The sequence below is a fragment of the Chiloscyllium plagiosum genome, unplaced genomic scaffold (assembly GCF_037043375.1).
Source record: "Chiloscyllium plagiosum isolate Xiang-an unplaced genomic scaffold, Cpla_swu_hap1 HiC_scaffold_24, whole genome shotgun sequence".
NCBI lineage: Eukaryota > Metazoa > Chordata > Chondrichthyes > Orectolobiformes > Hemiscylliidae > Chiloscyllium > Chiloscyllium plagiosum.
The window spans coordinates 12,281,351-12,425,529 of NW_028270162.1; the positions used below are offsets into that span (position 1 = coordinate 12,281,351).

The 144,179-nt window shown below is 41.5% G+C and overlaps 1 protein-coding gene and 2 long non-coding RNA genes across 4 annotated transcripts; 1 reads left to right on the forward strand and 2 right to left on the reverse strand.

Moving 5' to 3' along the window:
- Nucleotides 1–243: 243 nt before the first annotated feature.
- Nucleotides 244–49,885, reverse strand: LOC122562542 (uncharacterized). The gene is made up of 4 exons (XR_015761237.1): nucleotides 49,704–49,885; nucleotides 36,361–36,467; nucleotides 3,200–3,289; nucleotides 244–2,113 (listed from the first exon to the last, which is right to left on the reverse strand). It is a non-coding gene; the product is annotated as an uncharacterized LOC122562542 (long non-coding RNA).
- A 306-nt stretch (nucleotides 49,886–50,191) lies between these two features.
- On the forward strand, nucleotides 50,192–63,070 carry sdf2l1 (stromal cell-derived factor 2-like 1). Of its 2 annotated transcripts, XM_087999908.1 has the most exons (4): nucleotides 50,192–50,391; nucleotides 55,502–55,698; nucleotides 56,233–56,398; nucleotides 62,586–63,070. In XM_087999908.1, the coding sequence occupies exons 1-4, from the start codon at nucleotides 50,223–50,225 to the stop codon at nucleotides 62,837–62,839; spliced, it is 786 nt and encodes a 261-aa protein (XP_087856034.1). In that variant the 5' UTR covers nucleotides 50,192–50,222; the 3' UTR covers nucleotides 62,840–63,070. The 2 variants fall into 2 exon arrangements, with proteins under 2 accessions (XP_087856034.1, XP_043571391.2); XM_043715456.2 differs by lacking the exon at nucleotides 62,586–63,070 and having other exon boundaries at nucleotides 50,195–50,391; nucleotides 56,233–57,876.
- A 25,655-nt stretch (nucleotides 63,071–88,725) lies between these two features.
- Nucleotides 88,726–91,021, reverse strand: LOC148145357 (uncharacterized). The gene is made up of 2 exons (XR_015761296.1): nucleotides 90,779–91,021; nucleotides 88,726–88,823 (listed from the first exon to the last, which is right to left on the reverse strand). It is a non-coding gene; the product is annotated as an uncharacterized LOC148145357 (long non-coding RNA).
- Between the last annotated feature and the right edge of the window lie 53,158 nt (nucleotides 91,022–144,179).

A 144,179-nucleotide genomic window follows, 5' to 3' on the forward strand; every position in this document is an offset into this window, starting at 1 on the left:
AACCCGCTGCATCTTTTGACTAAATCATATGGGTTAAGGCAAGATTCTCGCAAGAGAGAGGCGAGTAGCCTATTATGGGGTATTGTTGCTTGTTAATAATCTTATTAACTGCACATCTCACTTCAGACACGTATAATAGTATCTCTGAACAGGCCAATTAGAAAATATCTTTCCTAACATTCAGCCAAGCGAATTAGGTGCTAAAAATTCTCTACATGGAAGTCAGCGCAGGTACCTGGCAACTCCAGTTTGCTGCTGTCTGCGAAGAGATTCCATGTTGCTCACCAAACAATTGCATCTCAGGGCACAATGCATGGGCACTCACCACCTGCATCCCGTGTCCATGGACATTGGTATCAAAGAACTGCCAACTCTACAGGACTCTCATGGCACCTCTCCAAAATGGAAGTTGACATCTGATTGCAGGATTCATGGCAAATAGCTTTGAAAGTGACTGCAAAGACACTGTACTCAAGAACAGGCATTCAGCTCATGGATTGGACCGTGCTGCAACTCAGAGCTGCTTGCTCGCTCATTTAGCACATACCTGCACATTCATAGAATTCCTTCCTTGCCATGCCTTTTAGCACAGTTGCATGACCAAGCAGCTTGCCTTGCCATCAGCAGCTCTTAATGAAAGGGCATTCATCTTGCTGTATGGCAGTGTGCTGCATCAATCTCACACCTGCACTATATACCAGTGTCTCACCTGGCAAGCTTACTGCATGTGCAGCAAGCAAGTAGATATGTTGCAAATTCTTAGGGGAATGGCCCATGTAGACACCTGTCAGTCAGGGGTTCCAAGACAAAAAGTCCAGCGGAGACTCCAAGCCTTGCTTAGGGGATTGGCCACTGTCAGGCATCAGTTGGGGTGTGGATAATGATCAGTCCTGTGGCTCCATTGTTGCCAGCCCACAGACAAAGGACACAGACCCTAATCCCTGGCAATCCTAATGCATTGGCTCCTTCTGTGTTGTAGACTTACTGTCTCTTAATTGCTGACCACTTCTTTCAGCACCAGCACCTTTTGCACTCAGAGGCCTTGAAAAGAATAGGAATATTTTACCACGAGGGACAATAATGTCAGTACAATCCAATATATCTTTTATTCATCTTGCTTCCGCATGCTGTAGTAGGCTGTCAACATGTGGTGACATTCTGTATAGACATGAAGTTAACTGAGCTCGAGAAAGACCCCCAAAAATGTACTGTGAAACCAATAACCTTTATACATACATGATACTTCATATATAGTATTCTGTCACTTCAAGAGTGTTTTTGTTTCCCATCATTCCCTCCTATACGTCTCAGTATTGTCCCAGGTTAGACAGCTGGGGAAGGAACCTGCTTGGTAGTGAAGCCCATTTCATTGAAGGTTTAATCAGGCAATCCCAGACCTTTTTAATTATGGATGGTGCTGATCTGCTGAGAATCTTCTTGCCAGAGGAAAGTGGAACTTCCTTGTCAATGATTGGAGAAGGGCGGGAGCATAGAGATGGAAAGTCCAGCCACCTTTGAGAGGAGACTTATATTAGGGCCTGTGTATGGTTTCTCCTCTGGCTGGATCTGTCCTAGCATGGCCTGTCTCTGTGGGAAGAAGGACCAATGGCTGAGGTGATGGAGCGCAGATGAGGGTACTGAACCCTGCTCTCCATGGGAGCAGCCAGGCTATTGCACACTTGAGGCAGCTGGGACCACATTGTGTAACATCTGGGCAAAAAGGACCATCGCCTCTCTCGTACCTGTCTGCTGCCCTTGTTTTTTCCCAGCACATTTGGATAAAGTCCCTGATTGATGACATTACAGTATCGTCTCCTGACAGGGGCTGCGCAGATGCTTCGTGTCCACCAACCCTCCAAGTGCCAGCGGCTTGGGACACTTCTTCCTCAGCCGACTTGGAGCTGATGCAATGTGGTGCTCACCAACTTCAGATTCCAAATTTTCTACACATAATATCCCCACCAGGTTTCAGGACCTGAACAGGCAGGGTGCAGGAGGCTGCACTGTTGGTGCTTCCTCTGAGGCCTCTGAATTGTCTTGATCAGAGACCTTGGAGGTGGTTTCTGACAGAGCAAGTTGTTTCTCCGCAGGGGATGTATACATCTGTTGGTACCTGTGAGACACAAGGGAGAGGAGGTATCATAGCTTTGTGGTTAGAAGTGGTGTTCAATAAAATAACCCTGACAGTGGAGTTAATATTTGATTTGATTTATTACAATCATCTGCACTGAGGTACAGTAAAAAGTGTTATCTTACAAGCTTTACAGGCAGATTGTACAGTACTGTACAGGTGTAACAGAACAGAGTGCAGGACAGAGTGTTACAGTTGCTGAGAAGGTGCAGAGAGAGATCAACAATAACATTTAAGAAGTTCATTCAAATCAGTGGGGAAGAAGCTGTTCTTAATTTGTTTGTACGTGTATTCAAACTTTTATATCTTCTGCTTGACAGAAGAAGGTGGAAGAGTGTATAACCAGGGTAGGAGGACCTTTTGATTTCATCTATACTTCCCACTGCATTGATTATGCTGGTTGCTTTCCCATTGTGAGAGCTACAGTGGAAGGAAGATACCCCAAATCATTAAGTTCCCCGGTGAAAAGGGATGAACTACTTTCTGTCCACTACTCAACCATACCCTACCTCAGATGTTCGCAACAAAGTTAAATGAAAATGGAAACTATAACTTTCTCCAGACCTAAATGAACTCGTTTTGAAAGGAGCCAATTTAACCCGCTTTCTTGACTTAACAAATAATTTTATTAATTACTAAATTCAAGGAAGATTAGTAATGTTATACACATTGATGTGCAAATTAGAAATTAGAAGTAAGACCAAAAAAACACTAAAATGATCAGTCTCTGAATTGTTCATGTAGAATGGGTTGTTGAGCATTGCAATTATTGCAGTGAAGGTTACCAGTAGCACTGACATTGATATTTGAACAGTTAATTTCAATAATCTGAGTTTTGAGGGTGGGTTGAGATTATATTTGATTCCTTTTGATCATGACTGAGTTTCAGTATACATGAGGAGAGGGAGAGTATTTTTGTTGTCCTATTTCCTATATACTGACTTGCCAGCTACTTCACATGTGGCACACAAGTGTTCCCTTTACCAGCAACACAGCAGTGACTGAGGGATAGTTCTTCAACTGTGACCTTCAAAATAAGCTAATGCATGAACCAGTAGGCATAATTACCTTAGACTATTAGCACACAGGAGAACCTCATCCTAATTGCGCACTCCATTTGACTTGAAATTGTCTTTTTCACACCAGTCCTTGTGTACTCTATAAAACAAAAACAATATAAACATGCAGTTTGTGCCTGCTGTTGAGCAGGGGGTTATCAGTCCATTACTTTCTTTGTAGTCATAAGAGATCACAGTTCAGTCTCCTGATGTGTATCTATTGCCCACGAATGGTTTGTGACATTCCAAGTGTCAGAAAGCCACTTAATTTACATTTGCTGCCATTTTTAGCATATCAACCCACCTACAGAAACACATTTTGGAATTACAAATTAAAAATGTCCATAGCACTTCATGCTTTTGACCAGTCGTAATGATAGTTGCACTCTTTCTATTTAGTCAAACAATTATGGGTTGAAATCCCAATTAAGCACAAAAATCTAGGTCAATGGGGTGCTACATTGTTGGACATCTTATCTTTTAGGACAAAATGCTATAAAAATATGGACTTCTGAAGACATTTTTTAGGGTTGACGCATTGTAAGAATTTATTGACCCCAAAGTTTTGTTAAAACATCTATCTTAAAGAATTCTACAACCTTCAATCTGCAGATGCCAGTGTGACATATATAGACTAATGAGGAGAAAGGAGAAAGAGAGCTTCTTCAAGGAAGGCATGAGAAAGAGAGCTTCTTCAAGGAAGGCATGAGAAAGAGAGCCTCCTCTATATTGGGGAGACAGGCCAGCTACTTGCGGAGCGTTTCAGAGAACACCTCTGGGACACCCGGACCAACCAACCCAACCACCCTGTAGCTCAACATTTCAATTCCCCCTCCCACTCCACCAAGGATATGCAGGTCTTTGGACTCCTCCATCGTCAGACCACAGCGAAACGACGGTTGGAGGAAAAACGCCTCATCTTCCGGCTAGGAACCCTCCAACCACAAGGGATGAACTCGGATTTCACCAGTTTCCTCATTTCCCCTCCCCCCAGCCTGTCTCAGTCAAATCCATCAAATTCAGCACCGCCTTCCTAACCTGCAATCTTCTTCCTGACCTCTCCGCCCCCACCCCAGTCTGACCTATCACCCTCACCTTGACCTCTTTCCACCTATCACATTTCCGACGCCCCTCCCCCAAGTCCCTCCTCCCTATCTTTTATCTTAGCCTGCTGGACAAACTTTCCTCATTCCTGAAGAAGGGCTAATGCCCGAAACGTCGATTCTCCTGTTCCCTAGATGCTGCCTGACCTGCTGCGTTTTTCCAGCAACACATTTCCATATATAGACTAATGCATGACAGAATTACTGTTGTTACTGAGGCAGGCCCTGTCTGCTGTCTCACATGGGGGGGGGGAAAGATGTCAAAGCATTTTCTGCAAAAAGAGCAAAGGAATACCCCATGTACTCCAGTCAATATTTCTTCCTTTACCAAGGTTGATTTTTTTTAAAAACAAAAGCTTTATCATTTGTGGATTGTTGCTGAGATGCAACAGTGTTGGACTTGGATGTAAAGCACTTTGGAGTATCTTAACAGTGTGACTGTGACTGCATTATTTATATGTTTTGTCTAATCAGGATGACCCACTTGTTTAGGCTTTGGTTTGCAGGAATTTTCTTTTGAAGTTGAGCAGCAAGAATCTCAGTCTCCAGTGATAATCTACTTTGAATCTCATTCTGCTTGGTTAGGGTCTTACATTACTGGTATACATTTCAGGTAGGGATCTTTTGTGGTGCAGTGGTGGTATCCTTACTTCTGAACCAGGAGACCCAAGTTCAAGTCCCACCTGCTTCAGAGGTGTGTAACATGCCTGAACAGGTTCGTTAGATAATATCTATACATTTCAGGTCAATAATTTTTCAATCAGAACTTAGATGCTCTCATTTACCACTAACCTTAAATTATTGAATCATTGTAGTTGTATAGATTTGTAGGCAAAGTATTTATTTTGAAACAAATTCAAGATACAGACACTCAATGTCAAAAGTAAAAAGAGTTCATTTTTTAATATAAAGACTTTGCTTGTTTTGGTGAATACAAACATTGCAGTCACTAGGGACAAATGACATTTCCACTATGTCAGATTCACAACTATATGGCTGAGAATTACTTATGTCCTGGTTCTATCATACTGCCTAAGCCAATACGCTGCAGAGTTCACATGAACAATACTGTCACCAGGAAGGCGACATAGAATCAGTTACATGAAAGAATCACCATCATGAAAGAATCACCATTTATTGGAGTTTCCTTTTAGATGTCGCTCCTAAAGGGCAACTAAAATAATTAGGGTTAGATCTCCATAAACTGGGAAAGAATCCTGTGGGCTATCATTTGGCCAAGGAACACAAGAGCTTATATGAAAACTGTTGGTTACATGTAAGTTAAACATAATGTGTATTTGGAAATGTGGTGAGAATGCTCCCCTTACTAAAGTAGTTCACTTTTGTAAACTATTCACTTATTTAAGTGTGTCTTTATTTCAGTGTGTTACATGTTTTGTTTTACCCAAACTTTATTTTTTGTCTGATTCACAATGTATGCTCTTACTTGTTTTATGCAGCTAAAGTAAAAATTAATTCAACTTGAGGAAATTTGAATTTCTCAATGAACTACATTGAACATAAAGAATATAACTGAAAAATGTGTTGCTGGAAAAGCGCAGCAGGTCACGCAGCATCCAAGGAACAGGAGAATTGACGTTTCGGGCATAAGCCCTTCTTCAGGAATGAGGAGGGTGTGCCAAGCAGGCTAAGATAAAAAGTAGGGAGGAGGAACTTGGGGGAGGGGCGTTGGGAATGCGATAGGTGGAAGGAGGTTAAGGTGAGGGTGATAGGCCAGAGAGGGGGTGGGGGCGGAGAGGTCAGGAAGAAGATTGCAGGTCAAGAAGGCGGTGTTGAGTCCGAGGGTTGGGACTGAGATAAGGTAGGGGAGGGGAAATGAGGAAGCTGGAGAAATCTGCATTCATTCTTCCGCCAAGGGCTGCTCAACTGTTAGAACTCAACTATGACAATGGAAAAATGTATTAAAAAAAAAGGAGACAGATGGATTTAAACGCATGAATGGAGTCCTCAGCATGCATCTCCTCTGAAACACTTGATGAAGAGATTTAGAGGTTGAAGTGGGTCACAATTTGTAAAATATCTCTGTTGATTTGAGTTCTAATTGTGATGTAATTTAACACTAGTGATTTTACAGACTAAGTCATAATGCTATGACATCAGCTGATGCAATTTTTGGATTTTGATTGGGTGATTAGTTGGCTGTATTTTGCATTGAAGAATCACCAATGTGAAACGAATGACTTGTATCTGGTTTACACCTATCACCTGATCCTCTTTCTGTCTTGTAGTTGGTTGACTATGACATCATAAGAACTAAAAAAGGTAAGAGAACGAACTTGCATTCATATAGAACCTTCCAAGTTCCAAAGCATTCCACAACCAATGAATTACTTCAAAAGTATAGTCACTGAAATCAGCAAATACAACAGCCAAGTTATTCACAGCAAGGTCTCACAAACATACATGAACTTATCCAAATGTCTTTTAAATGTTGTAACTACACCTGCATCTACGACTTGTAATAGACGACTAACTGAATTACACTCCGATCTAAAGTCTTCCAAGGTGTCAGCAGCAGTTTGGGTATAAAACAATTGAAGTCAACTGCACATTACCTACAAATACAGGGAGCTTTGGAGAGACACTCAAAGCCATGATTAAGGCATCCTGTCACGAATACGCACAGGATTGGGACAAATGATTGGAATTCTTACTACTTCTATTAGAGGTTCCTCAAATGAATCTACTGAGTTCAATTCATTTGAATTACTCTATAGCTATGGTATTAGATGTCCACTAAAACTAATTTAAGGAAACGTAAGACAAAATGACCAATTTCGATGTTAGGTAAGATGTCCATGTTTCTAGAAAGACTCACAGGAGCATGTAAAGCAGCACTAGAGCAGTTACATTTTTTAATAGCGGAAAATTAAAGAATAAGCAGACAAACATTCTACAATTAGTACATTTCAAATAGGAGATAAAGTATTTGCATTACTGTCTTTGAAAGTTGAAGGTCTGAAAGTAAGATTCAGTCTAAGATGTGAAGTGAGGTGGGGGGGAACATGGCCCAAACTGGCAGGTCTCCATTCTGTCTCAGGACCTGTAGTTCTCACTGTGAATCTGCTGTTCGGTAAGATTTTTAAAAAATTTCGCCGATTAACTGTCACTTATTCTGAAATTCGAAAAATTCCGAACTCCGAAAACCAGCTGGTCCTGAGCGGTTCAGATAAAAGATTGTGTACCTATACTAGAAAATCATTTGACTAAACCTAGCCAAAGCAGGTCAAGTTCACCAGTAATTTTATGCCTCATTGGGGTTGCACACTTGAGATCAAGGTCCACTGTTCCTGAAGTTGTCATAAAAGTTAAAGATTTTAAAAAGTATGGAGAATTTCTCAATTTTCCTGTCGTTTAGTTCCAGGTTGGCAGAAAGTACGGGTCAGGTTTCTGTACTCAACGAGATGTGCTATTTTATTCAAATAATTTTTCAAATGTAATTAAAATATATTTATGAACCCCGTTTTCAACTTCCCCTATTTAATTTCCCCTATACAAATACAGGTGGATAAAGATAAAAAGCACATGGTGTTATGGGCAGAGGAAAAGATTGAGAAAGCAGTTCAATGGAACCAGTTCACAGGGGTCACTGAAATGTTCATTTTAGCTTGTTCAGGACATTTTTTTTAATCTTCCTTCTCCAGGTACTTTTACTTGTTTGCAGGAGGCATAGGTGGCTGGTTTATTCATTTGTAAAGAGGTCACAGCTACACCACCTTCGGGTTTGAAATAGTTTTTACTGAAGAGAAAAAAGAAATTGATGTGTGACTAAGTTTGGTCAGTGTTTCCAATCTTTAAGGTGAATGTTAGGCACTTAATTTGCATAGAAGACTAGAATTTTTTTGCTCTCTTTTTCTGAGAAATATCTTGTTAGAATAAAAACAGACTTGCTTTGAATATTTAAGAGTAACCATTAGTTTTGAGTTATGGAATGGCAGATCAGAAGGATCAAGTGGAGTGTACATTCTGCAGTAGTCTCAAGAGTCTATTGTATTGGCTAATTCGTGTTCCATTTTTGAAACTGGTGAGGCAACAGTTCCTCAGGGCAGTGCAGCTACAGCCAAGTTCATGGCGCTACAGACAACTCAGCTGCAGGTGGGAGGAGGAAAAGCAATAGATCAATTGTGATAAATTAATTCTTAGGCAGGGAATCAAACAGGCATTTCTGTGGCAGTAAACATGACTCCAGGATACTGTATTGCCTCCACAGTGTCAGAATCAAGAATGCCAATGCAGCTGCAGGACATCCAGCGGTAGGAGGGTGGTCAGCTGGAAATAATGTTTTGAGATGCGTCAATAGAGATGCAGTGGCAGTCATATGCAGAGAATGCCAGAAAGAAAAATTCCAAATAGAATTAACTAAAACAAAAATGTAACAATGTAAACTTCACAACTTTAATAAATTTAGGGCGGCACGGTGGCACAGTGGTTAGCACAGCGCCAGAGACCTGGGTTCAATTCCCACCTCAGGCAACTTGGAGTTTGCACATTCTCCCTGTGTCTGCATGGGTTTCCTCTGCGTGCTCCGGTTTCCTCCCAAAGTCCAAAAATGTGCAGGTTAGGTGAATTGGCCATGCTAAATTGCCCATAGTGTTAGGTGAAGGGGTAAATGTAGGGGAATGGGTCAGGGTGGGTTGCTCTTCGGAGGTTCAGTGTGAACTTGTTGGGCCGAAGGGCCTGTTTCCACATGGTAAGTAATCTAATCTAAACTTTGTGGATTGGAAGATTCAGTAATATATCTTGTTTGGAATAAACTATTTCTTGAGATGGAAAGAACAATGAGAAATTATTAGAAAAGGAGTTACAGTAACATCGGATTAACCATCGCTGGGAAGGAGATACGGAAACACCAAAAACAAGATGCCTCATGGAAGAGAGGAGATAAGATTTATTTGATAATCTGCTGCTTCAAGACAAATAGGCAATTAAGACCTGCCTATGAAATAACATTCTTAAGTAAAAGGGTTAATTGCAGGACAAGCAGAGTTTTAAACAGACAACTAACCCCGAATGTAACAAGGAACAAAGAAGCTCCTTCTGGTGAGAAGGCAAGCAACCGACTTGAAGTCTCCAAAAGTATAATCAATGGTGGGGATGAAAGACTCTATTGAATCATCAATAATGACACACCACAAACTTGAAAGAAAGAAAATGGTATTAGAATCCAACACCATAACAACTCAAAAGAACTTCAAATAACCAACACTGCACAAGGATCGAGCCACAGACATTTCCAGAGACTGAAACCCTAGCTGAAAATGTGTTGCTGGAGAAGCGCAGCAGGCCAGGCAGCATCCAGGGAACAGGAGAATCGACGTTTCGGGCATTTTGGTTGCTACATATAAGAAAGCTTAAATTATTGTTTCAGTACTTGATTGTCTCTGTCTCTGAGATTTCCTAATGAGTAGCCAAAATAAAGGTAACGTGTAGTGATTTTCCCACAATAAAAGTTTAGGTGCTATTGGTCTTAAAGAAAAGTATAGAATGGCGCGAAGTTGGGCAACAAGGCAGAAAATGTAACAGCATAAGCTTTTTGTCATTTGTTGCTGATTCTTAATAAGCAGGGAAATTTAACAGGACAAGCGAAAGCTAACTAGAGGCATAAGAACAGATGACAGTTTTTATATCTATTTCTAAAAGAAGCATTAGTGAAGTGAGCAGTGGTCCTGTTGAAAGCAAATCTGAGGAATTAATAATGATGAGGTCAGAGTGACAGCTCTTGATATCAAGGCCACATTTGACAGAGTGTGGTACGAAAAAGCCCTATCTTAACAGGAATCAATGGTAATCGGGGACAAGCTCTTCACTGGTTGAGGTTCTACCTGACACATAGGAAGATGGTTGCAGCTTTTGGAGGTGCATCAGCTCAGCTCAGCTCCAGGACATCTCTGCAGGAGCTCCTCAGGCTAGTGTTCTAGTCTCAACCATCTTCAGCTGCTTCATAGATGACTTACTCTCTATCATAAGGTCAGAACTGGGGATGATTATCAATAATTGCACAATGTTCCAAACCACTTGCAACTTCTCAGATATTGAAGCAGTCCATGTTCAAATGCAACATGATGTGGACAATATCTATGCTTGGGCTGACAAGTGGCAAGTAACCCTCATGGCCGGGCACCATCTTCAATAAAAGACAATCTAATCACTGTTTCTTGACATTCAATGGTGTTACCATCACTGAGTTCCCTGACTATGAACATCTTTGGAGTTACCATTGACCAGAAACTCAGCTGGAGGAGAAAGTGAGGTCTGCAGATGCTGGAGATCAAAGTTGAAACTTTATTGCTGGAACAGCACAGCAGGTCAGGCAGCATCCAGGGAACAGGAGATACGACGTTTCGGGCACAGGCCCTTCTTCAGGAATGAGCAGAGAGTGTTCAGCAGGAGAAGATAAAAGGTAGGGAGGAGGGACTTGGAGGAGGGGCATTGGAAATGTGATAGGTGGAAAGAGGTCAAGGTGAGGGTGATAGGTCGGAGTAGGATGGAGGCGGAGAGGTCAAGAAGAAGACTGCAGGTCAGGAAGGCGGTGCCGGGCTGGAGGGATCCGGCTGAGACAAGGTGGGGGGAGGGGGGATGAAGAAACTGGTGAAGTCCAAGTTCATCCCCTGCGGTTGGAGGGTTCCCAGTCGGAAGATAAGACGCTCCTCCTCCGACCGTCGGGTTGTTGTGGTTTGGCGGTGGATGAGTCCAATGACCTGCATATCCTCGGTGGAGTGGGAGGGGGAGTTGAAATGCTGTGCTACAGGTTGGTTGGGTTGGTTCGTCCGGGTGGCCCAGAGGTGCTCTCTGAATCGCTCCGCAAGTAGGCGGCCTGTCTCCCCAATATAGAGGAGGCCACACCGGCTGCAGCGGATGCAGTAGATGATGTGGGTGGAGGTGCAGGTGAATCTGTGGCGGATATGGAAGTTTCCTTTGGGGCCTTGGAGAGAAGTGAGGGGGGAGGTGTGGGCGCAAGTGTTGCACCTCCTGCGGTTGCAAGAGAAGGTGCCGGGAGTGAAGGTTGGGTCGGTGGGGGGTGTGGATCTGACAAGGGAGTCGCGGAGAAACTCAGCTGGACTTGTCACATAAACACAATGGCTAAAAGGACAGTGCAGAGGCTAGGAATACTGCAGTGAGCAGCTCACCTCCTGACTCCCCAAACTCTCCCCATCATCTGCAAAGCACAAGTCAAGAATGTGATGGAATACTCCCCACTTACCTGGATGAGTGTGCAGCAGCATCAGCACTCAAGAAGCCTAACACCATCCAGGACAAAGCAGTCTGCTTCATTGACATTACGTCTACAAGCATAAACTTCTTCCATCACTGATGATCAGTAGCAGCAGCAGTGTGTAGTATCTGAGATGCACATTGCAGAAATTCAGCAAAGATCCTTAGACAGCACCTTCCAAACCCACAACCATTGTCATCTATAAGGACAAGGGCAGCAGATACATGGGAACACCAGCACCTGTAAGTTCACCTCTAAACCACTCACCATCCTGACTTAGAAATATATTGGGTCAAATTCTTGGAATTCCCAACCTAATAGCATTATGGGTCTACCCAAAGCACAATCACTGCAACAAGAAGGCAGTTCACCATCATCCTCTCAAGGCCACATAGGTACAGGTAATAAATGCTGACCAGCCAGCAATGGACAAGTACCATGGGAGAATAAATAAAACTTAAGGAGATGGCAGATGAACTAAATAGATGTTTTCCATTGACCTTCCACTGTAGAGGATACAAGTAACCCAGAAATAGATGCCTAGAAATAAAAATGAAGATTTTAAAAAAATTACAATTGCCTGGGGAAGTGGTATTAAGCAACCTTTTGGAGCTATGAGCTGCTAAGTCCCAGGTATTGATGGAATTCATCTGGGTAGTCTTAAAATTGCAGCTAGTTGATAAAATAGTTGATGTCAGTTATTTTCCAAAATTCCCCAGTTTTGTAAAAGGAATTATTATGTTGGGAAATTGTGAATGTAATTCCTTTGTTCAAAAAGGACAAGAGATAAACAATAAGAAACTATGGGCCAGTTATGTTAGCACATCATTGGGATGATGCTGGAAGCTATTAAAGATGTAATAGCAGGGCACCTAAAAGGAAGGTAGAGTTAACTTATTGGAATTCATTGCTGTTGAAATACTTTCTGTGGGCAAATGGCAACTGGTGGACATGCTGCATTTATGTTTTCAGAAGGCATGTGATGACATTCCACTTCAAATGTTATTGTGAAACATATTTGTATTGACAGAAAACTGGCTAGCTAACAGGAAATAGCAGGCATGAGGTCTTTTTCAGGTTGGCAAGGAGTGACAAGTGGTGTACCACATGGGTTAGTGCTGGGTCTCACTTTTTTGAGAGAGAGACAAGGAAAATGTCTCAGGTCAACCAGTCTTTGGAACACTCTTGTTTTTGTTGAGAGATAAATGTTTTCCAGTACACCAGAAGAACTCTCTTGCTCTTTTCTCAGTAAGTATTATTACATATTAAGTTCACTTGAACAGCCAGTTGGGATCTTAGCTTAACATCTCTTTGCAAAAAAATGACACCTTGAGCAATGCAACAATGCTTCCATTTTTAAATTGATGCTGCCAGACCTGCTGAACTTTTCCAGCAACTTCTACTTTTGGTTTTATTTCAGTGTCTGTAACTTGGCAAGATGATGCATGATCCATTTGAGAAAGACGTCCAATTAAGAATGCACCATCCAATTAGGGTGGGTTCAGGAAGCAAGACAGCAAAACCATGTAGTTTATTGAAAATCTTTATTTTGGCTGCATTGGGTGTGCTCCTGAAATGAATGACACAAAAGAAAGCAGAGTGAAATAGACATATGATAAGGCTGAATGGACCAGAAATTATTTCTTCATCCCAGAGATTCCTGTGTCAGGTTCTCCATGACCTTTCCATTCAATGCCAAACTTCTGCCCTGACTGATGCAAAGCTTGCCATCTTCGGAACATAACAGCAGTAGTAGGCCATTCAAAATCTCCAGCTAAATCATGGCTGATCATATATCTTTATGCCATTTTCCTGTGCTATCCCTATTTCCCTTGATATTATTAGTATTTTGAAATCTGTTGGTCGTTAATTAAAATACTAAATGACTGAATTTTCACAACCCTCTGAGGTACAGAATTCCAAGTATTCATAACCCTCTGAAAAAACATATTTCTCTTCATCTCAGTCCTAAATTGTTTGCTCCTTATTCCAAGATTGTGTTCCTACTCTTAGAGTCCCCAAGAGAAACATCCTTTCTGCATCTATGCTGTAAGAATTTTGTTTCATTGAGCTAACCTCCTTTTTCTAAATTCTAAAGAATTTGGTCCAATCTCCTCAATCTCTCCTCACAGAACAATTCTGCCTTTTCAGGAATTAGTATGGTAAATCTCCACTAGATACTATCTATGGAAAGTAAGGGGACTTTACCTTGTGAGTTTATGAGGTCCAAAACTACATACAATGTTCCAAGTGCAGTCTCACCAAGATTCTATACAATTGAAGTAAGACATCTTAATTAAATTAATAATGCTTACTTAAGGACTTCCTCCCACTGTCTCCACTGCTCAACCAGTGGCAGACGGGTCAGTAGAAGGTAGAAAGTTTGAAAAGCAAAACCTATCTGCTCCCAGTGGGTTGGGTCACTCATTCAAAGCTATTCATGCATGAGGGACCTGGCATCTTAAAAACAAATAGGCTGGCTTAGAGCCATCCCTTCCTCTCTTAGCCAGAGATGCCTTTCCTGTGACCCAACTCACCCTCACACATTATTAGCTTATTAGTTGCCAGCACTTGGATATGGACAGAATTACCACCGGAGCAGATTGATCCTGGAAAGTCCTATTGCTGGCTACATAAGTTCCTGATTGAAACTTTTATACACTGGTCTTCTCTGAAAGAAGTGATTTGGAGCTTTCACCAGCTCTCCAACCAGTGGGTGAGACATTTATTAACTGGGACAACTCAGTGGTTCCTGTGCAATTTTGGAATTATTCCAATGTTCTGACAAAATTGGCTCACAACTGAATCATTAAGAAACTCAATTGGCTTCTTGCCATTACCTGGTAGGCTGCTGACAGCTTGCATAAGTTGTCTTCAGGAAAAGCGAGAGGTGCTAAGAACACATCGGCATGACTGCTCAATTTCACCATGCCCTGAAGTTTCTGAACCCACCTCCACGACTCTAGGAAAATTCCCCTCAGAGTATCAGGTTCTGTTATGTGCTCTGGGGTGGGGCTTAAACTCACAGGTTTTGAACTAGGAAGGTATTTGTTGGACCAATTCCAGACTGTTGGGAGTTACCCATCTTTACACTTAAATATCAAATCTACATCTGTCTGTTCCTTGTGAAAGTTTGACCACACAGTTATAACCAAATAATGTGCTTTCACTGGAATTTAAACTTGAGGTGGCCAGTGCCTTGAGAACGAGAGAATGATTACAGAACAGGAGAGAAGCAAAATTGGCCAAATCGAGGCAGTTGGAAGAGCTGAATGCAAAAGTGGGAAGCCTTTGAAACCTCTGGGAGCCTAAGGCATCAGAACAAGACAAATTCATCCTACTCCCTTACTATTTCTAACAATGGAGCATCAATATTTAAGTTTGCTGTTATGACTTGCATATTTGCTTGTGATGCATGCAACATGCAAAAATAACACCGTGCCACACTAGTATTTTCTCTCATGAGTGTGCGCTGTTGAAATAATTTGTAATCATAACAACTGCATTACATTCGTCAATGGGGGGCAGACAGCCTCAATATTAACTATAATTCTATCATTGAAGCACTAGCATTTTGCTACATTGTAATACAACTACTAATAAAGTGATAATCCTAAATGAAACACTGATTGGGATTGTCCCACTGCCAATATTTCCCAACTGGCTCCTTCCACCCTCCTGAATCTCTATCTCTAACCTAGCCTGAAACAGTAGGAGGAAGGAAACATTTGGCGATGACGTAGAATAGGATGCCTCTGTACTTACTACCACACCAGTCTTCCTTTGCTACTGCCAATCATATTCTAGTACTAGAGACTGCAAGTAATGATAGAGCAGAGATTTAGTATAGAATTCCTACTGATGTTACATCATGAATTGAAAATGATGAGTTGTGGGCACCAATCCCCATTCATGATGTCACAAGGAGTTCCACAGAAAGTGGCTGTCTCAAAGTACCTCTTGCCAGCAATTTATCATGGGGTGAAGACAACAGTGAAGTAAGTCGACATAAATATTTATTCTTGGCTCTTAAAATGATTTTGTAGGGTCATTCAGCAGAAACAATTTTTGAATCTTTGGAATGCAACCTAGGGTAACATCAGTAGAGCATTAAAAACCAGTAATGCTTGCTGCAGAGTAGTAAGCACTCCTGATATGTTGCACTGTAATCTCTGGAATTCCACACACTTCTTGCCCACTGTCCAAACCTAAATACTTTGCTTCCTTTAAGACCTTCTCAAAATCGATTTCTCTATTCAACCTTTTGGTCATAGTTCTGAATTTTTTCTCTTTGTGTACCTGCATCCTTACCCGTACTCTTGCATCTTAAGTACCTTGGAACATTCTGAATGTTAAAGGTGCTATCAATATCATTGTGTTTTTGCTGTCATTGCCATCACTATCTGTTAAGGTCCACAAAAAAGTGCAGTTTGTGCTTTCTCTGCCTTACTCCAGCTTCAACACTTAGTTTGCCTGAATTTCCAGTCAGAATTATAATTCTTCTTTAGACATCACAACAAAGTAAATAAAGTGATCAAGGTAGACCTTTTTTCACAGCAGTTGTGGTTAGTTGTAAAGACATTTTGTAAAGGAGGAATCAAATTGCTATTTATCTGCTTGTGCAAATCAGCTAAGATTTATTTCTGGTATGCACTCAATATGGTATATAATGTTTTAGTTATATGGAGAGGGCTTATTTCCTCTCTGGAATGAATGTGTAAATGCTGCCCACCACATTGGACCCAAAATGACCATTTAATATTACTCAGCAGAGCTGTCCACTCTTGTTAAACTTCAACAGGCAACTTGCCTATTTTAAAAAGATGAATATTGAGAGGGATGAAGTTGCAGCTAAGAACAAGACAGGGAAGTGATTTGCCAGGGAAAGTAACTTTTTTTCTAGCCTCATCATAATCCTTTATGTTTGACCTACTTATAGTGAGTGCTATTTGAATCACAATGGAATTTTTAGCGGAGCAGGTCTAATTCCAATTTGGTTTAGGGGTCCTAAGACAAGCGTTAATCCCCAAAGTCTCTCTTAGGTGGCCACCAAGAATGCCTGTTTAATCATCCAATGAAATTTTGAGTGTATTCTTCAAGATGTCTTTAGGGGCAGTAGATTGGTATCCAAGATTGCTTCCAATGAATTGTCTTATGACTTAGGTGCAACAATGTCCATATTCCACTCACATCTGAGCAATTTTGATATTTTTGATATGCTATGCCACTTTATAAAAAAGGAACAGGAACTGAAATTCTGGATGTAAGTTTGCTCACTGAGCTGGAAGGTTCATTTTCAGACATTTCATCACCATACTAGGTAACATCATCAGTGAGCCTCCAGTGAAGCACTGGTGTTATGATCTACTTTCTATTTGTGTGTTTAGGTTTCCTTGGGTTGGTGATGTAATTTCCTGTGGTGTTGCCATTCCCTGTTCTTTTTCTCAGAGGGTGGTAAATGGGGTCCTAGTTGTTGATAGAGTTCTGGTTGGAATGCCATGCTTCTAGGAATTCTAATGCGTGTCCTTCCTCATCTCTATGTAAGGATACAAGTGATACTGAGTCACGTCTTTTTGTGGCTATGTTTATGTGCATGTATCCTGGTGGCTAGTTTTCTGCCTGTTTGTCCAATTTAGTGTTTGTTACAGTTCTTGCAAGGTATTTTGTAAATGACATTCATTTTGCTTGTTGTCTGTATAGGGTATTTTAAGTTCATTAGCTGCTGTTTTAGTGTGTTGGTGGGTTTGTGGGCTACCATGATGCCAAGGAGTCTGAGTAGTCTGGCAGTCATTTCAGAGATGTCTTTGATGTAGGGGAGATTTGCGAGGGTTTCTGGATATATTTTGTCTGCTTGTTTGGATTTGTTGCTGAGAAATTGGCAGACTGTGTTCATTGGGTACCCATTCTTTTTGAATATGCTGTATAGGTGATTTTCCTCTGCTCTTTGTGGTTCCTCTGTATTGTGTGATGGCTCATTGAAATAATGTTTTAATGCAGCTTCATTTGTGGGTGTTGGGATGATTGTTTCTGTTGTTCAACATTTAGTTCGTATGTGTTGTTTTCCAGTAGATGCTGGTTTGAAGTTCCCCATTGGCTATTCGCTCTACTGTGACTTTTAGAAATGGCAATTTGTTTTTGTTTTCCTCCTCTTTTGTGAATTTTATGCCAGTAAGGATACTATTGATGGTCTTGAAGGTTTCCTCTAATTTGTTTCATTTAGTGATGTCATCCATTTAGTGGACCCAAAGTTTGGGTTGGATAGTTGGTAGAGGTGTTTATTCAAGTCTCTGCATTACTGCCTCTGCTAAGAACCCTGATATCGGAGATCCCGTGGGTATTCCGTTGGTTTGTCTGTAGGTTTTGGTATTGAAAGTGAAATGGATGTTAAGGCATAGGTCCACTAGCTTGACGATGTTGTTTTTGCTGATGAAGTTGGTAGTATTTGGTGTATGTGTCTTTAGTTCTTCTAATAATGTAGCCAGTAGTTACATAGAACATAGAACATAGAAGAATACAGCGCAGTACAGGCCCTTCGGCCCTCGATGTTGCGCCGATCCAAGCTCACCTAACCTACACTAGCCCACTATCCTCCATATGCCTATCCAATGCCCGCTTAAATGCCCATAATGAGGGAGAGTCCACCACTGCTACTGGCAGGGCATTCCATGAACTCACGACTCACTGAGTAAAGAACCTACCCCTAACATCTGTCCTATACCTACCCCCCCTTAATTTAAAGCTATGCCCCCTTGTAATAGCTGACTCCATACGTGGCAAAAGATTCTCACTGTCGACTCTATCTAAACCCCTAATCATCTTGTATACCTCTTTCAAGTCACCCCTAAACCTTCTTTTCTCCAATGAAAACAACCCCAAGTGCCTCAGCCTTTCCTCATACGACCTTTCTACCATACCAGGCAACATCCTGGTAAACCGCCTCTGCACCCGTTCCAGTGCCTTCACATCCTTCCTATAGTATGGCGACCAAAACTGCACACAATACTCCAGATGCGGCCGCACCAGAGTCTTATACAACTCCAACATGACCTCAGTACTCCGGAACTCAATTCCTCTACCAATAAAAGCCAGTACGCCATATGCCTTCTTCACCGCACTATTTACCTGGGTGGCAACTTTCAAAGATCTGTGTACATAGACACCAAGATCCCTCTGCTCATCCACACTACCAAGTATCCGACCATTAGCCAAGTTTTGGCCAAGTTGATGTTGATGGATGTGAACGGGGCTGTTACATCAAAAGAGACTATTATTCCATCCTCTTCTATCTTGGTGATTTTGGTGGTGTGAAGGAATTCTTGGGTGGAGTGAATGGAGTGGCATGATTCTTCTACTATGTGTTTTAGTCTATGGTGTTGTTCCTTGGCTAATCTGTACATTGGTGTTCCAGGTAGCATGACTATGGGTCTTAGGGGGGCTCCTGGTTTGTGAATCTTGGGTAATCCATAGAAGTGTGGTGTGTTGGATCTGTCTGATTTCAATGTTTGGAAGTCTGTCTTGTTTAATTCTCCAGATTTCTGAAGTTTTTTTTTAATAGGGTTGTGATTTGGTTCTCGTTGTGGGTTTGGGGTCTATCACCACCTGTGAATCTGTAAGCAGTGTGTTTGCTTTCTCAATGCAGTCTGTTCAGATTTAAAATTACTGTCAAATGTCCATTGTCTGCAGTCAGAATAACAATGTTCTTTATCTTTTTTTGAGTCCTTCTAGTGCTTTTCTTTCTTGTATATTGTGTGTTTCCTTCCTTTATCCTGCTTAATGTTGGTGCTACTGTCTGTCTCATGGTTTGCTGGCTTTCTTCTGTGAGCTTTTTGTCTTTCAGTGTTGTTTCTAATGCTGCTAAGAAATCTTTCTTGTCCACATCCCTGAAGTTGTAATTTTTCCTCTTACTAAGGCGGCTTTTTCAGTGTCTGTTAAGGGTCAGTCAGATAAGTTTTTTTTAATCTATGCTTCTAGGTTGTCTGTGTTGTTATTTTGTGTGACTTTGTCAAGTTTTTTCTGCAGGTCTGCTTTTTTCATTTTCTGTGTTTGTTGTTGTCTAATGTCTCTGGCTCGTTCTACTGTGTCTGTCCATTCATGGTCTATCATGTTAGTGAGTAAAGTCTTTTGGCGCAAAATTTCCCGGCTGTATTTACGGAGTCTGTTATGGGCATCATTAACTATTCCTCTAAGCATTCTGTGGCCATTTTACTCTGCTATTCCAGAAATTGCTGGAAAAGTTCAATAGGTTTGGCAGCATCTATGGAGAGAAATCAGAGTGAACATTTCGGGTCGAGTGACCTTTCCTTAGAACTTGTAGGAAAGATATATTGATTTTGAAGGGAATGCATTATGCTTTTACCAGAATGATAACTGACTTTGACTCTATTGTTGGATTTTTCCCTCCTTTCATGTGGCCCAAGGTGGTAATAATTGGGCAAATTGACCATGGAGATATACTCACTCCTTTGCACTGATTAAGTTCTGGGTGAGAAAGTTCATTGGAAACTGTCCAATCCATCACCAATTAAAGCCTTTAAGTGGCCAATTAGTAGCTACTACAAGACCTCCATTCACTACCTCCTGGATATCTGCCTTTCTGGCAGGTGAGAGAGGTAGTTGATTTCCTGGCTGGGTAACTATTGGGGAGCACTGCCTCCAGTATCGGGGGAAAACTGTGTCAAGAAGAACTCACCTTCTCACTGTTGGATTCCCTGAGAAGTAGGCCTTAACCGATGACCTTTGGCATTCAAACATTCAGAAGCCACTGCTTCTGACTACCCAGAAAGCCAGTGTCGATGCCTAAGATTGAGCAAGAAACTCACCAAAGTACAGCTCTTAAGCTGATTGGTATACAATAGATCAAAATTTTCTCTGATGGGTGTGGGAAATTGGTTTACACTTAACATGCCTACCCACTTTCAGTCCTAGAAAGGAAAATTCAGGTCTAAGAATGTATTATAAGGTGAGATTACACAAACAAATGTTTTTTTCTGGAATTATAAGGCTAAGGAGTGATTTGGTCGACGTTTTCAAGGTACTTAGGGAAGCAGACATGGAAGATAGAGAGAAAATGTTCTGCTTTTGGGGGATGATCATAAAGTTAGAGACAGACCTTTCAGGTATGTGATAAGTAAACATTTCTATACAAAAATGATGACAGAAATTTGATCTCTTACATGCTGATTGATTCTTGGATGTATATTGTTCTTTTAAAGTTGTGATGGTATATTTTTGTCAGCCAAAGTTATTAAGGGATAATGGAATTGGATCATATGAACAAGGCAGAAGAGCAAGTGACCCGGCCTTTCAAGCGTAGTCTGCCACTCGATAAGATCGTGGCTTATCTGATTTTACTCTCAATTTTGCATTTCTGCATGTGCATGCTAATCTGTCATTTCTTTAAAAGAACCAATGAATCTTTGCCTTAATTTTTTTTTCAAATATTCTACATCCACTGCTTTTTGAGGAAGGGAATTCCAAAACGCAAAGATTCAGAAAGATAATCGTCTCTGCTTAAGTGGGAAGCTCTACTTTTAAACTGACTCCTTTCTAGATTCTCTTACAAGAGGAATTATTTCAACATCCACCTGGTCAAGTCCACTCAGGATCTTATATGTTTCAATTAAGTCACCTCTGACTCTTCTAAACTTCAGATAATACCGGCCTAACCTGTTGAGCCCTTTCCTTATAAGGTAGTCTGTTCATTTCAGGTATTGGTCCAGTAAGTCTTTTCTGAATTGCTTCCAACAAATTAACATCCTTCCCTAAGTACGGAGACCAGTACTTTAGATGCTGTCTCACCAACGCCCTGTATAACTGAAGCATAACCTCTCTACTCTTGATTTGGAGATGCAGGTGTTAGACTGGGGAGTACAATGTTAAAAAATTACACAATGCCAGGTTATAGTCCAACAGGTTTAATTGGAAGCACTCGCTTTCAGAGCGCTGCTCCTTCATCAGGTGGTTGTGGAGTACCTGATGAAGGAGCAGTGCTCCTAAAGCCAATGCTTTCAATTAAACCTGTTGGACTATAAGCTGGTATTGTGATTTTTAACTCTCTACTCTTGCAATCATAGATCAACTATTATCTATTGAATGTCAGAACAGTTCTAAGCAGTAGAATAGCTTCCACCTGTTCCTATATAGAATAGTACTATAATCCATCCAATCTGAACCTGGGCAGAAAATAAAGGGGCTGTCAATCTGCTATTGTTCTTTTATGTTACTCTTCATGATGAATTATATCTCAGCAGGTCTGCTTAAAAAAAAATGTGTACTGGCTCTCTACATAATATATAGAAATAGTTACTACCACAGGAGAAAGTGAGGACTGCAGATGCTGGAGATCAGAGCTGAAAATGTGTTGCTGGAAAAGCGCAGCAGGTCAGGCAGCATCCAAGGAGCAGGAGAATCGACGTTTCGGGCATGAGCCCTTCTTCAGGAATCCTTCATAGTTACTACCACAGTAAAGGTTAACTTATCTGTTTGTTAGCTTTGTTGTCTCCCATGTGGTATTTCTGCTAAGATTTTAACTGAAATCAAAGTTTGGAAGTTCTAAAACATGTTCCCAAACTTGTCCACCTAGGTTGTTGCCTAGCCACAGGAATAGAGAGTCAGGAATAAAATGATAGCTGTTAGCTTGGCTGTCTCTTGCTGGCTGTACCAATTATCAAATCAACATGATGAATATGCTTTTATCAATTTTAAATTGGCTGAATTCCAAATTGAAATCTAAACATAATTTCTATGCAAATTGTTCATCCATAACAATTAAATGCACATGTTTTGTTTTAAAGAATAGACAAGTTGAATGAGGCAGTCCTGTGTAGTGTTCTGTAGGCTCCTTCCTGCGTGATGCCGTTGTTGGTTTCACAGTCTCCACTGCACCAACACTTTCAAGGTAAAGCATATGTACAACTAATCTCTACCTATATTTTATTCTATTATGTTTTTTCCTTTTTGCATTTTTGTAGCTACTCCGTTCAGTTGGTGTCACCTATTAATACTTCTCGATTTCTTTCATCTTTGCTCCTAGGGCATCAAGGAGTTCCTTGGGAACTCCCTACCTAACAGCACTGTGGGAATACTTCCACCGCACGGACAACAATAGTTCAAGAAGGCAGCTCACCAGCACATTCTCAAGGGCAAAAAAATTGGACAGTCCCCATAAATAGGCATGGGCAGTATGATAAACAATTAATCTATGTTCACAGACAATCTTTGTGCTGTCTGCTATTGTAATGATTTCTGGGTTTGCCCAATACTAACTTTGGTTTTCACTGACTACAAGGGGCCAGAACTATAACTTCCTCATACCTAAAGTTATCTTGCATTGCTTAAAGACACATTGAGCCTTTCAAAGGGGAGGTACATTGATGCTGTTAGTTGTGCAGGAAGGAGAGTATGAACTGGCAGAAGCTGCATATGGCAGGCTCCCAGATATTTAGATGTCACGTTGTAAGCCTTGCTTAAAGAGTCTAGGAGATGGAAAGGAAGGGAAATATCTAAAAGCTGCAGCAGGTGTGAGGCGAAGGAGGAGAACCTCCAGAAACACAATTAGGAGGTATTCGGAACAGATAGCTACGAAGTTCATGTCAGTAGTCAAGTCCTGAGCTTTTTGCTAGTCAAGCAAAAGCAACTGAGGCAGCACTGCGTTTAAACTCTCATGATAGGCAAAGACATAAAAAAGAGAGGAATGAAGGAAATGTACAAATGATTAGTTTATGTGTATATATAATATAGCAAGATTTCACTGAGAAATGTGATTTACATGTTTATTTTCGCATTGTGGCTATGCGGATCTGTGATGGTTAGTGATCTAGGAAGTTAACAATAGAACAGTTGATGAGTGAAGAAATGAGAATGTGGTTAATGGTATTCTGTTTAAAATTAGTTAGTCACAACAAAGAGGCTTTCCAAGGTGCCTTCTTTATTTCTCCTCCTCCTCCTCTAATGGTCCTGCTGCTCAACTGCTCAAACTATAGCTGATGGCAAGGACTACCTCCTCATGATAGCTAGGGTATGAAGGATGCAGCAGACCACCATGTGCCTTGAGACCTGCTCTAACCAGCACTGCAGGGTTTCTCCAAAATGGTCCAGGCAGAATACAAAATGTTTCAGTATTCCAACAGCTTTCTCCATTACACTTTGTGCAACAGTACGTGAGTAACTATATGCATTAATTTGATCATGGATGAGAATATTTTTCAGGAGGCTATATATCCAAATTACCCTTCAACAAAGAAACTTCCAAAGCAACTGGTCTCCTGCTATTCTTTTGAATTGTTGATCTTCAGTTTTTGCATTGTATTTATACCCATATTGCAAGTCCAAGCCTTCTTGAGCACCACCTGCTAGAATCACAAACGGCAAGAAAAATGTAGACAGTTGTGACCAGAAGCTGTTTTCCCTGTAATTATGCCATTGTGCTTCCTCCCTTCCATTAATGAATGATCAATTTATTTTTTAGTGGTGGGAGATAAATGATAAAAGAATAAATAAAATTAACATGGTTATCTCAATACAGGTTTCTTATGTCAAAATTGTGATGACAAACATGAATTCTTTAAAAGTAGAAAATCGTATATTTCAAATGGATTAACTGCTGGGCTTGGTATTCACAATTTTACAATTTCCAATGGAAATAGCTGTTGTTTCCAATATTGCTCCCATCACAACTAGTGCATTTACCCTTTTTACATGGATGTTGAGTATTGTGGAGGGGAGACTGTTACTGAAACAACAAAAGCTTTTAAAAGGGCAAGAATGATTGAAGACTGCACAAGTAAAACTGAGGAGGGGTGGGTAAAGTGGGTTAGGAAGTAAATAGTATTGGTTGCATTAAACTGACTACCCCAGTATCTGTAAGGGTTCACTTTAGTACAAAGTTTCTTATTTCAAGACTTGAAATGATGTTTATTAGAATATTGCTTAATTTTGTAAAAACACTTTTGGTTTGTCTAATCTTTCTTTTTTGTATTTTATTACTTTTTTGACATCTGGCGTTACTGTTGATTGACATGTTCTAAGTTACTTCCATTTACCAAAATGTTGTACACCAGAACAACCATGGTGTGGGTGTTCTTGCAGTTCAATATAAGCCCATAGCAATAAATTAGATAAATTAATATTTTATTGGATTATCACATGTGCAAGGAGATAGTTGAAGTTTGTTTTTAAATAGTTAAAATTCAGAAAATGATCAAGAATATACTCAAATATTATAAACAGTGCTAGTTTTACAGCATCAATCAACTAAATAATATATTAATTTTAAAGCACATAATCTCTACATTTATTCAATTATAGTGTCTTGCATGTAGCAAAAAATTGCCTGTCAATTGCTCTTAGCATTTTTCAAAACTTCTGTTTCCTCCTACCTTCCTTGGATACAAATCTGAGTTACAGATTATTTCTCCTCACGACATTCCTATATAGCAGTGAGGCCTGAACTGTGGATCAGTGACATGTAAGAACACCAGAGAAACTCCATTGATACCTTTACCACAAAATTTCAATTCAAATGCTAATGACCATCATGAAGTTAACTCCACAAGAATTCAGGCAAAACTCCTGCAACACCAACTATGATGGGCTGGGCACTTTGATAGCTAAGCAGTGTCTTCTCTGTCAAGTCCTACTTTCTCAACTCTCAAAAGGTCAGGTTTCCAGGGGAGGAGAAAGAAAACACTTCAAAGATACTCTTAAGTTCTCCTTGAAGTGTGGCAGCATTGGCACTAACTGGGAGGAATTTGCTACTAATAATTCAAAATGGCGACAACTGTCCATCAAGTTGGACCATGTTGATTGCAAACGTCTTAATATTGACACAGAGTGGAGACAGGGCTTATTTATAGGCCAGCTGGACATCACTTCAGATGCTCTTAAGAATCATTTCAAAAGCAGTTTCATATAAAGAGAAGCTAGATAGCTGGCACAGCCATTCTGTGCCACTAAGACAAGCTGCCACGTTCTTGCTCTATTTTACCAGTTGAGTCTTTGAGCTATTGAATTCCTCAATTGTGGAGAGCAAGATTAGACATGTGATGTTATAAGGCAAGTTGCCATATCAATAAGATGCAAATGCATGGAGATAAGCTTCTCATTGTCCAAAAGTGAGATTCTGAAGTTGACATTTAAGATATGAGGACTTGTGGGCGGCACGGTGGCACAGTGGTTAGCACTGCTGCCTCACAGCGCCAGAGACCCGGGTTCAATTCCCGCCTCAGGCGACTGACTGTGTGGAGTTTGCACGTTCTCCCCGTGTCTGCGTGGGTTTCCTCCGGGTGCTCCGGTTTCCTCCCACAGTCCAAAGATGTGCAGGGTCAGGTGAATTGGCCATACTAAATTGCCCGTAGCGTTAGGTAAGGGGTAAATGTAGGGGTATGGGTGGGTTTCGCTTCGGCGGGTCGGTGTGGACTTGTTGGGCCGAAGGGCCTGTTTCCACACTGTAATCTAATCTAATCTAATCTAATCAAACAGTTGGGAGAGCTTTTCTCGATGTTGAGAATCTGATTTTTGGACACTTGCATGGTTAGGTTCTCTTTCTTATAATAATCAGAGAGGGAAAATTCTTCCCTCTGAATCAGGATGAGGGCCAACCATACCTATTACAGATATTAGCCTGAATATTCCTTGCTGAGTGCCCTCCTCCTGACCCCTCCAAAACTGTAATGCTTAAGTCAGGAGTGTGATAGAATGCTCACCACTGTCTCAGATAGGTACAGCTTCCATAACACTCAAGATGCTTGACACAATTTAGGGCAGAGCACTTCACCTGATTAGCACGTCTGTCACTGGAATGAATATCCATCCACTTCATCACTGGTGCATAGTGGCTGCATATATGTAATGTACAGGATGCACTGAAGCAACTTGGAAAGTAGGTAGGACAAGATTACTTTCAAGAGTACCACCACCATTAATGAGAAGAATAGAAAGAAATGTCTTGGAATCATCACCTTTAAGTTAATTTCTATATTTCACAACATCTTGATATAGATGTATATTGTTGCTCCATTGTTGTCACTGGGATAATACCCTGGAATTCCCTACCTCAAACAATTGTGGGAGCAACATCATCACAAATTTCAAAGCAGTTCAAGGAGAAAGTTCACCACCACCATCTTCACAGGACAAACACCAAAGTTGAGCCTTGTCATTGTCATCCACATTCCAAAAACAAATTGAATAAAGAGCTGATGATCCTAGAACTGAATCTTCATAGTACACCAACTAAAACATTGATATTGTTCTTATTCACATTCCAGGTAAACTACAAGGCAAGCGTTGGCAACAACAGGTTCGTAAAGGAAAGGATGTCAGGACATGGCACCTACTTTGCTGATGACGAAGATTCATCAGAAGATAAAGTAAGCACAATTAGAATGAAGGAAGATTTTCACAGGTTCTACTGGACAGTGGAGCGAGCAGTCCAATGGTCTGACAGAGCTATGGTTATTTTACCATTTTAATAGAATGGTAGTCTCTTCCAAAACTTTATTTCCCTATTCCTGTTTCCAATTCAGCTGACATTAATCTGCATCGGTACCTGACTGCCATTCTGGAGACAGCGGGGCACAGTAATGCTTTGTTCGTTCCCAGCTTTACCAGGTACTGTCCAACGAAGCAGGATGAAAATGACAAGGTTCAAAATTATTTTTAAGGCCAGGAGAAACAATAGTGCTGCTAGGGTTCCACAACTACAACCAATAACCAGTGAACCCTTTGGGACTCGAAAACTGCTAGGAGCATGTAATAACACCCAGCCCTCAGAATGGACATGTCCTCCTTCTGCCACTTATTGGGCTGCCACCTGACATGCTCCACTGATTTGTCACCCAACAGTTAAAATCTACCCTGGGATGTTACTGAATTACATACCTTTTAATACATAATGGAGTCATTCAAATTGGAACTTGGCAAATTGGTTGAATTCTGAACTAGAAGCTTATATGATTTGTTAAGGTTTTGCTAAGGGTCAAATCTACTGATGTCTTACTTAAGGCCCACTCTGTGGACAGATACTATATGTTTCAGCAGAGACTGTAAAATTTGCTTCCACACTTGGGACTTCCTATACTCGGTGAGCTCATGATTTAAATGTGCTACTGTCATCAGATTCCAAGCGGAGGCCTAACAGTCCTCCAGAGGAAAAATGAATGGCAAATCAAAAGTTTTTGGACACCAAGGGAATCACAGGATATGGGAAAGTACAGTTGAGATAGAAGAGTGATCTTCAGTGGTGGAGCGGGCTTGATGAGTAGCACATCCAATTCCTGCTCCTATTTCTTATGTTCATTTGCTCTAGTTTGCTGTTGTACTTTCACATTTTGTTTGGAGGCTGGAAGAATCCCATCTACCTGTAGCATGGCTTTTCTGGAGAAAAAGCAAAGGGCAGAAATCAACACTAATTCTAGGATAAAAGCAGCCATTTAGGCAGATTATCTTTCTGATGGAAAGCTGGCTCCATTTCTCTCTCCACGGATGTTTTCTAAACTGCTCAGTGCTTCACAGCATTTCTATATTTTTCCTAGATTTCCAGAATCTGAAATGTAGTTTTGGAAACATACCTCAGTTTGATGAATACCTTAATACTGACCAACCATGAATGGAGGTGCAGAGGTCTCTGGATTGGTTGCTTTGTTGACAACCATGAATGAAATAGACAGGGCCATAGACTGGATATCATTATTATCTTGCACATTTCTTTGCTGCTAATTACATGCTTTCTCCCCCCTTTTTTGTAATAGCAATTGCCTTCTTTTAGTTAGGAATAATTTCATATAAAATAATATTTATAGTTATTACTGCCGAATTTGAGACTGCAATTTATCCTGCTGGGAATAAATTTTTGTCTTTCAGATTCCACCTTTAGAATCTGTAAAGTTCTCTGGAAATCAAGATGACTCTAAATCCAATGTCACTTCAGCATTTTCATCCTCATTTCATGCAAATGAAGAAGAATTTTTTACTAGTACTACACCTAGTGACCGAACTAACACACATTCCAAAGGATCAGCCAGCAAATCCAAAAAGGAAAGTACTTCCAAAACTGGGACAGAATCATCTGGAGTGTCATGTGAAGATCTTGTTATAGTTTTGGAAGAAAGCAAATTCTTAAAAGTTCTGGAAGATGTTGTGAAAGAATTGGTTGAAAAACTAGTGACTGAAAAAGTATCAAATAGAAATTCTGCCGCCTCTCAAAATCAGCTATCAGTCAGTCGTTCCAAGGGAAGTAATGCGATAGATATTAAAAAAACTTTTGAGAAAAGAGTTAAAGATTTTACTGAATCACAGAAGAACTTGGATCCAGGTCAGCAAAAGCATGGGCGTGTTGAACAGAAGTGGGATGATGAAAATTTAACATCGCATTCAAGCCAACCAAGAAGTTCAAAGACGCCTTCAGAACCAACGCAAGACAAAACACCACAACCAAAGCCTAAAGTGAACAAGGAAGATGCTTCTGGTGCCAAAGTAAGCTCAACAAGCAGGAGCAACCGTCTTGACGGAAAAGCAAGTTCTGCACCTTCTAGGAAAGCTGGAACTGAATCTAATGTTAAACAAGAACCCAAACCAGTGGTCAAACAAGTATGCTATTTCAAAAGCAAATCATCTGGATCAAGGAAGGTAGGTTCATTTTTAGCTTGTTTTTGCTTAAAACAAATTGTCCTTCTAGCATTCAAATTCACGACAGGTTATTGGAAAAGTGTTGATTGACAAATGAATTAAGGTTATGTTGTGAGTTATTTATAGCTGGTGCTGACAGGTTGGAACAGAAGTAGATAATTCTGGCTCATGGAAGCTAAAATATGTTAGCCTCCCTTTTTCAATACTTAATGATTTCTGCTGGATGGTTCAGGTGGAACTGGATATTGATTTAGGTTTAAGTACAGTTTAAAAATTTAACAATCTTATTTTAGAACTTCAAAACTGAACTTCTCAGTTGATAGAGTAAAGGGATTCTGGTTAGTTGACATAACCAAGAATAAACTTTTGTAGTCTATAATTAAGTAGGAATAAGAGTTAAACAGAAGCAGGGATCCATATTCTATTTAGTTATGTCTGGGGAGTTCAGGCCTGAGATTTGTTTATCCTGAACTACAGGGAAAATCCTAGACACTCTTGGCAGTCAAATGTACAGGAGGAGGTGCCTCAGGTTTTGGAGATTGAGCAGCAGCTATTTAAAAGGCTGAGAAGTAATGGTTGACTGACAGATAGAAGACCAGGCAGAAAGTGATGAAACTCCCAAAAGCATCTGACTCACAAAGCATGGTTTGACCTTGGAAAATGGTGAGAGTGACAGCTTCTCTGTGGAGGCAAGCCAGAGACAAGGCACAATATGTTGTACAGCTGCTCAACAGGGAGTAGGAAGTTTTAAAGGTCAATAGGGGTAAGGGATTCGTGAGTGAAGGGTGTAGACAGATACATCTAAAGCTGTAGATATGACTCCAGGATAGTTTCCTCCCAGATTCCAGGTTCAAGGATGTCATGAAATGGTTGCAGTGCATTCTGAAGGTGAAGAGTGTACACCCAGAAGTTGTGATCCATGTTAGGATCAAAGACATTGCAAAAAAGAGAAATTATGTCTTGCCAGCTGACTTTAAGGTGAGATAGTAAATTGAACTCTCTTCAAAAGATAGCAATCTATAATTATTCCCAGTGCCATGAAGTATTGACTTTAAGAATAGAAGGATATAACTTATAGAATAAGTAGCTGGAGAAATTGTAGAGAAGGGTGAGCTTTAGATTTCTGAGGCATTGGAACTGTTTCTAGGGAAAGTGGACATGTACAAATTAGGTTACATCTGAACAAGAATGGTACCAACATATTTGTGGGGAGTTTAACTAATGCTGTTAGGGTGGATTAAAATTAAATTGGAAGGTATTGGGATCTTAACAAATTGTTCAAAGAAGAGAGAAGCAGAGATAGAATTTAAAATCAAAATAGTTGTAATTATCTTTGGAAGGTAGAAGAAGCATAGGTTACATAAGAAAAAAGTTAAGTGGAATATATTTTAATGCAAGAAAGCTTAAGAATAAGACTGAGGCGTTGAGGATAAGATAAGCATGTAGGAGTATGATATCACCGTGATTTCTGAGACTTCCTGAAATATGGGCAAGTTTGGTAATTCAGCATTTGTGGTTGTTGACACCTGCCAGAAATAAATATACAGCTCCTGAGCCTGTTCCATCTTTGAATTGTATCAGGGCTGATCAATTTTCTAACTCCATTTAAATGTATTGGCTTCATATCTCTACGTACTCATTGCTTAAAAAAACTCTACGCATCTTAGATTTAAAAGTATTTATCAAACTAGCATCTATTGGTAAGGTTATGCTTAGCTGTGATGTTACCATATTTGTTGACTGGCATCACAAAAAGGGATATGTGAAATCTTGAATTAGCAATTCTATTCATGCCACGGATTACATACTGTTTATTCTGTCATTGACTCTACCCAACTAAATTCATTTTCTTAGGGATGATGCTGTTGAATTACCTCTTAAGGTTTAAAAAGTAGTGTGTAACAGGTTGCATGTTATAAATATGCATTGCTTTGAAACAGCTGCCAGGCCAGTAATCACACTATAAAAGTCATTTAAAGTTAGTTTCACTATAATTCAATTGATCACTGATTAATTTTTAAATGGAAAAGTGTATCTCCCTCTATTTATTGTAATTCTCAAGCATTTGACAACAGTACTAAAAAAATCAGATTTCAATTCTGTTTAAGTAATCACATACAACCATGTAAAATTTATTGGGTTATTGATCTTGACATCCGTGACTCAGCAGAATAAATTAGAACAGAAGAATGTCAGCATGTGATTTTAGTCAAGTAGAATGGCTGGTTGCCATTCTAAGGACAAACTGGCCTTTCACATTGATGTATTTCACTGATTCAGTTCAGTCATGAAATAGCTTTAAGGTTTAAGGCTTTACCCATCCCTCCCTCACTTTCTGAAGCATTGACTGCTCATTCCTCAGACAAAACATGTCACACTAATGGTCATCATTCACATGTAACTCACATGATCATATACTATGTTGCAACACTGCTTGGCACTTTCCATCAAGGGTCCATGAGTAAAGATCAGCAATCAGAAATTAGGCTGTTCATTTCCTCCCTCTTCATAACTCAAAGACACTGAGGCCAAATATACTTTCCTCTCCACTGGCCAAATGTAATGATCAAGGTCAGTAAATGTATTTCTAACTACCATATCCTACTGCACAAGTCATCTCAGAAATTGCTTGATTCATCACACTCCTACTACTCACCTTCTAACAACTGCTCCCAATCTCAACTAATGCCTGGCAGTGATGTGCTGCACCTTCCCAGGTTTAACACTGCAGGGGTTCTTGTGGTGTTGTGGTAGTATATCTACCTCTGGACCAGTAGACATGGGTTCACGTCCCACCTACTGTAGAGATATGTCATGAAACATGTGACTGGATTGACTAAAATTATCCACCTTTTTAGCATAGCTGCAAATTTCACATCCACCAAGGTTTGTGGAATTGCGGCTTGCTGACGGCACACACACGCAGTTATTCAACTATGATAGCCGTGGCACCCATACAGATTTTACGACCCTCACATGTTTTAATTTCTCTTGCAGGACAAGATGACACACAAATGGGAGTAGCAGGAGCTAACCAGAGAGTAATCAAGCACACCTACTTGGAGGTGTGATGTTGGCTACTTTTAGGATGCCCATTGCTGAGGCCATGGGCAGCAGCAGTGCTGGACTATTAAAGTTGACAGTAATTTCGTATAAAAATTCTCCTTGTCAATCCCACCTTCCCTCACACTTCATACATTCCTTTGACAATGCAGAGTGCACTCCTGTTGATGTAACCACATGCCTCTTACTTCCTCTATCTCCCTGCATCACAGCTGTACTCTTGTGCCTTCCTTCTTTCAAGATACCCAAATGTACAACCAAGCCAATCAGTGGAGAAATAAGAACACAAATATGAACTGTCACTTGATTTGATACCATGGCAATCAATTCTGATCCTGAACTTGCACATAATTTAGAGAAAAGTAAACAGGCAGGAGTGGCAGGAGGGCAAGACAGCATATGGTTTCTGCTGCAGATAACTCAGATAAGGATTTCAGTGGGGTAATTTATGGAAGAAGACTGGGGTATGCACAATTAAATGCTGGAAAAATGCCTGAATTCGGTACCAAGGAAAGTAGTGAATTGTTACACCAACTTCAAATAGGACTTTGTAGAACTTCAACATCTTTTCCAGTGTGCACATGGTGACCAGCTCCACTTGCGGACTTGTGGACATGATGGTCAACATAAGTTAGAAAAGGGAAGGGATGCATCGGTATGGCTTGAGAGGATTAAGGGTTGGGTAGTGGGAGAAGGAGGTATTAATGATTTAGGGTATGGGTGACACTCCAATGTGTTAGGACGGTGGTGTTTGACTGTCTTGGAGGAGTTTGCTGCTACCATAGTTTCAATGAGGACTCTGGAAAATGGGGTAAATGTTTTCCATTTTCTAGACTGTTGAGCAAGTCACAATGCAGAGTACAATACATGTACATGGGTACGTGGGTACATAGTGCACCCGCAGAAAGATGGCAGCTTATGGTTCAAGCAGACTATCAAGTATTTTCAACAAGCAGGAACAAGATTCAATACAAATGAAGCATATTCACTTTTATAATAATCTAGTAGTTTTATTCAGCTGAATTTAACCACACTATGTTTAAGTGACAACTTCACTAAATTTCATAGAGGGTTTCTCTTCACAAGGCCCAATGAGATTTCCTGCTGTATTTTATCAAACACACTTCATTAATTACGTAAACCAAAACTATGGCACCCCTTTCATCTGATGCTCGCACTATTCTCCCACTCACTGTATTAAGAAGAACCTGTCACTTAATGAATATCCTGGGATAGACTGGCATCCCTTATGTCATTTTGACAAGCCATTGGCCACCCAGACAAACACTGGCATTTCAAAGCTGCTCTGCTCAGTACCTGACTAATTTGGAAGCATGTCAGATAAAGGGAAATTGATACTGTGATTCTCTGACAGGGATTTGGAGGTTCTTATGGATGGGATTTTGTAGTGTAAGGCCTTCCTGTTCCCAGAGTTCTGGCAAAGGAGGCTACAACACTAAATACTTCCAGTCTAGACTGATGTTGCCACACAAGTCAATGCTGTTTCCATGATTCAGTGGGACACACAGCAGTTCAGGAAATGGATCAATGACAGTTTCCATTCTGCCAAGATAAGTGTCATATTCTTCTCTCTGCTGCTGACACTCAACTCTTATCTCGGCTACTGCATATATCTCCCACCAAGGCTCAGGCTCTACCACTCTCACCATTGCATGCAACATTTCTATCACTCGCTGTTAGCCACACAACTGTTCTGGAATAACATGCTTTATACTTTCTGAGCTGCCTACTCACTTGGGGCATCACCATCATACTCCCATATGCATCGGACCCCTTCCTTTCCTCTCAAACCCTCCCTTTCTCTCTCATTCTTGAATAAACAGTCTATAATAGGGCAGAAAGGACCCAGATAAGTGTTGGGATGCATAACATTAGGTCCTTTATCCTCTAAGAGGGAAGAATCCTGGCCCTCGCAGAAGCACTGGAAGCACTCCTGCAGGGATGCTGAGACATTTACATCTCGCCAACTGAGTAAGTATCATTGTTCATTCCAGTGCAACCTCACAGTAATCCCACAAAATGTTATTGATTGCACACCACCTTTTACCCTACGCCATGTTACCTTCTCTCTTTTGTGTCTGGCAGGTTTGAATGAAAATGTCCAGTGTTTTAACAGGCAAGACTGTCAGCCTGCAAGAAAGGCCCTCCTAGGAGGAGGGTTTCAACACCACCAGCAAACATCAACAACACTGCCTCCTGGACCTCCCACCAGCTGTTATTGGTAGCTTAAAACATTAGAAACATTAGCTAGATTAGAGTCTTGGGTACAAAGTAGTGAACATTTCACAGCCACATGTCTGCAGTTGGCCAAGGAAGAAATGGCCTAGACCACTAACACTTGGAGGACTATTGAACCAGGAATCTACGCAGCCCCTGACAGAAGAGGACCTTTGGTATTGGCAATTAGGGACTTTGTGCTTGTGCACAAGGTGCCACTGGAGCACCAGGCACATAAGTAGGAGGCAATGGCCCTTATAGTGCAGAAGATGCAGAAATGCAGATCCACAACAGATTCAGGGTTCTCGTTTTATACTATAGCAATATAACCATCATAATGGTTATGACAGTGAGAAGAAAGGTATGAGAGCTTTGGTTCCCATACCTTTATCTTGTTATCACAGTCAAATTAGTTTTTCCCACAGACTTCTTGGCAAAAGGGGTTGTATAGGTTGCTTAATTTTTTTACCTTCTTCCTCCTTATGCTCCTGGCTATATAGAAGATGGCAAGACCTATTCTTCATGATGGCAAAGGACCATCATAAATCTCGACATCTGTGCTGCTGAACATTACAGTGATCCAGCAGTGTATTCAAGGGAATAGAGCTGCCATTTAGATTCACTAATGTGATGTGAGCATCTGGTGGCTTTTATGAACAGGAGAGCCAGGTTCAGCAATATCAGGGTCTGCTGCATATGTGCACAGACATGCATTCCATCAACCTAGCCACTGGACCTTAACAACAATGGTTCACACCACATGTCTCTTTCTCATACAGAGACAATCTGATGCCTGTAGGCACTGGGCCAGAAGAAGAACTACAGATAGATCACCCCAAAGTCTCATGTCTGGGCACTCCCCAGGTGGCAGGGCCTTCCACTTGCATGGGACCAAGAACTGTGGCAGTCAAGCTGATGAATGTGCTTTTGGCACCAGCAAGGATACTCTCAATTGCTTCCAGGATTGTCCAATCAAACTTCCAAGGCTGAAGAATGACAGTCTAGGCTCCCTCCAAATTCACTGTTGAAGCTGGGGCTGCACTTAAGACTTTATAGAAGGGAAAGACCAAAAGGACATTGTTGGCAATGGCTGACATATCACTGTAAATAAAGTATCACATTTGTTTAAACATGTTCATAATGCCACTAACTCTGTGTGCTTGTATCTCTGTGTAGCTCATACTGTAACTTGCACTGGAAGGCCAGACATCAGTCGGCATGCATTATATTCCATGGAGCAATGCCAGATTTAAGAAGCCACTGGCAACATGTTTAGACATTGTGAACATTGCACTTTTCCTGCTGCAAAGATGTTGATATGGCATCACTGGCCTCAACAGCCAAAAGTGTTGATCTTGCATGAATACTCAGCAGTGTTTGAGGATGTACAGCAAACAGAAGGCTAATGCCTAAGTGTCACCAGTGAAGTTGAGACTGCGATGTATGTCCTCTATAGTCAACTTAGCTATGTGTCATGTTGCTCTTTGAATGGTCTCACTTCCATGGGTTTTGCAGCCTTCTGCATCACTTTGTTCATTCTGGGTGTATTTGCAGCTATTTTCTTTCCCATTGTGTAATTGTAATTTCAGGATGACAGAAGGCAACAGAGAGCACTGCTCAGACAGTAATTTCCAGGCCAGATCTCTGTGTGTCAATTATACCCTGGCAGTCCTCACTATGAATCTCATAGACTTTCCAGCTATGAAGGTCCCATGACTACTATCAGGCTTTGGGCATAAACCCGAATGATTTGCTGTTTAGTGTAGACTTGCAGTGCCTGCAAACCAATGTTCCCTAGTGTGGTATTATAGGTTAAGAGATCATAACCTCAGAGTCAGAGTTAGTCCATTCAGGGGAGATGTTAGGAAACACTTCTTCATACAAAGGGTAAGTAAAAGATAAAGTCACCATAGTCCCAGGTGCCACAGTGCTGCTCTCTCGTCAGAGAGATATGACTGGCGATGGAGTATCACCACACCTCATGCGAATCTGGAACACTCTTCCTTCAAAAACATCTAAGAAAGGGGTCAAATGAAAAATCAAAATAATATTCACAAATTTTATTAGGTAAGAGTAATAAATGTTTACAGAAACGAGGCAGGTACAACAAGTTAACAGAGATTCAGTTGAATAGCAGAACTATTTTGACAGGCTAAATGGTCTACTCTTGCTCCATGCTTCCATGACTGTGCAGTCAAATCCAGCAGTTGAATTTTAAACTCCCATAGAACCTGACATTGGGAATGTACAGCCATTCCTACCGTCTACTGAGGTAATCAGTAATGTATTTGAGCATGTGCTCCCAAAGGTGAGGATAACAAAAAAGATGATACAACCCTGGGAGTAATGGGAACAGTTCCAAATTCTCGGCTCAAAGCTGCCAAAGTGAATGAGTTAGTAATCTTGCTCCAGGGCCCAGGAATTTCAGGGTGACATAAACTACTACATAGAATTGTTGACACTAAGTGAAGAAGCAATCCAGTTTAGACAATGCCATTATTATTACTGCTTTCACTGATGAAGCTTTTTTCTGTGCACAGAGCTCAAGGAAAGATAAAGGATTACACCATGGAGATGAGGCTTGTAAAATCATCTGCAGAACTTATATGAAACCTCACCCAGATGATGTGAAAAAACAGAATATGAAAATTGCAAATGCATTATTTTCTGCCACATTTTCTCTCATTATGAAGAAAATCAAAAAAGAAGACTCACTTGCTGAAAAGATAGGAATTGCCCTTTGTGGCCCAAGACAGTGTTTTGAAGAGTGCAGTTCAGAGGATAAAATGGAAATTGTTGAATATGAAAGCCCTGATGCTGATTCAAATGCTCAGAACAGAGGGCAATTCAAGAGCACAGCTAAATCCCGTGCAGTTTTGCCCAGATTGTATTCCAGTCAGAGTTCAAAAAGGAGCCATCAATCTTCAGACTGTCTTAAGCATTGTGTAGATGCCAGTACAAATGTCAGATCAAGACTCACTGTTCTTCCAAAGTTATGATACAAAGTATCTAATATCTAACATCTAATACTGAATTCCTCTCTCTCTCCCCCCCCCCTCATTAAATATAGAAAAATTATGGTATGTAATGTGATTCTTTTGGAATAGGAAGACACGGAGAGAGAAAGGAAGAAAAGAAAACTGTTCATGTATTTTATTTTGGTGAATAATAATAGTATGCTCCTTTCTTTTATTTTGATAACTTATTTAACTTTTTGGCCTTAATTGTGCTATCACTGTCACACTGCAAGCATCTTGAAAATACCTATAAAAGAAAACAGCATTCTGGAAGGAGAAATGGGCAGCCAGATGTGCTAATTTTGCACATGTACCAGTGTCGATAACAACTACAGTATTGTGAAAGACTGTTGAAATCCGAGGTAGTCTTTGAAAAGACACCTATGGGATGTTGAATATTAATTATATGAAAACTGCCTGAACTAACACCTATGTGAAATGGGGTCCTTTGGCTAAGCAGTTTGATTAAAGTTGTGGAAGTAGATCAGTATAGCATGTCGAGAACAAGTAACTCACGTTAATTTAGCTGGCACTTAAAAGTGCCATTTCTCATTCTTTGCCTTCTCTTCTATTAGGTCAATTTCAATTCCTTTTGCACCTCAGATTCAGGACACAGTGGAAGTATCCAAGTCAAATTTATCTCTGCCAATAGATTTAGTAAACCTACTATTAGAACAATCAAATGGAAACTTTATTTAAACAGCAAATGCTGCCCTTTTTCCCTTCTCCACCACTCCTTCTGCAGCCAATCTTCTTATCCCTTGGTAAAGATGTCTCACATAGTTTCTGTGATTTATTTTCCCTTTTCTATAGTGGTATTGTAATTCCTAGTTTCCTGTCTTTCTAATTTGCTTCTCAGTCACCAGTTCTGACCTTAATGAAAAGAAAATTCACGTTTTACTATTGAGACAGACAAAGTACATTACATGTGATGCATAATCCACTTGCATTTTAAGTGGTTCCACATGCAAGGGTACTGAATAAATTAAAATTATCAGAATCTAGAAAGAATGTGATGTGGATACTCATTTCAAAAGAATGAAAAAGAGTTACAGTATAAGACATGCGAAAATGCCAATTAGAGTGTGAAAGGGGTCAGTGCTGCCATTTTTGTTGACTCTCATCCACATGAAATGGACAAAGTTCAGAATGCCAATGTAAACTAATTAGATTTGCAGATGATGTAAAAATACAGAACATTTAAGATTCTGCAAAAGTACTGGATCCATTGTGTCTTTTGTATCATGTTAAATTATTTAGTTCTCATACTACAAGCTGTAATAGCAAACAAAACTCTAATCATGCAATCTAATAGATTTTCTGTAATATTCCTGGGATAAACAAAAAAGTAAAAGCTGTTTCTTCATTATTTGTAGCTATCAGTCTCATGCTATGCCTTCATAGAAACTTTGTGGCTTTCAGCATATCTTTATTTTAATTTACTGAAGAAAAAGGTGAACAATCAAATAAATATCAATTATACAACTGATTCTATCCCCCTCCCTGGCTTTAGTCTAGAATTTTAGAAAATATTTTATTGTCATGTGTATTCAAGTACAGGAAAGTGAAAAGTGTACAAAGGCACCATTCTTTGGCACCATTTTTGTTACAAAATCAAAACTTTATTTATGCTGCTGCTTTTTTATAAGAAAGCCAAAAGTTAAGAAAAACATTCAGATCGTAAAGTCTAAGTCTTATCTCTATAAAGGTGTTTGGAAACACTGATGCTGACACCTGACCTGAAGTCTTGGTCAGCCTGTAAGTCTCACATCGATTGCTGGGAGGAGCCATGTCATTGCTAGTCTAGGACTGAACCAGACTATTTGCAAATCTTGGTATCATATTTGATCCAGAGATGACTACATACTCACTATTTCCACCTCTGTAACTTCATCTTTTGGCCTTAACTCACCTTGTTTACTTCGAAACACTCATTGCCGCTTTGTCACATCTACTGATAATGATCTCCCAGATGGTCTCCTACACTCTATTATCCATAAATCTGAGTTCCTTTTATGTCTACTCCATGCCTGCTAACTTCTACTGAACCCAAAACAAGCAATTTGAGATTTTAAAATTATCATCCTTGTTCTTAAATCCATACAAGAGCTTGTCATTTCCTGGTGCTGTAATCTCCTTCATCCCCACAACACTCCAGGTTATTTGACCTTATCTATTCAGATCTCTTCAGTCTCCCTGTATTGATCACTCCACAACTGATAATACCTTTAGCTGCCTAAGCACCTTTTTAACCAAGATTTTGATCATTTGGCCTAATATCTCTTTTTTGGCTTTTTATCGTATTTTGCTTTATAATGCTCTTGCGAAAACTTCAAAGGCAGCATATTAGTAGATATTTTTGTTTTTATGTGTAAAAGATGTAAGGCTTATTTAAGAGTCTGAATTCACATTGACAGTACTAAAATCTACAACATAGCTACAAGGAAAGACCCCAATCTTTATTTTGCTTTCGTGCTGAGGAAAACAGAAATCAGCACCTCAGCATGCAGAGAAATATGGCATGCTACATATTGATGGATTAATTTACAAGTCGTCCAGGACATACAATTGTCAAAAAAAAACTTTCACCAGCATGAGCTGGCAATGAGCCTCAGATCTTACATGTGCAACTTAAATTGAGTTTTTGCATATTTATGTAATCAAAATCTATGGTAATGTTTCAAGGTAAACTCCTATATTTTCAGCTATGATTTTAAAATTCCAACTTTGTACACAAATCCACAAAGAAGCTAATTCGCATCAGTATTGTGTTTCCAAGACCAATATAATGTTCAATAAAGCTATTGTTTCTATATGGCAACAAGACTTGGGTCACCTCAAGTCGCTGGAGAATTTCCACCAGCTGTATCTCTGCAGTATATTCAAATTCAAGTGGGAAGACGGAGGAACAAATTACCACAAGCTCATTGCAATAAATTACCTTAACATTGCAACCATGATCATGTAAAATGCGCTCCTCTGGTCAAGTCACTGCATCCTGGCAAAAGTCTGAGGCTAAACCAAACTGTTCCTTTCTCCAGTTAAGGTACAGTCAAGGTGTGAAGAGGAAGTAATATTTGACTTGAAATGTTAGCTGCTTCTCTCTTCATAGATATTACAAAGTTTGCTAGGCATGTTCAGAAGTTATTTTCAAATTTCCAGCAACTGTGGTATTTTATTTTTATGTTCATAACCAGTCATATTTGACACCGGGATGATCTTCCTAATTGTACCATCAACAAAACCACCGATTTTCACCTCTATGAAACTGTAATCCTTGCACATGCACAACTGTGTAGCCAACCTCTATATCCACAAGTTGGCTGGATGTCAAACAACTGTGAGTCAGAATACAGGAAGGAGATAGAATGCTTGGTGTTGTGGTGCAATGATAACAACCTCTCTCTCAATGTCAGCAAAACAAAAGAATTGATCATTGACTTCAGAAAGAAAGGAGGAGGACACATCCCTATCTATATTAACGGAGCTATGATGGATAGACTATATGTTGAGTGTCAAATTCTTAGGAGTGATGAAAATCAACAACCTGGACTTTCCACACAGATGCGATGGTCAAGGAGGCACAGCAATGTCTCTTCTTCCTCGGGTGGCTTAGGAAATTTGGCATGTCCATAAAGACCTTCAGTAACCTTTACAGATGCACCACAGAAAGCATTCTATTTGGGTATGTAATGACTCGGTATGGGAAATACTCTGCCCACGACCAGAGGAAAGTACAGAAAGTTGTGTGCACAGTCAAGACCATCATGGAAGCCACACTCCTGTCTATGGACTCCATTTACACTTCATGTTGCCGCGTAAAAGCTGCCAACATCATCAAACACCCCTCCCACCCTGATAATGCTCTCTTCCAACATCTTCCATCAGGCAGAAGATACAGAAGCTTACACACACACACACACACACACACACCAACATGTTCAATAACAACTTCCTTCTTGCTGTTATTAGACTGCTAAATCGACCTCTCTAACTTCAAATAATGTTGATCTTATTAGTGTTGATCTTGCTTTGTGCACCTTCTGTGCAGTCGTAACATTGTATGCTTTGTTCTTTCTAAGCACCCTATGATCTGTATGTCCTTGTTTGCTATAATCTGCCTGTACTGCTTGCAAAACAAAACTTTACACTGTACTTAGGTACATATGACAACAAAAAAACCAAACTTGTCACAAGTTCCCATATGGTAGTGCCTCTTCCACTAAGCTATAATTGTTGGATACTGACCATGTAAAGTCTGCAGCAGTGAAGCAATAAGATAGAACAGTACAGAACATACTACCAGAGGAAGTGGTGGAGGCGGGTACAGTTACAACATTTAAAAGGCATCTGGATGGGTACATGAATAGGAAGAATTTAGAGAGATTTGGCCAAATGCTGGCAAATGGGACTAGACTGGATTGGGATGTCTGGTTGGTACGGGTTCGTTGGACTGTGGGGTCTGTTTTTGTGCTTTATGACTTTAAAACGTAAGAATTCACTTTCCTCAGGACCACTCTTGCCTTCTCTGCCAAGGATCTGTGCCTCCACGAATGAGTCACAAATGATGAAACCTGGCAGATGCCACTCTCAATTCAAGGCACTAGCAACATTAAGTATATGAAACAGGCACACTTAATTAAGATTAACAAATGTAAAAAGTGGAACAAAGAAGAACATTGTGAAAATAAGGCAGATCAATGTCATAGGATAAGTGCAAAACTCCTAAAATTGCGTAGGTATAAAAGTCTTTAACGTCATGCCACTTGCAAATAGGATGCCTCACTTTAAACTATTAAAGTTAAAAAAAGTCAAGAACAAAAACAAAGTTGCGAGAAAAGCTCAGCAAATCTGACAGCATCTGTGAAAAAAATCACAGTATAAAAATAGAAAGTACTTTAAAAAAAAAATTAGTTAATTTTCTATTGCTTCTCTGACCTTGAAAACCAAACTATTCAACTTCAGAACACCTTTCATAATCTCAAAAAGCCTTAAAGCACTTTACAGCAAATTTAACATTTTTAAACTGCAGTCACCACTGTAATGTTTGAAATGCAGTAGCCAATTTGCACACAGGAAGATTCTACAAACAACTTGTGATAACAACTAGATAATGTGCTTCTTTAAATAATGTTAATTTAGGATAAATATTAGTCAGGACACCAGGATGTAAAATGTAGCAGATAGAAATTTGCAACCGAACACAAATTGGCACAACATTAGCCTCTACTTGACCTTGGGATATGCCAATTACAACCACTTCTCATTGTCTTAACAACTACCAGCTTCAAAGACATTCCTGACTGTGAAAAATGCCACAAAAGATCAGAATCATAGAATGGTTGCAGCGCTGAAGGAAGCCATCCAGCTCATTGAGTCTGTGCTGTTTCTCTGGAATTCAAGGTAGACAAGTAGGAGGCTGGAAGGACACAGCAAGCCAGGCAGCATCAGAAAGTGTAGACGTTAACGTTTTGGGTGTAACTCTTCTTCAGCTCTGTGGGTGGATGTAAAGGGAGCTGCAGATAAAGTGGGGGTGGGGGGCAGGGTTCTGCGGTGGGGATAGGTGAACACAGGTAGAAGGTACGATCTGATTGGTCAATGGGAGGAATGAATCTGGTTGGTGGTTAGAAGGAATGGTCGATGAGAGGAATAGAAGAGGGGGGGGTTCCTGGTGGTGGAAATTGAATAAAGATTTGTGCACTTTGTGTCTTTCACTGTGTCTCCCACCTGCACACACACACCATGGGTGCTGGGGATAAAATAAGCACTACCGCACTTAGGTGGTAGTGTGATAAAAAAAAAGAAAAATAAATAAATAAAATAAACAGGAGATAAAAAAAAGAAAAAAAAGGAGGACCCAGCACTGTCCTTTGATGTGAAGGGCAGTGTTTGTCACGGGCCACCCGGGTGTTAAAAAAATAAATAAATAAATAAAAAATTTAAAAAAAATAGAGGGGGGGGGGGAGGAGCTGGGAAGGGAATCGAGTGATGGGAAGGGAGATTGTTTGAAACTGGAGAACTCAGTTGAGTCATCCGGGCTGTAGGCTGCTGAGGCGGAAGGTCAGGTCAATTTGCAGTTTGATTCATTGTGGCAAAGGAGGAGGCCAAGGATGGTCATGTTAGAAAGGGAGGGGGAAGGGGAATTAAAATAGGTGGTGACTAGAAGGTCAGGTTGACCCTTGCGGGCCCGGCTGAGATATTTGGCAAAACGTTCCCTTAGTTTGCGTTTGGGCTGTCCGATGTAGAGTAGATACAGTAAACTAGATTGGAGGAGAGGCAGGTGAACCTCCTGGCTCACCTGGAAGGACTGTTTGGGGCCCTGGATGAGGGCATGGTGTGCTGGCAGGTTTTATATCTTTTCTGGTTGCAGAGGAAGGTACCTGGAGGTTTGGAGGGGGTTGGTGAGTAGAGTGGCGCAAATCAAGGATTGGTGAAGGGAACAGTCTTTGTGGAAGGTGGAGAAAGGTGGGGATGGGAAGATGTATTTGCTGGTGGGGCCTCCCTGCAAAAGCAATTTAGCCACATCCATTCACCTTGGTAAAACCAGGCAGTTATAGATAATGAATATAAAAGGAGCCTGTTACAATTGATTCCCACATCCAAATCATTTAGAAATGTGGCGCTAGCACCTTTCCTAGTGGTACCGCAGTAGTAACAGCCTACCATCCTGAGAATTGTCTGTTTATTCCTCCTGTCTACTTTCTGTGTGTAATCCAATTCTCTGATGTGAGTTTTACTTCTAGCTGGATATTCTACTTGATGTAGCAACACTTACTTTATCTCTCATAACACAAGAAACTAGATGTGGACATCACGATACTGAAGAATCCAACAGATGTTTATTGCAATTAGCTATTATGTGCAAATATTACATTCACAGGCACACTAGGGTATTAGATTACAACTGAAGAGCATATTTGTTGAAATGATCCCAGGCTAAAAAAGTCTCAGATCTTTATCACCTCAGGTCACGAGATGATAAGGTTACAATAATATTATCATGACTCTTAAAGACATGATCACCTGATATAATTCTTAGTTATGCAGACTGTGAGACATATCGTCTCCCTTATTCCAAAAATTAAATAAACATAAAACCAAACAGTTATAAAATTGTACATAGATACATTTTCAATTTGATAACTATGTAAACAAGGAAACGGAATTTACGGGTCTCATATTTCAAACTTCACTCTAATACTCTCAAAGAGTGGAATGCATCACATGCATTTTCAAGTGGCAGACTGTCCTGATTCATCTCTGGCCAGTACACAGATTCACATGCTAGCTGTCATGTGCATTAAATAACCAAGTTAAAATTGTTTTGTGATTTTTAATTTTTTCCACCTCAGTCCAACACCGGTACCTTCACATCATTAAATAACCACCATCATTAGTATAACGTGAACATATCTTGACATAATATTTTTGATATGAAGACTTGTTTGCCACTGAAAATCACTTGCCATGATATATCATGTTCATCTCTATATGACCAAAGTGACCAAGTCTTCTCAGATATTCCTTTAATGCGCATCTTCTTGACCAAATCACTAAGCGGGATGTACTGCCTACAAAGATGGGAGCATATGGTGAGTGGAGGTTACACAATCCAAGGCAATGTTGCAGGTCCTCTTTATCCTGTACAATCTTATGCAGATTGGGGCATACTCCACAGGCAGATTAAATGGGCTAAAAGAAATTCTCTGGCAGATTAGATTAGATTAGATTAGATTACTTACAGTGTGGAAACAGGCCCTTCGGCCCAACAAGTCCACACCGACCCGCCGAAGCGCAACCCACCCAAACCCATTCCCCTACATTTACCCCTGCACCTAACACTACGGGCAATTTAGCATGGCCAATTCACCTGACCTGCACATTTTTCGACTGTGGGAGGAAACCGGAGCACCCGGAGGAAACCCACGCAGACACGGGGAGAATGTGCAAACTCCACACAGTCAGTTGCCTGAGGCGGGAATTGAACCCGGGTCTCTGGCGCTGTGAGGCAGCAGTGCTAACCACTGTGCCACCGTGCCGCCCAAGATGTTGAATTCTTGCTTTGTACTATTAACGATTAATCCTTGACATTGTGCCACTGTCTTCAGGAGATGAAGGTTGTGGTATATTTGACATAAATCTCACCCATAACCATAAAACTGTGGATATTTGCAAACACAGGTTGTTATATTTTCAATAATCCTAAGTATATACTGTTGGAATAGATCTTGGCTTACAGAAAGTCCAATAACTGTTGGAAATAATACCATCCAAATAGTGATCCAAATGTCATCAGTGCTAGGGATTTTTTTTTTGGACAGGCTTGTTTCCATGCTTCACAGCTAGCTTGCAATATAAATCTGCCACAGGAAAATTTAGTATTTAATTCTACTAGCATTGGCATTTTGTGTGAATATCATTTAGGTAGAAGATTGAGGAGCCTTGAATCTAACCATACTCTTATACTTCCATGTTTCTTTGCCATGTGGTAGAACTATATCAATCTGTCCAGTAGTTAACCTTCTGAAGTATGACACTTCATTTGTTTTGTTCAATGTGGCTTGATGTTTGTCCTGAACATAGATGTGGTACTTCCTTGGAAGTTCAAGAAATAGGTTTGCATGATCCTAATGATTTAATACTAAATCGTCACTGAAATTTCCTATACTTTTGCAACACGTTAAAGAAAAAACATAGCAGCATCAACTAATCTTTGGACACAGGTAAGCGTTCTTAATGTAGCAAACCACATTTTTAATGCTCATGTTCTTAATGATGATGTCCTGATTCAGCTCTTGCTTAACTTTATTTCCTAGTAGGAGAGCTGTGTTTTCAGAACAACTTACCTGCTTTAAAAAAAACCTCAAATCAGCAGGCTTTTAGCTTATTTTTACTTTTGTAGAAAAAGAAAAGGAGTAAGACAGCTCACTGCACAGCCTTTAGTTTTACTTGTATTTGTAGTTTCAGCCTTTTTAATATTAAATGAAGGACTTTTAGAATTTTCTTGGATCTTGAAAAAACTTAGAATTTAATTCCAAAAGTTGGTGTCTTCTGGTTGGTTAATGCCCCAACTGAAAATCTGCAGAGTTGTATTTATTCACAGAAACTGATGCCACTGATATCCAAATTTCCTGATGTCCACAGCTGTTATCCAGTTGTCTTTAATTAATTTTCTGAATGTCTACGATCAAGGTATTGGAATCCTCTTCATACACAGCCACCATTGCTAGCCATGATGGGCATTTTGCCTCCAGCACAGCATTGACTGGATGTACAATGCTTATATCAGGGCACCACCACCACCAATCGCATTACCAATGAAAACATCATGAAGCTAGTGGACCTGTGCCTCACCACCCACTTCGTCTTCAACAACAATCTACAAACAAACCAACACACACCCATGGGATCTCCGCTATTAGGATTCATAGCAGAAGGGATAGTGCAAAGACTAGAACAAACAGCCCTACCAATCATCAAAACAAACATCTGGGTCTGCTACATACATGACGCTTTTGTCATCACAAAATGAAACAAGATAGAAGAGACATTTAACATCATCAACAACACCCTCACAGGCATAAAGTTCACCAAGGCGGAAGAAACCAACAACAAACTCGCATTCCTGGACGTCACAGTTGAAAGAAAGGACCACGGAGAACTACAAACCTGCGTATACAGAAAACTGACAAACACTGACCAAATACTTAACTACACCAGCAACCATCCCAACACACACAAACAAAGCTGTATCAGAACACTATTCCAACGAGCCACCACACACTGCAGCACAGACGAACTTCGAAAAACAGAGGAGAACCACCTATACAACGTATTCAAGAAGAACGGATACTCAAAAAATACAGTCCGCAGATTCCTCAAGAACAAACCACGACAAGCAGACCAAACACAGCCAGAAACCCTAACCACCTTACCATACATCAAAGAAGTTTCAGAAATGACAGCCAGACTACTAAGACCCCTCAGAATCCTAGTAACACACAAACCCACCAACACTCTCAAACAAAAACTAACAAACCTAAAAGACCCAGTACAACCCATGGACAAAACCAATGTCATCTACAAATTTCCATGCAAGGACTGCCACAAACACTACGTAGGACAAACAGGAAGAAAGTTAGCCTCCAGGATACACGAACAGCAGCTAGCCATAAAAAGACACGACCCTCTCTCCCTCATAGCCCTACACATGGATGAAAAAAACCACCAATTCGACTGCTGACAACACATCTATCCTGGGACAGGCTAAGCAAAGACATGCCAGAGAATTCCTAGAGGCCTAGCACTCCAACCACAACGCCATAAACAAACACATAGATCTAGATACCATCTCTCAACCCCTCAGAAAACAAACAGGAAATGACATCACCACAAACCCCAGGAACCCCATTCAGGACAAATATATAAATAGAAAGCAGGAGACAACAGCTTCGCTTCTCTTGGAGGTCGCCACTAATGATGTTACCTAGCCAGGTAATGAAACGTTTGGATATCAAACCTACAGCTCAGCGAGCAAACCTACACCCTAAACTTTTTATTACATAACACTAATATTCTATTCAGACGCTCACCGGTTTCTGGGTGACCATTAAACTATTAGATTAGAAAGGAAGAGAATGCTTCTAATTGTGTCCAATGCTTCAAGTGCTCCCTGGGAGAGATGGAGGCTGAGATCTGTATTCCCTCAGGTCACAATATTGATATTATGTTTACATTTTTTATAAGTTTAATAACATAAGGTATCTCTTAAATATATATTACATATTGATTTTCTTAATCCATAACATATTTCCCCTAATCCCATGCACAAATTTTATTTAGAAACCTACTGATCAACAAATCTTCTAAAAATTCATATACATCTTAAGGAGTGGCTCATTTTTTATCAATACTATATTGAATACCCTCAAAAAATTCTAATTTTGTCCAATTGTCATTTAGTAGGACAGAATTTGAGTTAAGCTGGAAAAAGATATATTTTATCAAAGCTTTTCATCTTGCACATATTCACAATGAAATCAATTTAAGGGGTTAAATTGAAGCCGTTAAGTAAGGTAAAATTTACCATTGTCTCAGAGGACCAGAAGGCTGTTCTTTCATTTGTGGTGTTTTGGGTTGAGGTTTACCATGCCTCAATGAGAAAGGCTGAGAAGGAAAATCCTTTGTGGTAATCTCAGCCAGTGCAGAAGTGCTGATTGGTTGTTAAGTGCAGGTTTTGTTTAAATTTTATAGTCGGCAGGTTGATTCAGATTGGTTAAGGCATGCTGTCCTGAGACATAAGTCAGTGGATTGTTATCTCTCGTGACAAAAATAGAAGTAGCTGGAAAAGCTTGCCAGGTTTGGCATCGTCTGTGGAGAGAAATCAGAGCTAAAGTTTTGGGTCGAGTGACCCTTTATCAGATAGTGGTCTCCTGCTGAGTTGAAACAGGCGCAACTACATGTTTATTCCGTGTGCAAATAATGGTCGGATAATTTGTAGTTTTTTAAGTGATGTTGATTAAGGGATGGAGATTTCCCAGGACATCCTTGACAGTTTAAAATAATACCACAGGCTACCTCACATGCAGCTGCCTTAACTCTAATATTGTATCTGAAATGGACAAGAGTTCCAGGTTCAAGTCCCACCTGCTCCAGAAGTGTGTCATTAATATACCTGAACGGGTTGATTAGGAGACACCTGGAAATGTGGCACTGCTGCCAGAGCGGCACTCCCTCATAAATGCACCACGATAATTAGCTTGGACTGAAAATGTATTGCTATTTTAATAAAAACTGACAAGAACTGTGGATGCTGAAAACCAGAAACAAAAAAAAAACTGAAATTGCTGGAAACTCTGGCAGCATCTGTGGAGAGAAATCAGAGTTAACGTTTCGGGTTCTGAAGAAAAGGCCACTTCACCCGAAACAAAGTTTAAAAATCACACAACACCAGGTTATAGTCCAACAGGTTTAATTGGAAGCACTAGCTTTCGGAGCGTCGCTCCCTCATCAGGTGGTTGTGATGAAGGGGCAGCGCTCCGAGAGTTAGTGCTTCCAATTAAACCTGTTGCATTATAACCTGGTGTTGTGTGATTTTTTTAACTTTGTACTCCCCAGTCCAACACCGGCATCTCCAAATCACGATCACCCGAAATATTAATTCTGCTTTCACTCCACAGATGCCGCTGAATATTTCCAGCAATTTCTGTGGTTGTTGCGTCGTCATCTTGTTACCTGGACGACGCTCGCAGACATCATTGGTTCTTTTCTTTGTTTACCCTGATCTGTGATTAGTTTAACATCCAACCAAAAACGTCTAAATGCCAGCAAGTGCACGGTTTCCTGTAATGGAGGTCGTCCCTTCTCCGACGATCGGGAGGAGCCGTTAGCAGGCCCCGCCTCCCTTCCCGCCCCCGGTGGAGGTTGATTGAAATGCGGTATGGGCCAATAGGAAGGCCCAACGTCAGCACTACGGTCACTGTCCAATCGGCGAGGAGCGGCCTACGGGGGGGAGGGGGCGCGTGCGCCGATCCCACCTTCCAGCTGGGTGCTGGCGCCCGTTGATTGGCTGAGGCCGGCGAGGGGCCGTTGAAGACAGGTTTTGAAGGGGGGGGGGCGCGTGCGCCGATCCCACCTTCCAGCTGGGTGCTGGCGCCCGTTGATTGGCTGAGGCCGGCGTGGGGGGGTGGGGGCGTTGAAGCCGGGTTTTGAAGCGGAGAGGGGTCTTTGGACCAACGGTCAAGGCGGCTCGTGATGTTGACGGCCCCAGCTCGGAGCTCCGTGCTGGCGCTCGCCCTCTGCGCGCTGCTCGCTTCGGCTTCCACCACCGAGCTGTACTACGTGACCTGCGGCTCCGTGGTCAAGCTGCTCAACAGCCGGCACAATGTCCGCCTGCACTCGCACGACGTGAAGTACGGGTCGGGTAAGTCGGTCCGGCTCTCACCGCTCGAACTCAACAGCGTTGCTGTTTCACTGGGGGAGGCGTCATGGTTGCTGTGTTGGATAGTGATCAGGAGCCCTGCCTGGATGGATAGCTCTCTCCTCCTGTAGTATTGATTTACTATCCTCCTCTGGGGCATTGGTACCCAAGCGAAGAGAGGAGATTGCTGGGGTCTTGACCAAGATCTTCATAGCTATTGGAGGGATGGCCAGAGAATGAGCGATTGGCACATGTTGCTCATCTGTTTAAGAAGGGACACTATAGATTCTCGTCGGTGGTTGGGAAGCTATTGGACAGAATCCTTAGAGATTGGATTTATGTGCATTTGGAAAAACATGGGGTGATGGACATGGCTTTGTGTGTGGTAGGTCATGTCTTACAAACTTGATTTTCCTTTTAAGGAGCTGTCAAAGGCGGTCAATAAGGATAGAGCGGTGGAAGTTGTCTGTGGATTTTAGTAAGGCTTTTGACGAGGTCCAGCAGAAACTGAGGTCTACAGAGGCTGGAGATCAAAGCACAGCAGGTCAGGCAGCATCTGAGGATCAGGAGAATTGACAATCAGGCATAAGCCATTCCTGATTCATCAGGGCTTATGGTCGAAATGTTGATTCTCCTGCCCCTCGGATGCTGCCCGACCTTCTGTGCTCTTCCAGTTCATCACATCTTGATTTTGGCAAGGTACCTTAAGCTCATCTAGAAGCTTAAAATGCATGGGATCCACAGTGACTTGGCTGCTTGGGTTCAGAATTGGTTTACCAATAGGAAGGATGTTTTTCTAGTTGTAGGTCCATAATGGGACCTAATGCTGTTTGTGATATATTTCAGTGGTTTGGATGAAAATGTAGATGGGTGGGTTAGTAAGTTTGCAGATGGCACAAAGGTCAATGGCGTTGTGGATAGTGTAGAAGGTGTCAAAAGATGTAGTGGCATATAGATCAGTTGCAAATGTAGGTGGAGAAATAGCAGATGGAATTTAATCTGGGTAAGTATGAGGTGCTGCACTTTGGGAGATCAAATGTTAAGAGAAAGTATAAAGATAATGGCAGGACCGTGATCATCATTGATGTACAGAGGGATCTTACGGTTCAAGTCCATAGCTTCTTGAAAGTGGCCACACAAATAGATAGGGTGGTAAAGAAGGTGTGTAGTATGTTGCCTTTATTGATCAGGGAACAGAGTACAAGAGTCAGGATGTCATATTACAGCTTTGTAAGACTTTGGTTAGGCTGCATTTTGAGTACTGCGTTCAGTTCTAGTCAACACATTACAAGAAAGATGTGGAGGCTTGGGAGAGGGTGCAGAAGAGGTTCACCAGGATGTTGCCTGGATTAGAGGGAATAAGTCATAAGGAGAGGTGAGAAAGTCTTGGGTTGTTTTCTCTGGAGTAGTGGAGGCTGATGGGAGACTTGATTGAATCTCAATTTTATAGACTTCTTAGGTAGAATTGACAGTCAGATTCTTTTTCCCAGAGTTAAAATGTCTATTGTAAGGATGCATGTTTTGAGGGTGAGGAGGACAGTTCAAAGGAGATGTGAGGGGCAAGTTTATTTTACACAGTGGTAGGAGTCTGGAATGTACTGCCAGGGTTAGTAGTGATGGCAGGTAAGACAGGTTTTTTAAGGTTCTTTTAGATGAATGCATGAATATGCAAGGAATGGAGAATTATTGACAAAGGGCAGGCAGAAGGGATTAGTTTAATTTGTCATGTTGGGCACAACATTTTTGGGCCAAACTAAAGGACCTGTTCCTGTGCTGTACTGTTCTGTGTCCTGGCAACTCCCCCACTCCTCCCCCCAAAAAAGGGGCATTGGTGTCTCTTCAGGCAAATACCCCCACTCCCTGCCACCTCTGCCAGTGCATCTTCTGGCAAACCCCCACCTTCCAGTGGAGCATTGTTGCACCTTTTGACACTATGCTGATTATTTTGTGGATTAGATAATCTGGAGTTTGGTGGAAATCAAATTGGAGAGGTGTTCTACCTTGTACAGCTCCAGTTCTTTATTTCTGGACAGTTTTCAATGGAGTTATTGGTTTTCTAACTGGTGAGTGTTAGTACTTCATATTAGTTGTTAACTACATTTTTGCGTGTGTGTGTATAGAGTTTTGTGTATGTATAGAGTTTATATGGGACCACAGGCTCAGTGTTTGCAGTTGAAACGTACACAAGGATTATGTACATCCTGAGCCACTGAGCAGTTTAGTGGCTTTGGTGAAAGTTGATTGCTTACTGGATTAGGGAACATTTTTGCACATTGAGGATTGAACTTTTGAGAAATCAACAGCTGATGTAGGCAGATTTGCATATTGTATGTGTGGAACTTGGCATTGTTTCAAAGCATTTATTTTAAAATCATTCATGGGCTGTGAATAGTGTCCAAACCAGCAATTGTTGCGAGTCCATGCAGGGTAGATTCGCAATGTTGCTCACAAAACTCCACAATTAATATAGTGCCAATGAAGAATTTTATTGTTCACTTTTAGGGACTATATTGTTCTGTTAATTTCTTGCATTAACAGCTGAAATGATGCAGGTGGCAACATGTTCTAATGGTATCAGTGAAAGGACACTTTGTGCCTTTGCTGGAACAATTTGTTCTCTTACTGTAGGGAAGTCCTTACGTTACTGAATTTATTCCAGAATTCTGTGTACGGATTCAAATCCAAATAAAGGGAAGTACTGGTTGAAACAGGTAAGTTTACCATCTTACTGAGAAACTTTTCTTTCAGGTGTTATGCTTGACCATAAGCATTTGACTAACTGATAGCATATCATCTGAGATAGTCAGGAAGAAACAAAGTTATCAAGACAATTTTATTTAAGTTGAATCGGATTCCACAATTTAGCTCATTTACAGTCCTAAATTGGAGGCAAAATGCAAGAAGATATCAAATGTGTAAAATGGCTGTGTAAATGACAATTAGAATACAATGTGTGAAAAATTAGAATATGCTGTACAGATGTTGCCACTATTACAAAATGGATATTTTGGAGAAGCTACATTTTAAAAAAAATCTATTTTATCAATTGTCTATGAAGAGAAATTGAATAATCTTGTGTTCATGTCTTTGGAATAGAGAGCTGAGTGACTGATAGCTATATTTAAAAAGGGTTGATAGTCAGAGATGTACAGCATGGACCGACGCTCCAGGGAAAACAGCCCCAACCTGTTTAGTTTCTCCCTATAGCTCAAATCCTCCAACCCTGGCAACATCCTTGTAAATCTTTTCCGAACCCTTTCAAGTTTCACAACATCTTTCCAATAGGAAGGAGACCAGAATTGCACACAATATTCCAACAGTGGCCTAACCAATGTCCTGTACAGCCGCAACATGACCTCCCAACTCCTGTACTCAATACTCTGATCAATAAAAGAAAGCATACCAAACACCTTCTTCACTATCCTATCTACCTGCAACTCTACTTTCAAGAAGCTATGAGCCTGCACTCCAAGGTCTGTTTTTTTTTCCCAGCAACACTCCCAAGGACCTTACCATTAAGTGTATAAGTCCTGCTAACATTTGCTTGGTTGTCATAATATCTTCACACTTATGGGGAGACAGATTAGGTCCATTAGTATTTTAAAAAAAAAAATTAAAAATTCAATGTCTTTCAGGTGAAATTGATTTGTCCAGAAAGTGGTTAGAAGCCATGATTTTTAGTTTCTTAGGAGACTTCCTGAACAGACTGCCAGAGCTAGTAGTAGATTAATAGTCAGTTGATCCATTTTAAAGAAGAATCAAGAAATAAATATTGTTTTGATATTTTTGGGTGAATCAGGGTTGGTACTTTCTAAACAGGAATGAAAAAGTAATGTTAGTGACAAGTGTGATGTCCATGATGATGAAATAACTGAATATGCACATAGAGCCCTTTATCAGTCCAGATTGTACATTCATGTCCAGTGTATGCACTGAGTAGATGTTTCCGTAAACACTGTTTCTGTGCTGTCTTTGTACTTTTTTTTGTGAACATTCTTCCTCTTTTTTTGTTTCAGGTAGATTTTGTTGTTAAAACTTCCTGGTAGCTTTAAAGGGAGGCATCCAACTCAGAGTCAGGTTGAATTGAAGTTTTGTTACACTTTACAAATTAGTATGATGGTATTTTCACTCCAATGTGGGGAGTAGTGAGGGAGATGCAACAATGGATGTGTAACCATAATGTCAGCTGCACCAACCTTGGTTCCATGATAGTGCGGCTGGATTATGATAATCTAGCCCTTTAGTTTTATATATATATATTCGTAAATAGATCCCTACTTTAAGTTTCCATATGGTGCTGAAATGCTATTAAAATTTCAGTGATTTCATTATTGGTATATTTACGCTATAGTATGGAACAGTTCGATTTTAAAATGTTTTGACAAATGCTTCACGCTCAGTTCTGACTGTTGTCAATATTTGGATCTGTACCTGTTTCTTGGAATGTACGGTGTACAGCTTTGCAGGTCCACTTCCCTTCTAAATAATTGCAACCTTCGTTCTTCCCAAGACTGAATGGAAGGAATGTATATTTTTCCAATTTTTTTCCTAGCCCCTTGTAAAAGGTCTCTCTTTGAACGTCTACCTGTTTCCCCTGAAGACTGCAATCTACTGCAGTCCCTTGATTCCTCTTAAACATTCCTCATAATTACTTGCAAGATTTTGCTTTCTTTCCCACTATAACGTACTGGTGACCTGTAAAATTCTTTCTGATCTCATTTTGTAGACTCCTATCAGAATATCATTGTTGTTTATAGATTTTGTATCCAATTAAAGAGTAGCTAAGACCCAAGAAGAAGATTATTGGATTTGTTTTTCCCATTTGTTTAATTAGCAGCGTGTGGATATTGGATGAAGAGAGTATTTAATTTGGCTGATTTTTTTTTTCTCATTTCCTTTCCATCTGACTTCAGCTATTGAGACACAGACGCTTACACATTGAGTAATGATAATTGGGGTAGGGGAAAAGTGGCATAATTTTTTTTGTACAATTGTTTTTAAAGGTTGCTATTTAATGTTTGATATTGTGGTAATGGGTTCCTTGCATTTTGATTATTTTCAAACCTGCTTTTAAATTATAAATTTACAATAATCACTGTTTACTTTTGAAAAGGAAGTGGGCAGCAATCTGTCACTGGGGTGGATGCTTCTGATGACAGCAACAGCTACTGGACAGTGAGAGCAAAACCTGGCCAGATTTGTCAGCGAGGAATGCCCATAAAATGTGGCCAGTCAATACGGCTGACACATGCCAATACTGGAAGAAATCTGCACAGTCACCATTTTGTGTCACCACTTTCTGGAAACCAGGTATAATTATCTAAGTGCTGAGCAGCTGTAGTTCAGTAGTTAGCATGTATATCATGGTAACTGAAACTATTGCATTTGATATAAATAGTGTTCCCTTTGCGTAAACATGTCTGATAATAAAAATAGCTACTTATCAACGTTTGTTTTTCACTGTTTTTGTTATGACTTCCTCTGTTCCTATCATGGAGTGTCTTTGAAGTTATGCTAGCTTGCCCTTCATTACTATATAAAAGTCTTTGTTTATTGTGTTCTTGTTTTTTGACACTGGTATGGCATACAGTACATGGTAATCTTATGTTCTCCTCCTCTTTCCCACATGAATGTGCATTCTTGGGGCAAGCTTTGGCTATGGTTTATAAAAATGTCACCTGTAGGTTTCTCAGGGGCATCTAGGCATGGGCAAAATGTAGTGACTTTGTCAGACACTCCCACATCCTGTGAAATGTGTTTCTATCAACTTTATCTGAATATAGGTTTGACTATTCTGAGAGCATGACTGACCATGAGCTAAACTTGTACTGTTTTAACATGTAGGAAGTAAGTGCTTTTGGTGAGAATGGAGAAGGAGATGACTTGGATGTTTGGGTCGTGCAATGCAGCGGAACAAATTGGGAGCGAGATGATGAAGTACGCTTCAAGCATGCAGGCACCCAGGTCTTTCTAACGATAACAGGAGAGCAGTATGGCCATCCAATCCGAGGTCAGCTTGAAGTTCATGGCACATTCAGCCCCAGTGCCAACAACTACTGGACAGTAATGGAAGGTGTCTTTATCAAACCTAGTGCCGAGCCATTAAAACACGATGAACTATAGCTTTAGTCAAATAAAATGGTTTGGGGGGGGGGGGGGAATTAAGGAGGCCAGTAAGAAATATTGTTTGACAAGTTACTTCATCTCATCTTGAGTCATAGTTTATAAAGGAAAAACAAAATTGTACTGTATCTATTTTCTATATTTTAAATTTCTAAAGAAATGGGAATGTATTTAAAACAAAGTTTGTGCGCAGATGTGAAGATGCATGTGCTCAATTTAATTTTGTTGCTTTAATTTCTGCAGTTGAGAAGATCAAACTTGGGAACTTGGATATTGGAAATATAGTTAAAGTCAAGTGCATATGAATGGTTTAGTTATTCCAAGTGTTGCAAATTCAGTTTTCTTTTTATCTGTTATTCCCCTATCCCTTCATTTCTCTTTTATATAAATATTGTGTGCTGCTGCTCTCCATGTTTCTCTTGAGCAGAGAGTTAGTTCATTTGCAGAAGACCAGCCATAACTGGCGCACTCCATTCCATAAGACCATAAGACATAGGAGTGGAAGCAAGGCCAATCGGCCCATCGAGTCCACTCCGCCATTCAATCGTGGCTGATGGGCATTTCAACACCACTTACCTGCACTCTCCCTGTATCCCTTAATTCCTTGTGAGATTAAGAATTTATCAATCTCTGCCATGAGGACATTTAACATCCCAGCCTCCACTATGCTCCATGGCAATGAAATCCGCAGGCCCCCCTACTCTCTCTGGCTGAAGAAATGTCTCCTCATTTCTGTTCTAAATTGATCCCCTCTAATTCGAAGGCTGTGCCCACGCGTACTAGTATCCCTGCCTGGTGGAAACACATTCCCAGCATCCACCCTTTCCATCTGCTACCAAATCTTCATGTTGTCACAGACTAAATTCTACATAGTATGTTTGTCCATATTGCATATCAATACCAGTTTCAGTGCACTAATTCCTAAAGGGAGAGTTGGAAGTTATCAATGTGTTTAATAAGTGACCTTTTCTACTAAGCAGTTGACCAGATGAAGGAATTTGCTTTCCCACTTTGTCCTGCATTTCCAATGCTGCTTCTGTAATTATGCATTCAAAGCAAGCATACTCTTTGCAGCACAGAAACATGCCATTCAACATAAAAGATCTCTACATACTTAGCCATTTTCTTCCTTACATTTTATGTATTTTCCTGCTGAATGTATCTGTGCTATTTGCCTCAAGTTGGGGTTTGGAATTTATGTCCAAACTGTGGTCTTGTAAACAAAATGGTCAATTGTGAGATCAATCTGTTGCAAGTGACAGTGTTGCACAAGTTATTTTTGATTTGTTCAGGAGATTCAAATTGAATTGATCCATTTTTGTTGAGCCACTGAGTAAGACTTAAAATAAATGTTAGTCTGCCGTTTCTGATTTGAGTCTGTGTAAAGCTGCTTTACCTCCCATACACAGTTCCTTCAGCTGACTAGAAATATTCAGTACAATGTCCCAATGGTACATTACAAATAGTTTGGATGGAAGTATAAACTGACAACATTTTTGATAAGTAAGTGTGCTTGGCTAACTGATTTAATGTGGCATAATGTTTAGGTTCGCAATTTTATCAGATATGCATTGAATGGTTTCCACTGGGGCAATGATTGTGATGTAGCAATTGCCCTCAGTGATAATGGCAGATTTTCCTCCTCTTCAGGCCAATGCTTGATTGCTATCTCATGACTGTGTTTCAAGAAAGTTATGTATGGGGTTGAAGATCAGCTTAAGTACCTTCTATAGTCAAATATTCTGTGCCAGTTCAGGATCATGTGTAGAATAACCATTTGATTTGAGGTACTAAGGGCATATGCGTTCCTCTGGAGCTGTTCTTTAACATAACACTGTCTTTAAAAAGCTGACTTTCCAGCTTGAAACTTAAATACTTTAAATCTAAACACTAAAACATGTCTTGTTGCCTAGGCTCAACATCCTAAAGTAAATTGAGGTCTGGATGGCACTTTTTTTTTGGTCTGGAGTTTGTTCATAATGCAAAATTTCTCTGTATGCAGATGTTTGCTGTGACATCTGCTGGCACATACACAGCTAACACATACCAGATGCATATGCCAGTGAATATCGATGTGACTTATTTGCAGTGACATCAGCAACAATCAAAGGGAGTAAGATCATCACCCTCCTGCACATTAGACAATCTGTACAAAGTGTTATGGTTCAGCAATGCGTTCCTATAGGTTTCTTGAAGGCTGGCCAGGAGATAAGGCAGCCTGGTCAGAGGTGGCTGTAGATGGCAGTGCTCATAGGCAGCTGAATATGGCTTCAGTCCTGCTGAAGGAAGAATGATGTAATGTTTCATGCTTGGAGTTAATTAATATGATAAGCCTGTCACAGCATATGACAATTGCACACAATTGGGTGCCAGGCATCTTGATCAGATCTCTAATATGCAATCAATGTCACTTCATTGTAGCTACCTTTTGTAGTACAATTTGTGCTACAGTGCTACTGGATCACACCACTGCTGAGATTCACATTTAAACCAAAAAAAAAGCTACAGTGCTTAGTAGCTTGTCACCCACAGGCTCACTGACCTTTCATCATAATTAGATAATGTGACAACCTGAACTTTTCCTCAAAGGATTGTGTGGGCCATGAACATCAGCACAAAACATGGTTGCAGGATGAATACTTCACAGCCATCTCAGGTACACACAATGCATTAATAGTGTTCATCAATTTTGCTTTGTAAATGAGCCTGCTCAGACATTTCTGACCTATCTCTGGGACAGAGCTACCTAGAGGTAGGGATGTCACTGCCACAAGAATTTTGTCAGCCCTGGTTAATTGAATTCAAGCTGTTTTGATGTCAGAAACTTTAGATTCCTAGCTTGCCCACACTGCATTTTTCTTATCAGTAACTGGCACAAACCTTCACAACTATGGGGATTGACATTTGTATCAGTGCACATATGTATGCCAGTTAGCTTGGGGAAAATGTTAGATGCTATTAATGAAGACATCATAACAGAGCACTTGAACAGGTTCAAGTTAATGAGGTAAAGCCACCATAGGTTTGTCAAAGGGCAATCATGTTTAACTAATTTATTGGAGTTCTTTTGAAGAAGTTTTGCCTTGTTGATAAAGGGGAACTAGTGCTTATATTAAATTTAGATACACATTCCTCCTACAAAGCTCCTACTTGAGGAGCAGGCAACCAAGCTGACAGGAAAACAAAGGGAATGTGCCTATGCTGAAAAGGAAATTCTGTATATATGGCCATCTAGTGAGAAAGCCTCCAACCAACCACTCCAAGTTATATATCTCGCAGTGTATCTTAGTGAAACCTTGGATAAGGATGTTGACTTGTGATACTAGCAAATATTTGTTTTATTTTCTATATTGTCTGTAGAACACGTTCCCAAACTAGGACCAAAAAAAAAGTGCTCCAGCCCAAGATCCTTATTGACCAGCTCTTCACAAATCACCTCTGAATTGGTACAGTTACCAGCCTCAGCAAATGCAGCTGCAAACTCTTCTTTCCCCACTCCTGAGTTCTCTAAGATGGTGGTGAAGTCTTGCTCCTGAGCCGGAGTTCATCTGCTCTGCGTGGTTCTTTCTTTTGTCCCTCCTCTTTCTTTCCTTTCTACTTCCTGCCCTCTGGCATCGGTTGTGCGTTGAGCCAGTGTTCACTTGAGATGACGGGGGCTTCATCTTTGTGAAACCTAGCACAGATTTGAATTGAAGCCCAGCTCGGGCTCAAGGACTCCCACAATCAAAGTGCAGCCCAGCGTGAACATGTATGCTCTGTCTGCTTTTATTATTTTTCTTTCTCTCTCTCTCTGCTTCTGAAGAGAACGTTGAACTTTTAACTTTATTTCTTTATTTTTCTAATTTGTACCTAAGATGGCGCTGGAAATAACGAATTTATACAGTTTCCAGTGTACTCTGTATCCCTGTACTTGAGTACATGACGATAAAGCCTAATTCTAATTTTAAAATCTTTTAATGCAGTGACAGTTAAATCCATGGGTAATATATTTATAGCAATCTCAAGGCTAGCTTTACACTATCATAGCTGGAGGAGGGCAGAATGGCCTAGGTTTCTGCTGCTCAGAAGGAATTCTGGAAAACAAGCCCCAGCTGTTAGTACAGATGATGAGCCTCTGGACTTGCGTATTAATGGGCTGATAGTGATGTATAAATAAGGAGAGAAATACCTGGCAGAGGAGCCAGAGATCATATACTGGAGTGAAGGGTCCAAGACTGATGTCATCGCCCTGGTGTGTAAGTGTGTGATAACATTCATGGATTGAGTGACAGCCACTATGGAGAGCTAGGTCCAGCAGAACAAATAATATCTGCCAGATATGCACAGAGACTTGCGTTGCTTGAGTCATTGGTATGTTCATTCACTGGCAAGGCAGAAGTGGTCAAGGGACCAAGTGCCCCATCTCTTTAAGAAGTGAGGGAAATGTCATTGTGCACTGATAAGGAGGAGCAATGACATCCAGGCACAGAGGATTGTTGTGTACGTTTGCTCACTGAGCTGCTAGATTTGTTCTCACTTATAACATGGTCCACAACCTGAGCTAAAAATCTTCTCCAAAATCTCAAACACAGGATTGTTTGAGGCACCTCAGAGATGCTCTACCACACCATCTTCACTCACGGGTTTTGACCCAGTGACATTGAAGAAATGGTCATGTATTTCTGAGTCAGGATGGAGAATGGTTTGGAGATGAACTTGTATGTGGTGGGGTTCTCCTGTATCTGCTACCCTTATCTATTATGGACCAGGCCAGGTCCCTTCAGAATATTTTTAAGAAGGTGCCCTACACCCTAACTTTTTCTTATTGTAAAGGCTGATGTGAAATGGGTCTTCCAGGTATGATGCAACTGGTCAAACCACTTGGCTGTAAGCAAAACAGAATTTATTTAAATACTACAGTTGAACCACAAACAAAAGAAAGCAAACTTATAATAAATTAACTATTGGACAATTTAACTGACCCAATATAGCAAATTAGCAAATTAACTGTTTCAATATTGTAACATCCCATAAACATATCCCTTGGCAAAAAGATAAATTCAAACACAGTTTCTCACAGGCAGGAGTGAACAATATTCAGGAGTATTTCAGAGAAAGTCAGTTAGGGATCATTCACTGAAGTTTGTAACCCTTCTGGACTCAAATATCTTGTAACTACTAGCTTTAAAAAAAAACTAGATACACCTGAATTGGGAGAACTGGCCATTCCCCTTCCATTGCTAAACTGTTTGAAACAAAGCCTAAAGACTCTTACACTGTTGATTCAGACTAACCCCCTAGCCACTTCAGCACCTCTGCCTTTACACTTCTATCTTCAAAACAAAACCCTGGACAAAGTAACCTTTTTAAAGTGACAGCATCATCACCTATCTTTCTAGATGGTTTAGAAGGTGCTGTCTTAAAGAGCCTTGGAACCATTTCTGCAATGTATCTTGTAGTGCTGCTACCGAACATTCAGTTAGCCCTGTAAATGTCAGGTTCTTGAAATATACAATCAGGTTTCCTGTTGGTAAAGGAAGAAAATCTACGATCCTTGTCATTCCCAGCTTAGATATAGCATTGCCCCCATCTATTATTCAATGTCTCCAGCTCGTCCAAAATTAATTGAATGAAAGAACACACAGATTCATCAACTCCCTGTCACATTTCTGCTGTCTGCTGGTACAAGACCATAATTAACTAGCAATGAAAATTGAAAGTACTCAGCAGATCAGACAGCATCTATGTAGAGAGAGAGAGATTTGACGTTTCAGAACTGGGTCAAAGTTGAAGAATGTTGATGGAATAAGAATTATGCCTGTGAAAGTTCACTTTATGTTCGTGCATGATCAAATGCAAGAAGGGAAACTGGTAATGTTCATGTCTAATTCTGTTAGTAGGCTATATAGGAGATTAATTAACGAACTAGGATTTAAAGGTAACAAGGCAAAGAGTGTTATGAACCACTTTGTTAATTGTTTTACAATGTATTTAAGAATAATAAACCAGATGTTGAGGGTTTTGTGGAATGTAGTTGATTGAATTAAAATCCTGATTTAAAAGTTTATCTGAACTCAGAAGCATTTAATTTTTAGCGTTCAACATAGGTGAACAGCCTAAAGAGCAACTGGAGAGCAGAGCACACATCAACTGTGGCTGGAGGACCATCAACTCAGCAAAATACGCAGCAAACTGTTTTGGTCTTTCCAAAAGAGTTAATCTCAACCAAGTATTGCAGACTGGCACGTTCCAATGTCTAGGATTATGTGCTGAGGGGCGCACGAAAGCGTGGGGCAGCTGCTGCCAAGGCGCAGTGGGGAAGGGCCACCATGTAAGGTCTTTCTGCTAAGCTATAACATAGGTCTGTTCAGTTGTCAGACTCTGTGCCTCAAAATGAATGTAAGCTGTTTCCTATAAGAGTAGAAAATGTCCTTGTTTTTGTAACTGCAGAACCTCTGAGAAATGTTAAAAATCTAGTGTGTTTGTTTTCTCTCTGCAAAGACTACAAAACAGATTTATAATGTTTGTATGCACTCAGATGATTTGTTTATGAATAAAGTACATTTTTAAATATATAAAAGTAATTTCTTAAACGTGATCATTTCTGGAAGTGCAGCAAATGAAGTGAGCAAAATACTGCAGATACTGAAAATCTGAAATAATGGCAAAATGCTGGAACCTTAACAGATCAAGCAGCATTTGAGGATAGAACAGAGATGTTTTAGGCTGATGGTGTTTCACTGAAATGAATTAACTTTAAAATCTTGTCTTTAATTATTTTCTTGGAAATGCGAAGAAAAGTTAAAATCAGTTGATTTGACATGGTTAATATGGGAAAATAACACTTCTTTAGTTTTAAGAAAAATAAAATAACTTGAATCGGACTCTAGATTTTGGATTTACATGTAGCAATGCAATTTATGTATTACATAATTAATCATCAGAAATGCTCATAATTTGTTTGGAACTAAAATAACACTGAAATTTACAGTGAGCATTATTAGCTGAAAATGTGATGCTGGAAAGGTGCAGCAGGTCAGGCAGCATCCAGGGAACAGGAGAATCGACGTTTCGGGCATAAGCCCTTCTCCAGGAATCCTGAAGAAGGGCTTATGCCCGAAACGTAGATTCTCCTGTTCCCTGGATGCTGCCTGACCTGCTGCGTTTTTCCAGCAACACATTTTCAGCTCTGATCTCCAGCATCTGCAGACCTCACTTTCTCCTCAGTGAGCATTATTAGGTCATTTTAAATTTCTGTATCGCACATGACAATCAGGCCTGATCTTTGAAGACTTGCATGTCTGTATTACTTGACAATACTTTTACATAATATATCTGATCCATTAGCAATCTTGTGTAACTAATGTTCAAATTTTATGCAAAGTGATTCCACAACCTTTTAATGCAATATATATGATATGATAATTACTTACATATCGAGGTACATCTTAGAGGTAAAATGATCACTTGTACAAGTTCTTGGTTAGGATTTTATTGATCAGTATATTAGACCATGCCTGCTAAAAATACCTGGGAATTAGCCAGATAAGTTTGGGTAACAAATGCTTTATTTTCCATTTTATTTTCATCTTTCAAGAGTACTAAATCTATCAGTTTTCTTTACCAGCTGTACTCCAAGTGTGTGTTGCATCCTGAGTTCAGCCATGGCAGCTGTTTGCGGCTATACAGTCATAGAGATCTACAGCAAAGGAAAAGGCCCTTCAGCCCATAATGTTAATGGCCTCCACTCCACCAGTGTGTTTCACAATGCCTGTAATGATGTCTCTTTCTCAGCTACTGGAAACCACCACCCACCAAGGCTCACGCTCACTACTGCCCTCAACACCTTCCCACTCACACTCACCAACCGTAGATCCTGGCACTACTATTGTCATGCTTGCTACACTGCCTACTCACTCACGTGGCACCTTTCACCCACATGCACAAAATGTAACAGCAGAGCCACTGGAATAACTGAACAGAGGCCGGTATCGCCTCACCCAGTCACCTTTTATTTAGATATGTACTGGATATGTCCAGCCAGCTCAATGCCAGTCCATAGACTGAGGAGACCATCTAAAGCTTTTTTTTGTGTGAGAAATTTCCAGTTTTTTTTGGTGTGTGTGTGCAGGTGCAAGACACAGTGAGAGACACAAGGTGCACAAATCTTTATTCAATTTCCACCACCAGGAAGACAGGAAAACACCCGGATGGCCAGTGACAAACACTGCCCTTCACATCAAAGGGCAGTGCTGTGTGATCAAAAACAGTGAGGGGGAGGGTAGGGACTAAATCAACATAGAGTTGGAGGGAGAAATAATGCACTCCACTCCCTGCGGCACCCACCTCTCCCTGAACAACTCCAGGGTGTTGGTGGAGAAGCTCCTGTATTTTATTTTATTAAACAAATTACAAAAACAGTTTACAACAAACAGTTACATTTACAGCTGCATACAAGAGACAGCAATTTTACAAGGGAGAGGAGCAGCAAAGCCAGGCCCCAAACCCTACCGTTCAAACAGTTTACAGGGACATGAAGACAAACCTCAAATCCCAGTTTCACATAAAGATATAAAGAGACAACAGCAATGACAGTTGTACATTACACAGTACTGTTACATACAAAAGTGCAGACAATACAGACTCAGCAAGCCCCCACCCCTCCCACCTTCCGACCACTAAGGAAGCCCGCCCCTACCCACCTTCCGGTTCTCGGTCCGCCCTGACACACCTTTCGACCACCTCTAGGACAGCCTGCCCCGGGAACCCGCCAGGGGTGACAGTGGTCAGGACGGCCTACCCAGTAGCTCCTGTATATTATTTTATTAAACAAATTACAAAAACAGTTTACAACAAACAGTTACATTTACAGCTGCAGCAAGAGACAGCAATTTTACAAGGGAGAGGAGCAGCAAAGCCAGGCCCCAAACCCTACCATTTAAACAGTTTACAGGGACATGAGGACAAACCTCAAATCCCAGTTTCACAAAGATATAAAGAGACAACAGCAGTGACAGTTGTACATGAGACAATACTGTTACATACAAAAGTGCAGACAATACAGACCCAGCAAGCCCCCATCCCTCCCACCTTCCGACCACTAAAGCAGCCCGCCCCTACCCACCCTCCGGTTCTCGGTCCACCCCATGCCCCTTCCAGTTCTCGGTCCGCCCTGACACACCTTTCGACCACCTCTAGGACAGCCTGCCCCGGGAACCCGCCAGAAGCTCCTGTATATCTGTTTGTCAGGGCTCCCTGATTGGCCCGCGTTAACAAACTCAGTCAAAAATCTCATAGTTAATGAGATTCACCTGGCCGTGGTTCCAATCACTCCATCCACCCTCTTTCCTCTCCCTTCATACTCATCTCTCAATGTCCTAGTGATCTACAGCACAGCCAAAGGCCCTTTGGCCCATTGTGTCAGCCACCTGACTAATCCTATTTTCTATCACTTCGCCCATAGCCTTGTATGCCATGGCAAATAAGAGAAAGCGAGAACTGCAGATGCTGGAGATCAAAGGTGAGAGTGTGGTGCTAGAAAAGCACAGCAGGTCAGGCAGAAATGAAGGAGCTGGTGAATCGACATTTCAGGCATCCTGATGGAGGGCTTATGCCCAAAACGTCGATTCTCCTGCTCCTCGGATGCTGCCTGACCTGCTGTGCTTTTCCAGTACCACACTCTCGACACTGCCTTGGCAAATGCCAATCACATTATTTTCCAGATAATACTTCCTAGACCCCGTACTCGATACCCTTCACATTGTTGTAGCTCTGCCTTCATTGCCTGACCCATCTGAAAATGGGTCATACTGATGAACATACTGTCGACTTGGGAAGAGATTTATTTCAGCTGCTGGCATCTAAATGGGCTCACCAACTAGGAATTCAATTCTGTTATGTTGCTTTAACTCTCATTGATAACTCCCTATCCATGGCCTTGTCAAATAAATTATCTTCCAATTTTGTTCAAACTCACTTATTTGGCATAAAATATTTAAACGACAAATCTAATTTGCCCTGTGTTTACTTATGCGGGTTTTTGCACTGACTTTTCCTGCACATGGCGTTTGTTTTTGCAATAAACATTACAAGGCCAGAGCCAATGTGCTCATTTACCTGTCAAGTCAAATCCTTGTTCTTATAATTAATGTGACAAGTGGTTAAATATTAATGAGGTTAATGCTGATATGTAACTTCAAATATCACCACTGGGCTGATTTCTGTTTGTGAAGTTGCATTTAAAATGAGGAAAATGAACAAACAATAGATGGAGGTTATTAATTTCTTTAAAAAAGTAGCACAGATTAAAAATGTAGATTCAGTGACACTGGAATTAAGTCTAATCTGCATGTGTTATCCAATGTCGAACTCTGATATACTTATGGGTTCTGTATAGACTGCAAACGCCCTGTGATGTGACTGCTCCTCTCTGCGATTAATTAATTGAGAAGTGTCCAGGTTTGATTTGTGGCCTGTGCTGAGTTAGACTGTGTTATTGAAAACATTGTAGCCTTGGTATCAGGCATGGCTCAGTTGGCAGCATCCTTACTTCTGAGTTAGGAGATTGTCATTTGAATAATCCCAAACTGAGAACAGAAGGATATAATGACGGTTTCAGAGAAGGATAGACGGGAGGAGGATTTAGTGAACTGGGGAGACAGTGGCAAAGTGGCATTATAAAAAAAAAATCAAAATTTCTATCTTGTAGTGTGCAGTGATCTGTAAAAGATATCACAGTTAACCATACAAAAATTCTGACAAGACTAAACTGAGGAGATGCAAGAAGGACATTTCCAATGACCTAGAACATGGGGGTCACAGTCTAAGGAAACAAAGTCGGCCATTTTGGACTGAGATGAGGATAAATTTCTTCAATCAGAGAGTCGTGAGCTTGTGGAAATCTCTGTCACAGAAAGAGGTTGAGGCCAAAACTTTAATGTTTTCGAAAAGGAGTTAGATGTTGTTCTTAGGGCTTAAGGGATCAAAGGGGAGTACTGCCCTTTGAAGGCTGCTGGGGAGAAAGTGGATCAGGGTACTGAGTTGGATGATCAGCCGTGGTCATATTGAATGGCAGAGCAAGCTCAAAGGGCTGAATGGCCTACTCCTGCTCCTAATTTATATGTTTCTATGTAATATGTGATAAATGTCTCCACTGATCGGGCCAGTGAGTCTGTCTCTCATGAATTACCTGCTCCGCGTGACCGTGAAAAATGTTTATCTTGTGTTATGGTTGTCTCCTGTATCTGACGAGGAATGAACAAGACAGAAGATAAAAACCAGAGGACATTCAAACATTGTCTTGGTACGTACTTGATGTCACATTTCAAAACTTTATCTGGAATTGCAGATAATAAGGCAGTCTGCCTTATTCAGAATGCAATGGCTTTTTCTTTCTTATCTGGCATTGGCTGTTTTAAGAACGAAAAGCTCTTTATAAACAAATGGATTCACGCCGTAAATATTTATAACACTTCCGGCCCTATGTGATATCAATACTTGCAGTTAACAGTAATGTGAGTCTCCACTGCATTAACATGTAACAAGAAACTGCCAATTCTGAATCTCTGTTTAGTGTTGATGCTGCTCCACCTTAGCTGAGACGGCAACAGACATCTCCATGGAAGCTGCCTGACCCGCTATGATCTCCAGCACTTTTTGTTTTCAGTGCAGATTCCAGCATCTGCAGTAAATTATTCCTACCTGCGTTAAAGTTGGCACTTATTTTACAAACCCCAAAAGACCTGACTTTACCAATTCAGGTCTTTTGAGCATCCCTGGTCAGCCATCAGCAGCTACGCCTCAAACTGCAGTGGTCTTAAGCTCTAAAATTCCAACCCTCGGCCACTCTTCTAATCTTTAAAAATTTCTTGAAGTCTACTCCTTGGATCAAGCTTCTGGTCAATTGTGACATTGACATCAAATTTTGCACAATAAGCCTTGGGACATTTTATCATTCTAAAGATGCTGCATAAATTCAGGCTGTTTGTGAGGAGGATGAGTGGATAGTACTGTTATATGTAAGTGCAATGACAGCTTGGTTGGCAGCTTGGACAAACCTTTAACTCTTTGCTCATTCAGTGAAGAAAAGCAAAGAGACTGGGAAGCAGGATGGGACCTTATTCACTCCTAAAGTCCTGGAACATGAGAATAGAACAGGAAGTTGATTTGACAACACAGACTCGATAGGTTGACGGGCCTTATTCTGTGCTGCCGGCCTCTATGACTCCATTCTTGTCGTGGCTGCTAATTGCCTGTGTTTTCCATTGACCGTGATTGAGTAGAAGTTCAACAATGCTCTGCTTCCATCAGAGTTGTTATCAACAAATTGAAGCAAAGAATTTGTGGTCTGCATCACCTAGGCTAGGAGCATGTCTAGCAATGCAATCCCTTCACAAGGGTCATCACAATTTGCCCTTCTGTCTATGAACCAGACCACAGAAAGGAGTTTGAATAGCAGCCTTCAAAATAGAGTTGGATATAATGTTTTAATTTGCAATGTATACATTGACACGGCATAGAAGATGGCTTCATTTTCTTGGTTCTGGAAAACATTTTTTGAGTGTTAAATTTGACTTCTTTTCAATTATATTTACATTTTTCATCATCCTCAATATTCCATCCTACCAATGGATGATTTACTTACTGGTACCTCATGCCGGGTACAGAAGATCCAGCAGGCATTACAGACAGCATTACAAAGTTGTGCAGAAAATTAAAACATGTCCCACACAGGGTGAACCCTACGTGGCAAATAGAGGTGGCAAGCACTCACACTAGTAGTTCACTTTTATACCTATCTTACGTCAATCCTTATTTTTGGAGAAGTTTCAGGGCTTCAGCATTGATTTTGCGTGTCAGCATCTACAGTATTTGAAATGGTCACATTTATGGATTTGCTTATCAAAATTGCACACCGTACAGAAATCTTCCCTCTTAGATCTTCCAACAAAAGAACAAAACCAACATTAGAAAGGATGTGCAGAAGAATGAGGCTGAGAGTCTCACTTACCCTTTGATAGAAAATTGTGATCTCCCTTCACAATACCTGAAGATCTGTAACGTTCCACCAGACTCCTGGCTTGGTTTGGTGAAAATCTGGTGGAAACCCTTAAAGAATTATTGGTTTCTCATTGTGCCAGGTTTTGGCCATTTCTGGGATCGTTTAAAGGACCGACAAGTCTCTGACCACTCTTCATAAGTCAAGGAGAGATACATTGCAGTTGGAGAGATACATTGCACCAGGGGTTCCTGCTTTCCAGACTGTCAGGGCTTTCCTCTGTTGGGCATGAGGTTGGTATGAGTGTGATGACATGCCATCTTGAAGTTATCATGTCCAAAACTACTATCAATCATTACCTACCTCAAAAGGATATGATACATTAGTCCCATGATTTGGTTGTGCAGTTGGATTTAGCAGTGATATAAATGAGTTGCACAACAAGTAGCTTCAAGTGAAAACTGTTTGTAAGCAGTCTAAACGTCAAATAAATAACTCACATTATTCTTTCACCAATCACTATGTATGATTGGTATCTTTATGTCGTAGAGTCATAGAGATATACAGCACGGAAACAGATCCTTCGGTCCAACTCATCCATGCCGATCAGATATCTTAACCTAATCTAGTCCTGTTTGCCAACATTTGGCCCATATCTCTCTATATCCTTCCTATTCATATACCCATCCAGATGCCTTTTAACTGTTGTAATTGGACCAGCCTCCACCACTTCTTCTGGCAGCTCATTTCATACACGCACCACCCACTGCATTAAAACGTTGCCCCTTAAATCTCTTCGATTTTTCCCTCCTCACCCTAAACCTAAACTCTCTAGTTCTGGACTCCCCCACCCCAGGGAAAAGAACCTTGTCTATTTATCCTATCCATGCCCCTCGCGATTTTATAAACCTCTGTAACGTCACCCCTCAGCCTCCATCGATCCAGAGAAAACAGCCCCAGCCTATTCAGCCTCTCCCTATAGCTCAAAACCTCTAACACTGGCAACATCCTTGTAAATCTTTTCTGAACCCTTTCAAGTTTCTCAACATGTTTAACAGAAGAATGTAATAGACAATGCCAAAGGGCTTTTAACCATATTAGAATCCCTACAGCGTGGAAAGAGCCTGTTCCACACTAATCGTCCAAAGAGTATCCCACCTGAAACCAGACCTCTGCCCTATTCCCATAACACCTGGCTAATCCACCTAACCTGCCCTTCCCTGGACACTTCAGCATGGCCAATCCACCTAACCTGCCCTTCCCTGGACACTTCAGCATGGCCAATCCACCTAACTTACGCACCTTTGGACTGTGGGAGGAAGCCAAAGCACCCAGCAGAAGCCCACACAGAGATGGGGGTGGGGGGGTGGGGGGGGGATCTGCAAACTCCACACAGTCACCCAAGGGTGGAATCAAACCAGGTTACCTGGCACTGGGAGGCAGCAATGGTAACCACTGAGCCATTGTGCCATGTGTGAGACTAGATTTGTATGTGAGTCGATAGCAGAAAATGGCAACTGATAATGTTCCCTAAAGGCACTGGTGAGCCAGTCAGGTTTTTACAATGTGACAGTTTTTTACTGTCTTTCACAAATGATAATGCGCTTTCAGGTATTGATGCAATGTGCCACTGTATGGTATTTTCCGTTGTGATTGATCAGTGGATGTCTGAGTACATTTAACATTGAACAAGCAGAGGAAAGCCTTAGGAGTCATTATCATGGGGTTTACAGAGTTCAGAGTCTCACAATTTGAGTTAATAAAGTAAATCCTCTGTATTGTTGTTGATTCAAGGCCACTTCTGAGAAAGCAACTGAAGGTTCCTGCTAGTCCACAAGGTGGCAGCAAACCTACACTTTGATTTTCCCACAGACTTGGATTTGTTTTGGTGTAAAAATACCAGTTTCTGACCCAAAGTGTTGCAAAATTTCTAATAAAGTGAATGTAGAATCTTGCAGTACAAATGCTGCTCAATATTTTATCCAGGATCTAAATGAAAGTGTGTTTAATAGAAATGATGAGAGAACATCCGAGGAAGTATATTTTTTGAGTTTCAGAGAGAAATGAGCTTATTATTGACTTACGGTCAGAATCCTTTATGCCCATTTTATCATATGCAACAGCCCCAACAGTCTAGTTGATAAGTGCATTGCCAAATGCAAAGCGATAATGATCTAATGGTGGCTCAGTGGTTAGCACTGCTGCCTCATAGCACTAGGATCCAGGGTTCAATTCCAGCCCCAGTGACTCTCTGTGTGGTGTTTATACATACTCCCTGTCCCTGCTCAGGTTTCCACCCACAGCCTAAAGATGTGCAGGTTCGTTGGATTGACCATGGCAATAGGATAGGATGGGTCTGGGTGGATGCCCTTTAGATGGTCAGTGTGAATGGATTAAATGGCCTACTTCCACACTGTAGAGACTCTATGAATACAACGCCCGGCTTGTAGCTGATTTCAAGCTGGGACAAGGTATTTGAGGATTGCAATCTTACCCATTTGTACCTGTGTGTGAGAGGGGATGAATCAGTTCCTGGAAGGTGAATGTGAATAGAATAGACGTTATAAAAGAAAGAAGGACGTAGATATTAAAGGCCCATTCAGGATCTTGGACTGTCTGAGGCATTTGAAAGCCAATGGACTTGTTCATAGGTAGTCACTATTATACTATAGAAAAGGTGCCAGCCAATTTATGCATAGCAAGCTGTCATAAAACGATAATGATCAAATCATTCAATCCTTGGATTTGTGTGGATGGACAAATATTGGTCAGCCCATTAGTGTTTCACAGTAATATTTCAGCTCATGCAGTCATAACCATTCCATGTGAAAAAATTGGATAAAGGTCATCACGGATTCTATCTTACTGAATCCACTTGCAGCATGGCATGGTGAGGGAAAGTGTTTGAACTGCCGCAGGAAATTGGTTGAGGCCAAGACATTTGTCCACGAAGGAGTTAGCTATTGGTCTTACAGCAAATGGGATCAAAGGGAATGGAGAGAAAGCAGGAGCAGGGGACTGATTTGGATGATCAGCCATGATCATATGGACTGATGAAGCAGGCTTGAAGGGCCAAATGGCCTACTCCTGCTCCTGACTTCAATGAAGCATGCTACAGTTGGCATCCAAATTACTTAGCTTTAGCCTGACATGCAGGTGATAATGACTATAAAATATGTAGATCCCAAAGCCATCATGGACAGGGTACTGTACTGTGGAGCTGGTCACAGCCACACTTTCTCATACATCCTCTTCAATCATTTTCTCAGTATTGTTATTTCCGTGGTTTTTTTTCCATCGATGGGTTCAATGACTCTCAGGCTCAGACGCAGCAGTAGCTGCCCAAATGGAGCCCAACTCCAAGGCCCCACCAAGATCAGCGCAGGACACAGCTCGGACAGGGCCATAGGAGCGGTGGGCGGCAGTGAAGGTGGAGCCCTGGACCGGGATTCCCCCTCCGAGACCTCTGTGCCGGCCCATGCCCCACGCCAGCTCCAGCTCAGACACAGCCCCAGGGCAGGCAGCGGCAGCAATGAAGGAGCCCGGTTCTAGGACCCAGCCAGTTCCCAGTATCACGAGAATGGGTATGCGAGCAGGAGCTGAGCCCTCATATAGACATCATCAACTGGACAAATTCCAAACCTATTGCTTTAATTTCTAGCTTTTTGTATCATAGAATCCCCACTGCGTGGAAATAGGCCATTTGGCCCAACAAGTCCACATGAACCTGCCTAACAGTATCCCATCCAGACCCATACGCTAGCTTATCCCTGTAACCCTGCATGTCCCATGGCTAATGCATCTAACCTACACATCCCACTCTGTGCAATTTAGCATGGCCAATCCACCCAACCTGTGCATCTTTGGAATTTTGAAATCCAAGATCGTGCCCGAGTGAGGCAATTCTTCACAATTTTCATTGTATTCCGGTACACGTGACAATAAATATAATCTAACCTAAAATTATATTGAACCCTAAAGTAGTATCTTAGGCACATCTCGTTCTCATGTTACAGGAACTGATGTAAGTATCAGCTCAACAGGTACAAATACCCTGCTGAAGGTAAAAAGCCGATCCCTGCTTCTATGGGAGGCTGTGAGGGAGGAAAAGATCTGGATTAACAGCAGTGGCTGTTTATAAAGAAACAATTCTCAGATCACACGCAGCACATCATGTAACATCATGGTGTCAGACTGGTGCTGAGAGACTGTGCTTTTTTTTAAGACTTCAAGATTATACTTGTAGACCTGGGAAATCCTCACTGATGATTACACATCCTTCAGTTTTCAAAACATTCAGGAAACTAACAGCAGCAGGCTTATGAGAGTACTGATCTTCAAATTAAACAGTCAGAAAGAATATTTACCTTCTCTACACTTAAAACTCAAGAGTTATCAAGGCTTAATCCCTGCATTGCTACTACATATAAAAACAAAATTTCTACTTGCTTCCTAATGTAAAATTTAAGATATTATTTCTTACAGCTTTAAAAATAAATCAGCAGCTGGGAGGTTTCAAACTAAAATCAGAAGCCAAAGGATACTGTCAGTTTAAAACCTTGGTTTGAAAAAAATTAGTTTTTAAGCACTAAAAGTTGATTATCTAACCTAAAGAAGCTTACCTGAATGCAGGGGTCAGTTGGTTCTGTCATTTTGTTTTCTCCGATTTAGTTTCAATGCTTGTGTGATAATTATAGAATCCCTACAGGGTGGAAAGAGGCCATTCAGCCCACCGACCTTCCAAAGAACATCCCACCCAGACTCTACCTTATCCCCTTAACCCTGCAATTCACCATATCTAATGCACCTAGTCAACACAACCCTGAACACAATGGACAATTTAGCATGGCCTATCCACCTAACCTGCACAGCTTTGGACTCTGATTACTCTTTTGGATTTTTACCACTCCTTATTTGTTACAAATCTTCTCTAGGGGCTGAAACCTGCTATCACAGACCTTTATTTATTAAAGACTCAGGTCCAAAGGCAGCCATATCGATCAAAATGCCACAGCAATGGAAAACAAAGTAACCAAACAGCAAAAGAAAGCAGAACAACATTGAATCATTTAATAAAAAGGAACAAATAAGACCTATGCTCCAATTTAAAAAAAAAGTCACAGATTTCAATAAGAAATGGAAGGCGAACATTTGATTATGGATTGGGCAGGGAATGATCCATTCACTGAATTACAGCCTGTTAAGCAATGTTTGCAGCTTTATTTCTCAAAGCAAGCTATAAATGATCTCAAAAAGAGACCTTTGAACATTTTACTTGCTATCCACAAGGAGGGGCCTTACAGAATAAAAACATTGACCTTTCTGAGGACGATAAAGGTCCAGAGAATTTCTGGACTGTGCTGAGGAGCAGCTTAAGATACGAATCAACGTCTGGATTAATAGCCTCCTACTCATTGACAGAGCGAAACCCCAAGAGTCTGATGATGACTTTGTCAGAAGATGCTGCAGCAGAGGACACAAATGTGATTTCTCTGAGAAAGTGTTTGCTAAGGGGCTAATAAAATTGGTATTCTCTCCTACAATGATCAAAGCCACCAGGAAAGATTTTCTGAGCCAGATATTGTTTCATATCCTTGCCTCCTTGCTGGAAAATAGACATGAAGCCATAGAGGCAAGCAGGCATCAATTACTTGCTTGAGGTGTGGTCAAGGCTATTGATATGGCCAGCAGAGTGCCCTCAATTAGCAAAATTAGCAACATAGCTATGGTTTGTTTGATCCACCCAGGAGTGGCTCCACTTTTCTTCATATCTGAGAAGCATGTGGCACCTATGTGCAGAAATCTGGCCACAAAGAAAAGCTAGACCTCTTAGAACAAGACCCATCTGATCAACAAGGTAACTCAACACCACAACTCTACGAGCACAGCAAGTTGTAAACAGTGCACAACTGAAACCATATCAACAGAACACGCAGCAGACAGACCGAAAAAAAAAGTTTCAATAATACGAGCAGAACCTTTTGTAATCAGTATTTGTCCCGAAAAGGGATGGGGGTGCACCCTGAGAGTCAAAATTGATGCAGGAGCTCATGGCAACACATTACCGGTATGTATCATAAAAGACCTAATGTTCTATGGTACATAAGACCATCTTGCAGGTTATAGTGGATCACTAATTCTATGCAGTGGCACATAACTCTGTGTTGCCAATATGTAAGTTGAGTTCAGATTCCCAAAATCTTTCACTTACTAGATAGCAAAGGTGCAGAATTGGCAGGGCTATCATTGTGCACAGATCAGATTAGACTCCCGACAGTGTGGAAACAGGCCCTTCGGCCCCACATTGTAGATCTCAACATTGTAACCATTCATGAGATTCGAGGCACTCTCACTGTGGTGAGACTGAAAGAGCAACAAGGCTTTCTTCTTGAAAGAGAGAAGCGAATGAAACAGCAAGCAGGTTGAGAATTACTAAAAGCTGCACACTGGACAGCAAGTTGTGAGACAGAAATCCAGTTATCCATAACTGGACACCAATAAAGATTTCTAAAACCAGCAGCCAGCACTGACCTTGTGAAGCCCCAGTCGATCATGGTGCTCCCCTGTAAAGGAGCAGAAGCCAGCTCAGACCTAATTCGGACACACCAATCCTGAGCGCAGAGAGTGAGGAAGGAAATTCTGATGATTGTGTAACAATGCTGAGTGGCAGAAGCTAGCAGTAAGACAGCCAAGTTCTTACCAAGGTCAGCTGTGAATAACACAAACGCTTTTCAGCTGTATACCTAATCACCAGATCAGGATGAGTTGTCAGATCTCCATGATGATGTATTGCACTTTGAATTATTAATTTTGTTTTGGCTGTTTAGGCAATTATTTAAATCACGACACAGGCTTATGTTAAATGATCTATCTAGAACATAAAACATAGAACATTATAGCACAATACTGGCCCTTCGGCCCTCAATGTTGTGCCGACTTGTGGAACCAATCTGAAGCCCATCTAACCTACACTATTCCATTTTCATCCATAAGTTTATCCAATGACCATTTAAATGCCCTTAAAGTTGGCGAGTCTCCTACTGTTGCTTACTACTAGACTCTACTACTATATATATTTGGGATTTGCTTTTCTTTGGAAAACTGTAAAGTTTTAAGTTTCACAGTTTGTATGCAGTATACATTTACAGATGTGCTTATGCTGTAATCAGAGGAACATGGTTTTAACTCGATATTATAAAGGCCTCAGTCTCCATCCTAGTTAGTCCCTCTTGCAGCATGACATGCTGAGGGGAGAATGTTCCAGTTTACACCAGAATTGCAGACACACAAGTACTTGATTGCAATATACTGTATGTAGATACCAGGACTGATGTCTATTGAATCCTTCAGCACTGAATGATTACCCACTCTTCATTCTTACGGACACAGGAGCCTAACAAATGTAACACCTCATCACCCTGCTGAAAGTAAAAGTCTGTTCCTGCGTCTATGGGGGTTTGTGACCTTGGAACAAATGTAGTGGTCATTTATATATAAAAAATGACTCCCAAATTATAGATGCCACATGGTATCACATCAATGAGCTTTCCTCAGGTCTCCTTCAAGATCACCATGTAGTGCGGCAACTACTCTTCCCAAGAACATGAGAAACTACAGAGTGTCGTGAACACAGTCCAGTCCATCATACAAACAAGCTTTCTATCCATTGACTCTATCTGTACTTCCGACTGACTCGGGAAAGCAACCAACATCATCAAAGGCTCCTCCCACCCCAGTTATGCTCTCTCCCACCCTCTTCTGTCAGGCAGCAGATATAAAAGCTTGAATATGTTATTTTTACATTCATTAACAGGATGAGGGTGCCGCTGGCCAGGCAGCATTTATTGCCCATCCCTAATTGCCCAGAGGGCAGTTAAAAATCAACCACCTTGCTATTGGTCTGGAGTCACAAGTAGGCTAGACAGGTAAGGACATTAATGAACCAGATGGGTTTTTCCCAACAATTGACAATGGATTCATGGTCATTATTCGACTCTTCATTTCAGATTTTTATTGAGGTCAAATTCCATTGTCTGCCGTGGCATGATTCAAACCCAGGTCCCCAGAACATTATTTGGGTCTCTGGATTAACAGTCCAGCGATTATACCACTAGGCCATCGCACCCCATATGTGTAGGAAGAGATCCAGGAACAGCTTCTCTCCTGCTGTTATCAGACTTTTGAACAGATCTCTCAAATTTTAAAGTTGATTCCTCTCTCTGCACCTTCTCTGTGGCTGTAACACTCAGTTCTGCTACCCTGATGCACTTTGTACGCTATGATCTGCCTGTATAGCACGCAAACCAAATCTTTTCACTGTATCTCGGGACTTGTGACAACAATAAATCAAATCAAAATACTGCCATGCAATATTACATAATTACAAGCCATTGACCATATCCTTCTGGGCAGAAAGAGTCTTTTATTGGTTTCTGCATAAGATGAATTTGTCAAATTCATTTCAGTTCCCATTACAAACTCTGCTAGTCCGACTGAAGATGAGAGACTTTCCTGGAGGCCACAGGAGAGTGTGGAAACCTATTAAGCTGTAGTTGGTTGGGGCTTCCTCTTCAGGCTGAAGTAAGTTGTTGGATCAAAGTAGATGGGATTTCAAAATTAATGCTTGTGGGATCTTGCTGCTGCAAAATGGCTGATTTCTTATACTACATCAATTTAAATATTTCAAAATTCACATTGGGTGCCCTGTAATGGTGAAAAGTACATAGAGTCATAGAGATGTACAGCATGGAAACAGGCCCTTCGGTCCAACCTGTCCATGCCGACCAGATATCCCAACCCAATCTAGTCCTGCCTGCCAGCACCCGGCCCATATCCCTCCAAACCCTTCCTATTCATATACCCATCCAAATGCCTACTGTGCAGGTTCTCTCTCTCTCTCTCTCTCCTGCAATGACCTCACAATTATTCTTTAATAAAGAAATAGGAAACCAAGACTCAGAAGGTGTGGGGATAATTGCTTAACTGCCAGGATGAAGAAAGGAAGATTTGCATTTACGTAATGCCTTTCTGACCAGCAGCTAGCTTTGCATTTTGAAGTGCAGTCCCTGTTGGAGGGTAGGAAGCGCAGGAGTCAAGTTTTGCAGAGAAAGCTTGTAAAACAGCAATGTGATGATGATTCAATCATTTTTATTTTTGGATGTTCTTTTTGGAGTGATAAACAATGAGGATAACTCCCTGGTCTTTCCTCAAAATAAGGCGAAAGTGAGGACTGCAGATGCTGGAGATTAGAGTCAAGAGTGTGGTGCTGGGAAAGCACAGCAAGTCAGGCAGCATCCGACTTGCATTCTCGCAAAAGCCCTTCATCGGGAATGAGGCTGGGAGCCTCGGGGGTGGACAGATAAATGGGAGGGGGGGTGGGGCTGGGGGGGAAGGTAGCTGAGTGTGCGATAGGTGGGTGGAGGTGGGTTAAAGGTGATAGGTCGGAAGGGAGGGTGGAGCCGATAGGTGGGAAGGAAGACGAGCAGATGGGACAGGTCATGAGGACGGTGCTGAACTGGAAGGTTGGAACTGGGATAAGGTGGGGGGAGGGGAAATGAAGAAGCTGATGAAATCTATATTGATGCCATGGGGTTGGAGGGTCTCGAGCGGAAGATGAGGCGTTCTTCCTCCAGGCGTTGGAGGAAGAACGCCTGGAGGAAGATCAGATGAAGAATGATCCCAATGACATCCAACTGTGAAGGAAATGGGAATCTCAATTATCATCCTGCCTGAAAGGCAGGGCCTCCAACTGAGCAACACTCCCTCAGTACTGCACTGGAGAGTCAGATTTCATCTTTGTACACAGGCCTGAGATTGGAACTTGAGGTAGAGTGTTATGACTCAGAATCAAGAGTGGTATCAACTGAATCACAGAAGACACTCAACGATAAAGCTGGTTTGAGTGACTATTGATAGAGCCATAAACAATCTTTCAAAGAATGATTTGTCTTGACTCTGTATGTGGGAAGAGTTAACAGAGTGACTAATAAGGTCGTTTATTGTAATGTTAGACTTGGGAAAGAAAAGCCATATGATAATTGTATTTATGAGACAAACAAGGCTTAATGATTTTTATTTATGTTGTTTCTCTAATAAAAGGTAGAAAGACAACCTTGAAGAGTTTGTAATTTACAGATTCATTAAACAATTAGCATTTTAATTGTTCAGAATATTCTTTACTTCATTGATAACTGAGGTCATTTTTGAGGCTGTCCTTATCACTGAACATATGTGCTATTAATTAAAGCTTCAAACATGGACAGATTTAAATTTACGTATTAAACTCATAGATAATTAAATTATCCCAGCATGACACAGCTTACCTTTGTGTTTCTAATTTCTAACGTGATTCCAGTTATTAATTGAAATTCATTTACGTATTGTGGTTCAAAAGCACAAAACACGAAGTAGGATCACAATTCAACGAATGCTTTATAGGCACAATGTTTTATTTAGGCAATTAGGGTGATGGATAGTACAGACAGTACCTTATAAAATAAATCAGACTGTATATGTCATATTTCATCACATGCTGACATTCATCTCCCATTAGTGCATTTGCATCTGCTTGAACTCACAGTTCCTCAGCCTTGATAATGATTCCATTCAATAGCCTAGCATTTACCGATGGAATTGCCAATTGATGCCATTTCAATACTTGCTGGTAGGAGATCTACTGCACAGGCCATTCGGCCCAATTGTATATGCTGGTCTCCATCCATTTTTACTTCATCTCATCTGGTTCAGCTTATCCTTCTATTCCTTTCTCCCACACGTTTATTCCCTTCAAATGTATCTATGCTCTTTCCTCAATTCTTTATTGGATTTGTAAGTGACTGTTTTAAAAATATGTTTAGTCTTCTCCCCCAACTTTAGAAACATCCGTTGAACTTTTGCCCTGACAAATCACTTCATAAACTTAATGACCATGATCACATCAGTGCTCATTTCTAGAGAAAGCAACCACAATCTCTTCAGTTCTTCACCTTTTCCTATTAAGAACCAAGCTCCATGTGTAAAACTAAATTCTAGATTGAAAATAGATTGTAGTGACTTCTGGAGGCTTTTCAGTAGAAATAATGTTGATGGTTATTGAACAAACAAAAAAGTTTATAGGAATTCTTTTCTTTTTCATTTTCGCTTCTTTAATGTCTGGAGAGTAGCGGCTGAAGGAGGCAGTAATGCCAGGACGAGCCAAACATGGTTCAACTCCAGGCCAGGGTCACCCAGCCGGTGAGGAGAGGATCCCAGGCTGACTCTCTGGCCCAGATTCGTAGGCTAGGCCGAGGCTTCTGCCTCACAGCTAGGCCCGGGCGCCTGAAGGAGGAGATGTGGCAGTCTCCCAGTGTTGCTGTCCTGATCCGGTGTGGAGGTCTTATCCTGGTGTGGAGGTCTCCTCCCCACCTGGACATTTTCCTCATCTTCACCTTCCAGGTACAGGTCATTCCGTTATAACGCACGTTTTGTTAACACCATTGATGAATTAGGGACACTGTTTCTAAAGCATGAACTTTTAAAACATGTGTTGGCTGTGACGCGATTACAGCACCAACATTTTAAACGCTGTTTCTAAAGCACGAATTTTCTATAAAACTGGGTTACACAAGAATGCAACCATTGCATCATAGAACTAGCTGTACTCCAGTGACCTGGCAAGCAGTCTCATCTGGGAGTAACAGTCTCGGCCTGGCATGGCAGTCTACTTTGGCAGAGGCTTCTGGTCCAGTATTCCAGTGTCACGGCATGGTGGTGTTGTCCCAGAATAGTTGTCTCATCCTGGGATGGTGGTCTTGTCCAGGAATGGCAGTCTCCTCCCGGATTGTCAGTCTCATTCCGGAATGCTGGTCTCATCCAAGAATGGTAGTCACATCCCAGAGTGGTTGTCTTGTCCAGAAATGATGGTCTCATCCTGGAATGGTGGTCTCATCCCAGCTGCATCTTCAGGGTACTCCATCATTCCTTAATTGGATTTCCCTGAGCCCAGGAGCTGTTAACTGAACTGTGATGAACTTTGCCTTAATTTTACTTTCTTAAAATTATTATGTATGACTTCTGTCATTTATGTAGGTGCGGTGACTTATAAAACTTTTCACTGTATTTTTCATGTAAAAGTACACATGACAATAAATTTCTATTCCATTCTATTCTATCTCTCAGGGTGTGGGAGATTTACATGAGAATAAGGGAATACCTTTGGAAATTACATTACGCTAAACATAATAAACAACTTAAAAAGCCCTGTAGACACTTCAAAGGAAGAGTTGCAATGCAAAAACTGAACTGTGATCTTCTGCGGTTACTGAGATAGTGAAGGTTGATTACCAACTCAGCAGGAAACATATTGTGAGTTTTTTCAGATTGTGTACCTGCTGTGAGGTAAAAAAGGAACCTTGTTCATTTGGGCTTTTTGAAAGACTGGTCCAGTGGCATTACCACTCCACCATCTTCCCCAACGTACAATGGCATTCCAACATAAACGTGTTTTTGGTCATATCATCAAAGGGTGTAAGACTCTTTGGTTGACTTCCATCAAAATGAATTTGCTTTGTTTCTGTCGCAAAGCTGTCCCGGATCAACACTAAATGATATCTTTTCCCAAAAGCCGAGAGGATATGACAGGTCGGCGCAACATCGAGGGCCGAAGGGCCTGTACTGCGCTGTAATGTTCTATGTTCTATGTAAGGATACTGTGGGAGTTTGAGATGGGACAGCAGCGAGTTCTCTTCTGAGACCTGAGCTGAAGCAAACTGAGTATAGGAGTTGGGAGACTATATTGCGGCCATATAGGACATTGGTTAGGCCACTTTTGGCATACTGCATTCAGTACTCATCTCCCTGCCATAGAAAGGATGTTGTGAAACTTGAAAGGATTCAGAAAAGATTTACAAGGATGTTGCCGGCATTGGAGGGTTTGAGCTATAGGGAGAGGCTGAATAGGCTGGGGCTATTTTCCCTGGAGCGTCGGAGGCTGAGGAGTGACCTAATAGAGGTTTATAAAATCATGAGGGGCATGGATAGGGTGAATGGTCAAGATCTTTTCCCCATGGGAGGGGAGTCCAAAACTAGAGGGCATAGGTTTAAGATCAGAAGGGAAAGATATAAAAGGGACCTAAGGCGCAACGTTTACACGCAGAGAGTGGTACGTGTATGGAATGAGCAGCAGAGGAAGTGGTTGAGGGTAGTACAATTGCAATTTTTAAAAAGTGTCTGGATGGGTATATGAATAGGAAGGGTTTGGAGAGATATGGGCTAAATGCTGACAAATGGGACTAGTTTGGTTTAGAATATCTGGTCGGCATGGACAAGTTTGACTGAAGGGTCTGCTTCTGTGCTGTACAGCTCTACGACTCTGTGGCTCTAAATTATTGCAGCTAAACAGATGTTTTTTTTCTCTGCATTTAGTGATAATGAAGCATTTCATCCTTTGACATCTTCAGTGGCATAAAGTGTATTCAGAATTCCTCCTGGCAGTCTCATCCGGCTGGTGTTTAAAGCAACAAGTAAATATTTTCATTTAGGCTTTTTTTTCAACTATGGAATTGTATGGGTTTGGACATTTTGTGGTTGAGTTCACTGTCTGGTTTTGACAGTAGGTGACACTGCAGTCCAGCTCCTGGAATTATCCAAAGATGCGTTATGTACAGCTGATCAAACTGAATTCAGACTGAGCTCTATCTTGACTCACTGAGCTAACACTGATAATGCAACTCTATCCTCCTAACCAGATGGTCTTATCTGCCAGCCTATAGTCCACTCAGCATCTGAGTCTGTCCGCCACTTTGGTAAGGTCTTATTTAGACTACTGGTGACAGGAATACGTGAATCAGCTATTCAGGGCCCTCTCCAACACTATTCTAACACTATTTAATGACAGAATCAGTGATCTACATCACATTCTCAATGATCTACATCGGATTTATAGATCTCCAGACCCTGATGAAGTCAATCTCAGTTTTGAAATTCTGCTATGGCCCCCTCCCCCCCCCCCCGTGTCAACAGCCTTTTGGAGGAAAGAATTCTCAATGTACACTACCCTCTGTTGTTTTCTGGGATCATGCCTGTATGACTCAGTCTACTGTGAAGACAATGTCCTTTTTCGTCTCACAGCAGAAGAAATTGCTTCTCTCTATTTACCCTGTCAAATCCGTAAATTAACTTAGAGATCTCCATTTGATCCCAGCACCCCTCCCCCCACCAATCCCTTTACCCTTCTTTACTCGAAAGCTAGTGCCTCCGAATAAACCTGTTGGACTATAAGCTGGTGTTGTGTGATTTATAACTTACTCAAGTGAACACTCAACTTATCATCACGTCAAACCTCTTTTAGCACCAGTGTGGAGAATGTGTGCCTCCAAATGGCTAATTGAAAAATCAACTTCCTTTTCCTGGCTGCTAATGATAGGCTGAAGAAAATGAGACATGCACAACTGTTTTCCATCTGTAACTGGTTGCGAATAAGGTTTATGGTGAGTACATCGACTAGGTAGAGGTAATGCTTCCTGCAACATAGTTGGGCCTGGACTATGATACCATTTTTAATACGAGTGAGCCTTTCAGTTTTTGGAAACATCCCTGCCTTTAAATTACAAGTCGCATTGCTAGAATTCATCTGAAGGCAATATTGGATCATGAGACTTTGAATCCTGGGTTAAGAAACTAATCACGCTCAGAGTGCATGGAGGTTCCTTCTGTTCATTGCTTGGTTGGGGAAGCCAATAAATTCCACCCACCATTTTGTTCCTCGAGAGCTGGCATTGACTCAATGGGTTGAATGGACTCATTCAGGGCCAAATTGAATACTGGCTGCTGCCTGAGCCAGGCTGGTGGTATCTCCTAGCACATGGAGCTCACCCCCCAAGCTACGTCTCTCCAATAAATTTGGCAGGTGGACCCCATGCTTCTTACAGATGAAGATGCAACTTCTGGAAATAGTCTCCCCTGTTGATCAGGTGGTCCTCACTGCTGATCTCAGCCTCCATTGCGTTGGAGGATCTATAGCTCTCAGTGTGCTCAAGATGTGAGTGACATCAGTTGAATAAAGCGCATTCCTATAGCCACCAGCTTCTTCCTTCACATCTGGCAACCATCTGAAGCTGGGCAATCTGGATATCTCACTGGAGCCTGAGGAAAGCTTCTGATCACATGGGCCTGGGTCTATCTCGAAAACCACCTGCTTAACATCGCTGGACTCTGCTCCTGCCTCAGCTCCTTCTCTGCTGAAGCCCTCATCCACACCCGTATTTATTTTAGATTCGACCAATCTAAATAAAATCTGAAAGAACCGCAGATGCCGGAAAACAGAAATTGCTGGAACAGCTCTGCAGAACCGTCACTGAGGAAGGGTCACTGGATCCAAAACATTAACTCTGATTTCTCTCCACAAGTGCTGCCAGACCTGCTGAGCTTTTCCAGCAATTTCTGCTCTTCTTTCTGGAACAATCGAATGTTCTCCAAGCCACGGCTCTCGTGTTTGACTCTCTGTACGCTTGAGCTCATCCAAAACTCTACTGTCCCTGTCCTAATTTGGCTCACTTATCTCTCTGGTGCTCACTGACCTACATGGTCTTCCTGTTTGGTAATGCCTCAATTTTAAAATTTCCTTCTTTGTATTCCACTTGCTGTGGCTTCCCCTACTCCATCTCCATATCACTAGCCCTATAATCCTCTAATTCTGGCCTTCTAATCCTGGCTTCTGTGCTTTCCCCATTTGAATTGTTCCACTATTGGCAGCCATGCTTTAGCAGCCCCAGCCCTCAGTTCTGAAAGTCTATCCCTGAAGCTCTCTGCATCACCAACTTGCTTCCCTTTCAGTTGCTCTTGAAAGCCTCCATCTTTGAGCAAACATTTGGAAACCTGTTAACCTTTGCTGCTAACACTCTTCTGAAACTCCTTGGTATACACTGCCAGCGTTTCTAAAGGTGTTACACAAATGTAGGTGGCCGTTGTTGATTTCCCCCTTTTGTGTTCTGTGACTTCACTAACATATTGTGAAAATTCTCATGCCTAAAAACAGGTGGTTGGGAGGACAAAATCTCAAAAAACCTCGACTGTGATCTGTTGCCAAATTCCAGTGTTAATGGAGGGAGGCGAGCCAGTTCCTCCTCCCACCCAAGGCTGGTTTGGCAATTTATATTTCACGTGTCTCAGAAAACTTAGAGCCACAGGAAAGTGAGCACTGCTTGGATTCAGAAATTAAATTCCTTTCATCATTCCTGCTGTATCCACTGGATCTGCCTCCTCAGTTCCCTGTGATCAGACACTCATATTGATCAAGTGATCACACCTGATCCCCATTGCTCCCCCATATGGCCTCTAATCATTGTGATGTGAGGTGCATGTACCTTTAAGAGTGTGAACCTTAACCTGCTGTCCATCACTCTGCACCTTGAGGTCGGATGTGACATATAATTTAAAGACCCTGTAGATAGAAGACAGCAGCAGGTCATCCTTGACCACATTGCCTCCCAGTTAACACTGTGTGTATACACTCTCATTTTCAAAAAAAGTCAAAACTCCAGACAATTGTTTTATCTATCGTCATATGAATGGTATGTTTGCAACAAACAGAAGAATGACACAACAGCCAAATTCCCTTTTTAAGACCATGATCCTCTAGCAGAATGTCTCTTATGACATCTCTCCAACCCACTCTGTGGTCTCTGATCCCTCCATCCTTTGACACTACATTCCTATCTCATCAGCCCCTCAGGTCTCAAATCTCCTCCACCCCTTCCCTCAGCCCCAGGATTAAACTAACCCCCAACCACCAGGGTTAGAGATGTGACTGCTATCTCCACTTGCTGCCAGGATTGTGAAGCCCCCCCCCAAGCCCCTGCGCCAAATCTACCAGTCTCAGACTAATGGGTTCTGTAGCCCCTTCCCCACCCAATTCCCAGCTGGAAGCCACACTTGTCAATCTGGCTGGTGTCAGGAAGGGAAAGATTTCAATAGCATCACAACGAATTTGACCCCCCCCCACCCCCACCCCACACACACACATCACAACCCCTCCAAAAATGTCAAACATTTAAAATTCAACCTCTTTCATTCCCCTTCACCCACCTCTCAGTTCCACAAATGTTGTAACCATGAACACACCCATCAATCGATGGTGATGAAGAATTATTTCCATTGCAATAAACAGATCCTTGCCTTTGAATGTCATTCAAATATGACATAAATAATGCAACACACTGTAACTTTGTTATTACAGACTAGCTGGGACCTGAAATATGTTCTTATCAAAGAGCTAATTTTATTTGCACACAGCATGATTTCCATTAGCACAGAAAGATTGAAATCTATCAAAACCTTTCGATCCTTCATTTAATGGAAACTTTAATAGGTACAAATAGCTGTGTTGAAATAAGTGGACGGTAATAATGTTTGAAAAGGAAAAATTCAGAGGCTTGTGGTTGATAAGAAATACTTTCAAGTAGCCCTTTTATAATCAGCTTAAATATAAACTACTTTAAACAGAGAGTCCAGAACAGATTACCCAAATCAGCAATAAATAAGGATGGTGTTGCAAATGTAAACCAAAACTACCTGGATATTCAAAAAAAGGGAGTAATTGAAAAGTATTGGAACATAAATGATTCCTTTTTTCAAGATTGAGGCTGGGAGGCATGCACAGGGACATTTCCATAAGACCATAAGACACAGGAGCAAAATTAGGCCATTCAGCCCATTGAGTCTACTCCGCCATTCAATCATGGCGAATGTTTCTCAACCGGTTCTCTTACCTTCTCCCCATAACCTTTGATTTCCTTAGTAATCATGAACCTATCTACCTCTGTCTGAAATACACTCAATGGCTTGGCTTCCATAGCCCTCTGAGGCAGTGAGTTCCAGAGTAACCACCCTGTAGTTGAAGAAATTCCTCCTCATCTCAGTTCTAAAGGGTCGTCTCTTCATTCTGAGGCTGTGCCTTCAGGTCCTAGTCTGTCCTACTAGTGGAAATATCTTTTTCCACGTCCACTATCCAGGCCTCTCAGTATTCTGTAAGTTTCAATCAGACTCCCCATTATCCTTTTAAATCCATCAAGGACAGACCCAGAGTCCTCAACCACTCCATATATGACAAGCCCATCATCATCCTTGTAAACCTCTTGTTTCCCAGTCACAATCCTTTTATATGCTCCTTTTATGGCATATCAGTGGATTTTGAATACTAGACGATACTTCAGGTTGATGCTGTGGGAATGATTTTGACACGAGATATTCAGATTTTCATCCTTTACATCCAAAAGTGTAGATGGAACATGAGAATTTGGATCTTTTTCAGATCTTTGCTCCTTGCTTCAATTCTCTACTCAGCGTTAGGTGACATGCTAAAACCACAGAATAACTGGAGCACAGAGAGCAGCATTTAATAGCAGCTGTCTGTAGCAGTTGCTCAGCTTGTTCCACAACTCAATCTTTCTTTGTAGTTCTGCATTTGTTTTCCTTTCAGCTGCTTTGTCAATCTTCTTTTTGGATGAATCTACACCCCTCACTCTTCGGAAAGTGCATCCCAGATCATAAACACTTCAAGATGGCAGCAGTGGAGTATTAGGAGTTCAGGCTCCTGAGCTTTCTGCTCATCTGTTCCCTCCTTTTGTCTGTTTTATTTTTCTTTGCTTTTAACTTTTTATTTTTGCCTTCTTTTTTGCTTTTTACCTTAGATTCTTGCGATGAGCCCGGTGGCGATGGCGTTGGCAGTAGCGAGGTAGCCCTAGTGTGGCCTCATGGTGGAGGCGGTCGAGGTGAGTTTGGGCCCAGTGTGGGACACGGAGGATGTGGTGACATTGGCGAAGTAGGCCCAGTGTGGCCTCATGGTGGAGGCGGTTGAGGTCATTTTGGGCCCAGTGAGGGACCCTGGTGGTGACTCTGTGTTCCAGTGGCAGTGGAAGCGCGGTGCATGGTGCCGTTGGGTCTTGAGGTCAGGTCAAGGGTTTGGGAAGGGTTTAGAAGGTAATGGGCCAAATGCTGGCAAATGGCACTAGATTACGTTCGGGTATCTGGTCAGCAGGGACTGGTTGGACTGAAGAGTATATTTTCATACCATATATCTCTATGACTCTATGACCCTATGTTTCATGCTGGTGACCCTGAAATACAGGCCCCTGTTTGCCTCTCCTCATGGCGCCACAGTCTCAGCGTCAGGCTGTAAGAGGCCTGGATCCAGGCCCTTGGCTGAGCTAGGACTGGGAGCTGTTCCAAAGACCACACAACATGAAAGAAATGTAAAGTTAAACTTTTTGCTTTCATTTCTGCCTTTATATTCTGTATTTTAGTTTATTTTCTGTGTTTCAGGATGGTGGTGGAGAGTGGCAACACTCACATTTCACTGTACCTGTAACAAAGTACACGTGACAATAAATCAATCAGTCAATCAATCAAACATCGGGTACATGAATAGGAAGGGTTTAGAAGGTAATGGGCCAAATGCTGGCAAATGGGACTAGATTAATTTTGGGTATCTGGTCAGCATGGACTGGTTGGACCGAAGGGTCTGTTTTCATACATATATCTCTATGACTCTATGACCCTATGATTCCCTCTTCATGTCACCTTTAGTTCTTTCTCCAATTTTTATCCTTGGTTTTTGACCGTTCTGCCAATGGGAACAATTTCTCCCTATCACTTCTTAATTTTGAACTCCTCTCAACTGTCTCCACTCCACAGGGATTACCCCAGACTATTCCCATTAGTGAAGCCGGTTAAATTAGCTGCCAATAAGGAAAGTCACCATAGTCCCAGAGGACTGTACGGATCCTTAGTTAATGGAGACAGACAACTGGTGATGGATGAGGGGTGAAGTCAAAAAGGCATGACTTTCACAGTGACTTCAGCCAGTGCAGGAATGGAACCCACAGTAATGCATCATGTATCAACATCTGGCCAACTGAGTTAAAGCCCTTTGAAATGTCCTGCAATCATGAAAAGGGGTTATATAAATTTAACCTCGTTAACCTCTTCCACCCTTTTTTTATTCCCTACTGCTTTGCTGCCTTCTTCTCTTGAGTTTGTCTCTCTCTTCCCTCCATCATTAAGGAGTCTGGAACATCTTCTTGTACCAGCAGTGGTTTGGAAATACGAGTTGATGCATTGTGTAACGAAACACAATATTGCTTTAATTGCAGCTCATCCAGGGGCCGTTCCCCAGATAATTTGTATCACTTAAAAATGAAGCAATTTCTCACAACTCCCCGAAGGAAATAAATCTGACATTTGAAGATTGGAGTAATCATTGTTTCGATCTTTGTGGAACATAATTACTCCTATTGGCAGTTTGAACAGTTTTGATAAGAAAAGACAATTACCAGATTGATCAAACTACGCATTAGTGCTCTTTCATGAAAATAAATGGAACAACTAGTCTGTCGATCAGGTACTCAGCCTTGCCTTTTCTCTATTAAGACCACTGCATATTCATCCAGAGGGGAATCTGGATCTATGCCTAAAGTCTTTAGTATGTAAGCTCCCATTTATTTCTAAAATACATTCAATTTAACTGCAAGGTCACCCATGGATTTTGCTGCATCTTGCACATTAATTTATTAACCCTCCAAGTGTGCATGAATCATTGTAACGTGTTCAGTTTAATACGTTCAGAAGATATAGGAGCAGAATTAGGCCATTCAGCCCTTCGAGTCTGCATTGACATTCGATCATGGATGATGCACTCCTCACCCCCATTTTCCTGCTTTCCTTCAGTAGCCCTTCAACCCAAAACCAATTAAAAATCTGTCTGGGAAATCCAATATGGCTGCAATCTGAGTGGCTTGCTGTGCTGGGCTCTGTGCTATACCCCCTGGCAAGGTGGACCTTTACCCCCCCTCATCAACCACCCCTAGGAGAAAATAATTGCTAGTATAAAATTACCGAACATCTGGAGCTGTTAAAATTGTGGTGTGACAGCTTTAAGACCAGAATGAAAAAAAATAAAGGAGAGGGGCCTAAATGAGTGCAGCAGACAGGGCACTCCCCTACTGCATCGGGAGTGCCTGCAGCCATTGCTCAAACTCCTGGGATGGCCCCTTTGGATTTAATGGGGCAGCAGCAGTTACTCTTGGAGTTTGTCAAAGATTGATGCAGGGGTGGAACCACTAATTGCCATGCTGAAAAAGCATGAGCAGGAAATCCAATTGTTGGACCGAAGAGTCAAGGCAGTGGAGGAGAGGACCGCGGCATCAGAGACCGTGGCGGAGAATTTGGGAGGAAGGATCCGAACGCTGGAAGACCAGGTTCGGGTCCTTCAGGAGCAAGTGGACGACCTGGAAAATAAAAATAGAAGAAAAGACTTACGGAAGGTGAGGAAGGCAAAGGCCTCGTCAGCATCCTGGAGAAGTGGCTCCTGAAGTTCCTGGGGCTGAAGTTGGAGTTGGGCCTGGTGAGTGTGGAGCAGGCCCACCAGATCGCAATGTGCAGGTCTGGGCCGGACCCACACCCTCACGCAGTCCTAGTGCGACTCCTGCAGTTAGTGATTGAAACAGCAAAAAGACTGGGAAGAGATTCACAGGCTTTAATGTACAAAGGCTCAAGAATAATGTTTTTTCAGGACTTCTCAGGAGCCCTAATTAAGAAGAGAAGGGCATTTGATGACGTTAAGAGAAAATTAAGGGATCTGAACATTGATGTAGAACTAGAATTATTTCATATATTGGTCGATTTGGTATTATTTGGGACTTTTTTGTTACTGCTATTCTTTTGTTTTTTGATTGGGTGTGTGTGTGTGTGGTGGTGGTGGGGTTGTTGGGCATCCATTGTTAACTCTCAGAATGTAAATAACAGTTTTTTTCCATTTGTAAATTGCCTATGGCGAGGGCACGGCCTCAGCTGGAAGGAGCAGGGATGGTAGCAAGGATTAGGAGGAGTGCCTCCTATGGGCAAGTGGGGAAATCGCTAGTGAATTGGGGATTATTTTATTTGTTTAAATTAAATGTAGTGATTAGGTTTTTTTTGGTTGTAGTACTTTTTATAGGAGTAGTTTTTAGACTTTATAGATAAGCTTCCGGCTCTTGGCAAACCACAGGCTGCCCTGTGATTTGTTCAGTGATTTTTTCAGGTGGTGCACCTGGAATGTAAAAGGGAGCCATTTTCCTACTAAAAGAAAGAAAGTGCTGAGAAGCCTTTGGAAAGAAAGGGTGGACATCGTCCTGCTGTAAGAGACATATTTAACTGATAAGGAACATCTGAAACTGCAGCAGGGGGCTATGACAGGGTATTCTTCTCCTCCTTTAGCTCCAAGAGTAGAGGAGTGGCTATGCTGGTAAGAAGGAACCTCCCTTTCCAGGTAATTGGGCAAATTAAGGACAAACATGGACGGTTCATCGTTCTTAAAGCTCTAATATATGGAAAAGAATATGGCATCCTGAATGTGTATTGTCCGCCGGAGCACCCTCTTAAATTTCTAATTGATGCAGGCGCTACATTAATGAGTCTTGGGGTGTGCCACACGACCGGAGGAGGAGATTTTAATCGCCCAATAGATCTCGAAGTTGACAGGATGCCAAGGGGCCCAGCAGGTATGCCTGCACAATCTAAGCAGTTAGTGGATGTGTGTGAGGAGTTGGGATTAGTGGATGTGTGGAGGCACATCTACCCTAACGGAAGAGACTTTACTTTCAATTCCAACCCATACAAGTGACATATGTGAATTGACATTTTTTTAATGCCATCAGATTGTTTGGACGGAACATTGGTGTGCAAAATTGGGAATATAGCTGTCTTGGACCATGCGCCAGTGTATTTAGATGTTAAAAATCAAGGGTGGTGAAATGGATGCACGGCACTGGCACAGGAACCCATTCCTGTTAAGGGATAGCAAATTCACTGAGTACATCACAAGAGAGTTCAGGGCCTTCTGGGATAGCAACTAGGGTACGGCCAGTAATCTGGCAATACTTTGGGAGGCCACTAAAACATATTTACGAGGCCTGATCATTTCGTATTCAACGACTAGAAGGGAGGAGCAACAACAGATGCTGGAGACCCGACTGCAGATAGCTGAGGAAATATGTTATAATAGGCCCTCTTTAGTCAAGCTGCAGCGGGTCACGGCTCTCCGTGTTGTTCTCAACTCATTGCACACACAGGTGGCAAAAAAAGAAGTTTCCTTTGCTAAACAAAGATTGCTTGAATTTGGAGATAAGCCAGGTAGCTATCTGGCAAATCTGGCTAGGAAGAGAAAAGCTTCCCAATCTATTATGTCTGTTAGAGAGAAGGCTGGCACAGTTACCTGTGAGTTGAAGAAGATCAATGTTAGATTTAGGGAATACTTCACAGAGTACTATCGGTTGGAGGGAGATGAACACGGTGCAGTTAGAATGCAGTCCTTTTTTGAGAACCCCTGGACCTCCCCATGATAAACGTGGTACAGGTTTCCCTGCTGAATGCACCTATGATGGCACAGGAGGTGCAGGAAGCAATAAAGCATCTCCAGGGTGGCAAAGCACTGGGGCCAGATGGATTTCCAAGTGAATTCTATAAGGGATTGGTGGAGCCACTTCTGGGGATGTACAGTTATTCATATGCACAGGACTGTCTGCCGCCTTCTCTTTGGGAGGCTAATATCACCCTCATTTTAAAGAAGAGGAAAGACCCCAAAGAATATGCTTCATACAGACCTATTTCACTGTTGAATGTAGATTTTAAAATCCTATCCAAGGTGCTGGCGCTGAGGTTGGAAAAGGTGTTGCCCCATATTATAAAAGAAGATCAAACTGGTTTTATCAATGGCTGTAGCTCCTCCAACAATATCAGGAGGGTACTGAACATAGTGCAGGTATGCCAGCAATGATTGGTCCCGGGTTTGGTGGTGTCCCTAGACACAGAAAAGGTGTTTGACCGGATAGAATGGCCGTACCTGTTTGGGGTCCTAGAACGCTTTGGTCTGGAGGGAGCCTTTGCCAGATGGGTGGCGGTGTTGTACAATGATCCTAAGGCAGCAGTCATCACAAATGGCACTAAGTCAGATAACTTTAATATTGGGAGAGGTAGTCAACAGGGGTGTCCTTTCTCACTGCTGTTATTTACCTTGGCAACTGAGCCATTAGCTGAGGCTATTAAGAGGGATCCTGAAATAGTGGCGCCAGAGGTGGGAATGGGGGAGCATAAGATCACCCTATAGGCTGATGATATCCTTTTGTTCTTGGCCAATCCGGAGGAGTCCGTTCTTCGACTGATTCAAACAATTAATTTATTTGGCAGTTTTCCGGGCTACAGGATCAACTTTATAAAAGTGGAAGCCATGCCGATGGTGGTGGTGGGGGTGGGGGGTTTAGTGGAGGTGTCTGATCTGAAGGATGGAATGCAACTCCTGTTTTGATAGTCGTCAAAAGGTTTTTTGTATTTGGGAATTTTTATTACCCCTGCCTTCCACCACCTGTATAAAGTTAACTATGTACAATTACTGGAGAGGATAAAACAGGATTTGCAGCGGTGGGAGGGATTACCTTTATCATGGTTAGGCTGATTAGCCCTGATTAAAGTGAATGTTCTTCCTCGCCTGTTGTACTCCATGAGAATGCTCCTGTTGTTGCTACCCAGATGAGTATTACTGAGTGGCTGGCTCGGTTCTTTTATTTGGTGTCGCAGGCACCCCTTAATTAAATTTACCTAATTGCAGCTTTTGCAGGGTGAGGGAGAGGTGGATCTTCCAGACTTGAAGAGATATCAAATAAGCGCACTATTAGTATATGTCAGTGACTGGGTACGGGGGGATTCGGAGTCCCCTAGTTAATCTATTATTTATGGATATGATGAAATTGTACCGAGCAGTGTAAGAGTCCAATCATTTTAAATACGGTGAAAGCCTGGAGGATAATGAGGCAAGACAAGGGCAACTGGCTTAAGACCTCGCTGTTTACCCATTGGTGGGAGCGTGAGGATTTAAACCCGGGGCAATGGACTCCAGCTTTAAGTTATGGGAGAATAAGGGAATCTCCTGTCTGGGAGATTTAATCAAAGGGGAGGTCTTGATGTCAGTTAGCCAGCTAAGTTAGAAATAGCTAGTGAAGAAGGCATTTGGTATGCTTTCCTTTATTGGTCAGAGTATTAAGTACAGGAGTTGGGAGGTCATAGAACATAGAACATAGAAAGGTACAGTATAGAACAGGCCCGTCGGCCTACTATGTTGTGCAAGGATTAATCCTAATGTAAAATAAAATAATCCAACCTATGCACCCCTCAACTCACTGTTGTCCATGTGCATGTCCAGCAGTCCCTAATGACTCTGCTTCTACCACCACCGCAGGCAACGCATTCCATGCATTCACAACTCTGCGTAAAGAACCTACCCCTGACGTCTCCTCTATACCTTCCTCCTAATATCTTAAAACTGTAACCCCGTGTGCCAGTCAGTCCTGCCATAGGGAAAAGTCTCTGGCTATTTACTCTATCCATGCTTCTCATTACCTTGTCATAGAATCATAGAGTCATAGAGATGTACAGCAAGTTGTATACCCCAATCAGATCACTTCTCTTCCTCCTTCTCTCCAGAAGGAAAAGTCCAAGCTTAGTCAACCTCTCTTCATATGACAAGCCCTCCAGTCCTGGTAAATCTTCTTTGCACCCTCTCCAAAGCCTCTGTATCTTTCCTATAGTAGGGCGACCAGAACTGGACACAGTATTCCAAGTGTGGTCTCACCAAGGACTTGTAGAGCTGTAGCAAAACCTACTTGATTCCTTCTGTTAATGAAAGACAAAATACCATATGCTTTCTTAACAACCCTATCCACTTGGGTGGCAACTTTGAGGGATCTTTGTACTTGAACACCAAGATCCCTCTTCCTCCAGGATTAAAGAATCCTGTCTTTAATCCTATATTCAGCATTCAAGTACGACCTTCTAAAATGCATCACTTCGTATTTATCCAGGTTGAACTCCATCTGCCATTTCTCAGCCCAGCTCTGCATCCTGTCTATGTTGTGCTACAACCTGCTGTAGCCCTCAATACTATCAATGGCACCTCCATTATGTCATCTGTAAATTTATTAACCCACCCCTTAACCTCCTCATCGAAGCCATTTATAAAATCTACAAAGACCAGAGGCTCAAGAACAGAGCACTGGGGGATACCACTTAACACTGATCTACTGGCAGAGTACTTTCCAACTACAATGACTCTCTGCCTTCTGTCAGTCAACCAATTCTGAATCCAGATGGCCAAATCTCCCTGTATCCCATACTTGCTGACTTTATGAATGAGCCTACCATAGGGAACCTTACCAAATGCCTTGCTGAAGTCCATATACACCACATCCACTGCTCGACCTTCGTCGACCTGCCTTGTCACCTCCCCAAAGAACTCAATAAGATTAGTTAGGCATGACCTACCCCTCACAAAGCCATGTTGACTGCCTTTAATCATGCTATGCTTTTCCAAATAGTCATAAATCCTATCCCTCAGAATTCCTTCCAAAACTATGCTGACCATTGACGTAAGACTGACTGGTCTGTAATTATTAGAGATTTCCCTATTACCCTTCTGAAAATAGGAACAACATCCGCCTCCTTCCAATCCTCGGGTACGATTCCTGTGGAGAGTGAGAAAGCAGAAATCTTTGCCAGCGGCTTAGAAACCTCCTTTCTCATTTCCTAAAGCAGCCTGGGATAAATCTGATCTGGCCCTGGGGACTTATCAATCTTAATTCTTGCCAAAGTTTCCAGCACATCAACTTCATCAACCTTGATCTGTTCAAGCCTGTATCCCAGCTCCTCAAAGTTCTGATTCACAACAAGGTCCCTTTCCTTAGTGAAAACCAGAACAAAAAACTCATTTAGCGCTTTCCGTATCTGCTCAGAATCCATGCACAAGTTCCCTCCGCTATCCCTGATCAGCCTTACCTTCTCCCTGATCATTCCGTTATTCCTCATGTATGAGTAAAATGCCTTTGGGCTCTCCCTAATCCTTCCTACCAAGCCTTTTTCGTGCCCCCTCCTGGCTCTCCTCAGTCCATTTCTGAGCTCCTTTCTAGTAAGCCTGTAATCCTCTAAAGCTGTGCTAGATCCTTGTTTTCTCCACCTTATGTAAGCTGCCTCCTTCCTTTTGATGAGAAGCTCCTCTGTTCTCGTCATCCAAGGCTCCTTAATCTTACCCCTCTTATCTATCTCAGAGGAACGAATTTGTGCATCACTCACAACAACTGCACCTTAAACAATCTCCACATGTCTGCTGTGCCCTTCCTGTGGCACAATTGCTCTCAGTCTTATACTTCCCAACTCCAGTCTGATAGCGTCATAATTTCCTTTTCCCCAATTAACTATCTTCCCTTGGTAATTGCTCCTTTCCCTCTCCAAGGCTATGGTAAATGTGAGGCAGTTGTGGTCACTGTTACCAAAGTGTTCTCCCACTGCAAGATCTGACACCTGTCCTGACTCATTACCGAGCACCAAATCCAAAATGGCCTCTCCCCTTGTCGGCCTGTCTACGTACTGAGTAAGGAAACCCTCCTGAACACACCTGACAAAAACACTCCAACCAAACCATCTGCACTAAGAAGGTTCCAGTCGATATTGGGGAAGTTGAAGTCATCCATAACAACAACCCTGTTACTTTTGCATTTTTCCAGAATCTGCCCGCCTATGAGTTCTTCAATCTCCCTCTTGCTGTTAGGGGGTCTGTAGAAAAAACCCAATGAGGTAGCTGTTCCCTTGCTTTTCCTAACTTCCACCCATATTGACTCAGTAGACAAGCCTTCCTTGTCAACCTTTGTTTCTGTAGCTGTGATGCACACTCTGATTAGCAATGCTACATCCCCTCCTCTTTTTCCACCCTCTCTGTTCTTTTTAAATGTTCTAAACCCTGGAACATCTAGCAACCATTCCTGCCCTTGTGAAACCCACGTCTCTGTTATGGCCACAACATCATAGTCCCAAGTACTGATCCATGCTCTAAGTTAATCACTCTTACTTCTGACACTCCTTGCCTTAAAGCAGACACACTTTAACTGATCCCTTTGTTTCACCACATGAAAAACCTTCCCGATAGATTCACTACATGCTGTCACTGCCCCAGCTACAACAACCCCTCTCAGATATGTAGCTCTGGTTCCTACCCCACCTGCCAAACTAGTTTAAGCCCTCCCAAACCACATGAACAAATCTCCCTCCCAGGACATTTGTGCCCCTCCAGTTCAGGTGCAATCTGTCCTTCATGTACAGGTCCCACTTTCCCCAGAAGACATCCCACCCACTTAAAAACTTCTTGGCAACCCTCGCTTCTCCCCACCCTCTCTCCTTGCCGCTCTGTTCAAAATGGAGGCCATGTTGTGGCTGTACAAGACATTGGTTAGGTCACTTCTGGAATATTGCGTACAATTTTTGTCTCCTTCCTATCGGAAAGATGTTGTGAAACTTGCAAGGATTCAGAAAAGATTGACAAGGATGTTGCCAGGGTTGGAGGATTTGAGCTATAGGGAGAGGCTGAACAGGCTGGGGCTGTTTTCCCTGAAGCATTGGGGTCTGAGGGGTGACTTTATAGAGGCTTATAAAATCATGAGGAACATAGATAGGATAAATAGATAAAGTTTTTTTCCAAGAACTAGAGGGCATAGGTTTAGGGTGAGAGGGAAAAGATATTAAAGAGACCTCAGGGGCAACATTTTCACGGGGAGGGTGGTGTGTGTGTGGAATGAGCTGCCAGAGGAATTGGTGGAGGCTAGTCCAATTGTAACATTTAAAAGACATTTGGATGCGTATATGAATAGGAAGGGTTTGGAGGGAACGGGCCGGGTGCTGGCAGGTGGGACTAGATTGGGTTGGGATATCTGGTTGGCATGGACAGGTTGGACCCGAAGGGTCAGTTTCCATGCTGTACATCTCTATGACTCTATATGGATTGTCTAATAGGGACCTTTTCTGGTACTTTCAGATAAGGGATTAGATACAGAGGAAGATCACACTCCTGGCTCAGTTTTACAAGTCAGACGTGGAGAAAAGAGTGCTCCGGTGTACGGGCGCTCTTTCAGTTTGTACTTTGTATTATTTACAGAAAGGACGTACCTTGGGGACGTGGAGGGACTCTGTAGGACATGAAATCGAGAGCTAGGAGAGGATATCTCATTGGCGGTATGGGAAGATATATGGGAAAATGAAAGAGAAATTTCAATATGTAACAGAGAGCAGGCCATGTAACTGAAAAATTTACACAGAACTCATATGGCACCAGAGAGACTAGCTAAGTTCAAGAGAGGAGCATCTGCAGGGTGTCCCAAATGTAAAATTAGTATAGACACTCTCACACACTACTACTGGTCATGTTGTAAGATCCAGAGATACTGGAACGCTACAGTAAGGGAGCTGAAGGACATCGTGGAGATCAGAGTTAATGTGGATCTGATATTTCTTCTTCTGGGGTTGCTAAATTTGCCCTCTCTGGGGAACATGGGAAGAGATTGTGTAACCCACTGTGCGAGGAAGAACATTTTAATGAATTGGGCGTTGGAAAAAACACCAGGTCTTATGGGGTGGCATAGGCTGGTGATGGAGCATCTCCCCCAAGACTGCCTCACAAATATGGTGCACCACAAAACGGAGCAGTTTTACAAGACTTGGCGGCCCTTTCTAAATTATATTGATGCAGACGTATCAGCAATATTAATTAGGGCTGTGGTATAGCCGTCCGAATCAGTATGCTCACCCGTGGGGCACTAGGAGGTGGAGGCTGGGGTAAAAGAATAAGGGTATAATGACTGGTGGTCAGGGATGGGCACCTCAGTGGAGATGTGATGAATGAAATAGAATAAAATAGTGAGATATAATTTCATTTAAGTTAATTTGAATTCAGTTTAATTTAATTTTTATTTAATTTGTTTGTAGTTTAGTTTAAGTAGATACGTTTGTTCTGGTAGAATAGTAGGTAGTTCATTATTAATAGTATGGTAATATGACGTTATTGTACTGCCTCTATCTTTCTGTATTTTGGTATTACTCTTTTTTGTATATAGGTGCTTTGTAAACGATTTAAAAAGGTTTCTAATAAAAATATTTATTAAAAAAATCTAACTCCTCCTTAAATTTACTCACCGCCCCAGCACCAACCGCACTTTGGGGTAACGGGTTCCACAGATTCACAGCCCTTGGGAGAAGTAGTTTTTCCTCAGCTCTGATTTAAATTTGTTACCCCTTTGACCTCTCATCCTAGAATGCCCCACAAGAGGAAGCATCCGCTCCATGTCTATTTTATCCACATCTTTTATCATCTTGAATACCTCCAATTGATCTCCCACTCATTCTTCTAAACTCCAGAGAGTATCGGTCTAAACTGTTAAACCTGACTTCATATGAGAAACCCCTCATCTCAGGGGATCAAGCTAGTAAAACTCCTCTGAACTGCTTCCAAAGCCGCTACATCTTTCCTCAAATAAAAGAACCAAAATTGTGCACAATCCCAAGGTACTGTCTCACCAGTGCCTTGTATAATTGCAACAATACTTCCTTACCTTTACATTCTATTCCTTTATCTACAAAGGCCAACATTCCATTCGCTTTCTGTATTATCTGCTCTACCTGCATGCTAGTTTTCTGTGACTCATGAATGAGGACTCCCAGATCCCTCTGCACCAGAGCACCCCAAAGTCTCTCCCATTTAGATAGTAAGTCATCTTTCCATTTTTTCTGACCAAAATGCATGACCTTGCACTTATCCACATTAAACTCCATCTGCCCACTCTCCTAACTGATCTATATCCATTTGTAAGGTTCTTATTTTCTCATTGCAATTTTCTGCTCCACCTATTTTTGTGTCATTCACATATTTGACAATAGAGCCTTCTAGCCCTGTATCCAAGTCATTAATGAAGGAACCTGTCCACAAAAATCCATATCCCAACACAATTGCACTCCGTGTCTTATACTCTAGCTCCATCACGAAGACTGCCAAGTCTCACCTCTGTAATATTGCACATATCCATCTGGGATCAGACTATCTGCTGATAAATCCCACATCCCTGCTCTGGTTATCTCTGGATTTGGTGCTCCCCTGATGGATGTTCAGCATCTCAATTTCCACCCTCCCTAAACTTGAACTCATCAAGTTGTGTTCATTCATCCCTCGAGTGCCCACTTTCCTACATCTGTCCTGACAAGGCCTTACATTTAAAATTCTCTTGCTTGCATTCAGACCATGATCTTTCTATCTCTGTAACCTCTCAGTCTCCAAATATCTGCACTCTACCAATTCTGGTCTCTTGTGCATAACCCCAATTTCCTGACCCTGCAACAATGGTGGCTGTGTATTCAACGGTTAGGCCTTAAACTCTGGAGTTTCTTCCTTACAGCTCTTCACCTCACTGTCTCACTCTCTCTCTTTTTTCCTGCAATGTGTTTGACCAAGCTGATTTGGGGTTATCTGCCATTGTAGTTAGCCACTTGGAAGATTCTGTGAGTGCCCTGGTTGGTCGGAATTGGACATCGATGATGAGTCTGAGTGGTGGCTGTTTTGTTTTGCTTCTTTTTGGCCCACACAATGGGGTTACTGTATTGATCAGCCCAGAGACTGGAGAACGGTGGCACAGTGGTTAGCACTGCTGCCTCACAGCACCAGAGATCCGGGTTCAATTCCAGTCTCAGGCAACTGTCTGTGTGGAGTTTGCACATTCTCCCTGTGTCTGCGTGGGTTTCCTCCAGGTGCTCTGGTTTCCTCCCACAGTCCAAAAATGTGCAGGTTAGGTGAATTGGCCATGCTAAATTGCCCATAGTGTTAGGTGAAGGGGTAAATGTAGGGGAATGGGTGGATTGCTCTTCGGAGAGTCGGTGTGGACTTGTTGGGCCAAAGGGCCTATTTCCACACTGTAAGTAATCTAATCGATGTAATCTAAACCCTTTCCACTTTCCTGCCCTCTCACGAGTGCCCACTGTGGCTTTGTCATTCGCATTCTTGGAGGCTTGAGGTTTCATGTCCTATATTTGAGACTTCAGTGAAATACCTAGACTGACACTCCAAGGGAATGCTGAATGGTCAGTGGTCATAGAGACATGGAGCATGATAACCCTTCTGTCCTACTCGTCCAATGCTCACTAAGTTTCCCAAACTAAACTACAGTCAGTTCTGGTATAATGTGCAATTCAACGCAAATTGCCTATAACACGATTGAAAAATTTAGACTATTATTTGTCGAATGCAAACTTTCTTCATCTGTATTGATTATTATATGATTCTGGCCCCATTGGTTTAAATGGTGCTGCTATTACACAGGATCACATGGGAACGGAACTATCGCATTATATCAGAACAGACTATAGTCCCATTTGCCTGCGTTTAGCCCATATATCTCTAAACATTTCCTATTCATGTACCATTTATCTGTACCTGCCTCTACCACTTCCTCTGGCAGTTCATTCCACACAGGAATCGCCCTCTGTGTGAAAATGTTGCCCCTCAGGTCCTTTTTAAATCTTTCTCCTCTCACCTTAAAAATATGCCCTCTAGTTTTGAACTCCCCTACCCTAGGAAAAAAGCCTTTGCTATTCAGCTTATCTATGCCCATTATTATTTTATAAACCTCTGTAAGGTCACCCTCAATCTCTACCTTCCAGTGAAAAAAGTCCTAGCCTCTGCTTATAAATCAAACCCTCCTGTACTGGTAACATCCTGGTAACACCCTGGTAAATATTTTCTGCACCCTCCACAGTTTAATAATATCCTTCCTATTATGAATGAAAATTTAAACCAACTCTCTTCCCTGTGGATTCAAAAGATCCCACCTTGGCCAATTCTCATCGTCCCGGTAACACCACCAAATGTAGTTTATTTGGATATCATCAAATTTCTTTCTCTGGAACCTTGTTGTGAACCAATTGAATATCCAATTTCCCACAGTACGGTAGTGATTGTCCACCAAATAACGTGCTTGATTGGCTGCAAAGAGCTTTGGGTGGGAGCACACCTCACAGCACCAGGGACTCGGTTTCAATTCCAGCCTTGGGTGACTGTTTATGTGGAATTTGCACATTCTCCTTGTGTCTGAACAGATTTCCTCCAGTTTCCACCCACAGTCCAAAGATGTGCAGGTTAGGTGGATTGGCCATGACGAATTTCCCATAAAATCCAGGGATGTGTGGATTAGCTATAGGGAACACGGGGTTACAGGAACGGGGTGAGTCTGGGAGGGATACTCTTCAGAGGGTCAGTGTGGGCTCAATGGGCTGACTGGCCTGCTTCCACAATGTACAGATTCTATGATATGGGTCAGAAAAGCACCACAGATACACTATCTCAAATCCAGCACACTTGGGACAGGATTTTGGCTATTTCCAGATTTTGGTTTGGGAGATTCAAACCAAGGACAATTTGGGGCCAGCCAAGCTGCTTGAATAGAACTCTGCTAGTAACTTTTCTGGAGGCATACTGCAACAACGCAGAACTTAGTCATTTTAAAATTTATGGTTTGCACATTTTCGAAAAAAATACTCCATCAAAAACATCGCTTGGAAGATTATAAAAATTATTAGTTTCAGACACCACTATGTTATCGAGGAACCAAATTTGAGATACTGTACCAGTATGCTTCAAAGCAAACCCTTTGATGTAATGAAATCCTCCTCTGTTCTTTCATGCACAGATTCAAATAATTTGACAAACATGATGTTGCCAATATTCTCCTTTCACTCATAATTGCTACTTCTTTCTCTCAATATCTTACAGAGGTATATTTGCAATTCCACAATAGCCTCTAGCTTTAAGTTGAGCGATTGAGAGGAAAAAGGTAGCTGGGATTGGATCTATTGGACATACATAAGTGTCATGCAGATGCCCTATAGATTCTGAAAGAGAATCAGCTATTACCAATCAGTCCCATGGGTCGGCCTGTAATTTTCCCTCAGTCAGGTCAGACTGTGAAAATTCATTGCTGTGAAATTGTATGAAAAGGCAGAATCCTTTTATTTTTTGAATGTTTTGAAATCACCTGCTAGTGCTTGGCAAAAATAGGTTCATTATACATGACAAGACAAACTGCCACTGAGTAATGAAGGTAACTGTTGAATATTATCACAGCTTCCTCAAATATTATTGAGCACTGTTACGACCAGATGAGGAGGGGGAATTGGTTCACCTCTTCCTAACCCTCTCTCGGTTGGTTGTAACAGATATTTTCATTTATTTTTAGCATGCAGCCAGCTCCCACACTTCAATTAAAAAGTAGCTCATTAGAAAATGAAGGAGCCAATTACAATGGTCTTCTTGAGTGAATGAAATGGGGAATTTTATTACATACTGACCAATGTTTCCACTAAGCTGAACAGCTGCTCCTCTGAGGTTTCAGGCACAGCAATCGGTGTGGTTAGATTAGATTCCTTACAGTATGGAAACAGGCCCTTCAGCCCAACAAGTCCACACCGACCCTCCGCAGAGTAAATCACCCAAGCCTATTCCCTTACCTATGTTTACTCCTGATTAATGCACCTAACACTATGGGCAACTTAGCACGGTCAATTCACCTGACCGTCTTTAGATTGTGGGAGGAAACTGGAGCACCCCGAGGATACCCATGCAGACACGCGGAGAATGTTCAAACTCCACACAGACAGTCGCCCAAGATGGGAATCAAACCCAGGTCCCCGGTGCTGTGAGGCAACAGTACTAGCCACTGAGTCACTGTGCCGGTGACATGTGAGTTTCAGTTTCGGGATTCGAAGCTGCACAGGACATTGGAAGTCCGTGCACTGTAAAGAATATTAGAGGGAGTATGGCTACTAACCCGGAGAAAAGACCATAATAAAAGCACAACATCCATCACACGCATGAACACAGGTACAGGTAGTTCTCCTACAATGCGATGGTTGTGTTCTTATGCAACACGTATTGTAGAAAAATTGCCCTTTAGAAACAGTGCTTAAAGTGTGGCGATATAATCACATTACAGCCAACACATGCTTTAAAATTGGTGCTTTAGAAAGTGTTCCCAATTCATTAATCACGTTACAGCGAATTTGCGTTAACAAACTCGTGCTATAGCAGAACGGTATGTAATAAATTTCAAAAGGAGAGTGACTGCTACAGACAGGGAGTCCAAAGGTTATACACGTACTAAAAAAAACGTCTTCAGGGACCTTGAGGTATTAAGTTCTTAACCTGAGACTATAGTTGTTTAATGGTTGATAGCAGCAGCAGAATCTGTAGATATCTTTGAGTTCCCCGTGAATGGTGTTTTTCCAATTTGCTTTTTTCATTAGATGCTCTATTCATGGTGGAATGGGCTTGAGGGGATGAATGATCTACTCCTGCTTTTTTTTCTACGTTTCTATGAAAACACAAGTCGAAGGCCCTTACACTACACCTTGCAAGGGATTGCAACTTATGTAAAAACTCGTTGGTCTGTCTGCACCAGGGAATATTTGATGTGAAATATAAATGTGTGTTATCTATAAAGACTGTAATTGTGACTACATTAGGGCACCTTAGGCACTATGTAGTATATTAAAAAAAATATGCCTTGCACTTAAAGTTTGTAAAAGTACATTACTGAGTGAATAAAGCATATCTGTGTGAAAAAAGACAATGGAGCAGCAATGAAAGTTTGGGATTGGTAAAAGCCAGAATTGGATATGCCTGAGGGTTGGAGAGTCAACAATGGTTACAGAGAAAGGGGTGGGTCCATGGAAGGAATTGAAAGCAAACATTTCAGCCACAAATTCAAGATAGTCTTTTAAGCTACAAACCTTCCTCTTAATCTAGTGGAAGCATCAGAGTGAGTGCTGGAGACACGTCATGTTACAGCCATTTATCTTGCAGTTCTCGAGTTTGCTTCTTGGCCATTCTAACTTTGCTTTGCATTTTGTTTGTAATCTCTAATACGAGTGCAAAATTTGCATTAGCTTCACAGTGTCTTGTTGTTCATCTCTATCTTTGTTTGATCAAACCAACTGCAGATCCTGGAGCTCCCCTTACACCCACCCCCAGTCCTGAGGAAGGGTTACACCCAAAATGTTGACGTCTCCACCTCCTAATGCTGCCTAGCTTGCTGTGTTCTTCCAGCCTCCTGTTTGTCCATCTCTCTCTCTTTTCTGGCCATATTTCTTTCAAAGCTGTGTACATAATGCCATTCACCCTCCAAAATGTGGGGCTTTCCTGTCCTGATCCATCTATTGAATCAGTCCAAGGGTTAATAACCATTGAGCACTTACTGCAGTCATTGGATTTGTGGCACTTGTCAGATATCTTAAAGCTTCCAGGCGCAAGACAAATTCTGCCTTAGATTTTAATTATTCAGACGCTAGATTTATTCCCATTTGCATCTGATACAGTGACATAACCATTGAACCTAACAGACCACATCTGTCAGAAGGATTCAAAAGAGCTTCAAGTCAAATGAAGTCCTGTGACTGTAGGCAAGTACAGGGCCACTTCACAGAGAGTGAGGTGCCCCAGAGAGTGTGCATTTTTAACTGGTCTTGCTTTTTGGAATGCATCCTCAGAATGTGGGTGATGTTGTCAAAGCTGCAGTTACAGCCTGTCCTTAGTTGCTCCGAGAAGGTGCTGATTGTCACTCTGTGATGAATGCCAGAAAATTAACTGAGCATTGCTAAAGGCAGGATAATGTTAAAGAGGTTATCCTCCTGGGTTTTCATGGCTTACTTTTACCCAAAAACTATGATATTTCATGATATCTGTGTTATCAACTAGGCCAGATCACTCAAAACATTATTAAGCAGGCAGCCTAGACCATAACATTGCAATTTGTTTCGGTAAGTGTACAGTGAAAATCAGCGAGAGTAGGTTAGCTAGGTTGACTACCAGGTTAAAAACAGATAAAAATGTATTCACAAAATTACACGATGAAACACAAAGAACAGAATAAAGAACCCCTACAGATCTCAGTCTATCCAATTAAACTTAGTTATGCTGTTCCAAATATACACAACAGTCCCAATAAGCAAACCCCCTTAAAAACAGTAAAAACGGAACAAATGTTTACAGGTTGAAGTTAGAAGGGCAGAAGGAGAGAGAGAGTCTAGCAGCCTATTCCCACCCAGCTGAACTCCTAACTAGTTCTGGACTGAACTGCTCAGCTAGAGAGCTGACCACTCCCCTTTCATTATATAAGTCACTTCTAAAACATGACCACTTTGGCCTGAAGTCTCATCTGTTTACCTGTACATATAAACAAAAGGCCTCTCAACATCCTTTTTCATCTCTGTACCAAACTAGTCACCTTGGAGCTGGGAGGGTTTTATGACCACTCTGAGAACAACCAAGGACTCAGTATCCTTGAGAAAAGGAACAGCTTTCAGAAAAAGGGGACCAGCTTTGTGACACCTCCCCCTCTAAAAAAAACGGAACCATCAATATCAAAACATGGCTTCATTTTTAAAACACTTCAAAAACCCGGTTAGTAGTCTAAACACACACGTACACTATACTAACTATAAACATGCAAACATGCACAACCACATGCAAATTCAGGCCATGACACACATGCCACTGAACACCTCTGTATCTCATTCGAGTCTCGATAACGCATCGGTAATCACGTTTTCGTGACCTGCCACATGCACAATTGTCGAATTGAATGGTGCAGCAACAAGTTCCATCTAAACAGTCTGGCATTTTTGTCCTTACATTTTTCCACAAATGTTAATGGGTTGTGATCAGTGTATACGATTGTCTCAGATGCATTGCTGGTAATATAAACATTGAAATGTTGTAATGCCAACATCAAATTTAAAGTTTCTTTCTCCACCATTGAATATTTCTGTTGATGAGTGTTCAACTTCCTGGAAAAATACCCGATGGGTCTTTCTATTCCCTCATCATCCTCCTGCAGGAACACCGCACCGACACCCACATCACTGGCATTGATAGCCATCTTGAAAGGCTTTGTGTAATCCAGTGTGGCTAATACTGGGGCAGTGGTTAACAAAGTTTTTAAGCTGTCAAATGCCTTTTGACAGTCGGCTGTCTATTGAAACTTCTTGCCCTTTTTTTTAACAATTTGGTGAGTGGAGCAGCCACACTGCCAAATTTCAGCACAAATTTCTGGTAAAATCCACTCAATCCCAGGAAGTGTAGTACTTTTGTCGGCGGTGGGGAAATTCCCCAATTACTTTTATTTTCACATCCTGTGGGGTCATTTGTTCATGTCCAAGATCATGGCCCAAGAAGGTGACATGGGCTTTGGCAAATTCACTTTTAGCCACCAAGTCTGCCTTCCGAAGTCCACCAAACAAGTCTGATTAATGCTGTAAATGCTTCTTCCATGAGTGACTAAAAATCACCAGGTCATCAATGTAAACAACACAATTGGGTAATCCGGCAATTACCTTATTAGTCAGTCTCTGAAATGTGGCTGGAGAGTTTTTCATACCAAATGGCATGGCTTTGAACTGATATAGTCCATTTGGTGTTACAAAAGCTGAAATTGCCTTTGCTCTCTCTGACAGAGGTACTTGCCTGTAGCCTCTGAGAAAGTCCAACTTAGAAATGTAAGTTGCTTTTCCCACTTTTTTGACACAGTCCTCCAACCATGGAATTGGATATGCATCAGTCTTTGTAATCGCATTAACTTTGCGATAGTCCACACATAACTGTTGGGTACCATCTGGCTTTGGCACCATGACTATGGGTGAGCTCCAGTCACTGTAACTCACTTTGATTATGCCATCTTGGAGCATGTGCTCTATCTCCTTCTGAACCGATGCCAACTTTAGAGGGTTATGTCTATAAGGATGTTGCTTAAGCAGAACAGCATCTCCTATATATACATCATGCACGATTAGGTTAGTACTTCCCAGTTTATTTCCGCATAATTCCCCATGTGACAGTAATAACTCTTTCACGTCATTTTGATTTTCTCGTGGAAGGTAACTCAATAATTTATCCCAATTTTTGACAATTTCCTCATTGTCCAATTTGATTTCAGGAATGTCCAATTCAGAATCCTCTGAACTTGGTTCCTCCCTCTGTGCTGTAATCATTAACACCTTCTCCTCTTGCTTTCCTTCCCTATCAAAATACCTTTTGAGCATATTCACATGACACACTCTGTGGGATTTCTTCCTGTCTGGAGTCCTTATTAAGTAGTTCACCTCACTCATGTTTTTCTCAATTTGATAAGGTCCACTAAACCTTGCTTTTAAATGTTCACCTGTCACTGGAAGTAACACCAATACCTTATCCCCAATTGCAAAATTGCAAAGTTGTGATTTCTTATCCACGTCCTGTTTCATTGTATGCTATGATACTTTTAAATGCTGTCTAGCCATCTCTCCAGCTCTATTGGATTATTCTCTAAAATGTGACACAGTCCAAATGGGTGGTTTCTGAATTCTAACTTATTAACTTCTAACTTATTAAATTCTAACTTATTAATTTCTCCTTAATCAATTTTAACGATCCGCTTACTTCATGTCCAAAAATTAATTCAAACGGACTGAATTTGGTGGATTCATTTGGTGCATCCCGATCGCAAAAAGTACAAACAGAACTCCCTTATCCCAATTATCTGGATAATCCTGACCATAAGCCCTCAACATCGTCTTTAGTGTTTGATAGCGCTCCCTATGATTCTGGATGGCATGCAGTAGATTTGAATTGCTTTATTCCCAAGTTATCCATAACCTCCTTGAATAGTTTGGATGTGAAGTTTGATCCTCGATCTGACTGGATCTCTATTGGGAGTCTGTATCTAGTCAACATGTTTCAGTAATTCCTCTCCAACCTTTTAGCTGTGATGTTGCATCATGGGATTGCCTTTGGAAATCTCGAAGACATATCCATTATTGTTAATAAATACTTATTCCCACTTTTTGTTTGAGGTCAGGGACCTACACAATCAATCAAGACTCTAATGAAAGGTTACTCAAATGCTGGAATAGGTATTAAAGGTGCAGCTTTATTACTGGCTGTGGTTTTCCGATTAGCTGACATGTATGACACATTTGGCAAAATTCAACTACATCCTTGTGTAGTCCAGGCCAGTAAAAATGTGGCCTGTGCTTTCCTCAACCCTAAATAACCTCCAAATGGTAGCTCATGCATTGCTCCAGCACCTCCTTTCTATATTTTTCAGCAGATCTGGTACTTCCTCCTTAACCAACCTCTGATCATCTTGTACACTCTGAGGTAGTTGTCTAACTTCCCTTGTGCCACCAACACTGTGACTTGGTGTGGCCCACTTTATTATAATGAAAACACTGGAGCTTTTTAACTTCTTTGTCCCCCTCAAGGGTTTCTTTTTTACCCTCTGATAAGTTCTCCTTATGATCTTCACTGAGATCTACCTTTGCCTTTCAATGTGAGGATTTCTCTTTGCCCTAATTTCTATCCCTCATGGACTGAAATTGATTCCGGAAGCCAAACCATGGTTTATGGATCTGCTCATAACCATCAGCCACTTCAGTTGCTAACCTTGCTGTTTTAACTCTCTGCTCTTCCACATGAGTTTGCCCTACTTCAGGCAGTGAAGTTTTGAATTCCTCCAAAATAATTACCTCTCTAAGGGCATCATAGATTTGCTCAACTTTTAAAGCTGTTATCCATCTGTTGAAATTACTCTTTTTGATCCTTCCAAACTCAATATAGGTTTGACCAAGGTCTCTCCTTAGATTCCTGAAATGTTGTCTATAGGAGTCTGGTACAAGCTCATATGCACTTCAAACGGCTTTTTTCACCTCCTCATACTCCCCAAATACCTTCTCCTATAGTGACGCAAATATCTCACTAGCCCTACCTACAAATTTTGTTTGGATCAATGAAAGTCACGTTGCCACTGGCTACTGCATTTGTTTAGCCACCTTTTCAAATGAGATGATAAAGGCTTCCACATCCTTCTTATCAAATTTAGGCAATGCGTGAATATATTTAAACAGTTTCTCATTCAGCTTCTGACTACCAGGGCCTTGCTCATCCTCACTCTCTTCCTCACTAAGCCAACCCTCAGCCTTTATCTCCAGCCTTTTAAGCTGACTTTCGTTTTTAAGTGTCAGTTTTTGAAGTTCAAAAACGCTCTTATTTCTTTTCTCTGCTCTCTCTTTTCCTCTCTTCTGCTTATAATCATAACTGAAACTGTTTCATTTCTGCTGCCCTTTCCTTATCTCTCACCTCTAACTCAAGCTGCTTCTTTTGCAATTGAACCTTGCAATCTCTATAGATTCTGATGGTTTCTCCAGCAAGTTTAAATGCTGAGCTACTGCTGTAATTATCTCTCCTATCCTACAGAAGCAGGCAGGTCCAATTCCAGCTGGTCTGCTAATTCCTGCAGCTTGGTCATATTCACCTTTTGCAAAACTTCCAAATTTACCGCATCCACATCCAGAAAACTTTTGGCGACTGAAAGAGCCATTACTAACCCCAGCTTTGCCTACCCAACCAAACCAGCTCCTAAACTAAAGGCACCAGCACCTACCACTCACTATTTAAAATCCCGCAAAGAGCTCCCAGCCTGTTATGGACTAGGACAGACCGCTCAAAACATTCCTAAGCAGACAAACCAGACCAGAATTTTGCAATTTGTCTCGGTAAGTGTACAGTGAAAATTACCTGGAGTAAGTTAGCTAGGTTGACTACCACATTTTAAAACAGACAAAAATGTATTCATTAAATTACATAATGAAACACAAAGAACAGAATAAAGAACCCCACAGAACTCAGTCTTTTCAAACTAGACTTAGTTATGCTGTTCCGAATATACACAACAGTCCCAATAAGCAAACCCCCTTAAAAAAACAGTAAAAATGGAACAAATGCTTACAGGTTGAAGTTAGAAGGGCAGAAGGAGAGAGAGAGCTTAGCAGTCTGTTTCCACACAGCTGAACTCCTAACTAGTTCTGGACTGAACTGCTGAGCTAGGGGGCTGACCACTTTCCTTTCATTATATAAGTCACTTTTAAAACATGGCCACCTTGGCCTGAAGTCTCTTTTGTTTACATATAAACAAGAAGCCCCTCAGCATCCTTTGTCATCTCTATACCCAAATAGTTGCCTTAGAGCCAGGAGGGCTTTATGATCCCTCTGAAAAAAGTAAGGACACAGTATCCTTGAGGAAAGGAACAGCTTTTAGAAAAAAAGGGACCAGCTTTGCAATTGAACCTTGCAATCTCTATAGATTCTGATGGTTTCTCCAGCAAGTTTAAATGCTGAGCTACACGGTGGGCGGCACGGTGGCACAGTGGTTAGCACTGCTGCCTCGCAGCGCCAGAGACCCGGGTTCAATTCCCGCCTCAGGCGACTGACTGTGTGGAGTTTGCACGTTCTCCCCGTGTCTGCGTGGGTTTCCTCCGGGTGCTCCGGTTTCCTCCCACAGTCCAAAGATGTGCAGGTCAGGTGAATTGGCCATACTAAATTGCCCGTAGTGTTAGGTAAGGGGTAAATGTAGGGGTATGGGTGGGTTTCGCTTCGGCGGGTCGGTGTGGACTTGTTGGGCCGAAGGGCCTGTTTCCACATTGTAATCTAATCTAATCTAATCTAATCTAATCTTTGTGACATCTGGAGTTGACTTTAAGGTCGAACTTGGAAAAAGTGAAGACTGTCGGTGCTGGAGATCAGAGTCGAAAAGTGTGATGCTGGAAAAGCACAGCAGGTTAGGCAGCATCCGAGGAGCAGGAGACTCGACTTTGATGTCATCCAATGTCACTTGCTGCACTGATCACTTGACCAATAGATATGATGTGTCTGCTGAACGTATTGAATATAGGAGTTGGGAGGTCATATTGTGGCTGTGGAGGACATTGGTTAGGCAACTTTTGGAAAATTGCATTCAATTATGGTCTCCCTGCTGTAGGAAAGAAAGGGTGCAGAAAAGATATTTTCAGCATGTTGCCAGATTAGAAATTTTGAGCTATAGGGAGAGGCTGAATAGGCTGGGACTATTTTCCCTGGACCGTCAAGGCTGAGGCGTGACCTTGTAGAGGTTTATAAAATCACGAGGGGCATGGATAGGATAAATAGACAAGGTCTTTTCTCCAGGGTAGGGGAGTCCAAAATTACAGGGCATAGGTTTAAGGTAAGAGGGGAAATCTTTAAACGGGATCTAAGGGGCAACATTTTCACGCAGAGGGTGGTGCGTGTATGGAACGAGCTACCAGAGGAAGTGGTGGAGGCTGGTATAATTCCAATATTTAAAAAGACATCTGGATCGATACATGAATAGGAAGGATTTAGAAAGACATGAGCCAAGTGCTGGAAAATTGGACGAGATTAATTTAGGATCTGGTAGGCATCGATGAGTTGGACTGAAGGATCTGTTTCTGTGCTGCACGTCTCTATAACTCGATGACTCTATATGCACAAGAAATAAGAGTAGGCCACTTGGTCCTTTGAGCCTATTCCTTCATTCAATAAGATTGTGGCTGGTCTGAGTTTAACCGGAACTCTACATTCCTGTATCTCCTTAAGAAACCTGGTACTCAAGCATCTATCTGCCTCTGCCTTAAAAATATTTAAAAGACCTGTGTCCAATGCCTTTTGACAAAGGGGCTTTTGAAGACTGACAATCCTCTGAGTGAAGAGCGATATTTACTTGTCTCTATTCTAAATGGGTAACCCATTATTTTTAAACTATAACCCATAATTCTCGATTCTCCTACAAGACTAAACATCCTTTGTATATCCATCCAAATTCCCTTGGTCTCTTTGCCTACTGGACAGGGCAGATCCAAAGATAATGTTAACAGAGACCGAGATGTCAGCTGCAAATCTGATGTTTGAATGAGAACTGCATCAAACTATCATTTGATGAGTCTGAGGACATTTTAACCAGCTCAGAGGCACCAGTCTATTGATGATACTCAGGATTGACAGGGCTGAGATTATTTGAGCATTCTGCAACTGCAAGACTAGACTTGTTGCCAACAGATTAGTTCAATTTTCTTCAAACTTTGTAGCAATTGGTTTCAACTGAGGAGCTATGTTAACCACCAACTCTGTGCTTTCTCAATAGTGGCACTGGATCTTCAGCAGCAGCACAGCACTCATAGCTTATACAGTGCTTCAGTCTCACATATTCTCACAAGTTTCTCACTCAACTGACTCAGAGGTACAACTGCTGCCAAATGAGGCAAGCCGGTGATTAGAATATCGCACCAGAGCATCTTGGTGTCACCATTCCTCACTCAGTGTTGCCAGTTTTGTAATAGTTGAACAGATGGTGGACCATCCTGGATAGGAGTCTGTGGGAGGGAAGCACATTGGCTAACATATGCTGCTTGAGTTTTACCTCCTGCCAGAAAGCTGGGAAACAGAAGGTTCAGTGTCACAGAGAGATCTTGGTGCCCCTCCAGGCCTGGAGGAAACATTTTTGTTTTGATAAATTGGTCGCTCTCCTCCCATCTCCCCTCTCCTCCTCTCTACTAATAGCTTCTTTATTTGTAGTCTGCCCAGTGATTCACAATACTATTTCATATAGAGAAATCACACCTTGGTAGGAAAGCACATTTACCTTATCCCCTCCACCCTTTCATTAGTGTTTCATTTGGATAAACACTAATAGCTTATGAGAGAAAATTTTGGCCTCTTTATTTGAATATTCCAAACGTTTTTATCACCATTACCTTCTCTAATACAGTGAATTGTAATACTGAAGCAAACTAATGGCTGGGTTTAAGTGTAATTCCCAGGACAACAGTGTCCATTTGACAGACAGGGCAGTTTTCCTGGCATCGTGCAATTATTTCAGACTTATTGTTGAGAATTGGGTGAGAAAATACAGACTAACTTTTCCCTGTTGATATAATGATGCAAACAATGAAAATGCTTGCTTGTTATCCTACTCCAACTACATATCACTCCTTAATGAAGGTACTGGTTTCATTTTTGCTTTTCATTAGGTTATGTTTGCTGGTTATGTTTGCTGTTCAGTGTTGATGCACAGTTCTCCCTCTGCAATGCACTTGTGGGATGATCTTGTGAGTTGTGTGGGTAGTGGTGCTGCTTCAAGGCCATTAGGCTCAAGTTTAACCCCTAGGAAAGTGCAATCACAACTCAGGCAAACAGCTTGAGCAGAAAACCTACAAATCCTTTAAAGAAAAACGCAACTGGGGTGATAGAGCAGAACAGATTCCTGGTCTGTCGTTTGTTAGACGGCAGTTACAGTAGCACGGTGGCTCAGTGGTTAGCACAGCGTCAGGTTTGACTCCAGCCTCGGGCGACTGTCTGTGTGAAGTTTGCATGTTCTTCCTGTGTCTGTGTGGGTTTCCTCCCGCAGTCCAAAGTTGTGCAGTTTAGGTGGTTTGGCCATGCATTGTGTCCAGGGGCGTGTAGACAGGGTGGATTAGATTTAAAATTTATCGTCATGTGTACTTTTACGAGAAAAATACAATGAAAACTGTTACAAATCGCCCTACCATGGTGCCCATATTTACCATGGTTTAGCCATACGAAATGCACAGTTACAGGGAGATGGTAGCGGGTGGGTCTGGTTGGGATGCTCTTCAGAGGATCAGTGTGGACTTGATGGGCCTAATGGCCTGCTTCCACACTGTCGGGATTCTATGAGAAGGTTGAAGCCTCTATCACTGGATTTCCGAAGTTCTTTCCCCTCTGTGACCCCCATTTGGAGGTTTGAAAATAGTCAGAGCCCCTCAGTGAGAATTGCTTGTGTTGGAGCACAGTTGCATAGCTGTTCTAACTTGGTTAGAGCTCCTCAATAGTCACAGCTCATGACACCCACGCAACTTTCAGCTTGCAACTGCTCTCAGGGTCTTGAACTCCCATGTGGGGAATCCCTGCTCTATCATCACTATCTACAGCTCTGGACTGTAATGTAAGCGTTGCCATAGCAACTTGTTTTCCCTGCATGTACTGTGACACACCACCGTTGCACATGTATCTGAACGACAGCATGGTAACTAGAAGTGAAAGTTGCACTTCAATGTCAGTAAACTGTGCAACCTCAGCGTTATTTATCAAGCATTTTTAAACCTATTTTTCTAACCACTCTGTTCAGAGCTGTTACAACACACCTCTGGAGCAGGTGGGACTTGAACCTGGGCCTCCAAGTCCAAGGTTGCGACACTACCACAGCTTACATTCCCGGTTACCTTTCAAAATCTCCTTTTGCTCTTCAATTCATTGTATAAATCCAAATGGAAAATACAGGTAATCTAATGGACACTGCTGACTCACAGCACCAGGGACCCGCGTTTGATCCCATCCTTGGGCGACTGTCTATTTGGAGTTTGCACATTTTCATCATGTCTATGTGGGTTTCCTCTAGATGCTCTTGTTTCCTCCAAGGATGTGGATTGGCCATGCTAAATTACTCAGAGTGTCCAGAGATGTGCAGGATAGGTGGATTAACAATGGGAAATGTAGGGTTTCAGAGATGGGTGGGTGTGAGTTGGATGCTCTTTGGAGGGTTGGTCTGGACCCAATAGACTGAATGACCTGCTTCCACATTGTAGGGATTCTATGATTCCCAGATCTGGTAGTATCTGTAGAAAGAGACACAAACTTGCTTTTCCAGCTACACATTTTCAGCTATTACAAGAAACCATCTATTTAGTCTGACTACCTCTCCTTTTTGTCCACAGCCCTGTAATTTTTCTCCTTCAAGCATTTATCCAAATTCCCTTTGCAGGCTACTGTTGAATCTATATCCTCCAGTCTATGAGGTAGTCTATTCTAAATCCTCAGCATTTGTTCTGTAAAAAGAACTTTTCTTTTGTTGTCTTTTTTTCTTTTGCCAATTATCTTAAATCTGGCCCTTTGCTGCTGACCCCCGAGCCATTGGAAACACTTCATTTCCTCTATTTAAAGCCTTCATGATTTTGAATGGCTCTGTAAAATCTTCTTTTAGCTTTCTCTGTTCAACAGAGGACAACACCAGCCTTTCCAGTCTATTCATATGCCTGTAATCCCTCATTCCTGGGACCGTTTTAGTAAATCTCTTTCTGCCCTCTCTCTCCAATGTCTGCTCTGTCTAATATAAGTCTCAGCACAATGATAGATTGCTGTAGTTTTGAGAGGAGTCCAATACGTGAGTGATGAAATACTGGGAAAATAACAAGCTAGTGATGATCATCGTTATTCAAACCTAATCCAGTTTGCCACCTGTGATATTTAACTTCCACACAACAGCAATCCATTCAGTGATTCAGGAACTCAGCTGAGTCCACAGCACACACACAAAAATAAGAGTTCATGTGTGAATTGTGGCACAAATATCAGAGAACATGGGTATATGAATAGGAAGGGTTTGGAGGAATATGGGCCATGTGCTGGCAGGTGGGACTAGATTGGGTTGGGATGTCTGGTTGGCATGGACGGGTTGGACCGAAGAGTCTGTTTCCGTGCTGTGCATCTCTAAGACTCTATGACCCAGCAAAAGTGAAATATTAGAAGGATAGGATAAAAAAAATCAGGCAGAATGAGACCATTCAACCCATTTAACTTCTTCTGGTTCTTTGACAGACGTACCTATGTAGCTAAAGTATGTATCCAATTACCTTTTGAATGTTACTATTGTAACTTTTGTGACTCATTGTAACTTCCAGCACTCTTTTGACCAGTGCATTCAAGATCACAAGCACTTGCAAAGATAAAAGTCAATCACTGTGGTTGCTGGAAATCTGGAATAAAAGTAGGAAGTGTTAGAGAAAGTCAGCAAGTAGGGCAGCATCTGTGAAGAGAGAAATAATATTTCAAATCCAATATGACCCTTTCTTGGTTCCGAAGGGTGATGCACTGTATGAAAATGAGGGAGATAACCTACTTAAAACTGATTTATTTAGGGGAGATGGTGGTGCCAGCACTGAGGTGAGGGGGTACATCAGAAATCAATAGCCAGAGCTCCATGTGGTCCTCTATGCTTGAGTCAGGGGTTAGCAATGATTGGACCAAGGGAGGGAGGTTAGGGTTGGTGCCAGGGGCCTAGACCAGGAACAGCACTGGGACTTCTATCCCTGCCCTTGGCATCACTGGTAATGTCACTGGGCTAGTAACCTAAATGCCTAGGCTAACACTCTGGGGCCTGGGTTCAAATCTCATCATGGTACCTGGTAAAATTCAAAACTATTAATAAATTCAGAAGCTAGGCCCAGTAATGGCAATCATGATGATTGCTATGGATTAGTGTTTAAAAACCCAATGGACTTTATGGAAAATAATCTGCATCTTTACCTGGTCTAGTCTACAAACCCACAGCAATGTGGTTGACTCTTAACTCTCCTCTGAAATGGCAACCTACACACTCAGTTCAAAGACAGTTAGGGGTATGCAACAAATGTCTACCTTGACAGTGATGTGCACCTTCTAAAAATAAATAAAAATGTTATCATGAAAGTAAAGTGCTCCAGATGGTGGAAATCTGAAACAAAAACAGCAAGTGCTGAAGGAACATAACAAGTCTGGCAGAATCTGTGGAGAAAGAGGCAGAGCTAATGTTTCAAGTCCAATATGATTCTTCTTCAGAACACAGAGTTGAGAACATTAGCAAAGAGCATGTAAGTGATTTGAAAACATTTTAACTTAACAACACAGATACAATCTTTTTCCCAGTAATATCCTTTACTGATACTCAATCCCAGAGATACGTCATTCTTATCACAACTCTTCAATTTCTTTCCTGGGCTGCTGGAACAGTTTTAAGACTTGTAGTTATGATGGTCTGTACCTCCTTTCAATTCAGAGGGTTTTGATTTCTTTTACAATTATATTCAAAGGGCCAAAAAAGTTCAACCTCTCACAAGCTAGAAATTCTAGAAACCTAATATATTACTCTGCTGCTCTGGTGGAAATTCTTTCCTGAACGGAAACTTTTCTTTGTCTGTTGGGGTGAAACTGTTCTTCTGTTTGCATGAACTTAAAACGGTTTCTTCGAAATTGTACGCAAACTATATCATTGTTGTTCCACGATCATTTTTTTCTTTGTTTTTGAATATCATAAAATCAGGAGTATACACAATTAACACCACATATATCTGGCTAGCACTTAGTAAATCCCATGATTTCTTCGAAACTACATATTTTGGTCATTTTTTCAGATGATTTTCTGACTTCTTAAAAAAATATTATTGAAACTAAAACTCATCTGCCTCAATTTTAAATATTCAAGTTCTCAAACGATAGTAATGTTTTACATGCCTTTATCATGTGGCAGATACAGATTCAATACCAACTTTGGAAAGGGAATTAGTGAAACATTTGAATAAAAGTAAAATGGTGGGTTATGGTGCATTGTGTCCAATTCTGGGCACCATATTTTAGAACACATTAGGGTATCATGGGAGGCTACAGAAAAGATGCAATGATCTGTGAGAAAGCTGGCACAGACTGATTGGCTACCTTCTGTGATGTACACTATTTCATCCTTCCAACGTTCTATAGCTAAAAAAAAATACTCTTCATCATCTGCTTTTTTTTTTGCCAATGATTCTAAACCTGTGATCTTTGGTCAATGGTTCTTCCAGCCAATGGAAAGCACTTTGCTTTATCAAAATACTCTAATTATTTTGGATGCCTCTGTTAAAGCTCTTTTGAGCACATTTTGCCCTTGAGAGAACAATCTCAGTTTCTTTTAGTCTTGCCACATGAATGAATTCTCTCACTTCTGCCGGTCAAATGGAATGGATTATAACAATAATCTATTTAGAATGCACATTCCTTTTCAGTTCATGATCATCAAAATAAACTCCAGAATGATTACAAAAGGACAGGGCAGGCCAGCGGTCAGTGCCAAATGTCAAAGACATCTGTGATGATGGAACATCCAGATAGAACTGCCCGCACTATCTCATGCTATGAATTTTGATAAAGGACAGAAATGTTCACCACAGAAAATTTGTAAAATCCTTCTGTTATGTTACAACGTGATGAAAGGGGTCATGTAGAAAAGAAATGGAGTGTGGACTAAATTGGATCTCACTTAGCAAGAGTCAACAGAGGGACCATGGGTCAAATGGTGCCATGTCAAGGAAGACACAAAAACAGAAATTGCAGGTGAAACTCAGCAGGTCTGGCAGCATCAGTGGGCAGAAAGCAGGGTTAACCTTTGGAGTTTGGTGACTTGATCAGAATGTTAGTGGTGTAGTGGGGTTGGGGTGAGTGGTGAGTGGGGTGTGGTGTCAGGAGTCTAGGGTGGAGGGGAGGTAGGTGAGGGGAGAATGTGTAACTGGAGTCAGAGCCCAGAGAGAGGGATATGGAAGGGGTAGATAAACAAGGCGATTATGGATAGTAAGCCAGTAGGCCAGAAAAGCTATCCGAGTGATAAAGGAGCTAAGAGTGAGAAAGTGGGTTAGCCATGCTGAATGCAACCCATGTAATGTGATTCAAAAACAGAAATTGCTGGAAAAGCTCAGCAGATCTAGCAACATCTGTGAAGAGAAATCAAAGTTAATGTTTTGGGTCTGGTGATCCTTCCTCAGAACAGTCCATATAATGTGATATGGTGAGAGCCGGGTGGAAATTGATAAATCTTTCGACAGAGAGGGAAGCAGCATTGATGATCTAATTGACGTATCGGAAAAGGGATTGTGAGTAGGGCACTGAGTCTGATTGGAACAAGGAATGGTCCATGTACCCCACAAGGAGACAGCTCTAACTGGGACAGATTGAAAGTGGCAGGTTCGGCAACGTGCAGGTGGATCACGGCTGGCAAAATAAAAATCCAAGGAAAAATGTCCTATCGAAAGGACAGGCAGAGTGGGGAAGGGGCCTGTTTATAAGAAATGAAATTAAATTGATAGCAAGGAAGTGATGTAGTGTCAGAAGGTGTAGAATCTGTCTGGATAGTGTTGAGGAACTGCAAATGAGAAAGGACATTGATGGGAGTGTGTCTGAGCAGTGTTCAGTTTGTGGGGGAGGAGGGTGGTGGTGGATGAGGTTTTTTAAGGCCTTCAGTTACATGTCCACATCAGGATTGTTTCAAGGCTTTCCATTACTACCTCGAATGAGGACCTGAACTGTCCTCATGTACCAGTGCCCTCCTCTACCTGGCTGAGGCTGTCCTCACTTTGAACAACTTCCCCTTTAACTCATTCCACTTTTTCAGTTCTAAGGGATAGCCATGATATTTGTATGGGCCCCAGTTCTTTGCGGGATATCTGGAACATTCCTTGTTCCAGTCCTACTCAGGTCCTTCCCCACAATCCCTTCCTCAACATATTGATGGCATCATTGGTACTGCTTCCCTCTCTCATTTGGAATTGGAAAAATTTATCCATTTCACTTCCAATTTCCACTTTGCATCCTACCTTCCTGCGGTCCATGTCTGCCCCCTCCTTCCTTGACATCTCTGTTTCCATTTCTGGGGGTAGGCTGGCCACCAATATTCATTACAAACCTGACTCCCACAGTTGCTGGAATATACATCCTCACACTCTGCCTCCTGTAAAGACTGCATCCCATCCTCACAGTTTCTCTGATGTCATTGCATCTATTCTGACAATGCCACCTTCCATGGAAGAACATCAGAAATGTCCACCTTCTTCCTCAATGGAGGATTCCTCACGACAGGGCGCAGAGCTGTGTTGAACCCATCTCCTTTCCTCTTGCCCTCAAAATGTTCTCAACACAGACTCGGACTATGGAAGGACTAACTGAGCAAGTCAGGCTAAGATGGATGTGGCTATGCTTTTTTCTTCTTCATTCACAGGATCTGGAGCCACACATAAACCAGAGAAGTTAAGGAGGGTAGGTTTCCTTCCGGAAAAGAAAATAGTGAATCAGATAGATTTTTGGCAGCCATGTTTCCTCTGAGATCATAAGACAGTCCCAAACTGTCCACGTTAGAAATCCCCTCCATACCTAGGATGAACCTTCTCAGGTCTGCCTGCAATGTCAATATATCTTCCTTTCACTAAGGGGCCCAAACTGTTTGTGCAATTCTAGGTCTGGTTTATCTAGTGTCTTATATAATGTTAGCAAAACTATTTTTATATCCCGTTCCCTTTGAAATAAAGGCCATCACTCTGTTTGCCTTCTGAATTACTTGCTGTGTTTGGACACTTAACTTCTTTGTGATTTATGAAGGAGTATCCCCAGACCCATCTGTGTTGCAGTGTTCTGCAGTCTTCCTCCATTTAAAGAATGCTCCCCTCCCAGGTTCATCCTATCAAAGTGCATAAACTCACATTTCGCCACATTATATTCCATCTTTCAAGTATTTACCCACTCACTTAGCCTGTCTATATCCCTCTGGAGAGACTTTGTGTCATCTTCACCACTTGCATTTTCACCAATTTTTGTGTCATCCACAAGCTTTGTGACAGTACTTTCACCTCCATCATTAATAGATAATACAAATAATTGTGGACCCAGCACTAACCTCTGTGGCACTCCACTAGTTACATGTAAAATACCCATTTATCCCAACTCTCTGTTTTCTATTCGCTAGCTAATCTTTGATCCATGCTTAGAAACTACCCCCCACACCATGGTTTCTGATCGTATTAAGTAGCGTTATGTATAATTCCTTATTGAATGACCTCTGGAAATTCAAAAACATTGCATATACAGGTTCCCCTCTATCTACCCTTCTTGTTATCTCCTCAGATAACTCTAATAAATCTATCAGGTACGATGTTCTCCTCATGAAACCATGCTGATTCTGCCAGTAATGGACCAGAGATCTAAGGACTTTCCCCACAACCCCATCCCCAATACATCTCTGAACCCTCCTTCCTTGACATCTCTGTTTCCATTTCTGGTGATAGGCTGGCCACTGATATTCATTACAAACCCAACTCCCACAGTTGCTGGAATATACATCCTCACACTCTGCCTCCTGTAAATGTAAATTTCTGATTGCTCTGCTTTTATATCTTACATAGCTGATTCTAACAATTTGTCAATGACAGATATAAAGTAAGTTGCTCTTTTATTACCTTTTTTTTCAAATAAGGGTGGTTTGAATAACTGGAACTTTTCCAATCCTTTGAGACATTCCCAGAATTCAAGGATTCTTAGATTACTGTCAGTACATCCCCAATATCTGCAGCTACTTACTATGATATCCTGGGATACAACTCATTAGGTCAAAGGGATTTGTTGACCTTTAACCTGATCAGTTTCCCAAGCAACTTTTCTCTATAAATAATTATTGCATTTATTTCCTCTCTGCCTTTTGCCCCTTATTTATTTTGTACATTTGGAATGCTATCAATACTTCTACCATGAAGGCTGATGCAAAGTGTTTATTTAACTCCTCTGCCACTTCCTTGTTCCCCATTATTAATTCCTCAGCCTCATTCACTTCGGTCCTTTTCTTCCATTTTTTAAATATTTCAAGAAGATCTTGCTGTCCATTGTGATATTACTTGCAAGTTTACTCTCAAAGTTACCTCCATCTTTACTTCTCCCATTTATGGTTGTTGGTTTTCAAGTTTTCTTAATCCTCTACCATTAAAATTTTTCATATTTTATGCTTGCTTCTTCCAGTTTGATGATATCCTTATCTTCCTTGGTTAGTCATAATCAGTTTATTCTCTGCCAATAATCCTTCTCCCCCATTCCTCACTATTTGTTCTAATGATTCTCTTATTTTGTTCCAATAACATATGTATTTAATTAAAGAGACATTTGTTTTGTCCTTTTATCATTTTCCCCCTCCTATAACTCTCTTTGATGCTGTTTTTCTTAGTTGGCACACTCTGGCTCTCCTTGCCACACTCTGGGTAGCACTATCCAAAAGCTCCCCTGTGATGCAGCCATATCCTTTTGCCCTGTAATGCTCCATTTCCCTTCTCCCAAACTCTCCCCTTATTTAATTATTTATAGCCCTTTCTGCATTTCTAGTTATTTGATTTGCCAAGGCACAAAGCCCAATCCGTTTCAATACTCACTACTGTTATTCCAAATTTATTTTATGAACCAAAACTCAGATTGCACTGTCACCTTCAGCAGGATTTGCACCCATGTGCTAAGGGCATCAGCCTGTTTGTCCATTGACTGTATCATTACTCCACTGACTTCCCTAAAAGTGTACTGGCTGGTACAAAGGTGATTGCAGGTGGCAAGCCTGAAGCATTTACAATCACTTTTGCCAAGAGATTGCCTCTTATTATCAGCAAAGTGATGGAAAGTGGCATTTACAGTTCTATTAAGCAACATTTACTCAGCAATGACCTACTCACTGATGTTCAGTTTTGGTTCCAATAAAGCTACTATTACAACCTTGTCCAAAAATAGACCAAACAGTTGGAGCGTATGGTGCCAGTGACTGCCCTTGTCATCAAGGCAGCATTTGACTGAATGTGGCATCTAAATGTCTTCACAAAATTAGTCACGGGGAGCCAGGGGAAAACTCTCCATTGATCGTGTGCCTATTACAAAGAAAATGGTCATGGTTGTTGGGGGTCAGCCATCCCAGCTCCAGGACAGCTCCATAGAAGTTCCACAGGGTAGTGGGCGGCACGGTGGCACAGTGGTTAGCACTGCTGCCTCACAGCGCCTGAGACCCGGGTTCATTTCCCGCCTCAGGCGACTGACTGTGTGGAGTTTGCACGTTCTCCCCGTGTTTGCGTGGGTTTCCTCCGGGTGCTCCGGTTTCCTCCCACAGTCCAAAGATGTGCAGGGTCAGGTGAATTGGCCATGCTAAATTGCCCGTAGTGTTAGGTAAGGGGTAAATGTAGGGGTATGGGTGGGTTTCGCTTCGGCGGGTCGGTGTGGACTTGTTGGGCCGAAGGGCCTGTTTCCACACTGTAATGTAATCTAATCTAAAGTTCCACAGGGTAGTGTCCTAGGCCCAACTAACTTCAGCTGCTTCATCAATGACCTTCCCTCCATCATCAGGTGAGCAGTGGGGATGTTTGCTCATAACTGCACAACGTTCAGCACTGTTCACGACTCCTCAGATGCTTAAACAGTTTGTGCCTGCATGCAGCAAGATATGGATGGAGCTGATTAATGGCAAATAACATTAATGCCAAACATGAGCAAAGCAATGACCATCTCTAGCAAACAAAAATCTAACCATCTACCATTAACGTTCAACGACATTACCATTGCTGAATCACTCTATCAGCATTGAGCAGAAACTGAACTGGTCCAGCCATAAAGATCTTTTGGCTACAAGAGTACAGGCTTGAAGATTAGTAACACACCTCATGGCTCCCCAAAGCCTGCCAGCATCTACAAGCTTCAAGACAGGAGTGTGTTGGAATACTCCCTACTTGTCTGAATGAGTGCAGCTGCAAAAATACTCAAGAAGCTCAACACTATATCAGCAGCACTTCGTCCACCACATTAACCATTTACTTCCGTCATCACTGAGAGACTGTGACTACAGCATATTTACCATCCACAGGATAGACTGCATGGTCTCATCAAGCATTCTTCGTTATCATATTCAAAACCTGCTGTAGATGCTGGAAATCTAAAATGAAATCGACAAAAAGAGCTCAGCCTATCTGAGAGCAAGTGTAAAGAGAAAAACTGAGTTAACGTTTTGAGTCCAATGACTGAAACAAGTTCTGAGTAAGAGTCATTCAACTTGATGCATTTACTCAGTTTCTCTCTGCACAGATGCTGTCAGACCTGCTGTGTTCTTATCTTCTGTTTTTGTTGCTTCCAAATCCGTGATCTTGACTAACCAAATGGACAAAGGCAAGACTAGGGAACACCACCACCTGCACGTTACCCTTCCAATCACAAATTATTCTGACTTGGAACTACATCATTTCTCACTCACTGTGGTTAGGAATGGTTCAAAATCCTGGAACTCTCAGTAGCATTGCAATTATACTACACCATGTGGACTGCAGCAGTTTTAGAAGGCATCTTTACATTACTTTCTCAAAGGGATTTAGAGAGAATAAATGTTAATGCTTCCAGTGACAGTCACATCCCATGAATGAATTATAACTAAATAATTAGTAAGGGGTATATTTGATTCTAAACCCAAGAGGAAGATATCTGAACAATGCTTTGTGGGATGTGTAGCCATATTTCCCTATCACATCATTAAAACTGGCTCAATGTAATCATAATTTAATTCATTTGTGACCCTTTTGATTTTATCTACTTACAACTCATCACACGTCTTAAGGGGTCAGATTTTTATCTCCCAATGGACCTGAAAATCATATTGTAAAATACGGATCTTATGTTTTTTTTGGAAGAGTGATTTTTCTCTGCTTTTCTAAACTCATGCAATTTTCCTGTGGCCTTTTACAAGTTGGGAAGGCCAGGGGTGCAAAGCACATACAGCCCTCGTCTGAAATGGGGGTTTCCTTTGTGAAGACCTCAAGAAGATTATACTTGTTCCCATTTTGCTACTTGTTTGTGCTCAGCCCTAAAATAAACATGCTTCCTTGGAGAGTCAGTGCCACAAGGGACATAATGAGGAGGTGGGAACAGTCTAAAAGGTTTTACTATTGGATGATGTATTATAATGTAGATGTGTTTTTAATGTAGTGATTCGTCACAGGGATCTGTGCTGCAAAGGTATGTTACAATTACATCGGCCACCATTGCGTTGGTGTTGACACATTACTTCCTATTTTCAGTGGAGAAAATGCAACATCCCAATCAAAACTATACTGGCAAATTTACCTTGTCATAGAGTTAGAGTCATAGAAATTTACAGCACAGAAAAAGGCCCTTTGTCATTGCATACATGCCGGTCAAAAAAAATCTACCTAAGTATTCTAATTCCATTTTTGAGCATTTCACTCATAACCTTGTATGCCTTGGCAATATGTATACATCTATATTGTTCTTAATTGTTCTGAGGGTTCTGCAACGACCACCCTTATCGGCAGTGGGTTCCAGATTCCTTTTTGGGTGAAAAGGTTTTCTCGCCACATTTCCTCCAAAACTCTTGCCCCCTCCTTAAATCTATGCCCCTCCCCCAGCCCCCCTCCATCATTGATCCCTCCATCAAGAGGACATGTTTCTTCCTGTCCACCCTATCTGTGTTCCTCATAGCTTTTCAATCATGTCCTCTCTCAATCTTCTCAGCTGTAATGTTAAATTTAAATGTACAGACAGACCGTGAAATAAACATTCACTACTTTGGAAAGGTATGCACCTGCTCCTCTTCATCCTTGGTGAGGCAACCAACCTGTTTTGAAATGGAGACGATACCATGTGCCTTTCAATTCCAGGCTTCAGAATTAACAGCTAATCTTGTGATAGCTGCAGCCATTGTGAATGGTTGGCTGAGTTCCAAACCACCCCAACAAAATGGAACACTCAGTTTTGTTGACACATCTGTTTAATGTAATGAGTAACGGTTTTATGAGGATGCATTAACATACTCAGCATTTAATATGATTTTCTAAGTTGATGGTTAGTTGTTTATACAATGCAATAACCGCTTCAAGGTTATCTGTGGAGAATAGTTTTTCATTGCAGTATTAATGACAGACCTTTAAAATATAAGTTTCATCACATTGTCACAGCATTACTTTCATTGCATGGGCATTTAAGCTTATTTCCATTGTTATTACATGTCTTTTGAAGGTTTTACATAATTCAGTGGCTATAGAAGATATATAGGAAGCATGGGGTAACTTCCGGGGTTTGAGGGGGTGACCCAAACTTTAGTAAAAATCCTGGGCAAAGTCATACATGTTTCAGGTGCAAGTTTGTGATGCCACCAAAGGGCACAACATGTATTTTCCTTTCTCTGAGGCAATATCTGGGCCTATATATCTGCTTTTATCTTTTCTTAACTATCTCAATTATTGATTCTCAAGGACATAGAGCTGTACAGCATGGAAACAGACCTTTCGGTCCAACTCATCCATGCTGACCAGGTATCTTAAATTAATCTAGTCCCATTTGCCAGCACTTCGCCCATATCCCTCTCAACCCTTCCTATTCATATACCCATCCTGATGCCTTTTAAATGTTGTAATTGTACCAGCCACCACCACTTCCTCCTGCAGCTCATTCCATACATGCACCACCCACTGCGTGAAAAAGTTGCCCCTCAGGTCCCTTTTAAATCTTTCCCCTCTCACCTTAAACCTATAGCCTCTAGTTTTGGACTCCATTACACTGAGGAAAGGACCTTGACCCTATCTATTCCCCTCATGATTTTGCAAACCTCTATAAGATCACCCCTAAGCCTCTGATGCTCCAGAGAAAACAGCCCCAGCCTGTTCAGCCTCTCCCTTTAGCTCAAAACCTCCAACCCTGTCAACATCCTTGTAAATCTTTTCTGAACCCTTTCAAGTTTCACAACATTATTTCTATAGCAGGGACACCAGAATTGAATGCAATATTCCAAATGTGTCCTAACCAATATCCTATACAGGTGCAACATGATCTCTGAACTCCTATACGCAACACACTGACCAATAGAGGCAAGCATACCAAACGTCCAGCCAATTAAATGTGAAATATTTTTGCATGAAGCAGCAGTGAAAGCCTGCTCCAGGGCAATTAAGAACGGGCAATAAATGATTGCTTTATCAGTGAAGCTCACACTCCAAAAATACATAAAATAAACATCTCGATTGGACTGGAGGCAATGCTATATATTGCAACACCCATCATGCTGATTTTAATTGAATAACTTTGCCTCCAGTCAAGCCAACTGAATGACCTTAGAAAGTGGATGAAGGGCTTATGCCTGAAACATCGATTCTCCTGCTCCTCAGTTGCTGCCTGACTCAATACACAGTCTCCCACTACTGTCCTTGATCGGACCTACCCTTGTTCTCGTCATTCTCATGTTTCTCACATACGTATAAAATGCCTTGGGGTTATCCTTGATCCTATCCGTCAAAGATTTTTCATGCCCTCTCTTAACTCTCCTAATCCCTTTCTTCAGCTCCCTTCTGGCAATCCTGTATCCCTCCAATGCTCTGTTTCCTCAACCTTATGTAAGCCCCCTTCTTCCTCTTTACAAGACATTCAACCTCCCTCGTCAACCAAGGTTCCCTCACACGACCATCTCTTTCCTGCCTGACAGGTACATACATATAAGGGCATGTCGTATCTGTTCCTTGAAAAAGTTCCACATTTCCACGACATCCTTCCCTGACAGCCTGTGCTCCCAACTTATGCTCCTCAGATCCTGTCTTACAGCATCGTATTTACCCTTCCCCCAATTGTAAAACCTACCCTGTTGCACGCACCTATCTCTCTCCATAACCAAGAAGAAAGTCACAGAATTGTAGTCACCATCACCAAAATGTTCACCCACTAACAAGCCCAACACTTGTCCCGGTTCGTTACCGAGTACCAAATCCAATATGGCCTCCCCTCTGGTCTGACAATTTACATACTGAGTTAGAAAAGCTTCCTGGACACACTGCACAAACACCGCCCCATCCAATCTACTTGATCTAAAGAGCTTCCAATCAATATGTGGAAGTTGAAATCGCCCATGACTACTACCCTGTGGCTTCTGCACCTTTCGAAAATCTGTTTCCCAATCTGTTTCTCCACATCTCTGCTGCTATTGGAGGGCCTATAGTAAACACCCAACAAGGTGACTGCACCTTTCCTATTTCTGACTTCAGCCCATACTACCTCCAAAGGCAGATCCCCCTCGAACTGCCTTTCTGCAGCAGTTATACCTTTTCTAATTAGCAACGCCACCCCCCCTCCTTTTTTACCACCCTCCCTAATCTTACTGAAACATCTGTAACCAGGAACCTCCAACAACCATTCCTGTCCCTCTTCTATCCACGTTTCCGTGATGGCCACAACATCGTAGTCCCAGGTACCGATCCACGCCTTAAGTTCACCCACCTTATTTCTGATACTCCTTGCGTTAAAGTATACATACTTGAACCTATCTCTGTGTCCGCAAGTATTCCCTGTCAGTGATACTTTTCCACAGCCTCCCTACATTCTTGGACATCCTGACAAACAGCTAGCCTACTTGCTGGACTACAAGTCCGGATCCCATCGCCCTGCCAAATTAGTTTAAATTCCCCCCGAAGAGTGCTAGCAAACCTACCTCCCAGGATATTGGTGCCCTTCTGGTTGAGGTGCAACACGTCCTGCTTGTACAGGTCCCACCTTCCCCAGAATGCAGTCCAATTGTCCAAATACCTGAAGCCCTCCCTCCTACACCATCCTTGCAGCCATGTGTTCAACTGCACTCTCTCCCTATTCCTTGCCTCACTGTCACGTGGCACCGGCAACAACCCAGAGATGACGTCCTAGCTTTTAGCTTCCAGCCTAACTCCCTGAGCTCCTGAATGACCTCCCCACCCCTCTTCCTACCTATGTCGTTGGTGCCAACGTGCACCACGACTTCTGGCTGCACACCCTCCCCCTTAAGGATTCTGAAGACACGGTCCGAGACGTCTCGGACCCTTATGCCACAAGGGAAATGTGAAACTAATGATCAGTGACAAAAACCAAAACATTTTTTTTTCATGTGTTTCTGGAAGAAATTGCCACTCATCCAACACTGGATACCAGAGGGGCAATTTTATAATACATTAGGAGAGAGAGATAGTGGAGATGCAAACAGGCTATTGCGGGAGAAAGTTCTGCTACCCAACCCACCTACAGCATGACCACATTAAAATAAAATGCTGAAGCAGGTCTGTGAAACACAGAGATCAAGCATACATAAAAACACAGAACACACCCACAATGCCCCAGTCTTGGCCAAACAGGCCAACACAGAAACCAGGCACGGCCAAGCTCCCAGACCAGAGAATACACTTCTCAAACAGCCTTCACAGTAAAGCTCCCAGCCCAATTAGCACTGCAGTCCCAACACCCTAAGGGCAGGCTCCGACCCCATTGAAACCGATACTGCATAAAGAAAGAGGCAGACCGAGAGACTCTGAAAGACTTCATCGCAGGAGGAACACAATGGACAGACCTGGATGCCAAGAGAAGGAACATTTATACATATTCGCGCAGACCGGAAATACAATGAGGAATCCTCTGGAAGACATTCTCATCCACTCATGGAGATGGCTAGAATCTCCTGTGTCAATTACAAATGAATTGCTGCTGCCATACACTTGATTAATTTCCATTCAGTTTATTGTTGTTTTGTCACTTTACAATTTTCCCCATTGTATTGTAGCTGCTTCATAATGCCCACCTTTGTGTTGTACCCCTATAAAGCCTGCCTGCACCTTCCACCCAGGGAAGAGCATTCTGGCCGTCTGTGCAGAGAATCAGTTCTGTGTCAGCCTGGTCAATTTCTCTTCCACGATATCACTTTGTTTAATAAACCACTTGTCAATTTCACCGCGATCCTTGTTTGTGGTCTCTGATTTATTGGGCTGAACTTCTCCGACACTATCATTGAGGTATAATTGGATCCTCATCCCCATGTTTGCTGATGATGTTAAGTGCAGTATGTAGATGTAAGAGAGAAAGTAACCAAAGGCAACTCCTCAGAGAGCAATCCAAAGGAAAGGGTTCTGGAATCAGAACCCAACTGACTGAGACATCCTATCTATAAAAATATTTGCATTCATTGTTAATTACCAAAATGTTCTTTGCTACAAATAACGTGCACTATATTTTAATAATTGAAGAATTTCAAGTATTTAATGTCTCATTCTGTCATACAAAGAATAAATTTGACACTGATGTGCATCGTTCGTGAAGAACCTCCAACAGTTGACAAAAGTCAAGGTTTATTTTCTGAAGAGGAACCTTTGTGAATGATCTTAAAGTTTTAAAGATCGATTTGTGAATGGGATAGACAAATCCCTTTCAGGCAAATTGATCCCTAAAGAGAAGAGTTAAAATACCCAAGTAGTAAAAGGGAGCATACAATAAAAAGAGCCAGGTGGAAATTTTCATTGTCAGATTTCTGAAAGCGAAATCAAGACTTTAAATTGGTTCACAAGAGAAATTAAATACAAATGTGGAGGAAAGTTGGACTGTGAGATGTGATGGCAAGACAGGCAAATGAAATAGATCTATTAAAAGAAAAAGACTTTTTACAGTCTAATGGACTTTTGCTCTATCTAATAGTTATTCTGTTGAGGACACTTTGTGTCATATACTTGAACAGAAAAATGATTTACACCATATCAGAACAAGTGTTAATCTTGCCTTCACTGTGCTATGATCCCATTTTGTGCAGAATATTCTCATCTCCCCTTGGTCAAACCTGCTTGCTAGCTCCTCAAAGAATTCTAACGGATTTGTCAGGCGTGACCTCCTCTTGATGAAACCTGATGAAGGAGCAGCTCTCCGAAAGCTAGTGCTTCCAAGTAAACCTGTTGGACTATAACCCGGTGTTGTGTGCTTTTTAATTTTATCCACCCCAGTCCAATACCAGCATCTCTTAGTCTTGATCAAAGCATGTTGACTTTGTCCTATCTTACCAGACACTTCCAAGTATTCAGAAATCTCATTGGGCTTTAAAATCTTACCAACGACTGTGGTCAGGCTAATCGACCTATAATTTCCCGTTTTTGTTACCTTATTCCCTTTTTAAACAGGGGGGGATTCATTAGCTATTTTCCAGTCCTGTGGGACCCTCCCTGAATCCAGTGATTTCCTGAAAAATCGCCACTAACGCATCCACTATCTCTTCAGCTATCTTATCACAAACGAACAAACCATACCTCCTAAATTCTCATCCAAATAGTTAATGTAAATGACCAACAACAATTGATCTAGAAATGGTCCTTGTGGCACACTGCTAGTCACAGGCCTTCAGTTCAAATAATTACCACTGCTCTCTGTCTTCTATAATCAAGGCGAACTTTGGATCCAATTGGCTAGCTTTCCCTGTATCCCAGAGGCCACACAATGGCTTATGTGGGAAGTTAGAGATTGTATTATTTGCAAAAAAGAGGAATACAAATTGGTAAGAGAAAGCAGTAGACCTGAGGATTAGTAACAATTTAGAAGTCACCAAAGGAGGACCAAAGGATTGATCAACAAGGGAAAATAACGTATGACAGTAAGCTTGCTGGTAACATAATAACTGACTGTAGACGTTTCCATAGATATGTAAACAGAAGATGATTGGTGAAAGCTAATGTACTTAGAACTTATAATTTAGAATCTCTACAGTGTGGAAACAGGCCCTTCAGCTCAACTAGCCCACACTGATCCTCCAAAAAGCAACCCACCCAGACCCATTCCCCTACCCTATTATCCTACATTTACCCCTGACTAGGGCACCTAACCTACACATCCCTGACCACTATGGGAAATTTAGCATGGCCAATTCATCCTGACCTGCACATCTTTGGAGTGTGGGAGGAAACCAGAGCACCCGGAGGAAACCCAAACAGACACGGGGAGAACGTGCAAACTCCACACAGACAGTCAGCTGAGGCTGGAATCGAATCCTGATCCCTGGTGCTGTGAGGCAGCAGTGCTAACCATGTTGGTCCCTCACAGTCAGAAATAAGGGAATTTATATTGGAGAACAAAGAAATGACAGATGACGTAAATTCATGCTTTGCTTCTGTTTTCACCAAGGAGGATAAAATATAAATACCAAGATTCTTGAGAGGCTAGGAAAAAGTGAGGACTTCAGATGCTGGAGACCAGAGTTGAAAAGTGCAGTGCTGGAAAAGCACAGCAGGTCAGGCAGCATCCGATGAGCAGGAGAGTCGACTTTGTGGGCATAAGCCCTTCATCAGGAATGTCCTCATTTGTTGATAGTAGGATGACAAGGGAACATGCATTTTAGGTTTTGTCAAGGGAACATGCATTTTAGGTTTTGTAAAGAGATAAAGGGGAAGGACCTTTAATGCAGCAGATGCTAATAATCTGGAACTCACTGCCTACGAGGGTGCTTGAAGGAGAGATGATCAATGATTTCAAAAGGAAATTGATGAAAACAGAAGTGAAATAAACAGGGACAGAGTAAGGGATTGGGACTCATTGTTTTACAGAGAGCCAACCTGAGCTTATTGGGCCAAATAACCTCCATCTGTGCTGGAAAAGTTCCATGACTGTATAAGATTGTAATTTTTTTCTAATTCTGGAATGGCTCATGAGTGTTCCATTGATTCTGATAAGCCATGTGTGGTTGTTCCAATTGAATATCTAGTTGCGTAGCAATGATATACCAGGAAAAGATTAGCTTTCAACCTAGTTGTTGACTACCCAATAGAGAATGTGTAGAAACAAAATGTTACAATTGATTAGTTCCATTGAGTTGTACCATTAAAACCTGAGGTTACAGCTGACATCTACTTGGCTCCAAATATGATTATGTTTGCCACCTGATTATAATTGACAGGGCCAAAAAAATCCTTGCAACCCATGTCATTTCCAGTTTTGCAGTTCAAAACCATGCAATTTGTCTCATCTAACAAAGTAATTCTGGTTGTGTAGCATTTACATTTCGCTCAAGAGGCAGAACATGTTGGATGACAGTCCGGGACATCTGGTTAATCTTTCCGTGCTGTTTACAGCGACAGCCTGGGGACCCAGGAAATATATTGTCATTATGAAAAATACATTGCAAGCATCATAACTGGAGAAAAGTGATAAGTGAAAATCAGAAGGTAATTAGCTCTGCAGCAACTCTCATCCTCATGCCACTTGCTGTGTTATGAGAACACAACCTTTTTCTGACAGTAAATGCACCTCCATTAAGAACCCCATCACACTTACATTGCACTTAGCATCCAACAGACCTGGTACATCGAACTTTTTAAAAATTTGTTTATGGAATGTGGGCATTGTTTCCTAGCCCAGACAATATTGCCCCATCTGTAGTTGCCCTTGATAATGTGGTGGTGAAATACTTCCTTAAACTGCAGCACGCCTTGGAGTGTAGGGACAGCCACAGTTAGGAAGAGAGTTTCAGGATTTTGGCGCAGACGAAGGAACGGCAGTGTAGTTCCAAGTCAGGATGGTCTGCTGCTTGGAAGGGAACTTGGCCATAGTGTTCCCATGTATCTGCTGCCCCTGTTCTCTGGGTGGAAGTAGTCATGGGTTTGGAAGGTGCTGTCAGAGCAACCTTGCTGAGTTGCTACACTGCACCTTGTAGATCATAGACAGTGTTGCCATTGTGGTTAGGGGAATAAATGTTGAATGTGATGGATGTGGTCTAGATTAGAATTGTGCTGGAAAAGCACAGCAGGTCAGGCAGCATCTGAGGAGCAGGAAAATCGACGTTTCGGGCGTGATGGGTGTGGTGCCAATCAAACAGGTGACTTTGTCCTAGAGGGTGTCAAGCTTCTTCAGAGATTTTTCAGCTATATCCATCCACACTGCTGATTTTGAGCCTTGTAGATGGTGAACAGGCTTTAGGGAGTCAGGAGGTGAATTACTCACTGTCTCTGACCTACTCTTAGAACAGTTGTGTTTACATGGCTAGTTCAATTTCTGTTTCATGGTAACTCCCAGGAATTCAGCAATGGTAATATTGTGAGTTGTTGTAATGTTGTGGGTTTCTTTAATGATGCTCAGACTTCTATTTTAACCTTAGACGGACTTGCAGTTTTCTGTGCTCAGTGACGAAGCATTTGTTACTGTAAGTGCTGGTGTCAGCTATGTTTAATACTAGCCTCCTGGTTAAATCAGAGAACTGGGTGTTCAAGACTTAGTTTAGAACCAAGGGGCCTATAATTGAGGTTGACAATTCAGCATCATGAAGACGTATTGACTGAAGGAGAAAAGGGAATTGCTCCCAGTGCTCTTGCCAACAGTTATCCATTGACCACATCATGAAAGTTGATTATTTATATTTTTCTTTTCAGTTGTCTGGAAAACAAAGTTGTGATAATTGTTCAGCAAATGATGGCAGCTTTGCTATTAAAATACTTTTTTGGGGTGGGGATGTTTTTTAGAAGATTTGTAGCACAGGTTGATGATATAGATGTAAATTAGCTGGAAGTTTGGTTTTCAGACGTCTCGTTACCATGATGTTACTTAGTCATGGCGACGAAACATCTCAAATTAACCCTTCCAGCTCAGCAAGCTAACTTACATTCATACTTTCTTGGTTTTAGATTACTTGGACAATTCTGAGGATGTGTAAATTCTTTCCATAACAACGAGGAATGCCAATGAGGATGGGATAAATAGTGTAGAGGTAAATGATCAGCTGTTGACCTGTTTGAGTGATGGAATAGGCTCTCTGGGCTGAATGGCCTAGTCTTGCTTCTATTTCCTGTGTTCTTATGTCTCACAAGGAAGGTACTTTTCTCAAAGTGACTATCCTGGACTTTACAAGACTGTTCTATAATGGAGATGGTTGTTCTGTGTCTTTGTTTGCTTGTTGCTGGGACAGCCATTTTTACATACTTTCAATCTTTGGTTTTGAGCAGTGCATGTGCACTGTTCTCTCCCCCCCTCTTACTGTTATGACTCCACCATCGGCCCTCACAACTACAGTTAGGATAGGACCTCCCCAATTAGTACTGCCCCAGCTGCCAAAGTGTCCCTGTTTGGTTCTCTGGAGAGCTGTTCACCCTTGAAGCTAAGCTGGTTTTCTTTGGAACAGGGGAAGCTGAGGGGAGACCTTGTTGAAGCAAACAAAATGATATGGGTTTGTAGAAAGTCACCCTGCCTCTTGTTTGAGGGATCCATAACTCACGGACATGGATTTAGTATAAGAGATAGAAGGCTGAGAGGCAATTTGAGGGGAAATGTTTCTAAATAGAGTAGTAGGGATTTGGAACTCACTGCCAGAAAGGGTTGCAGAGGCAGACCCCTGAGATAAATGAAGAATGCATTTGGAGTTGTCCATAAAGTGCTACAATCAAAGCTGGAAAGTGAGATTAGGCTGGTTGGCTACTGGCCACCACACATATAATTGGCTGAAACACTTCACTTCATGCAGTAAATGTCCATGAATTTATTATTCAATGAACAGCCAAGCCCTCCCCCATTTGTGGTAAAGGCCATTATTATGGCAATTATGTTCACTGATTCAGAGTGAAAAGTATAAGCAAAACACACAAAACATCAAGGTTATTCGAATGAAGAAAAAGATCATATTTGAGTTCACAATTTCTTCTCTGTTCTTTGTTCCATGGATTTATTTTGTACTTTAACAGATGTAATTAGCTCTTTGAATTTCAGCCATAACCTGAATGAGAATAAAGGAATGTAGAAACAAAAAGAATCTACATAATGATGATGTTGTCAAATTAAGCTAAATAATGAGGACATTAACTGAGATATTCTCGCAGACTGTTCAAACCATTCATTCCAGAGCAATATTTACTTCTGAAGTTCTATGAGTCCCTAATTTTCTCCACTCTTTTCATAAGCTGTTACCTCTTTCTGGTATAAGGCCATTGGGAATAAATCTTGCCCTGGTACCTCATCCAAGCGGCCATTCTACATAGTGCCATCACTCTCATTAAGCTTGTTCTTGCTCAATGCATGCAGACAAGTTCTGTCCAGTCGATTCATTGTGTTGTGATTAGAAGTAAGGAACCCTAGCCGATATTCACCTGTCCTCTTTAGCTTAAATGCAGCTAAACAACTAGAATGTAGCCTTCATTCACATACTGAGTTTACCAATTGATTCATTTGTTTATCTTCTTTCTGAAAAAAAAATCATGTACAAGCAGATATTCAGGTGGGGAAAACAAATTTCACATTTGTGTTTAAACATTAGACTCCTTTGTTTGATTGCAAATCATGCTTATTCTTTGACTTGTTCATGGCATGTGGTCATCACTGGCCAAGTCAGCATTTATTGCCCATCCCTCATTGCCCAGGGGGCAGTAAAGAGCCAACCACATTGCTGTGGGTCTGAAGTCACATGTAGGCCAGACCAGGTAAGGATGGCAGATTTTCTTCCCAAAAGGATTTTGGTGAACTAAATGGTTATTGTTGGCCTCTCCTGTCCACCCCTGTATCTATGACCAAAGACTTTTAAAGATTTATTGTGATTCATAAATTGCAGCATCAACTTACAGTAAGACCAATGCTTTTGATGTAACATAGAGTCATAGAGTCATAGAGATGTACAGCATGGAAACAGACCCTTCGGTTCAACCTGTCCATGCCGACCAGATATCCCAACGCAATCTAGTCCCACCTACCAGCACCCGGCCAATATCCCTCCAAACCCTTCCTATTCATATACCCATCCAAATGCCTCTTAAGTGTTGCAGTTGTACCAGCCTCCACCACTTCCTCTGGCAACTCATTCCATACGCGTACCACGCTCTTGAATTTTACTGATATCCTAGTAGTAGTAGCCTGTGTATAAGGAGATATGTCAGGTGTCAGGTCATGTGTGACTCAGATCTGACCAAAGAAAACACTAGTGATATCCTGCTGGACCAGGCTCCTGTATATAGTTTATAGTCAATAAACCTAATAAACTTTAATAGTTTTCATTGCATAACAGAACCTTCCAAACCCACAGACCCTTCCAACTAGAAGGACAAGGGCAGCAGTTACACGGGAACACCACTGCATTCAAGTGGCCCTCCAAGCTTCTCACCATCCTAACTTGGAAATATATTGCCGTTCCTTCACTATTGCTAGGTCAAAATTCTGGAATTCCATCCTTAATAGCATTGTGGATTATGGACTATGGATTTACGGTTCAAGAAGGCAGCTCACCACAAACTTCTTAAAGGCAACTAGGGACTGGCAATAAATGCTGGTCCAACCAGCAATGCCCATGTTCCAGCAGTGAATAAAAATAAAAAATTAGTATTGTGTTCAGTCCTCATCTGCCCCAAGTTCCAAGAAGCTGCTGGCAAATTCAGAGATAATCTCCGAATTATCAGTGCAGTACACAAATTGAATGTTACTCAGCTGGTTAGCACTCTTTCCCTTGAGTCAGAAGGGTGTGAAGATGCTAAGATCTCTTTAATGCAGGGAGCTGGTCTATAATTTAGGTTTCTATTCAATTCCAATCCAGAACCCTGAGACCCAAGTCAAGGCTGAAACCTCAGCACTGTGTGAAGGTAACACCTTTCAGACGAGATGTTAAATGGAAGAGGTTGGTGTGCCAACTATTATTTATTCCTTAACCAACATCCCTAATCTTTGCCATTGTCACATTGGTGCTCATAGCACCTGAATTATTTCCAAATTTGCTGCTACATTTCATTACAATAGTGCTGACATTTCAAAATGTGGAACACTTTGGCGTGTCCTGTGATTGTGGAAGGTGTGATCCAAAAGCAAATCTTCCTTTCTTTTTTTTAATGTGGCAAACGACTTCTCAAAGTTGCAGGACTCAAACTTCAGTAAGACTGGAATGGAAATTGAGAGAGAATGCTGTCAGTATAGGCGTAACCTTAAAAACAAAAGCTGTTGTGGAGAGATATAGCAAGCTTAGAAGGGTTTTGTTTGAAAATATTAAGAGAGTAGTGTAAGAGGAAGGGTTAATTCTGTTATGTGATATGCTAATGACAGCAGAGGAAGTGATGCAATGTCACATGATCTCACTCTCTTGCAGCTTTGTGGTGAGATGAAGATGTTTTTGAAATAAGATTCATGTTTTCCTTACCTCGGCAGATTCTGTAAATATTCTTTAGCAGCACAATGAGAACAAGAACATTATAGGTGGGACTATAATAAGCGAAGGCTTTGACTTGTTGAATGAAGGGGTTATGGATGGGAGCAGACCAGAATTGGAAGTAGAAATAGGGTTAATATTTCAAGTCTGATATAATTCTTCTTGAAGTGTTAATTCAATTTCTCTCTATAGATGCTGCCAGAGGTGTTGAATTTGATTATGCAGGGAATAGATAGGATAGAAGCAGGGAAGCTGTTTCCATTGGTGAGTGAAATTAACACTAGGAGGCATAGACTCAAAATAAGGGGGAACAGATTGAGGAACTTTTTCAGTCAAAGAGTTGTGAAGCTGTGGAATTCCTTGCCCATTGATGCAGTTGAGGTGACCTCATTGAATGTTTTAAGGCAAACATCGATTTTTGAACAGTATAAGAATTAATGGTTATGGTGAGTGGGTGGGTAAGTGGAGCTGAGTCCAAAGAAAGATTAACCATGATCTTATTGAGTGGCGGAGCAGGCTTGAGGGGCCAGATGACGTACTCCTGCTCCTATTTTTTATGTTATGTTTCTCCAGCATTTTGTGTGTTTGTTTCAGATTACCCGCATCCACAGTATTTTGCTTTTTAATGAAAGGTGAGAGTTTTATATGTTGAATTCCTGTTTAAAACTTCGCTTGAGAACAAAGTTGAAGTGCCATTGGATCATAGAGTCTGGCAGAACTCAAAGGGGCATTTGGTCTATGGTACTTATACTGGCTCTTTGAAGCAACAGTCGAACTTAGTCGCACACTCCAGTCTTTTTCCCTGTAATGCTGCAAGTTAGTCCTCTTCAGCCACATGTCTGATTGCCCTTTGAACTTTATTACAGTGTATGATTCAACCACCCTTTATGCCAATGCATTCTAGGCCAGGGCAACTGTGTATGAAATAATTTCTCCTCATTTCTTCTCAAGTTATTTTGTTAATTATTTTATATCTATAACTTCTGACCAGCCAGCCAGAGCAAATTGTTTCTCCCTGTTTGCCATTGAAATCTCTTACAATTTTGAATTCCTTAATTAGGTCTATCCTTAACCTATGCTCCTTGATGTATGGTAATCCTAGCTTCCCTAATCCCAACTTCTCCTGTGTTACTGTGTAACAGTCAGCTAGCTGCATTATCACTCTGCTAAATCCCTTCTGTAATTTGAGGTACTTGATGTTGTGCGATGTTAACTAATTTGTCCATGGGACGTGCGTGTCAGTGAGGGAGTCAACTCTCCCTTAACTGCTCTTGAACTGAGTGGCTTGCTTGGCCATTTTCAGAAGACAGTTAAAAGTCAACAGTATTGCTGTGGTAAAGATGGCAAGTTTCCTTCCTTAGTGAATCAGATGGGCTTTTACACTACTCCGCAATAACTTTTGAGGTCAGTCTTACCAATAATAGTTTTCGATGCTGGATTTGATGAATTCAACTTAAATCCCATCAGTTGCCAAGGTGGAATTCAGAGCCATTTTTAGAAGGTTAACCTAGACCTCAGGGTTACTAGTCCAGAGACTTTACCACTATGTCACCAATTGTCTATTATCTGGTTTACTCTTTGATGTATTTGTAAAATAAACATTAATCTGTTCATAAAGTAGCTTAAATGTACCTTGATAAGAAGTTGACATATGTAAATATCAATATAATTTGGAGATGCAAAGCACTTTAAGCAAAATGAATTTAGACATCTCATACTTTAATGAATGAGGCCAATACATTTCAGTGGTTTCTGAATGAACAGCTTGGATGAAATGGTTGTCCCAGGTCCAAACTCCTTCAGCTGCTTTATTAATGACCTTCCCTTCAACTTAAGGTCAGAAGTGGGATATTTGCTGATGAGTGCACAATGTCATAATCCTAAAATTCCCTCCTAAACAGCATTATGAATCTGCCTACATCACACAGACTGTAGCAGTTCCAGAATGCCGTTCACCCTCACCTTCTCAAAGCAATTAGGAATGGGTAATAAATGCAAATGTATGGTCATCATTCCCAATTGGACCCTCTTCCAACGTCTCCAATACAACTGAATTCAAAATCCTTCTCCTGAAATTGCCCCAAGTCCTCATCAAATTCTTTGCAAATCCTCCAGCCTCATATTCACCTACTGGTCCTCCGATCCTGCATTCCTTATGTCCTATCTCTTTCTGTTTCTTCTTCAACGGCAGAAGGTTCAACCATCTCAGTATTAATGCTTGAAGCTCACTCCCAGAACCCCTTTATCTTAATACCTCTCTTTAGACATCACTAATCCACCTGTCCAACCATCTTTTCTGCTGTTTCTCCTAGCCTATCCACAATTGCTTGGTGTTTTAATGTTCAAAGAACTGTAAAAATGCAAACAGTTGTAAAGAAAGTAACAATTACGGTACAAACATTCAATGCATTTAACTAAATTGGCTAAGATGTCTTGGAATTGGCTGTATATTGAATGAGTTAATTTGAGTCCCTATATAGCCTCAGTCATTGAGAATGTACAAATTTCACTTGAAATTGCGCAGAGACCTGTTGGGAAGAATAATAGTGTTTCGCACAGAAAGTAATAAATCAATCTTGTATTAAAAGTAATTGTTATTTGGGAAGGTTATCGATTGTGAAAATAGACTGGATGAGATCTGCATTCTGAAAATCAAAGTAGAGGTCAAAGACTCTATTTTACAGTATTAAAGCATCAATGAGGTTGCATTAAAAATATCCTCGGAGTTCAACAAGTTATGTGTATGTAATTGCAAATTTTTTTATATCAGAGCTCTGAAGATTCTTTGAATAAAAAGTAATCTCTGATCATATTTTATAATTATTGATGTTGAGTTTTGTCCCATGGTTTGGAAATATTCTAAATTGTTATTGGTGAAGCTTATGAAATGTAAAATATAGTCGCCTGCCTTACCTCAGCTTAGATTTTCACTCTGAAGGGAAGGAGTAGGCTGAAGTCATTTACAGCTTGGACAAAATGTAACTATAAGGAAATAAATAGAATTTCAGGCTATTTGTACTGACAGACAGGAACAGGAAAAACACGGGAACAATTCCAGGTGTCATCACTCTGAACATTTCACCGTCGAAGAGGGAAAGGATGGAAAAACCTGTGTTACTTTCATTTGTGACTGACACAAGATTGCTCTTCCTGAGCATGCCTTGGCAGGAGTTACAACAGAACACAAATATTTTTCTCTGTAAACAACAAATGCTGGATGTCACAGCGAGTCAGACGGAATTCGCGGAGAGAAAGAGCAAGTTGACGTTTCCAGTCTAGATAACTCTTCATCAGAGCTGAAGTGTGGAGGGGGTAGCATTTCTGCAGTAGTATGGGGGTTTGTGGTGGTGTGGGTGAGTTGGTGTGTAGAGTGCTGGGGAGAAAAAGTGTTGATAGTACAGGTTAAGTGATCGGAATGTGAGAATGGCAGAATAATGGAGTGTCCAGCTGCCAATTTATTTGAATTTGGAGGTTCATGTGTCAGCCCTTACCTGACTTGTCCCCACTATTCCGACCCACCCCTATCACTCGGATAGTCCCGTCCTATACATTGATGCTGCGAGCAGCCCATTACACTCCTCCGGGGCCACTGAAGATAGTCTAACTCCGGCCTGACACTCTCATGCACGTTCTTTCCATTGAGATTTTCTAGAAACCGGCATGCAAAGATGATCCTGACCGCAGGAAGGGGCTGGTGGAGTCCTGCAGCAAATACCTTAGTGGCCCTGCTTTCTGAGCACTGACTCATCTACCTCCTTGTCCCAGCTGTCTAGCATGTAACCCAGCCCTGAGGCAGCAGGGGACGCTGGTTCATTAACTGCCACTTTGATATCTGTGGATTCTAAAACCACATAATGAAAGGGAAAAGAATTTGCCAAATTGGTATTTTCAGTGTATGTGTGTCTGTGTGTGTATCTGTCTGAGTATATATGTCTGTGTATGTGTGTATGTCTGTACATATGTGTCTGTTTCTGTGTGCTTGTGTGTATGTCTGAGTGTATGTGCACATTTGTATGTGCGTGTGTATGTGTCTGTGTCTCTGTGTGTGAATACGTGTCTGTGTATGTGCGTATGTCTGTACGTCTGTGTGCGCTTGTGTGTATGTGTGAGTCTGTCTATGTGTACATGTGTACCTCTGTGTGTATGTGTGTGTGTCTGTGGGTGTGCTTGATTGTGTAGCACCAACACCCCTATTTGAAGGAGTCACTGTGAAAAGCAGAGATTTTTCGATTCACTGTCATTGAAGCGAATGTTGCATTAGTGAGTTTGTTCGATCAAAAACTTTTGCCTGCCCTAGCTCTCGCCTTTCCTAGATTAGGTTCTTAGTCAGTGTTCACAGAGCTATCAGGTCTGATGGGCTGATAATTTGACTTGTTCAAAAATAAATCAAGCTGGCAACCTTATGAATTGTCCTGTCGGTTAAGTTCTGACTCTTGACCTAATATAACTATATATTACCACATGGTGTACAGTTCAAGGATGATGAGGATAGCTACATCAGCTACACTAGACATGATCCTGAATAAGCAGTATGGTCCTATAGGAACAGGAGTAGGCCATTCTGTCCCTCCAGCTTGTTTGACTATTCAATAACATCATGGCTGATCTCTGGCCTAATTCCATATACCTGCCTTTGCCCCGTATCGCTAAATACCTGTGCTCAACAAAAGATTATCTATTTCAGATTTAAAATTGACAACTGATGCAGCAGGTTAAAATCAACTAGGAGAAAGTGAGGACTGCAGATGCTGGAGATCAGAGCTGAAAAATGTGTTGCTGGAAAAGTGCAGCAGGTCAGGCAGCATCCAAGGAGCAGGAGAATCGGCGTTTTGGGCATAAGCCCTTCTTCAGGAATGAGGAGGGTCACCCATTGTCAGTTGTGGAAGAGACTTCCAAACGTCCAGCAGCCTTTGTGGTGTAGAACTGCTTCCGAGCATCTCTCCTGAACAGTCTGGCCCTAACTTTCAGGCAATGGCCCCTGGTTCTCAAATCTCCAATCAGTGGAAATAGTTTATCTTTATCTACTCTGTCCTTTTCTGTTAGCACCTTGAAGACTTTGATCAGATCATCCCTTAATCGTCTAAATTCCTGCAGCTTATTATCCTGCAGGTCTGGCTCTGGTTAAAGTTTAAAATCGCCCATCTGCCTTGAAGTTGAAATGAGATTTGGATAATTTTGCTTGCGTGCAGAATAGCATTCTCCTTGTGGACCTGGCATAAACTGCTGCAGAATATATGCACAAAAAGTAACAAAATTGCCAGGTTTGACTCTGACAAAGTTTTATTTCAGATGCATGCTTCACAGATTTACTTTGGGGATGAATCGAGGAAGAAAGCATCTGTCTAGCCACCCAAAAAAAACTTGTAAAGACATGCCTGACCAATTTACGGCTTAGTTAGATGGCTAGAGCATGGTGCTGAATTAAGCTGGCAGCGTGGGTGTATCCTATGTTTTCTAACCGAGCTGTTTAGAGATGT

What these genes read in the sequence shown, in the direction of transcription:
- sdf2l1 (XM_087999908.1), top strand. Translation starts at nt 50,223, where the DNA reads ATGTTGACGGCCCCAGCTCGGAGCTCCGTGCTGGCGCTCGCCCTCTGC. An exon ending in CGACGTGAAGTACGGGTCGG is followed by an intron (nt 50,392 to 55,501) that starts GTAAGTCGGTCC and finishes ACTTTTGAAAAG; the next exon opens with GAAGTGGGCAGCAATCTGTC. An exon ending in GTATGGCCATCCAATCCGAG is followed by an intron (nt 56,399 to 62,585) that starts GTCAGCTTGAAG and finishes TTTAATTTTTAG; the next exon opens with CGTTCAACATAGGTGAACAG.